This window comes from Cryptomeria japonica, chromosome 5, assembly GCF_030272615.1.
Source record: "Cryptomeria japonica chromosome 5, Sugi_1.0, whole genome shotgun sequence".
Taxonomy (NCBI): Eukaryota; Viridiplantae; Streptophyta; class Pinopsida; order Cupressales; family Cupressaceae; genus Cryptomeria; species Cryptomeria japonica.
Window position 1 is genome coordinate 914,429,827 of NC_081409.1, and position 144,179 is coordinate 914,574,005.

The 144,179-nt window shown below is 39.0% G+C and overlaps 1 protein-coding gene across 1 annotated transcript; it reads right to left on the reverse strand.

Annotated features, from left to right (window-relative positions):
* Positions 1-20,005: 20,005 nt before the first annotated feature.
* Positions 20,006-83,686, reverse strand: LOC131042945 (protein PLASTID REDOX INSENSITIVE 2, chloroplastic). The gene is made up of 3 exons (XM_057976287.2): positions 83,361-83,686; positions 83,090-83,185; positions 20,006-20,402 (listed from the first exon to the last, which is right to left on the reverse strand). Exons 1-3 carry the CDS (start codon positions 83,589-83,591, stop codon positions 20,217-20,219), a joined length of 513 nt encoding a protein of 170 aa, XP_057832270.2. The 5' UTR covers positions 83,592-83,686; the 3' UTR covers positions 20,006-20,216.
* Positions 83,687-144,179: the final 60,493 nt, after the last annotated feature.

A 144,179-nucleotide genomic window follows, 5' to 3' on the forward strand; every position in this document is an offset into this window, starting at 1 on the left:
CTATATCCGAGAGCTCATCCAGGAGCAGGTCATTGATTTGCAGTATTGTCCTACAGCAGAGCAGGTTGCTGACATATTCACCAAACCTTTCACCGAGAGTAAGTTCCAGCAATTGCGAGCTCTCTTGGGGGTGCGGGATGTGTCATTAGGGGGGGTCAGCTGACTTCTCCTTCTTCTCTTATGGGGGGGACTTTTTCCTCTTTGAGGTTTTGTCCTTCTTCTTTGAGAGTCTTTTGTACATTCATCTCTCTTTTGGGGGGGAGTTTTTTCTCACTGCGTTTTCTCCCTTTCTCCGTTTGTGAGAGATTGCATTGCATAGTTTTGCTTGCATTTGCATATTGTACATGGGTACCTATCATGGCCTAGTAGCCGGGACCCATCTTGCATTGTTGACTTGAGTCTTCATTCCCCTAAGTTGCACTTAAGGGAGGGTGTTGGTGTACATAAATATTCATTTTGGATATTATTACACTTACTTAAGTTAACTTAGGATAATGCATCTCTTCGTAGTTTGGATTTGAGACACTTAGGGAAGTGTGCACATAGGGATAGAGCTTGTAGGAGAAATTCCACCTTTTGTGGTCTTATTTTGCTGTTACACTCCACATTCATCCACCTCTTGTGGAATATTATATTATTTCTCCTACCTACCCTTAGTATTTCTTACCTACCCCTGTTTCTCATTGAGCCACATGTCATAATTGTGTGCTCATACATCCATATGGCCTTGCCTATATAAGCAGGCCTATATTCATTGTATTGGTTAATCCAGTTGATCATTTTGCATATTGATGAGAATACAGTTTGTTCTTGTCATTCTATTGTCTCTTTTTATGCTTTTCATTGTGCCCTTGATCTTGGCAAAATCCTACATTATCCCTAGAACAAAGTTTCAATCCCTCATTTCTCATTGATGTCAAAGGGGGAGAGATTTGTCAAAATTGATCATGGGAGTAATGGTTGTAATAGCGCAGGATGAACGATCAAAGGGGGGAGTATGTGGTCAGATCAATGAGCAGTGACATTAAGTTGATTTTTTCCATTAATGACAAAGGGTAGATTGTTGATTTCAATCTAATAATCTTGTCATTGATGTCAAAAGGTTCAGTATTGGGAAGTGTCGACAACACCATGTATATTCAAGCATGGTGTACGTTGAATGGACAAAATTATGTTTTGATTAATCCCACATGATCTGTGTAGCAAGGCTATTGGCTATTTATATAGCCCAACGCACAGTTTGTAAAGTGAGCTATGGCTCACATGTTTTGTTGCTCGATTTGGAGTGTGTTTTGGGCAAGTGGTGTCGATGAGACACTATGCCATAGGAGTGAGTTGTTTTCAGTCTCACTGATGGCACAAGTCATATCAATCATGAAGATAGGCCAGTGTGTGAAGCAGAGTTCGGAGCTCATTGAAATGAATTTCATATCTCACTGAGAACCCAAGAGAAAGGTTTGACAACGTGGCAGATGAAGTGACGTGTGGCAAGGAGGTACTCGGTACACTGCCAAGACACATTCTATGTCTCACTAAGTATCTAAGGCAGTGACAATGTGGAGGTACTTAATGATCGTCGAGACATATTTTGTGTCTCACTAAGCACCTGAGACAGTGGGAGCACATGAGAGACTTATAGACCCTACACAGTGATGTGGTTGACAAAGGTTGAATGCATATGATCATTGGCAGTGGGAGATAGTTAAGGCTCGAACATCAAGAAGACACTTGAACGGCTTAGATTGCAGTGCCATTGTGCACTTACCAAAAGATGTCAAATGAGCTTAACTCCGAAGTAGCCCGATGTGGTCCCACGACACGTCGAGTGTGTCAGTTGTTCCCACTTGAATGAGGTGTCAAGAGAATTTCCGAGTTTCTTCGACATTACATGTTGTTGAAGACCCAGAGAGATTGTGCAAGTCAAATGTGAAGTGGCATGTGGAACCACCACAGTGGTAAAAATGATAAATATTTTCAATCAAATTGTGATGATCAACGGTTCAGATTTAAAGGATCTAAAGGAACTTGATTTGGCGCGATAATAGAGCATTCTAGGAACTTGCACAAGTTGACTTAGACAACAATCTATAGAACCCAATTAGATAGACGGTGATGAGATACAAAATGGGATGGATTCTCTATGTTGTGATGACAAGAACAAAGTGAAAACCGACTTAATGAACAATCCCTATTACAAGCATTGAAAGATGTACAGATCATGTTGCATGATTACAATGCAAACAACTTCCTGAATGGTATGTGATGTGGTATTGACCAATTTTATGGAGGTGAATACAAAGCATACAAATAGAATGTAAATTGACATAGATGGTGTTGATGCGGTAATGAGATAAATAATCCAGATGTTGTAGGAAAGAAAAAGAGAGAGTGTGCAGATATTGTTTCATCAATCTAAATAGTAGAAAAGGGAGTGCAGTAGAGCTAAAAAGGTGTGAACAAAACTTCTAAAGAGACAAAAGTAGAACCATAAAGGTTCATTTTTCTTGACATTAACTATATTACATCAAGATTGCAGTCTTGCATGTTGATTAAGGGTTGGAGCCCTACATGAATGATGTAAGGGATTGGTGTCCCAAACTCTGAATAAGTTATTGTAAGGAGATTGGTGTCTCCCGAAGGTTGGTGCCTTCAAATCAATTGTAATCAATTGACACATTTGTGAGATTGGAATTGGACAGTAGCTCCTAGCAACATTTTCTCACCGTGGTTTTTCCTATCTTGGGTTTTCCACGTAAATCTTGGTGTTGTGTGGTGTTATTGATCAAATTATTCTCTTGCATTATATGATTGGTTACTTGTAACAAATAAAAAGTGAAACTAGGAGATTTAATGAAATATACTAATTCACCCCCCCTCTTAGTATAGTTGTGTGTTGAACACATATATCTTCCCTACCAATTGGAAATCCCTAGATTTTGCAAGTTACTTGTAAGTGATAAAAAGTGAAATTAGGAGATTTAATGAAATATACTAATTCACCTCCCCCTCCCCCCCCCCCCCCCACCTCTCAGTATAGTTGTGTTCTCAACACATATATCTTCCCTACCAATTGGAAATCCCTAGATTTTGCAAGTTACTTGTAAGTGATAAAAAGTGAAATTGGGAGATTTAATGAAATATACTAATTCACAACCCCCCCCCACCCCCTCCTCAGTATAGTTGTGTGTTCAACACATATATCTTCCCTACCAATTGGAAATCCCTAGATTTTGCAATTTATGAATGATTGTCTCCAAATGGATGATAAAGTAGAGGCTAAAATTCTTCAACTACTACGCTTAGAAGATGTGATACACCTCTTGGAAACTTTGTTTAACATCAGGGAATGGTGAAACATTGGCTTGACAAGAGAGCTAAGGTCAAAGCTTTCCATATTTCTGATTTTCTCCCTTATTACAACAAGCCTCACAAGAAAAGAGAAATCATGGTAAGTTTGAAAGGTTATGGTTAGGTTCCATCCAAATTGTTGAAACCTTGGGTGTCTATACCTATCAACTACAATCTCTTATTAGATAGGTTATTCGATTGTCAATCAATGGACAATATTTTAAGCACTATCACCAAGTCTAAGCAGTCTTGATGTCTACCTTGTACATTGTCAATTTAGGTGTTTTGGTTGTTTGTTTTAATGTTAGTTTTTAGGTTGGTTTATTTTTTCTTGTGGTTCTGCTCTATCCTTGAGGGTTTTCTTTAGCCAAAATATTTTAATGAAGAGTCATGATGGAAAAATGGCTAAGTAATTATATTCTAGAGCATTCCTTGGAAAAAGGATAGTTATGACTCATGTTTCTTCAATTTCAAATATTAGTACTAGATTGTATGGTTATCCTTCCTATGGAACTTGGTCATTTGTTTTGTACCCCCCAATACATTCTTGGATAGTTTTTGGTATTGGTGGTTGTAGCTTAGTATTGAGTGAAATTTTCAAAGGTCTATCTTTGCTACCACTATTATTCCCAACCTAGCAACAAGCTTAATTGCTTGTAAGTAGAGATGAGCTTCTCAAATGTGCTTCAAAGGAAATATCAAGAGAAAAAGGAGAAAAGAAAAAATATCAAAAGAACTCAACTGGTTTGGTGTTAAGATAATTCTACTAAGGCTATGTACGCCGATAGTAGAGTTATGCCTTGAGTGAGACCATAGAGACAATCTCATTGGGGCTTTAGACAATTGATGGACAATGAGGCAATAGCCATATAGTTCAAAAGGTGAGATTGATCCATGTAACTCAAACCTTGGTTTGTAATGATAAGTTTTACCATGCTCCAAGAAAGTTAATGAACACACATGTACACACATGGGTTTCTTGAATATTTAGGTTTGTTGTGACTTGTCCACATGCCTTAATTTACTTTTGACAAATTGTGGACCCCTTTCTTTTGTGTTGTCTTAAAATAGGTTTTGTTTCTCTAGTTATTTTCCATCTCCCTTTTGGTCATTAAAGGAAGCTATTTTAAGTTTTGGATGGCTTAAGGTTCATATGGTCCATATTCTAGTTAGTTGCAAAAGGGTTAAAGTCAAATACCTTAGTGAAATTGTGATTTTTTAGAAGTTCGCAAAGTTGACTTTTGAAGGATTGCCAAACTTTTAGGATCTTTTCCAAACTTATGGATGTTCTTATCTTTTCTAAAAAGTGTCTTTTGGATGGTTTACAATTGATGTGTTTATAACGTTGGTTTTTTGCAAAGCTTCATTATAGGACTAGACTTTCCATATCTTGATAATTGATATTCCAAACATCTAGTCCACTTTTGCATATCCTTTTTGGTGAAATGAACTACAAAGTCTTTATAGTCCAATCTTGTGGGATTGCAAAGTTGAGAGGGACTACTTCCATTTGTTCTAATTACCTAATGTTTGCACAGTACTTGTGGTGCAATTATGATCCTTCGTTGGCTTTCTTTCTACATTATGAGATTGTGTCTGTAACTTTCATATCTATCTTTTGACTTGAAATCATGCTCTTGCCCCTCATTGTGTGCCTTACATATTGTGTAGGGGAAAAAGCGAGACTAGGTTAATCATGCCCTAATCCTACCTTTTGACACACATTACGGAATACGAAAGAGCCTAGAGATATCGCACAATTGGCTACTTCTTTTGGTGAAAGAGAGAGCCACGGGATATCTATTAGGATTTCTATTCCCTTGTTGAAATTGTAAGATCAAGTAATGCAAGTTCAAACCCTAATCTCAAAATGCAAGTATGAACTAATAACAAGATTGCAGAATTGAGATTAAACAATGAACAGCTGTAAGTGTAAGGATAAAATAAGAATGCAGATATGTACCCGGAGTCGAAATCGGACTGAAAATGCTCGGGACGGGGGCGCGGGTGCCACTGTCTTGAAAACTGCACCGGAAACCACTGTTCTGCACCCTGAAACACTGTCGGAAAGTTGTCGGAAAGCTGTCTGTCCGGAGGACCAGGGCGCCCAGCGCCTGTGTCCCAGGGACCAGGGCGCCCAGCGCCTCTGTCCCAGGGACCAGGGTGCCCAGCGCCCCTGTCCTGGCAGGACCAGGGCGCCCAGCGCCCCTGTCCCGGTCTTCTGAGCTGCAACTTCACACAGGGTTCTGTCTTAGCCTTCTCTCTCCGGATCTGTGTCCCGCGGCGTCGTCCGAATCCCGAAACCTGCAATAATATCTGAAAAGGGGGAGGGGCGGCTATATAGGGTTTTACCTTGGTCAAACCCCCGCTTCGGTGATTTCCACCTCCACGAATAGCCAAGTTGTTTTGTAAAATGTATTGTGTGTGCAGACCTAGTGTGTGTGCAAGGTCCAAAATGCAAGAAAGCAAACTAGAGCAACCTAGAAAGTAAACCCTAATTGCTTGTAAATCATAATGTAAATGCTCTAAATCAAGATGCAATGTGATCTAAAGCATGAATAAATGATGTATCAAAGCTTATGCAAAGACATGAAAACAATACGAAATCATACCCAACCCTCAAGGGAGGAGTACAAGCCAATCTTCAGTCGGTAATCTCCTATTGTTCTTCAATGTCTTCCAAGCCCTAAGTGGATGAATGAATTTGATAGATGCTTGATAAAATGATGTTGAGTATTGTTGAAGTCCTTAAAGATCTGCTCTTTCGCTGCATATGAAGTTCCTGGAAACAAAAATCCATCCCCTTCAAATGAGGAAAGAGAGCTTTTATGTATGAAACCCTAGGTCGTAAATTCGTATTTTGGCCGACCTAGAGATTGAATCTCCCGCCAATTTCTTGGGGTTAAGCTTTATTTTATGATTGGATCGTGCTCCCAAAATTTTGGGAAAAATGTCCGAGACCATGTTGCACGGGCGCCATGGTCCCGACAACTTTTCACCAAATTTTCAGGGCCGTCGGATATGATGATTTTAGAGAGAATCCCGAAGTTACAGGTGATTTCGAGATGTTTAGACCCCGAAACCAAGCCCCCAAGTTCGAAATAGGACTTAATTAGGGTTTTTGATTAAGTGGTGTATTGGAAGAATAAAATGCGAAGGGCACGCTTTAGTGAAAGGGCCCAACTTTATGATGTAGAAAATGATGAAATAGGGCCTTAGACCTAATTAATTTGATTAATTAAGTGCTTAAGGAGAAATGCAATGCAAAATGCAAAATGCACTAAGGCGGGTGCTAAACTAGGTGCGAAATTGTACCACCCTAGCGAGTGCGTACAATTTACGACGCTACATTTAGCCCCCACTTTAGCGGTCATATGAGTACTACGTGCATATGCAAGCTAAAGTACAAAAAAGTAAACATTATTTGAAAAAGGATATATCCATAAGTCATCGGACGAAGCCCCCAGCGGTATCTGCAGTACACAGTTAGGAACCGCACCCTACAAAACAAACGTTAGATCACAAAATCACCTAATGCTTACTAGGGAAAGTGATGAAATCTGTGAGTAGCTATATGCCCCCCCCTGTTTCGACTTACTTATTTAGGGAGGTGAAACAGGGTAGCATGTTTACTTGCGACAAATTGTGTAATAGAGTATTGATGAGGGGTGTTCACTAAATAGGCTTCATCAGAGTGCTTTTTGGAACATCCTGAGAGTAGGAGAAGGAAAATACGATTCCAACGCAACAAACGGCTCGAAAATCGCATCTCCCAAACTCAAGTTATGATAAAATGAATGATAGATGAAAAATTAGGGTTTCAAGAAGTAAGAATAAACAAACGAGAGTATATACTTCGAAAGTGACACTTGTATTCGTCACTTTGTCGATTTCAGGATACTATTCAGTGCAACAGATCCCACCTAGCCATCATCATGCCTTCACGACGACCGGAGCGTCCCACGAGGATCGAGCTCCTGCGCCAGGCCGTGATCGACGACGAGCCACTGGACGAGGTGAGTTGACTGAACGTTTGACTTTTGATTTTTCGCATGTTTGACTTTTCCGTGATCGTATGCGGGCCTCGAAGGCTGACCGGGGCCCACCCAGGGCGCCATGGTCCCTGTGGGGCGCCCTGGTCCCCCCAGGGCGCCATGGTCCCTGACAGGGGCGCCATGGTCCCTGCAGGGCGCCATGGTCCCCTCAGGGCGCCATGGTCCCTGACAGGGCGCCATGGTCCCCAATCAGGGCCTGGCAAGAGGTTCCGGGGCTAGCATATGATGTGCGACGGTTTGCATTTGCGATTTCGATGATCGAGTACTGATTACGGTCATGTTTTCGTTTTGCAGGGTCTCCCGTACATGAGAGAGCATACAGCAGGACACATTCTTCGCACTTTGCGAGATCAGATTCCACGGCTGACTCAGTCAGAGAGAGACACCCTATCGATAGTAGGATTGTGGTACGTGATTCTTATGCCGGCCATTCGGTTTCATCCTGCGATGCTGATGGCACTGATGGAGAGATGGGATCCTGACACCTCTACCTTTCACCTTCCGGTAGGAGAGCTGACGGTCACACTCGAGGATGTGTACCGTATACTGCGTCCTCCTATCAGAGGAGCGACAGTCACATACGCGACTGATCGGGTAGCGGAGGATCATCAGAGGGAGCAAATGTATTGCATAGGGAGAGTCATGCCGAGCGAGACGAGAGGCCGTATCATGGTCAGCTGGCTCTTACATCCTACAGGGGAGATACCACTTCTGAGATGCCTCCTAATAGCCATCATAGCACTAGCTGTCTGCCCTAATGGGCGAGGGACACACATGCACGGGGGCCTCACATGGTGTATCAGAGCGATGGAGAGACATAGGAGAGTGTATGCATGGGGTCGGAGTATGCTTGCACATCTCTATCACGACCTGGAGGAGTATGTATTCGGACAGGGTTGTAGTTTGATGACATGCACACTTCTGCAGGTGTGGATCTTAGAGCACTTCACATGCACCAGGCCCGTCGGCTTTCCACTGAGTATAGCGAGCGAGCGGCCTAGGGTGTTCGCTTATCCACTGACCAGCGAGTGGAGATTTGGAGATTTGTTATATTGGAGAGTGATCATTGACAGACTGACAGCCGAGGTGATAGTGTGGAGACCTTACCTACGGATGCACAGATGGGATGGTATGGAGAGACAGTTAGCATGTCTACAGAGGAACCGCCTACTGCGAGGACGATATGCACACATCATAGTCCCTTTCTACTTTGATCGAGTACGGAGGCAGTTCGAACTAGAGCAGTGTGTTCCAGCCGATGTGCCCATCTATACTCGACACTCACGGGTCCTTCCCAGACCTAGAGCAGTAGCGAGACCGACGGTGGATGATATCGAGACGACAGACTTAGAGGGATCAGATCAGGATGTAGTCACTGACTATTCTGCAGAGCCTGGAGCACAGCGCAAATATGTTTCATGGTTCATGAGATCATATCCAGGTCCTATCCTTCCACCAGATCATCCGACAGGCTATCCAGGCCCATGGAGACATGGAGACCGAGACGAGGACGAGGGATCCAGGTCAGAGGAGCCAGAGGAGGGAGAAGGTCATGAGGAGGCGGGAGACCCTGATCCACCTACAGGCGATCAGCCCAGTGACGAGGAGGAGGAGGAGGATGCAGATAGAGAGGAGGATGAGGAGGATGCAGGTGATGATGCGGATGAGGATGAGGATGACGAGGAGGACGACGAGGAGGATGATAGAGATGATGAGGAAGAGTCAGATGCAGCTCCCCACCATTCAGGAGACGATACCATAGCTCTGGATCCACCTCTTATTCCCCAACAGGGGGAATAGGAGGCGATACGGAGACCTGTCACCAGTACCGTCCAGCCTACACCCATCGTGGATAGAGTATGTGAGCGAGGGGAGCCGATCAGTTCCCAATCACAGATGCTACCATATCATGATCCCTACTGGCGTGAGGGAGATCCAGGTATAGTAGGTTTATATTGATTAGTTAATGCTTTGATGATATAGAATGGTACTAACAAACATCTGTTCGACTGCCACAGCTAATGTGCAGGAATGGCGTTCCTTGATTCAGCAGGCAATGACAGACATCTCCATGATAGCACAGATCCCTAGTTCCTCACAGATTACCTATAGGCCTCAGGGGAACGCGGGTCGTCATGAGGATTTGTTTTTCCCATTCCGATTACAGGTAGATATATGGAGGGAGAGAGAGGGAGTCCTATCAGAGGACCTCCAGCAGGCACGGCAGAGAGAGAGAGTCCTATCAGAGGATCTCCATCAGGCGCGGCAGAGAGAGAGAGTCCTATCAGAGGACCTCCAGCAGGTGCGGCGAGATCTAGTAGCGGCCCAGACCAAGGCTACCACCTATCGTGCGATCCTTATGGATAGGGATCGTAGGAGTTCCTCTCGGAGTCACTCACGATCTGTATCGCGCTACACACCCATGGGTCCACCTCCACGGCCAGATCAGGAGGGAGCATCCAGTCGACACTCTCCAGCCACTAGCCCTAGGGATAGGAGATGATTGTATGATGTAGGAGAGAGGTCACATTTTGGATATACAGTGACCTATGTTTGTACACGATCCACACATATAAATGTATATATAAATGCTTCTCGTTTTTGTCTCAAATGTGTTATCTTTAATGCCTAAAACAATGTATATTTTGTTTTGGTTAAATCTAATTCATTTGGTAAATGTACATGTATGTTCAGAATTTAATTTCTATGTGATTGATTTCTCAATGCTCCATGATTAAATTGATACATGTGTGACTTAATTAAAATATTTAATCAAGTACAACATTGATGATAAGGAAGAAATATGCATTAAGTCTAAGAATCATATAACTAATGTGATTTAATTTTGAACTTAAACACAACATGATACGATTCTACTTAACACACATAAAGACACTGTATAATATGCTACCATAATGGAAATGTAAATCTTTCACAATTTACATAAATGAATTCAAGACAAACTATCAAGTAAGAAGGCACGCTTGTCAGGAACGAAGCAATATAGATTAAACAATATAACATTTAATTCTATTTTACTTTAATTAAGAAACACTAACATATTATCCAATGTTGGAGATTTGAAAAGAAGATAGATAAGAAATGAAGAATTTAAGCATAATATCTACGCAAGTGCATAGCATTGATAGGTTCTTTAAGAGGCGTACCGTCTACATCCGCTATTTTGTAAGCACCTGATCCATAATCCTCAATGACGATATATGGTCCAAGCCAATTAGGACTAAATTTTCCCTTTTCGGCCGGCAAGGCATTCACATTGCGCTGATTCTCATAAAGGACTAAATCACCTACTGAGAAGGAACGTTGAATAACCTTATCATTATAGCTTTGCTGTAGAGTTTTGTGATACGCTTGGATATGCTCAAGAGCGTTTATACGCTGTTCATCAAGCATCTCAAGCTGTTGAAGTCGTTGTTCTCTATAAGAGTCATCATCTACTATACCTTTAAGAGAAACCCTAAGTGATGGAATTTCTAACTCTAAGGGCATAATAGCGTCAGCACCATAAACAAGATTATAAGGAGTAGTTCCCGTAGCAATTCGTACACTCGTTCGGTAGGCCCAAAGAGCGTAGATTAGCTGGTTACTCCAATCCTTACCATGCTTATTCACAGTTTTACGAAGAATTTGCTCAATTATCTTATTGGATGATTCGGCTTGGCCATTTGATTGAGGATAATATGGTGTAGAAAATCGATGTTTGATATGATACTTCTCGAGGAATTTCTTCACGTCCTTGTTCTTAAACGAAGTTCCATTCTCTGAGATAATAGTGGAAGGTATCCCAAATCGAGAAATAATGTTTTCTAGAAGAAATTGACAAATCACTTCAGCAGTAGTAGAGCGAAGAGGAATAGCTTCTACCCACTTCGTAAAGTAATCCGTTGCGGTTATAATGAAGGTGTGTCCTTGAGATGAAGGAGGAGAGATTTTTCCAATAAGATCCAAACCCCATGCGGAGAAAGGCCAAGAAGCTACTTGATAACGGAGTTCTTGGGCAGGAGCATGAATCAGGTTATTGTGTTGTTGACATTGATGACATTTTTTAACAAATGAAAAGAAATCCTTCTGCATAGTTTGCCAATAGTATCCCATACGAAGCAGCCTATGAACCAGGGATTTGCCCCCAAAGTGTCCCCCACAGGCACCCGAATGTGCCTCTTCAAGGGCAATAGGGATTTCTGACTTGTTAAGACAACGAAGGAGAAGACCATCATAACCCCTTCGATAAAGGACATTAGAAAGGATGATATATCTAGCAGACAACTTGCGGATTCTAGCCCTAGTGTTCCTATTAGCAGAATCAGGGAAGGTACCATCGGTCAAATATCTTACAATATGTGAGAACCATTCATATGAGTCTACAAAGTCACAACATGTTACCAAGCTAGAATCATCTTCAATAGCTGGAGAAATAAGATTGTGAATAACGAAGTTAAGATCGACCATAGGGTCCTCTAAAGATACTAACGAAGCCACACATGCCATCCCATCCGCATGTCGATTATCTTTTCGAGGAACAGGTTCCATGGTATAAGAATTGAAATTTTGTAATAAAGAGATAGCCAGGTCTTTATATTGTGATAATTTGTCCTGTTTTGCTTGATATATTCCTGTTACTTGTCTTATAATCAATTGCGAATCTCCATAGATATGTATGTGTTTTATATTAAGAGCTAAGGCTGCTTTTATTCCTGCTATAAGAGCCTCATACTCAGCAATGTTATTGGTACACAGGAAATTTAGACGATATGACAAGGGAATAGGTTTCTTTGTAGGAGAAACCAGAACAACACCTGCCCCCGATCCCGTACGACACTTAGAGCCATCAAAGTATAACTCCCAAGTTTCATCTTTCTCTATAGAAAGAATGAAGTCATCAAGAAAGGACTCAGGGTTAGGGAATGAAAAAGGTGAAGGGGCCTCAACTAAGTGATCGGTCAACGCTTGTCCTTTAATTGCTCTTTGTGAAACAAATTTAAGGTCAAATTCAGTTAACATCATAACCCACTTAGCGAGACGTCCTGATAAATCAATTTTAGAGAAAAGATGCTTCAACGGATCAAACTTAACCATGACGTGGACTTCTGAATTTAAAAGATAATGTCTCAATTTCTGAGTCGCAAACACCACGGCCAAGCATTGTCTTTCTATCGCAGAATATCGGGTCTCATAATCGAGTAAAGTACGACTTATATAATACACCGGACACTCCTTACCATCTTTATCATGTTGTGCTAACAATGCTGCGAGAGCATGAGAAGAAGCAGCTGTATACAGGATAAAGGGTTTAGAAGGTTCGGCAGGTTGAAGAATAGGAGGACTAGCCAAATACACTTTTAAATCTTCAAATGCTTGCTGACAATCCTCATTCCACTGAAAAGTGATATCCTTTTTAAGAAGTTGAGTAAAAGGAAAGGTACGATCCGCAAGTTGAGACACAAACCTACGAATAGCTTGAATCTTTCCTTGTAAGCTTTTAAGTTGAGATACATTTCGAGGAGGTGGCATGTTAACAATAGCATCTATTTTCTTAGTATCCACCTCAATCCCACGATGCGAAACTATAAATCCTAATAGTTTCCCACTATCCACACCAAAAACACATTTTCGGGGATTCAAGCGCATGTGATATTTACGAATTCTTTCAAAAATTTGTCGAAGGATTTTAACATGATCCATGCGAAGAAAAGATTTGGCCAGAATATCATCAACATAATCCTCCAAAATCTTATGCATATAATCATGAAAGATAAGGGTCATCGCTTGTTGATAAGTTGCACCGGCGTTTTTAAGTCCAAAAGGCATCATTATCCAACAAAACGTACCCCAAGGAGTGGTGAAAGCGGTTTTGAATTGATCTTGAGGGTTAATAAAAATTTGATTGTAGCCTGAAAAACCATCCATGAAGGATAAGAAGGCATGTCCTGCCGTAGAATCAACTATCATGTCAATGTTTGGAAGAGGGAAATCATCTTTTAAAGAGGCCTTATTTAGATCCCGAAAGTCGGTACACATTCTTATTTTGTTATCTAGTTTAGCCACAGCGACAATGTTTGAAATCCATGGGGAATAGTCAATAGGGCGGATAAATCCAGCCTCCAATAACTTTTCAATCTCAGCTTTAACAAGCAGAGCTATCTTAGGATTCATTTTTCGAATCTTTTGTTTCACGGGCTTAGCATCAGGAACTAAGACAATATTATGAGTAACGATCTTAGGATCTATACCAGGCATGTCAGAATATGCCCAAGCAAAGATCTCAGGGAATTCATGCAATAGTTCTTCATATTGTTTTTGTTCCTCTTCATCCAAACATTTTCCAATTTTAATGACTTTCTCTTTATTGCAAGGATCCATCTTAACATTAGTGGTGTCACTTATGAGGAGATTACTTTGTTGAGGAGTATCCTTTAACTGAGGGAATTCTTTCACAATCTCGTCATTATCAATCTCTTTTCCAAAATAGGCTTCAGTGTTCAAACAATAAGGGAGTCCCCTATTGTGATGATAACGAGGAAGAGTGTCATAGGCTCCCAAGAACTCAGCTAAAGCATCGTCGGTAGGGAAGATATCCAGAGCACAATCACCCGAAGAATCCTCATCAATATACTCAGGGTGTTGTATTGATAAAGATGTAGAGATAGCATTAACACTAATGCATGGTCTTTTAGAGGCTTTAGTACGTCTGCAGGGATTATAACCAAGTCCAAAGGCATAATGTTGAAAATTAGTCTCTAGAGGAACTCTAATCCCTTGTTCATTAGCACCACAACCTTTTCCATGATACCCATGCTTAGCAAAAATGCGAAAACCACGACCATAGCGATCAGCCATTTCAGGAAGAGAAGGTGGTTTTTCATAAGACAAAGAATCAAACTCTTCATAGTTATAGATGTGAGAAGAGGAAGTTTGAGAAGCGGCCACAAAATTATTACTCATAGCTTCAGGTAGGGTTGATTGTTTTTTAGTTTCTTCTTTCTTTTCAACTTTGTGATTTTCAGCTTCTTCCTTCTTTTCAACTTTAAGTTCTCTAGAAGGAATCTTATATTCACCCACAAAGGTTGGATTAAAATCAAGAGATCCCCAATCATCTTCTGCGAGAACCTTCTCAGGATCAAAATCCTTTTTATGTGTAGTTTCAAGTCGAGAAGGATTTTCTTCAGAAGATCCGAATTCATCCAAAGGATTTTGATCATCGGAAAGCGAAGACTCATCGATAGGTTTCTTGTTTAAAGAGTCATCACTAGACGAGGATGGCTTAGAAGAATCTCCTCTGGAATTAGATGTTTGTAGACAAGCTTGAAAATTAGTATCTCCCATCAAAGTATATGTCTTATTGTTATAAATGAATTTAACTTGTCTATGCAATGTAGAGGGGACAGCTTGCATGCTGTGAATCCAAGGCCTCCCTAATAACAAGTTGTATGTTAAATTTCCTGGCATAACATGGATAGGAGTAGGCAAAGTAACAGGTCCTACTGTGAGAGGTAAGGTAATGATACCCAATGAAGTCTTAGCCACATTATCAAAGCCACGAATGGAACGAGAGTCAGGCTCCATAAGAGATGTATCCACATTCATCTTATGCAATAGATTGATGCTACACACATTAAGGCCAGAGCCATTATCTACTAGTGTTCGTCTTATAGCAGTGTCTTTCATGACAACCACAATCATCAAGGGATCATATTGTTGTTGGACTTCACCAGTAGGCAACTCATCTTGCGTAAACACAATTTGAGGTTTAGGATTCATCACGGAGTTAACAAAAGATGCTATATTACTAGATGTATTCGGTGGAGGAACATTCAAATCTTTCAAGGCATCTTGTAACATTCCATGATAAGCGGAAGAAGTTTGAATCAAATCCCAAAGGGATATCTTAGCAGGGGTAGCTTTGAGTTGTTCTATGAGATCATATTCCTTACCCATAACTTGCGAAATACGGGGAGCTTGAGGGAGAATTGGTTGAGGATTAGGAAGAGAGACTGGAATAACAGGAGGAGGATTAGGTTGCCTATTATTTCTGGTATGATAGGTATGGGCAACCGCATGATAACTCTCTCTAGTTATTTGCTTAGCATAATTGTAAGGACTTATAGGTTTTCTTCCTTGTACGGTGATGATTGGTTTATTCGGAGTACAAAAGGAATCATGATCATACCTCCCTTGGACAGTAAGGAGAGGAGTCTTAGGAATTTGAAAAGTGGGAGAAGGATAAGCACCTTGGACTTCAAAGAGAGGTTTGTTATATTCATTCAAATTTATCATGTTAACCAATTTAGAGGTCTTGTTTTTGTTTAAAGGTTTCGACAAAGCCACAAAGTCATCAAGAGCATCATCCAACAAAGCATGATCATATCGATTAAAAGGTTTGTCTTTTGATTCAAAAGGAGACATCTCCTCATAGAGGGGATTATTGAAAACAACCATGTTACTAGATTCAAGGGAAGAGTGGATAGGAATGTATCCTTGAGAGGAATCATTCGACTTATCTTTCTCATCACACCTAAATGGCATAGTAACAAGGTTTATGAGTTTTTGGTAAAATGAAGGTTTAGCATCCTTAGGGTTTAAAACTCATCTAAAGCTTCATCTAATTCATCTTGGCTATACTCATAATAATCATCAAAAGCATGAACATTTTGCAAATAAAAATCTGACATTTTGAAAAGATTGCATAAAATTTAAACACACAATGCAAAGAAACACAAGTTCTCTCTCTTTTTTTTTTTTCTTTTTAATGAAATGAAATGAAAACACACTAAATCTAGATCTAGATCTAACACATGCAATGCAAGAGGAAGCAATGATAGATTCACGTCGGGTTCACCAAAATGTGTAGGGGAAAAAGCGAGACTAGGTTAATCATGCCCTAATCCTACCTTTTGACACACATTACGGAATACGAAAGAGCCTAGAGATATCGCACAATTGGCTACTTCTTTTGGTGAAAGAGAGAGCCACGGGATATCTATTAGGATTTCTATTCCCTTGTTGAAATTGTAAGATCAAGTAATGCAAGTTCAAACCCTAATCTCAAAATGCAAGTATGAACTAATAACAAGATTGCAGAATTGAGATTAAACAATGAACAGCTGTAAGTGTAAGGATAAAATAAGAATGCAGATATGTACCCGGAGTCGAAATCGGACTGAAAATGCTCGGGACGGGGGCGCGGGCGCCACTGTCCCGAAAACTGCACCGGAAACCACTGTTCTGCACCCTGAAACACTGTCGGAAAGTTGTCGGAAAGCTATCTGTCCGGAGGACCAGGGCGCCCAGCGCCTCTGTCCCAGGGACCAGGGCGCCCAGCGCCCCTGTCCTGGCAAGACCAGGGTGCCCAGCGCCCCTATCCCGGTCTTCTGAGCTGCAACTTCACACAGGGTTCTGTCTCAGCCTTCTCTCTCCGGATCTGTGTCCCGCGGCGTCGTCCGAATCCCGAAACCTGCAATAATATCTGAAAAGGGGGAGGGGCGGCTATATAGGGTTTTGCCTTGGTCAAACCCCCGCTTCGGTGATTTCCACCTCCACGAATAGCCAAGTTGTTTTGTAAAATGTATTGTGTGTGCAGACCTAGTGTGTGTGCAAGGTCCAAAATGCAAGAAAGCAAACTAGAGCAACCTAGAAAGTAAACCCTAATTGCTTGTAAATCATAATGTAAATGCTCTAAATCAAGATGCAATGTGATCTAAAGCATGAATAAATGATGTATCAAAGCTTATGCAAAGACATGAAAACAATACGAAATCATACCCAACCCTCAAGGGAGGAGTACAAGCCAATCTTCAGTCGGTAATCTCCTATTGTTCTTCAATGTCTTCCAAGCCCTAAGTGGATGAATGAATTTGATAGATGCTTGATAAAATGATGTTGAGTATTGTTGAAGTCCTTAAAGATCTGCTCTTTCGCTGCATATGAAGTTCCTAGAAACAAAAATCCATCCCCTTCAAATGAGGAAAGAGAGCTTTTATGTATGAAACCCTAGGTCGTAAATTCGTATTTTGGCCGACCTAGAGATTGAATCTCCCGCCAATTTCTTGGGGTTAAGCTTTATTTTATGATTGGATCGTGCTCCCAAAATTTCAGGAAAAATGTCCGGGACCATGTTGCACGGGCGCCATGGTCCCGACAACTTTTCACCAAATTTTCAGGGCCGTCGGATATGATGATTTTAGAGAGAATCCCGAAGTTACAGGTGATTTCGAGATGTTTAGACCCCGAAACCAAGCCCCCAAGTTCGAAATAGGACTTAATTAGGGTTTTTGATTAAGTGGTGTATTGGAAGAATAAAATGAGAAGGGCACGCTTTAGTGAAAGGGCCCAACTTTATGATGTAGAAAATGATGAAATAGGGCCTTAGACCTAATTAATTTGATTAATTAAGTGCTTAAGGAGAAATGCAATGCAGAATGCAAAATGCACTAAGGCGGGTGCTAAACTAGGTGCGAAATTGTACCACCCTAGCGAGTGCGTACAATTTACGACGCTACACATATGTAGAAGATTACTTTATGGATTGGATGCATTGTGCCCTTCAACAGTTCTAGATGACCTTTCAAAATTTTGAGATTCCTTCTATGAAAACAACCAACAATTTTTGGCTTGGCCATGTTTGGATAATTGAATAACAAATCTACACCTTCTATTGGCATCACTCTACAAATAGAAAACTATGACTAGGATCATGACCCACGTGTTTCTTCAAAACTTGAATTTTGTGACATTGATTTCTAGCCACGACTTGTAATTTCTTATGTCCATGCGATTTTTTTGACAGCATTTCCCTTTTTACTACAAAACTCGCAATTTTCTATGACTAGTAAAACTTCTATGCAACCTTGCTTCTATTCAAATTTTCACTATTTTTCTACCTTGTGCCCTTCAACCTCCTCTATTCTCAACATTCTTCAAATTTTGCACAAGCAATGTTGTACCCAACTAATCAAGCTTTCCCAACATGATACAACTTTACTACTAATTTTGGCAAAAATCAAAGAATGAAATTGAGAGAAAATGATGTGCATCCTCAAGATGAGAGTATCACATTATAGTATTATATGCTAAAAATAGATGGTAGTTGTACCTATCTAACTAAAACTACTTATTATGGACAATTGTACATGTACAATTCATTATAATATTGAACTAGTAAAAATCCCATGAATATATTTAGGGATAATTTTCATTTACAACTTTTATGCCAATTTATCTAGGAGTAAAAAATATGGACGCATATGGTAAAATATGAAAATAAGGGGTTATTCTCAATATATCTTGGTCAAAAAGTTTTAATAACATTATTAACCTACGAAAATCTAAGAAGTGCATTTTGAATTTAAAGCCAAATTTGGTGTATATAAAGATGGACAAATTTTGGCAGGTTCTCTCCTTCAAGAGCAAGGATATGGCAAAAATGCAATTCCTAGGACAATCTCTGCCAATCATGCAACCACTTCTACAGCATTTCCCCTTAAAGCACCATCACAGTTACTTTGACTTAACAGTGTTTGGTTCCAATTTGGATCTTTCTTCCCTTTGGATGCTTGCTTTTCTTTTTTACTCTGCAGTACAAATTACATCTGGGACTAAGACATTATATGGATTTGATTCCTCAATTACTAGTTATTCATCCTATTGTCCCTGAAATTTGTCATTTTTTTGTTCCACGTCATGCAAAGTATCGACAAGGTGCTATAAATGAGCCATTAGGATAAGATTTACTTCGATTCTTTACAAAAGCTTGGTCATATCTGGAAAAAAAAACTAGAAGATAAATAACCCCTAATTACTTAAAATCCTGTTCCAAGGGATTCAAACAGAAGAGAATAATGGCTTTAGAATACAAGCTGCAAACATTGAACATTAATCATTTTGAAAAGAAATGTCAATTTCAAGCTCAGGCAATATTGTTATGTTGAATATAATCAACTCAAAACGTCTGACTTGATGTTTGTGTTTAACATTGATATTTTCTGACCAATTAATCCATTTCTGTGAGTATATGATGTGGTGCCTTTGCTAACTTATATGATAATCAACGTTAATAAATGAATGTGGAGTTTTCAAGCTATAAGATCATTCTATAGCTCTGTTTGTAATGTTCTGTGAGAAAATAATCCAAGGAAAAAGCTTGTCAAATTAAATGTCAAATGCAGCCTACTGATAGCTATTTCCCTTGGAAAACTACAATTTGTGCCACTCACTGATTTGCAGTTCATAAAATTCTCTTTGGTTTAGATTTTAATATTTTATAGTTTTTTTCCAATATTATCAGTTTGTTTCTTAATTATTGTTATGTATCTAAGGCATGGACTTCAATGAATCGAGGTTTTATCACATGAATACAGAACTCTACAGCTCAATATGGTATGAAGAAAGGGAAGTAATCAATATTTCATCTTTCTAACCAACAAGAATCCTTTTCACCTGATAATATCCTCTTTTATTGAGACTTCATAATTTTTCCCAATACTATCAGTTGATTTCTTTTCTTCTTTGTTATGTATCCAAGGCAAGAATTTCAATGAACCGAAGTTTTATCATATGAATACAGAACTCTACATTTCAAAATGGTATGAAGAAAGGGAAGGAATCAAGATTTAATTATTTAACAGACAAGAAACCTTTTCCCAGAATAAATACATCCAATCACCAAATTACAATATTCATTATTCTATGAGAATAATTTGTGATCTTAGTAGTGTAGCCAATTATCTTTACCGTAAGAACAAACACATGAGTCTTCAGTCTACCATAGAGTACAGAAGAACCCATGCTTTGGTCAAATTAATTTGAAGTGGACCATTTCTTCCAATCACGATAAAGATTATATCGAGACCAGCCAATTGCTCCTCGTGTAACCTTACCCACTTTGGGCAGGGGAATACCTTGCCCTTCTAGAGCAAATCTCATTTCTACAAATGGATCTACCTGGAGTTCTCCTTTGTAGCTCATTGCAAATTGCCTAAAAATCTGTTAATCATTGGCAAGGGAAACAAGTCAAATAAAACTGACAAGAATCTTGAATAACTTCAATGCAAGCATATCAGAGGGGAAACAAGCTTATTTAGATACAGGCCAACAAACATAAACTCTAGATATAGGGCATATCATCTAGAAACCTGTTACTGTTTTCTTGATAAATCATTACCAAAAAACAAAGTAAAAAAAACCTGATAGTTTGAAATGAAATGTTACAAATAGCATACTACATCTAAAAAGCCATAACAAAAGTACTCACCATTTAGAAACCATAAATGATCTTAACCATTCAAATAAGCACGGGAATTGAATATAAAATGTCTTCTTTAGAACTATTAATCTGGGTTTGTAAATCAGTTGGCTCCCAAATTCTCTCAAGAATGATCAACATTGGTTTGTACTCTTTTAGCTAGTTATTCTGAAACGCTTTGCCTTGCTATGGGTGAATACTCTTTTCTTTTACTCCTGGTTTAGAGCCCACCATAGACATATCCATTGTTCCTCTTATCTATTCTAACCAATCAGTACTTTTACAGTCCCACTGACCCATAGATTAATAAGTTTCCTTTCCTCTAGAATTTGTTTTCATACTTTCAAATATGAAACACCTATAGTAGTTGAGATATTATCCTGGAGGGATAAACAACAGAAGACAAAGAAAATTGCATGAAATTTCTGAGGTTGACTGCTATTGGCCCAACTTTTTTGAAAGAGAACATGCTCCAATCAAATGTACATAAACATGTTCTCTCTACTCTTGAAAGAAAAAGAGAGGGTGTCTTGTACAAAAAGGGTGTACAGGAATGAAAAGAAGTAATTTCTTCTGTTTTAGGGGGCTAAGGTTAAGCCCCTTTTCTTGACCAGAGAGGGTTCAACACAAGGAAAATATGGAGATTGGTGGAATAGAAATTTTTGATGGACTAACAGGGGCCAACCACCATAAACTCCACCAATTTAATCCCAAACTATAATTCAATTGTCATGTTTCAAGGTACACGATGCATTTAACACTTCAGCCACTGGAAGGTTAAAGTTATTAAAGCAATGCCACCTTGGCCACTCTCTACAAATATTAGATAGCAAAAGACAATTTCCCATACCATCTTCATTAATAATATTATCCAGATTCCATATTACCTACCATTGCCATCGAAGCTATGTTGCTATGTTGCTTACCTAAGGAAAACCTGCTGTTAATTAGATGCTATGTTGCTTACCTAAGAAAAATCTGCTGTTAATTAGATGCTAAAATCCATTTAGGACTTGCCTTCATTAGGAATCTGTCTTCCACTTTCCAATTTTTGAAGATATACACTCCTATGTTAACTGCAGTTAAGCTTATGTTGATGCCCAGAACCCAACCTCTTGCAGTTTCCGAGAAAAACAAAAACTCTTTTACCTGGTACATGGTAGCTGATGCAGTCAAGGATGGGGGCAAAATAATGACAGCCTTATCCTCACAACAATGTGCCCAATTCATTTACTAGACACTCACATTCAATCATAGTAACGTTACATTTACACTACATTGACATGGCAAACTTTAAGTGCAAAATACACATTCAAAATGGGGGAAAAAAGGCAAATTCTAACTCAAAACCTTTAAAATGGCAATTATTTTGGAAAACGTGAAAAAATGGAGAAAAAAATGTGAGCTATTTAATGATCTGCATTTTAAATAAAAATAAAAAATAAAAACTGGACTTGACCAGGTTAAAGCCTTGCTGGATTGACCTAGCACTGCTGAGGCACCGGGTGAAATGTGGTTAGTTGCATTTTACTTCCATTTTATGCTTCTATGCATCCGATTATCAAGACATTTGAAGTTCTTTTATCACCCAAATTAACAAAAAAATACATTCAAATTACAAATAACATGCAACAACAATATTCCAAATTTTCTCCAACCATTAAAGATTTCAAGTCGCCTCTTACAGCTTCAAATTTGATTAATTGTTGCAAAATAAAACATGCTATATATAAATTGTTAGATTCTCCAGAAAATGAGAAACTATCAAGACCTGTTGCAAGGATAATCACTTAAACTGTAATCAACAGAAGATCTAAAAACATAAATGGTGGGAAAGAAATTGTTGCAACAATGAGGGAACATGCAAATACTCATAAGGAAATGGCAAATTGGCAATAAACAAGAAAATGCATAACCAACAGTTCACAACACATGAATAATACTTACAAAGTGAGTGGAGTACATATAAATAAGAGGAGGCAATATAAGCAATAAAAAAAGTAACTACAACTACCAAAAATCGATTGGAGTTACACTCAAAAATGTCATCTACCCCCAGTTGATGTGTCTTTTGTACACGACCAAACACAGAATAAAATACCCAGAGGTATTTTATCCTCTCTTGAATAAAGCTCCCCGAATGCTGAAGATTTCGTAGAAGGATCAATCAGAAAAACTCCAAGGTTCTGTTATGTAGGGTCTCTACATGTGGATAAGCTCTCGCGGTATGATGTGATTTTGCTGGAATCACAAGGGGACTTACATTCGATGACCCGAGCGTCTGATTTGCTTTGGATATCACTGGAACGTGGGTCTTTACTGATCCTTGATTGTAAAAAAGGAAAAAAGGATAAGGGTTGGAGAAGGATCTAATTCTAACACTAAGAATGTAGGATCGATGGACGACCTTTGATGAAACTTTAACTAAGTCTTGCTTTGACATGCTAGGATCATCTCCACAAGGTTAGTGCGATCTTCTAAGGAAAGCTTTATGATGTTCAGATCACCGCTACAAGCATAGACACCGTCAAGTTGATGCATATCAATGAAGAAGCGATAATTGAAGTTAAGCTTAAGCATGAATGATTCCAGTTGACTACGCAAGGCAAGTTTGCAATCAACAAACCGCTAGTAGTATGGATATACAAATTTCACCATCGATCATACACATTTCTTCCACTCATCTAATAACTTGAAATCAAATTTGAGAAGTATAGAGACCATGCAAATTGTTGAATCGACACATAGAATTCACCATTTCTTCAATGAAGTTTACAAGTCTTTTGCAACAATGTCTTGGCAACAATCTTTGCCTTCTCTTTCTACTCTACTCTAAAATGCTACTAATTATTGACTATTCTCTCTAACCATTTCCTATTCTCTGACTATTCACTATTAACTCACTATTAACCTTTACAAATGAGGAGCCAAGGCTTTATATAGAGAGCCCTTTACAAATTGACGGCTCTAATTGACTTAGAATCAATGGCTAGGATTAAAGGATAGAAACCCTAATTAGGGTTTTTTATAACAAACTCTTTTAGCCAATGAGAAAATTACTTTAAATGTGTGGACCAATAGGAAGCAAGGGTAGGTACACCAAAGTTTGTGCCGCCTCCGATAAATTAGGTACATTGAATCTAGTCCTGCTGAGGTGGACCAATCCGACCGAATGAATGATGACTGGGATGCCACCTTGTCTAACGCCTATGACTTGGTTGATCTTCCTTCGTCCTTGATGTACTTTGATGAAAAGCGTACCCCCTTGACTCCCATATGCTTGATGAGGCCTCCTTACTGTCAAGCTTTCCTTCTTCTTTGATAATTCATATTGCTTTGAAGTGCTTGCAAAGCCTTTCTTTGTCATCTTGTGGTTCCTTTGTGTGGCGAAGTGAAGGTTTTGGAGATAGCTGGCAACTCCTTGAACACATGTAGTTTTCCATGCCTTTGAAGTGTTCTTGATAATGATGGACTGGAATAGGTCGTCCTTGCCCAGGCTTGATCTTCTTTTATCTGCAAAATAAACCAAAGGATGATTAAGCACATATAACATATTCATTTCAACATAGCATTTTCCACCTTAAATCATTAATGAGAAGACATCAAAATGGAATTTTGCTCAATATCCTCTCCAGGGACTGGCCCTATTGGAATTTTGCTCTTGACCCTTAGGGACAAGCCCTATTAGAATTTTGCTCTGGACCCTTTGGAAGGGTCAAGAGCGAAATTTGCATTTTAGCTCAAATTTCATCAATCCTTCACTCCAAAATGCTTCCAAGACAAGCATATGCTAGCTTTCTCTTCACCAAAGCCTAGGAATCCACAACTTGACCTTCATCATGAGCCAATTAGAGGGTTTTAGACTTGATCCTTCATTTCCTTCACTTCAATTCATCTTACAAGGCAAAAATACATTACTCTACCTTCAACCACGCCATAGGAATCAATGTTTTGGCTTCACACAAGGAGAAAATAGGTGGTTTGAGGAATTTCGCTCTGGACCTAGGCCAAGGACAGGACCTATAGGGAATTTCGCTCTGGACCCTTTGGAAGGGTCAGGAGCGAAATTCTAGTTTTGAGCACATTTCTTTATTCTTTCAACTCCAAACCACCTCAAAAGGAAAGGACATGTCACTCCACACCTATCTATGCCATAAAAACCAAGGATTTGACCATCTCCAAGGGAAAATAGGTGTCCTTCAAGAATTTCACTTTAGACCCTTTGGAAGGGTCAGGAGCGAAATTCTAGTCTTAGCTCAATTACTTCACGTTTGGTGATCATAAGTAACTCAAAGCCATTCCTAAGGACATCTTCAATCTTGATCCACACTTGGCTAGACATAAAATTGAGAGGAAAAGGTAGATTTTAGGAATTTCGCTCTAGACCCTTTGGAAGGGTCAGGAACGAAATTTGCATTCTAGGCTTGACTCTTCATCTTTTCAACTCCAATCTTCTTTGCAAGGCAAAAATACATCACTCTTCGCCCAAGGAACAAGGTTTGTAGCCTAAGCAGGGAAGCAAATGAGGTTTATAAAGAATTTCGCTTTGGACACTTTAGAAGGGTCAAGAGCGAAATTCATCCTTTAGGCAAAATCTTCATCTTTCAATGCTTTCAACCACTTCTCAAGGCAAGAACATATCAATCCACCTTCCAACATGCCTTAGAAACCAACACTTGGCCAAAACAAGGAAGAAAATGAGAGTTATGGGGATTTTCACTATGGACCCTTTGGAAGGGTCAGGAGCGAAATCCTCATTCTTGGCTTGATTTTCTACTTCATTCATCCAATTCTTCCTCAAACATAATCAATTTCAAGCTCCTTTCACCATAATCAAGGCAATCCACTATCAAACTAGCTCAAGACAAGGTCAACCTAGGGCTTAAGGCAAAAAAGAAGGTCAAATTGAGGATTTCGCTCTAGACCCTTTGGAAGGGTCAGGAGCGAAATTCTCCTTCCAAGTTGATTTCCATCATTTCATCGCCTCAAACCTCCTCTCCAAGGCAAATATGTGTCCAAGTCCTCCAAACCATGCCTTAGAAGTTCCAAACTTGGTCAAGTTAAAGAGAAAAATAGAGGAAATATGAATTTCGCTCTGGACCCTTTGGAAGGGTCAGGAGCGAAATTCTTCCTTATGCTCAAATCCTAACTTCATTTTCATATTTCTTCACTCCAAATAAGTGTTTTGCCCTCAATAATGCCTAGGAATGAGTTAGTTCTAAGTTTGGACCAAAGTAGAATGTCCTATAGAGGAATTCGCTCTGGACCCTTTGGAAGGGTCAGGAGCGAAATTTGACATTTTGGTCTCTCCATCAGGATTCATATATGGAATATAACATTTAAGTATTATTCCATATATACTGTCAGGATGTTTGAGAGTGGTTTCGAACCTCCAAGAGTTGTAATGCAAAATCTAGTTTTTGGAGGATTCTTCAATTTTCCAGACTTGGTCAAATTTCAAGATCAGGATGACATTCCAGACTTCATCACTCACCAACTTGGCCTAACTCAGACCTTCAAAGAGGATATTCACTCACCAAGCTTCATTGACCTCCTCAAACTCAAACAAGACACAATTAGCAACGAGCAAAACTTTGTCCTAAGGAAGACTTTCAAAGATGACCCTAACACGGAGCATCCACTGACTCACCTTTAGCTAAAACAGAGCCTGCTATCTTAGTGATCCCTCTGGCAACACTCAGCATGCAAAGGCTAATAGACAAAACCCTAAAAGACCTAGAAAAACAAACCCCAGAAAGCAAAAAGTAGGGGTCCCCATTTGCAATGGGGCGATGTGTGAATACGTCACAACACCCCCCCACAATGAACCAATCCTAACAACCTAAGCAAGCTTAATACACCTTTAGGAAAAATACAATAAACTAAGCAAAAAAAAATGAAAAACTTAGACTAACACCATGCTTAAATGTAGCTTGAGTGCTGAAAAAATGGTTAGTAACAAATGAAGCCTGATGAGGTACCCATATGCATAGAGATCCAACCCCCTCCCCCAAAGGTAATAGAATATACCATTCCAAATAGATAGAGAAAAGATCACCCCAAAATAGAGAGAAAAGATCACCCCAAAATAGAGAGAAAAGAGCCAAGACTAACTCCCCTAGAGTTAACCTCCAGCACCCCTAGCAAAGCCCATAAATTAAGAAGCCTTTGCTTTCTATAAAGCTTTTGGTGATGATATCAGCAATCTACTCAAAAGTTGGGTAGTATTGAAGATCAATGATCTATCCATAAATAAGCTCCCAGATTTAGTGCATATGAACCTTTATATGCTTGGTCCACTAATGGTGGACCAAGTTCCATGAAACCTGAATGACACTCTATATGTCACAAAATATGACAAATGATCATCTAGACTAGATACCCAATGGCCCCAATATTGGCATTCACAACCCTCCAATACTCAACCTAGCAAAGGATAGACCAATAGCATGCTACATCTTCAACCAAACGAGAATTTCTAGCCTAAAGAGAAATTACCATCCTAACTATCACCCACCCAATCTAAATTAGTATACCCAACCAAGTCAATATCAATACTTGTATAATGAATCCCATAACTATGAGTACCCTATATATAGTGGAGAATCTAGTTATACATGTGTTGTGATGTTTTCACACATCACCCCATTACAAATGGGCACCCCCACTTTTTTGCTTCTTAGCTTGGTGTTTTAATTTAGTTGTCTTAGCTTGGCAATAGTCGTAGTTTTTGGCCTTTGCTCGTGAGAAGGGGTATGTTTTGTCAAAATCTTGTCAAAGTTGTCATAGTTGTCAAGGTGCAAGATGTTGTTAGGAATGGATATAAGAGCAAGAAGTGGTAAGCTTGCTTGTAATTCCGTCAGGAATTGCAAGCATGGTGCCTTAGGACCATGAACTTCAATTTATGCATTGGTGCATACCCAAGGGGAATAGGTTGTGCATATAGGGTGTAAAATTCTGCTCAAGTGGAGAAAATGAGGATAAAATTGTCTAAGTCAAGTATCAACCCCCTCATAACATGTACAAATTTGTGCAAGTCAACCTCCAAAGTGCGCCCAAGTTGTGAATGGTCTAAGTGTTGAATCAAGGTGGGAAATCTTGCACAAAGTTGTGCAACAAGGGTCAAACGCGCTCTATCATCTTGTGCAAACACATGCTTCAAATGCACTCACCTTTTGTGCATGCACAAGTGTAATATGCGCTCTACACTCCCTTTGTGCACAACCACTACCTAGGTGCACTCATCTCTTTCTTGTGCATGCCACCATTGCATTGGCGCTCTACTTTTTCTGTACATGACTTCACCTCATATGCACCCACCTCTTGCTTGTGCAAGCACAAACCTCAAATGCGCTCATCTCAAAACTATGCAAGCAGACCTCTCAAACCAGCTATGTTGTGCAAGCATATATGTATTTTGTGCTCATCGTGTGCACACTATCCTTCCAAACCCGCCCTCATGTTTGTGCATATATACCTCTCATATGCACTCTAAGATAAGGTTGTGCATACCTATGTCAAATGCGCTCACCCTTTGGCGCACATAACTACCTCCAACTCACACTAATTTGTGCACATTAGCACCCCAAACCCGCCTTGCACTATTTTATGCAAGCAGGCATCTCAAATGCGCTCCAGAGAAAATGTTGTGCACACTTCCATTGCATATGTGCTCTACCTAGGTTGTGCATTCATACACCTCAAGTGTGCCTATCAGATCAGACCTGCAAGATGGATGAAAATCAGACCTGAGATTGACCTAGAAATCAGAAAAAGAGGACCTAATTCAAAGCTAATGCAAAGCAGAGCAGATTTAATTGATTTGCATGGTGAATAGTGTTTGTGTTTGAGAACTGTTGTTGGGTAATTATGTCATGTCGTAATTAGAATGTTAAGTGTGTTAAGGGTCGATGGTTACCTGACGATTGCCAGCAGTTGGCACCGAGCAACCTGTACCGACACCTATATATATGTACTTGTCTCTCTATTTCAGGACATGGATATTGCTTAAGAAAACTATGTTTTGAATGTACTGGCAATGAATACGGACATATGAGTTCTTCTCACTTGCATCTTTGTGTACTGTTACATTTCCTATATCTCTATACTGTTATGCACTAAATGCACACACAACCCTCGGGGGCAAAACATTTGGCGTCGTTGCCAAGTTAAACCTAGGAACGACAGGAGCATACTACATGGCACAACGATAATGGGGCAACCATTGCACGAGGGGACAAGTAGCAATCCCATGGAAGAATCAGAGGAGTTGTTCGAAGGCGAGAGGGCACTGACAAGGGACTTCACCTGCATCTTACAAGCATCAATTGAAACTTACATACGAAGGGAAGCCACGGAGGAGGACGTCCCTAAGAGCACCATGTGGAGTGCCCTTGGCGTAAGTCCGGCGGTGAACCGATTGATGAATAACCTGCCTAGCCTGTTGGCACAAGCATTTCTTGCCCTACAAACTCGCCGAGAGGACACCTACTGTGAGAACCATCGGCAACAAATTTTACAACAATTTGAAGAGAGGAGTCCACGGGAGGAGGAGGAACGTGATGGAGGCTGCCGAAGAACCTTCCACTCGATAGAACGCAGGAATTGATGCCCGTGACGCTGAACAAAGACAAATCGTGTACCGAAGGGACAAGAGGAAGACGAGAAAGAGGCAGCAGCAGCGAGGGCACAAGGTTGGAGCAACAAGTCGAAAGAAGGAGACGGCTGAAGAAAATTGTCGAGGAAGGAAGTGGAGGGAATGGCAATGATGGCTCCACTAGTGAGGGCCAAGTTTTTGTATTGATAGAAACCACTAGGAAGCAGTTGGGGGACCTTTCCCTCACGTTGGAGGAGATTGGGGACGGGAGTACAGTAGAGCCATACACGCCATTTAGAGGTGATGAGACCAGGAGAGAAAAGGAGACCGAGACCGAGAACAGAGAAGTGGGAGATACCGGTGCGGCCGAAGGTGTCGGGAGGACACAAGGGCACGGTAGTAGAAGCAATTTGTTCGGTTTAGGCTCATCAGATCCTGGTAGCCAGAGTAACTTGGTGGGACCCAACGTACCAAATTCCGGAGGACCAGTTTCTGGAGGACCAATTTCTGGAGGGCCAGTTTCTGGAGGGTCGAGTTCTGGAGGGCAGAGTGAGCCAAAGCCAAGGAGCATAATGGCGAACAAGCAGAAGTTGCCTAAATTCACTGGAGACGAGGAGGAAGATCTTGTCCGGCACTGTCGTACATGTGAGACGATCTAATCGGCCAATGGAGTGACCGACAAAGATGAATGGGTGGTGCAGTTTCCCGCCACCCTACGCGGGGTAGCCATCGATTGGTACTCTGATACAAACAAGACGAAGGTAGGTACTTGGGACGAGTCAAAGAAAGCCTTTGAGACATAGTTTCGACTCCTTCGGGACGACAATGAAATCGTCGCCGAAATCTTGTGCACAAAGCAGGGGAAGAACGAGACAGTACGAGCATACAACCAACGACTCAAAGAACTGCTTGGAAAGATGGATAACCAACCCGCTGACGGATTGAAAAAGCGATGGTTCGTGGAAAGACTAAGATCCTCCCTCAGGAAGAAGATGAAGATTGTCCCTCCCACCTCGTACGAGGACGCATACAACCGAGCCATGGACCTCGAGAGCGAAGGCAAGACCTCGAAGAAGAAGGATAAATCATCGGGTGACGATGGTTCCTCTGAGAGCAACAATGACGAGGAATCAAACAAGAAAGTTCACGCTCTACAAAAGGCCATGCATAGAATGATGAGATAATTCAAAGCAATGAAGGGGAGCAGCAGTAAGAACGAAGGGGACTTGTGGTGTGCAGATTGCAAGGAAGGTCAAACTAAGGGTACATGCCCGAAGAAAGCTTTCTGCGACATTTGTCAAGTATTGGGACACTCCACCAAGGAGTGCTCGTACAATATGAAAACAAGAAGCGCCCAAGTGCTTCTGACTCAGGAGCAACCTTCCACAGCTGCAGCAACTGCTAACCCACAGCAATTGGCCAATACCACAGCATCTTCCGGCGGGTACAAAAACAATAGACAAGAAGGAAAAAATAACAACAATAGCAACCACCGAGTGCAGTATGATGCAAAAGGCCGCCCGATGATACAGTGTCGAGCCTGTAATGAATGGGGTCACTATGCACGCGATTGTCCCAAGGGAGACACCCCTCAGCATATGTGCCAGTGGTGCGGGCCAGGAGATCACGACAACGGGAATTGCCCGAAGTCTGGAATAAATTTGTTAACAATTGAAAAGTCCAATGAAAGGGAGACGCTTGCCATCACTAGAGCACAAACGAAGAAGGCTACTTATCCTGAACCCGGTACAAAGAAGGAATGAGTACGGGCAGCCAAGGCCAATATTGAGCAGGAAATGAGGAAGGAGCCCCGAGAAACCCCGACAAGTACATCTGCTAAATCCGAACAGAACATCCTTCGACAAGTGTTGCAGACCGAGGTACCCATCAAACTTCAAGACCTCCTAAACACCATGCCCAAATTAAGAGAAGCCATCACTAATGCCATAGAAGTGCTGATCCATACAGCAACACTTCACACAGAGGTGCCAGTCAACCCCTCGGCTGACCCCATATTGTTGGCGGTGAACAGCGGGAGACACCCGGCAGTGGTGGAAATGGGGATATTGGGTATGATCCTCATCGACACCATCATAAATGGAGGGTCCAGGGTGAATGTAACCCCTCGGCTGACCCCATATTGTTGGCGGTGAACAGCGGGAGACACCCGGCAGTGGTGGAAATGGGGATATTGGGTATGATCCTCATCGACACCATCATAAATGGAGGGTCCAGGGTGAATGTACTTCTCGAGGAGACTTGGCGGAAATTGGGCAAGCCAACACTATGGCCGTTGACCTTCAACTTGGTGGGTGCCGACCAACACGGTATCAAACCCATCGGGACACTCATAGCTCAACAGGTGACGATCGGCACTCAGCCCTTCGTTCTTGACTTTGTGGTGATCCCCTTGAAGAAAAAGGGCTATGACGCAATCCTTGGAAGAGGCTGGCTGATTAAAGCCAAAGTAAACCACAACTGGAAGCAGAACACGCTATCCATGGGGAATGGGGGTCGTAAATTTATCATCAACCTCTGGACACAGATGGTGAGTGAAGAAATGGCCTCTTCTTCAGATTCGGACTCCGACAGGGATTCCGGGGTGGATGAGAACAAAAAGGAGCCGAACGACGAAGGTGTCCTGGAATTAGAAGACTGTTTTGAGAATGAGGTAGGCTCGTTGAATGGGCTATTCCACTGGCAGATGGAGGACTATGAAGTCTTCCATCCTGCGTGCCATATGCTGCAAATTGAAGGGGAGCCAGGCAAGAAAGATGAGTTCCGGCCAGAATACAGGGAGTATAAGGAGGGAGATGCCAGAGTGAATGACGTTCCGACGTACGAGTTTGCAAAGGATAAACCAATGCAGTACGAAGACCCCACTCTGAAGGAGACGAACCTAGGGGATGCTGCAACCCCTCGAAATATCTGGGTGGGAGATGATTGGAATCTCGTGCTGAAGGCAGCAGCCTTCAAAAATTTTATGGAATACAAGGACGTGTTCGCTTGGACCTACAAAAATCTGAAAGGAGTCCCACTCGAATTGTGTGTCCATCAGATACCGTTGGTCCCTGGAGCCCAGCCGGTACGAAAGAGGCCGTACCGCATGAATAAAAACTATGCGGCTAAGGTGAACGAAGAAATCGAATGGATTGTTGGAGGCCGGCATCATATTTCGAGTGGAGACAAGTGAGTGGGTCTCGTTGATCATGATCTCGCTGAAGGAGGCCAACCAAATCCACATCTGCGTGGATTTTAGGTGCCTCAATGCTGTCACCGTCAAGGATTTGTTCCCTATACCTTTCACAGACAGCATCCCGGAGAAGGTGGTTGGCCATGAAATGTACTCATTTCTGGGCGGCTTCTCTGGATACAATCAAATTTCGATAGCTGAGGAGGACAAGTTAAAGACCACCTTTGTTGTGGAGGATGGAGTATATGCGTACAACCGAATGCCATTCGGTTTGTGCAATGCTCCGGCAACATTTTAGAGGATAGTTCTCCACATCTTCGACAAAATGTCTGTGGAAAACTTTAAGGCCTTCTTGGATGACTGGTCTATTTTTAGTGGCGAAGACACTCACTTGGTGGCACTGTGGGAATGCATGGAGAGATGTCAAAGGGCCAGGCTGACCTTGAATCCAAAGAAATGCAGATTTATGGTGCCGCAAGGGAAGCTGTTGGGCCATATTGTTTGCAAGGCTGGATTAAAAACTGATCCATATAACGTACGGGTAATTGTGGAGATGGAGCCACCCATTGACGTGACAGGAGTAAAGTCCTTCCTGGGACATATAGGATATTACCGGAAGTTCATTAAGAACTTTGCTCAACTTTCATTCTCATTGGACAAGCTGACATGAAAGGGCGAACCGTACGTGTGGAGACCGACACGGGGGGAACCATTTGATGAACTCGAGAGGAGATTGGTGGCCGCACCCATTCTGGCCTATCCAAATTGGGACCGAGAATTCCACGTACATGTGGATGCCTCGAACTATGCCATTGGGGCTACGCTAGCACGGGAAGGAGGACATGGGTTGGACCACCCCATATATTTTGCCAGTCGCTTGCTGTCGAAAGCCGAGAAGAATTATAGTACCACCGAGAGGGAAGCCCTTGGAATGGTCTATGCCATACAAAAATTTCGGCACTACTTCCTGGCAACACCTTTCACTTTTTATGTGGATCACCAAGCAATGATGTACCTGGTGAATAAACCCATTATTCAAGGCGGAATAAGCAGGTGGCTACTACTCCTTCAAGAGTTCACATTCACAATAATTGTATGGCCAGGTAGGAGCCATGTGATCACGGATCAATTGTCCCAGATTAAGTCAGGAGAGCCACCTGAGGGAGTCAATGATGACTTTCCTGATGCACATCTGTTCCAAATTGCCGCACTATCTTCGTGGTATGCAAATATCGAGGAATATTTGTCTACTTCTCGGTTCCCAGCCAATATGTTACCAGGCGAGAGATGGAAATTGGTCCTGAGAAGCAGGACATTCCAGTTGATTAATAGGTTGCTATACAAAATGCGACCCAACCAAGTTCTCAAAAGGTGTGTGATGGAAGAAGAAATTCCAAGAGTGCTACGGGAAGCACACGAAGGGCCCGCAGGAGGCCACATGGGTCCAGATACCACCGCACGCAAAGTATTGTTTGTTGGACTATGGTGGCCCACCCTGTATAATGATGTGCGGGAAAGGGTGGTGGGTGATACTTGCCAGAGGGCAGGAAAACCATTGAAGCGGGACTTTATGCCCCTCAACCCATCCCATGCCCAAGAACTATTCGAGCGATGGGGTCTAAATTTCATTGGACCATTGAAGGCCAGCCGTGCACAACAGTGTCAATATATTGTGGTAGCCACTAAATATTTGACAAAGTGGGCAGAGGCACGGGCATTGCCAGATAACTCTACTTTGAGCACTGCAAAGTTCATTTATGAACAAATCATTATGAGGTATGGCATCCCTATTCAATTGACAAGTGATCGAGATACGCACTTTGTGAATAACGTAGTTAAGTTGCTCACTACGGAGTTCAAGATCTTTCATTCCCTGTCAAGCCTGTACTATCCCAGGGCCAACGGTCAGGCAGAGGCCACTAATAAAATACTGGTATCAGTGATCTATAAATCATGCGGGGTTGAACAATAAGAATGGGAAGAAAAGCTACCATCTGTACTGTGGGCGTACAGGACTACGTACAAAGTAACAAAAAGGCAGACACCCTTTCAATTGATGTACGGACAGGAGACCATTGTACCAACAAAGTTCATGGTCCCGAGTCTAAGGATAGCAATTGAGAACCGGCTAGGAAACATGGAAAGCCTGCGGGAGCGACTGTACGCGTTGGGCAAGTTGGATGAACGAAGGATGATGGCCCAATGGGCCACCGAAGTTGCCCAACAACGACGAAAATTTTGGCATGATAAGCATATTCGACGCATGGAGTTCCGTCCAGGTCGATGGGTGCTGAAGTACAACGGGCGGAATGAGATCAAACCTGGAAAATTCAAAGTCAGATGGCTGGGCCCATATAAAATTCGCGAAGTAGCTGCAAATGGAGCCATTCAGTTGTCCACATTGGACGACCAACCAATAAAGGAGACGATGAACGGACTGAAATTAAAAGTCTACCACCGCAGGCAGCAGCGGAATGACCCAATTCGTCCAGAGGCGGGGCCTAGCCACAGACAATTTAAAAAAAGGTAATGATTTTTTAAATCAAATAATCAAAAAATAAATAAATGATGGATAACTCACCGTGCGTTCTTATCATTAAAACAGTACGGACACTACATAAGTCGAAGAATCACACATGATGAAATCCGTACGGCCCATGATGTTCGTACGGCTCCAGAGCAAATAGTACGGTTGTCAAAACAGGAAGACTTTCGTGTGGCCACAACTAAATCAAATTCCGTACGATCAAAGGAAGGTGGAGTCGGAATCCATACGGTGGCGGGAGAGCAAAGCGAACTCCGTACGGCCGCAGGAGGAGAGGAAGACTGTACAGCCACAGGAGGAACATCGTACGTTCGGCCGTACTGAGACATCAAATCCGATTTGCAAGGGCCGTACACTAAACCCGTTCGGTCGAGCAATAATTCTGTACAGCATAACAAAGGTCAATAGGAGCAATTGTTCGTACATTTTGAAGGATGCAATCCGTACACCGACGGCAAATAAAGGAAGAAGACCATACAAAGCAATACAGTGAGCGTGGGAGGTCATACAACGCGTCGTACAGGGTATAAGGTATACAATAACATGGAGAAGAATATATCCGTGCCTGGCAATCCGTACGACAGGGAGAAGTCGTCGTACAAGGTATAGAATAATGGAATTCAAAAGTTTATTAAGTGTTGGTACTGGCAATTAGAACAAATTGATGGAGTTAGGAAAACCAAGACTGGGGAAGATGGACTGGCGAAAACGGTTGCAGCAGTTAGAGCAATCGTCTAAGTCAGGAAAGATGGGGGAAGCAAGCATGGCAGGTGTTGGGTCCCAAATCAACAGATTGGATAGGTTCTAAGGAAATGCCAACTCCTATGCTCAAACCCTCCAATTGACTTAGCCAACTTATAGAGTGAACCTATTTGATTACTAACTCTCTCACTTTAGGCTCTGTAGGACCTAGGTGGGTATACCTACTCACTAGTTGTTTTCAATGACTAGTGCCTTTTATAGCAGATTAAGTATCTTGATCTGACTTCCTCCTATCTCAGAATGGCATAATTTCCTAGGATGGAGGTATAGCAGATGAGTTCAAGATTGTTGTTATAGAAACTATTTGATCTTTGTGCTTGAAATTTATATATATACACTATTGCTAACTTATTCTAGACTTCCTACTCAGCTACTTCTATTACTTTTAATGTGAAAATATGAACTGATGAGTTGTATTTTATAGATGACCAGTGCCTTTCTTTGCTGTTTGGGCCACAGAGTCTTTATATTTCTTTAGGACTTATTGTGTAAACTTATGAGACAGTTTTTAAACCCACCCCCTCTCGGTGAGTCTGTCAGTTACTATTTCTTATGAGCTCTACTTCAATGTCTATATTGTAAAACCGCCTGAATGAATTTAACCCTAACTTTAAGAGACCATCCAAGGAAGAAATACAGGGAACAATTACAATTCGCAAGTAAATCTTTTTGATCCAATCCTACAATATGAAACACAGAATTTTACTGGAAGAACACAAATAACCTTATCTCCTTTAGATAATATCATAAGCAACTGCCTGCAGAAAATGGAGTAATCCACAATACATACGCAAAGGAAAAACGACTGATTATATTATATATATTTGCCAAAATAGTACAATGGTAAGCCTGAGGCTATAATCTACTCCTTTCTCTAATGATTCCCCCATATTACAAAAGTTCCCTCATTTATATGAGAGTATACATTTTCACCAAGCATTGTAGCTTTCATTACATAACTATTAACTAATCACTTTTGTTAACAAACTGGAAGATAAACAAATTCAGCACCCCTATGTGTTTGATGTACTTGTCATCTTTATACATTATGATATCATTGTTTAGCTTTCTCATATCGTTTTCTGTCAGGAAATAATTGGATAGAATATGATTCACATAAGGCGACAAGTCTTTGTCTCGATCCAACTCTGCCACTGCTCGATTCTTCTCATTAACGAACTCTTGTTTCCACTGCTCTAACGACACCAACTCACCATCACTGTAAAAAGAGGGCACCTTAGGGGTATTCCCATCGTCCAACCTCTGAAGCTCTCCTCTCAATTGATTTGCAAACTCATCATGGGATTTCAAATAAGCCTCAGCTTCAGCTCTCTTACCTGGATTCATCAAACTGGTATCATTCATCATGTCCTGCAACCGTGACCTGAGCCTTTCGTGCTCTTTCAAAGCTTTGGCTGTTCCAGTGTATGTCTTCCAGTAGTGCTTTGCAACCTGCAACACACTCTTGAATCTATGTTCAATGATCTCATGAATTAACTTGTCCATCTTTTTCTGTATCTTTTCTACTTGCCGAGATGACTTTTCGGCCCTGTTCCTCCAATATATTGCATCTGTCAAAGAATCCATAGCATCTTTGTCAACACTATATGTCATCCTGTTGTGACCATTTCACACATCGCCCCATTTAAATGGGGACCCCCTCTTTTTGCTCGTTGTTGCTCGCCTTTCGCTCTGCTTTTTTTAGGGTTTTAGTAGTTTGTCAGTTGTCTGGATTTAGGGTCAAGCCTTAGGGTTCTGTTGACGTGTATTTTGTACACCATCATACACAGAATAAAATACCTAAGGGTATCTTATCCTCTCTTGAATAAAGCCTCTAACTGCTGAAGATTCGCATGAAGGATCAGTTAGGATGACTCCAAGGTTCCTTTTGGTAGGGTCTCTACATGTGGACAAGCTCCAGTGGTATGATGTGATTTGCTGGAATCACAAGGGGACTTACATTGAACTTCCGATCTGCTTTGCTGGATACAGGCTCTTACTAACTTAGATTAAAAAAAATGGAAAAAGGATAAGGGCGAAGAGAGGATCTAATCCTAATACTAAGAATGTAGGAGCAATGATTTGATTTCTGATGAAACTCTAACTAGGTCTTGTTTTGACATCAATGGAACATCTACACAAGGCTAGTGCGATCTTCTAAGGAAGCTTTATGATGTTCAAATCATCACCGCAGGCATAGATACCATCCAAGTTGATGCATATCAATGAAGAAGCGACAAATTGAAATTGAGCTTAGGCTGAACGATTCCAGTTGACTACGCAAGGCAAGTCTGCAATCAACAAACTGCTAGTAGTATGGATATACGAATTCCATCATCAATCTATCACATTTCGTCCATTCATCTAATCATCTACCATCTAAGATTGAAGACTCAACAAGAAACCATGCAAATTGCAAGAAAAACGACATATTTCACCATTACTTCAATGAAAATGGAGTTTGTTTACAATCAATGGCAACAATTTCTTGCCTTGTCCTCCTATTCTACTCTAATTGCTATTCTATCAACTATATTCTAACTCTTCCAACTATTTACAACTCTCTCTAATCATCCTTTACAAATGAAATGTTTGGGCTTATATAGTGCCCACAATACAATTTGATGGCTTAGATCAATTCAAGATCAATGGCCAAGATTTTACAATAAAAACCCTAATTAGGGTTTGTTACAACCATTACATAACATTTAATGTTTGACCAATGATAAAATTGTATTGCTTGGACACATGTCCCTTTTAGAAAAATTGACCAATGGATAGCCAGGGTAGGTACATCGGAGTTTGTGCCACCTTCCATGAGTTAAGTACATTGAATCTGGACATGCTAAGATGGACTTCACTGATTGGAGAAGTGATGACTAGGACGCCACCTCATTTGACACTTGTAACTTGGTAGATATTCAACTTGATGTTGTTGAGAAGCTTGCTTTAAATAATCCATCTGGAACTATTTACTTCTTCAACGAGCCCTTTGTTCTAACTCCTTGTGTCCTTGATGTGCAGGAAGATGATGTACCTCGCCTTGGAACGCTGGATTGAAAAAGGTCGCCCATGTCCTGGCTAAGACCGTCCTGGCGAAGACCGTCCTGGATCCGGCTTGATTTTCCTTGAAGAGACCTCCATTTGATGCCTACACAACATTTCAAAATTAGTAACATGATTTTGCAATACATAACATAAATTAGAGAGCAATTTTTTAGGAAACTTAATGATAAGTCCTTTATTAATCATTTCCTAAAAAAGACTGAGCTAAGGCAAAACAAAATGCCAAAATTCAAAATTAAGGAAATGACGATGAACAATTCAAAATCAAGACAATAACACCAATATCGCCATACCTCAGGAGAGAGCTAACTCTAGAATGCAAAATGAGGAATTTGCCTAGGCAAAAATCAAAATTTAAAGCCTTTGACTTGATCTTGAAGGATAATGAACGTCCTCTTTATTAATTCGCCACCCTTGGAATCTTTGATGTGTTCTTCAATGTCCTTGGCAAGTTCGCCTAACTTGAAACTTCAAGTTCGCCTCTCCTTTGGATAGTAGTTTCGCACCACCTTTGATTGAATTCGCTCCTCTTCTTGAATGATAATTTCGCCCTTCCTTTGTATGAAATTCGCTCCTCTTTTGCCTTCTCCAAGTTGCATATGAGAGATGATAAATGATGATGTGAAAATGAAATAAACACCTTCCTTTATAGGCGCTCACCTTCATATTGACCTTAGGCCGACTTTTTGCAAAATATAGCAATTAAAACGATTTTTAAATAAATAATAAAGGCCGACCTCTAAAATACCAAGCGCTCCCTTTTGATTTTTATTAAATTAATAATTAATTATTAAATGCCTTTATTTTTAATTAATAAATTTCGATTTTTTACAAAGGCAAAAATAATTAATAAATACATACCATGCGCTATTTAAATGCTTTTAATTAAATATCGATTTTTTTTCTAGCATTTAAATAAATTCAAAAAATGTGTTTGAGCGCCAAATTTTGAAGATGAAGGATACGTACCTCATCGCCCTGGTCCCTGACTGAGGGACAGGAGCGATCCATTACCTTGGTCATGATCCTTGCATATTTTACGTCCAAGGTGTTCATTTCTACGTTGAATTTGCCATTTTCCTTGGGATCTTCGAACTTGATTGACTTATCCTTGCGATTGAATGTCCTTTTGTGGTGATATCGCCCTGGTCCTTGTCCAAAGGACAGGAGCGATATGAGTTCCTTGGCTCATTTGATAACACTTTTACGTTCAAAACTCTTGCATATCATCTTCAAAAGACACCTTATACCTTGTATGACCTTGCAAAACATTGACTCAACGTGATTTTTGCATGAATTAGCCAATATATTCAACATCGCTCTGGTCCCTTCCTGAGGGACAGGAGCGAACTTCATGATTTTGAGCTTGTCATTGCCTTTTTCAACTTGCCATTGTCTTCATTGGGTAAAACGTGGTCCCTTGATCCTCCTCAATCACTTGATGCGTGATAAACTTTCAAAATTCATGCCTTTATGTAAATTTCGCTCTGGTCCCTCCCTGAGGGACAGGAGTGAACTGGGAATCTTGGTGTAAATTCTTCAATGTTAGCAACCTTTGATACTTTGCGCTTGATTAGGACGCCTTAAAATGTCTTCACCACCTTGTATTCGAACTTGGAGTGTCTTGAACTTAAAGGAACGGCATCATACTTATCATATCGCCCTGGTCCCTTGGAGAGGGACAGGAGCGATTTTGCTCTTGTGGGCCTCATTTCACTTCATCACCTTCGAAAATTATATTCAACGGATTCGCAATGCCTCCTTTCATTCATTCATGCCTTGAGATCGGTTGAAATTTGGCGAGAAAATCATCTACAACAAAAATCGTTCTGGTCCCTTCCTGAGGGACAGGAGCGAACTTAAGCATTTTGGTCCTTTGTTGACGTTTGATAATCTTCAATTTGTCTTCAACGGGTTCGATTGACCTCCTTTCTTGCCTTCGAACATAAAATTTGCTTGATCTTTGCCCAGATCGTACCTTATGAAGAATTTCGCTCTGGTCCTTCAGTGAGGGACAGGAGCGAATTTGACCCTCTAGGCAAAAACTTCATCATTTCATTGTTTTTGATCAAGTCTGGATGCTCTATCATGCTTATTTCGTCCTTCACCATGCCTTTGATGTCTCGATTCGTCCAAACAAGGTCAGGAATGGCCTAACTAAGCATTTTCGCTCTGGTCCCTTGGTGAGGGACACGAGCGATTCGCCTTGGTCCCTTGGAGAGGGACAGGAGCGCATTTCACTCTGGACCCTTGGAGAAGGACACGAGCGAAATTTGACTTTTCGCACTCTCGATCAGGACAATTTTAATGGAATATAACATTTAAGTATAAGTTTCTTCTTTCTTATACTTTAAGTTATATTCCATATATACTTTCAGGATGTTTGAGAGTGGTTTCAGACCTCCAGGAGTTATATTGCAAAATCTAGTTTTTGGAGGTTTTTTCAGTTTCCAGACTTAGTCAAATTTCAGGATCAGGGCATTCCAGACTTAGCCAAATTTCAGGATCAGGACTTCACTCAAGCCGGACTTGCTATCCTATGTGATCCCCTGGGCGACGCTTCAAGTTATATTCATTTGATAAAATGCACCTCTTTGGACCTTTTCACATCGTCAAGACGTTAAAATCTTGCAAGGACAAAGCAAAATTGGATTTGTAGCTCCGGTCCTTCACTGAGGGACAGGAGCGATTTTGCTCCTGGAGGCATTTCTGTGCCCATGAAAATCTTCAATTTATATTCAATGGAAAGATCTCGCCTCTCTCCATCACTTCCAACTCGAAATTCATCTTGACCCTGCAGGAATAGTAAGATATTTGAAAACGAGCTCCCGTCCTTCACTGAGGGACAGGAGCGATTTAGCTCCTACAGGCCAAAATAACATGATTTTACACATTTTATCACTTCACAAGGCGAAAACAAATCATTTGAAATGCCTAGGATCAAAATTCAAAAAAGTCAAAATTTGGTCAAAAATATTCAATTGGACAAAAAATCACATTTCATCTTCAACACTTAGACAAATTTAAGCTCTGCATCAACATTCCAATTGAAAATTAGACCATTCTGGCGAATTCATTTCATTCAAAATTTGCATTCTAGAAAAGGAAATTCAAAAAGCTCCCAAAACCGACTGGATTTTGGTCCGAAAAGACGGTAATTAGAACCCTAAGGCTTGACCCTAAATCCAGACAACTAACAAACTAACAAAACCCTAGAAAAAGCAAAGCGAAAACGAGCAAAACGAGCAAAAAACATGGGTCCCCATTTGCAATGGGGCGATGTGTGAAAACGTCACAACAGGTTCCCGTTTTGACGTTTTCAGGCCAGAGTCCAGTCAGTCTTGAGAGCTTTTTTGAGCTTCCTCTCGCAGGATGCAATTTTGAATAAAGTGAATTCGCCAGAGGCTAAGTGAGTTGATCTATTTTCAATTGGAATTTTGAATGAAGAGTCTAAATTTGTCTAAGTATGAATGATGAAATTGCGAATTTTGTCCAATTGAATGATTTTGACCAAATTTTGAGTTTTTTGATATTTGATCCCGGGCATTGGAAATGACTTGCTTTTACCTTGTGAAGTGATTAAAATCCCGAAATCACGATATTTTGGCCTGTAGGAGCAAAATCGCTCCTGTCCCTCAGTGGAGGACCGGAGCTCAAAACCAAACATTGCCTTGTCCTTGCAAGATTTAAGCAACTTGACGATTTGAAGAGATTAAAGGAGATATGTTTTATCAATTAAATATAATTTGAAGTGCCTTCGTGAAGGGAAATGGACCAAAATGCCCAAATCGCTCCTGTCCCTCTCCCAGGGACCAGGGCGAAATTCAATGTAGCTCCCGTCCCTCTCCCAGGGACCAGAGCGAAATTCCTCATGAGGCATGTTTCGGGCAAAAAGCAAGCAAGTTTTGGGTTTGAGGCAAGAAAGGAGGGTGAAATGAACCTGTTGAGTACAAATTGAAGATTACAAGACATCAATAGGAGACTCAAATTGGCCTAGGCGCTCCTGTCCCTCAGTCAGGGACCAGAGCGATTTTTGCCTTAGGTCAATTTCCTGCCAAGTTTGAATGAATTCCAAGCCATGAATGAATGAAAGGATGCATTACAAGACCGTTGAAGATAAAATTGGAAGTTGGCAAAGTGTGATGGAGCCTACAAGTCTAAATTCGCTCCTGTCCCTCAGCCAGGGACCAGGGCGATATGTTAGTTATGATGCCTTTCCTCCAAGTTCAAACCACTCCAAGTCAAGGTAAAGGGTGGCAAGGACATTTTGAAGCGTCTCAATGAAGAACGAAGTATCAAAGGTCACCAATATTGAAAGAATTGCACCAAATGTCCTAGTTCGCTCCTGTCCCTCAGGCAGGGACCAGAGCGAAAGTGTTCAAATGAGGCCAAATTTGGGTTGCTATTCACATTTCGAATGTTTGAAAGGGAGTAAAGGACATCGTTTTGCACTTTGAAGACAATTACAAGTTAAGATGATGGAAAATTTTCATTATATACCCAAGTTCGCTCCTGTCCCTCAGTCAAGGACCAGAGCGAAATTTTCATGAAGGCCTAAATTTTGAAGGTTTATCAAGTATCAAGTGTCCAAGGGGGATCAAGAGACTTCATTTTACACGATGAAAGCAATGGCAAGTTGATGAAAGCAAGCATGAGCCCAAGATATTGAAGTTCGCTCCTGTCCCTTAGTCAGGGACCAGGGCGATATTTACTATATTTGCTAATTCATTCAAAATTCACGCCAAGTCAAGGTTGTACAAGGTTGCACAGGGTCTAAAGCGTTTTAAGAAGATGGTATGCAAAGGTTTCAAACGTCAAAGGGTCATTAATTGAGCCAAGGAACCTATATCGCTCCTGTCCTTGAGCCAAGGACCAGGGCGATTTGCACAAGATCATTTATTTTCCTTCAAAATCAAGACAAGGCAAGGATACACAAGATGAAGGACATCATTTGGGAAGCAATGAACAAAGAACAAAGGTTGAAAGATAGCAAATTTTGGCTAGAACTTCAGGATCGCTCCTGTCCCTCACCAAGGGACTAGGGCGATAATCTATTTAAGCATTAAAGTGCCTTGTAAAAGCCAAGTGAAGTAAAAGTGGAATGAAGAAACGACATCATTGCTTCCCTCATGATGAAGATTGAGGCTCGAAAATGCAAAGATCAAGGAGAAAGCATCAGGATCGCTCCTGTCCCTCACCAAAGGACCAAGGCGATATTAGCTAAATCACTCATTATCCTTCGAAGATCATGTCAAAGCAAAGTTGCAAAAGGTTTAAAACGTCATTTGGAAGGCGACACAAAAGAAGTGAACGTTAAAAGATGACAAATTTGAGCTAGGATTCAAAGTTCGCTCCTGTCCCTCACCAAGGGACCAGGGCGAAAAACACTCAAATATCAAATTTGCCTTGTAAAAGACAAGTAAACTATGCGTGGAATGAAAGAATAAAGTTGTTACTTGCCTTGCAATACAAATTGGCAACTTAGAAGGCAAAGACCAAGGAGTAAATACAAGTTCGCTCCTATCCCTCACCAAGGGACCAGGGCGAAAATGGTCTAAAAGGCATTCTTTCCAAAGGTGAAATAAGTCACAATCAAAATATATAGCGAGAACCTTATTTTGGACGTAGGGGATGAAGTTTCAAACGTGAAAGATGAAAGATGGAGGACCTAAATGCATAATCGCTCCTGTCCCTCTCCCAGGGACCAGAGCGATGAAGTTAATGTTCATTTTTCTTCCCATGTCTAGGCGCCAACATCATTTTTTAAATTGCATTAAATGCTAAATTTCGATAAACCTTGATATTTTTAATTAAAATTGGCATTTAATGGGTGCGCACAAGGCATTTAATAATTAATTTTGCCTTTTAAAAAAACCGAAACAATTAATTACAAAGGTATTTTAATTAATTAATTAAATAAGGAGGTGAGCGCTTGGGTTTTATTTTTATATTTATACAAAAGTCGGCCTCCCTTTATTTAATTTTTGTTATTATTTGCCTTATTTCCAAGTCGGCCTAGAGGCAATTGAGGTAAGCGCTTATATAAAGGGGGTGTGATATGGCATTTTAAAACATCATTCAATCATCCCTTTGCATGCGATTTGGAGAAGACAATTACGAGGTGCGAAATTCCATTCAAAGGGGGTGCGAACCTTAGTTTCCATATTGAGCGAACTTGCCAAGGACATTGAAGATCACGTCAAAGGCATCCCAAAGGTGGCGAGGACGTTCATTTGAAGGAGATCACGTTGAAGCTATCTAATTTCGATTTTTGCCTAGGCGATTTTCTTGTTTTGCATTTTAAGAGTTAAGCTCTCAATTGAGGTATGGCGATATTGATTTATTGTTTTGATTTTGAATTGTGATCGTCATTGCTTCAAGTTTTGAATTTTGAAATTTTGAATTTCAATAGCTTAATCGTTATTTAGGAAATGATAACTCAAAGACTTATCATGAAGTTTCCTAAAATTAATCTAATCTATGTTATGCATTGCAATATCTAGTTACTTATTATGAAATGTTGTGTAGGTATGGCGACCTCGAAGGCGGGAGCATCCACCAGTCGTCCAGCTCTCATGAAGGAAGATCAAAAGACCGAAGAAGTGGAGACCAAGATCGTGTCGAAGTGGAGCAACATTGGAGATACCAACTTGGGCAACTTCAGTACAAAGAAATTTCGAGAGGTCCCTTACATTGGCAAGCCATCACCTGTCGCCTGGAGGATAATTGAAAGTGGCATCATTAAGGCGGTCGGCTTCCCTCCAGAGGTACAGTGTCATGAGTTGATGATCGAGTGTGCTCGTCATTATGATCCTCAATCCAGAACGATCGTGTCCAAGGAAGGGAACACTTTAGCTTATCTTTCAGAAGAGGCTGTAAGTGAGGCTTTCCATCTTCCAGAGCACAGAGATATGGTCTACAAGAGCATAGAAGGAGCCAGGTCCATGTACGAAGATGATCCAGATGCTTGCCTAAGCATCATTAACAAGAACTGGTTGCTTAAGAGTCGTCCTCGCCTGAGCAAGGTACCGAACACACCACACAGGATTGATTTCCAGGAGGAGTACAGAGATTTGATTACAATGCTCAACCGAGTCACAGGAGCCCCTCAAGCTTTTTACTTTGAAAAGTGGATGTTCTACTTCATCCAGGTGATAGTTCAGGGTAAAGGAACAATTCATTGGGCTAGAATGATTAGCCATTGCTTGGACGTACAGTTGAGGAGACTCAAAGCTACCAAGTCCTTCCACATGAATTCATACGTCATCTATGCCTTGATCAGGAGCTTTGAGTACGCAGGACTACCTCACAGAGGAGTGATTGGAAGAGGACCCGACGAGGTCAGAGTGTGTGATTCCTATGTTCACTTGCATCATCCGCCAGGAAGCAACTACAAGTTAGTTAATGATACCTTCACTATGAACATCACAAGGACGTTGCAAGGTGGGATTCACAACAGATTATCTCAGGATGCACAGGAACTAGTAAAGAGGTACGGTGCTTGGTTTATCCAATTTCCGAAGTTTACTTATATCAGAGTTCATGGATGTCCTTCACCTCCATACATGTTGACGAGATATCCGAGAGACAGAATAGTGTTACTTGAGGTAACAAGACAGTTGGCAGCTTATGCGAAGGCATTCAAACACAGACATGGAAATGGAGTTCTCGTACCTATTATATTGGGCAATTCAGTTGAGGTATGTCCTAATGCTTTAGCCATGGATGACGCAGAGAAGGAGTTAGCTTTGTATTCTTTTTCATTCTTTGCTTTGAGGGAAAGCTGTGATCCACATGGATATATAGAGGAGACAGTCGGTAGGAAGTTTAAGCATGAGTTTCAGATTGAAGATTTTATGATGAATCTCTTAGACGATCTTGAAGTGAAAAGAAAGATGCATTCTAGATTGCCTTTGGATTTCATCAGGAAGTGCAAGATTTACAGAGTGGCCGACCAAGCTTAGGACAGTGGCAGACATCTCCAATCATCCTATGATCGAGAAAGTAAATCAGTAAGGTTAGATTGGAATGAGCCCGAGGTCGTGGATCTAGATGCTTTGATGGCTCCAGTCTTGTCTTGTACTCGCAGATGGGTTGATGTGCAGCTTCAGAAGTTGAGAGAGCAAGGCATAGCTATGACTTTCACTTTGGAGGAGAAGCCAGCCGAAGGTGGAGCTAGTGTGAGTGAAGGTAATCCTAATCCCAGAAATGCAAATGAAGGCAACCTTCGAAGTGCAAGTGAAGGCGATCTCCACCCAAGGGGCTCGAAGAGGAAGGAGAGACCTGGAAAGAGAGAATCTTCCAAGAAGAAACAAGAGGCCAGCCGAGATCGTTCATCCGGTACATCTTCTCGACAAGAGAAAAGGACACTTGAAGTGGAAGAGTCTATGGAGTCGATGGTTCAGAATGATAAAGAAGGATAGGTACCTCAAGGGTCACCAAGTGGATCTCTCCAAGATTATGAGTTACATGAAGACAAGAACAATGACGAGGTAACATCTCCTCACAGAGAAGAAGAAATATTACATAAAGAAATACAGGTCAAAGAGACAAGATCAGCCATCCCGGATTGGTTGAAGGAAAGATTAACCAAGGTGATCATAATAGAGGACGAGGACAATGTAATTGATTTAGAGAGCCTTGTTGGACATTCCCAGGAAGTGACAGAGAAGAGAAAGGCTACCAAGATGTCCAAGATGATTAGAGATGAGACTGGATCCAGAAAATTGCAGATAGCTACACCGGCAGTGGACAAGTATGAAGGTGAGATCTTAGCAGAGGAATATGATATTGAGACATTTGAGCTAGGTCCATCCACAGCGGAGCAGACACTAGATGATGCCACAGATTCCTTTGAGGCATTGAAGGACAAGCTTAGAGAAGAAATGGAGAAGAGTAGAAAGCTTGAGAGGGAGGTCGGTGCATGGAGAACGTATTTCAGCCATCTCAATCAGCCTTTGGGACGTCAGGATCCAGCAAGATCACCTATACAGGCACTTCCCCTTCAATCAATCGGTGAGGCAGAGAGATTCAGGAGTATGGTCCAGCGTATGAGTACTTGGATGGATAAATCTCCTACAGTTGCCGTAGAATTTGCAACAAGGATGATGAAGACTATTCATAGAGCTATTCAGGTTCTTGAGATTATCCACAATTTGATGATAACGGTAGCCGCTTTTGCTCATACCAAGGATGTTATCATTCCTGTCTTGAAAGTAATTAGACAAACATCGAGGAAGGTCTTAGCGCAGGAAAAGATTATGGATGGAGGACCTCACAGTTTACTTCAGTGGTCAACCTTACTCCAGATGAAGGAAGTTCTCTTTGAGGACATCAGTACTAGGTGCAGTCATGTTGAGGAGGTGATCAACCCGATCCAGGACAGAGTATTTGAGGTACTTCGTACCATTCTTGGCAGGAGGATCGAAGTTGAGACAGATGTGGATTTGCAAGAATTGGAAGATAGAATCAAGGTCATCTTTTGCAAGGACGTCAATATCACAGATGAGCAACAGGACCAGATGTTTGCTACCATGCTCCTGATTGAAAAGACTAAGGAACTTGAACTTACATGGGACGCAGCTCTTCTAGATGCATTTGATCAGGTCATCCACTTGGAAGAAAGAATGAAGAATCTTCCCGAGATTCCAATTGCTGAGATCGAGGGAATCATATCAAGATTCATTGCATATGCTAAAAAGGAGCATTGGAAAGGGAATAAGATTCTAGATGAGAGGTTGTTATAGATGACATGGCACCTTAATTGTCATTGGTCTATGTTTCCTAGATTTTCGTGCCAAATTTATAATTGGCTATGCATTTAATGTTGTGCAATAAAAGGGGAACTTTTGTAATAAAACCCTAATTAGGGTTTAGGTGTCATGATCTTGACCATTGATCTACTTTTGATCTGGACCATTCATTGTAATTGAGGATGCTATTTATACCCTCATTTCATTTCATTTTCATAAGTTAGATGTGAGAAGAAGATTAGATTATTGATGTACTAGAGAGATTAGAGTTTAGAAGCAATTTACTTTTGTAGCAAGATTGAGTTTTGAAGAAAGAATTCAAACAATTGTTGTACATGATGACTTTGGAATCAATGAAATATTGAAGTTATGGTGTTTTGTTGTAATTCTCTTAGTTATCTTCATGGTTGTTCAATTTTCTTGAATCATTTCTCGATCAAAGTAGTGTGTTAATTCGAAGGACAAAGTGTTGGACTTGATCTTTGGTAGGATTCGCTTTCCAAACCACTAGCTTCTTGCTGATTGTAGGAACACCTTGCGTGGTCGACTGGAGAATACTCGAATCACTTAACCTTCAATCGTTATTGTATCTTGGATATGTACCTTCGTGGTAGTGTCTTTGATCTTTGATGTATTGAAAAATCATTTGTTACCTTAGAAGATCGCATCAATTTCAATTGAGTTGTTATTTTATGGCAAAATTGAAGTTGGTTGAATCTTGCCAAGTCTTGTCCACATGAAGTCATTCTTAGGGTTAGACTAGATTAGACCTCTTGCAAAACCTTATCCTTTTGTTATTTTTTGAAAAGCTTGTTTAGTTTAGCAAAATCTTCGGCAACGTAAGGCCCCTTGAGGACACAGCAAATCACAACGACCACTGGTGCTTATCCACACGTAGAGACCCTACTTACAAGAACATTGGAGTCATCCTAACTGATCCTTCTTGCGAAATCTTCAGCAGTTAGCGACTTTATTCAAGAGAGGATAAGATGCCTTTGGGTATTTTATTCTGTGTATGATTGTGTACAAAATACACGTCAACACATCCCTGTTTGACTGGTGCCTGTATCAATCTGAAGTAATCTCGCTTGCAGCATTTGTTTTTCTTCATCGGCCTTTTCATATAAGCTTTTGTACGTAGAGTTCTCTCTGACAAGAAACTCTATTTGATCCTGGTTCAATTTAACGACATCCAGATTTAGTTTGGCAGTGATCCTAGGGTCAGTCTTTCCAACTTCTTGTACCATCAGATGTCTGAAAGCTTCTTCTGTATCAACCAATATAGGTCTTTTATCTTTGGGATAGATAGCCCACTGTAGAAGAGCCTTTTGATCTGGATCATATCCTGACCCCCTGAAGAGTTTATCAATCTCATCTGGCATCATCTACTTATTTGGATCCTGTTTCTTAAGGAATCCATCAAACAACAGGGCAGATTTCATGTCCCATCCAGAGTACAATAACACACCAGCCTCCTTCAGCAATTGTCTCCCCTTTTCAGGTGTCATTTCTTTCATCACGAGATCCATCTCCTCTTGTAGCTTTTGAACTTGTTGCTCTTCATTATTATCTTTCATGTTGTTTCTGATCTGCGATCCTTTATGTTGATAGAGGAATGCAGTAAACTATTTGGAAGCAATAAAGTCACTGTCAGCAATGAAATCCTCATGCTCCAGGAATCTGATATCAGCAACTTCTCGGACATTCAATTGTCCTGTTGTCAAATCTATCTGTGTATCCTCTGCATAACCAGGAGGGTAATCCTCTCGAGGAGTGAATGGAACAATGCCAGATGTAGAAGGAGGAGACATATCAGCTAAAGGCTTTGTACTTCTAATAGTATCAATATACTCCCCAAAGACATGAGGTGGAACTCCCTCAAGTATTTCCAATTTATGCTCCATGAGTTTGTTGGCTAACTCCAAGGGGTCTTCAATCCTTTGTAATACATTCTCATCCATTTTCCTTCTGAAAAGCTTCCATTTATAAGCCTGCATTACTTTCTCAAACTTTATTCTCTTTACTCTGGCCTCTTCTCTGCCAATGTTCTTAATGAGATCATCCAGCAAGTAAGATTTATGCTCTCCAGCTTTTAGCTTCTGTGATGACTGGGCTGTCCTTATATATCCCTCTGGATCAAAGTTTGGCCTTGGATCCCCCATGGCCATGCCATAATAATCCAACTTTGTCTGCAGTAAGCTATAGCTCTTGGAACTTTTCACAATAAAATCTGAAAAAACTAACAACCCAGGCACAATTGATTGTTTCCCATGGCTTGTCAGATGTTTTGTACTCACTATTGACAGTTGCCTCACAATCTCCAAACAAGCCACTCTGTTAGGAACTGTAAGTGGTAATAGGTATGGTCTCCCTTCAAACCCGTATACCCTTACTTGTGTGCAGTCTAAAAAACAATACCAATCTCCCCAATTGTGTTCAATTGAGGAATCTTCAGCAAAATCCTTTGGTCTCAAGAACCTTTGAATCTTTGGTGCAAGGGCATGATCATACGAGCAACCCAACAATTTATATAATGTCTTGACAAAGAACTCCTCAAAGTGCCAATATTGATTATTCGCATACCTCTGGTCCCATGAAGAAACCCATAGTTGCACTGGTTTTCTCATTCCAGCATTGTCATATGCCCTGACACAACTCTTCTGGCCACAATCCTTCATCTTGGCCAACATATAATAGCATATGCATAAGCAAGGAATAATGCTTAAAATGCACATTTATGACATCCCCTTTTAACTTTTCTAACCCATGATTCAAAACTTCAACTAAGCAGCAAAATCAAAGAAGCGGGGGTCCTTAGACTGCAAATCAGCACAAATGACCATGGCTGCAATATCCATTAAAGGATGGGCTTTTATCCCTAGAACTTGAGCAACACAGTAATAAGTATATTTAAAGTATGGATGGAAAGAGTTGACATCATAGGGGGCTTTGTCATCCTGACCTAATGGCATTAAGGACCCTACATTCCTAGGCCTGTGTATGGGGAGTCTCCATGTTTTGTAAATGTGCTCTAGGTTAAAATATTCATTTGTCTTTTTCTTGAGGTCAATCAATTCTTTGAACCCCCAGTCCAATTCAAACACAGTGTCGATAACCTCTTTTGTAATTGCGAGAATTGGCTCACCCATATAGTTATATATGGTTTTGGTTTTAGGGTCATAGTTGTTTGCCAATGCCTCCATGAGCTTCACATTTACGAAGACATTAGCCACAGCTAACCTGCCTAAATTCAATCGCCATAAATTATTTATAGGCTGAGGGGCAACTCTTCTGTTGTATCTATATATGAATAATTCATACCCTCTCGACTCGGTCCATGCGTCTCCAAGATCCTCAAACCGGTCCTCCAGGCCTTCCTCGTCAGCTCTAATATTTTTGGACCTTAAACTGGATGATGGCCACTAGTCAATCAGGTCCTAGGCCAAAGAACGCCCTTCCTGTTTCTGTCTCTTGGGTTTTTCCTCTGTAGCAAGAGGTTCCTTTCCCTTTCTGGTCTTACTAGCCTTAGATGATGATTCCATTTGAATTTACAAAGGGGCTCTGTGTATGGATAACTTACTTGGAATCACTGAGCTTTATCTGTGAATTCGCCCAATCTCTGCTTCTAGTTCGTCGCCTGTGAATTCCTTAATGTTGTGTCCTTTGGTATCGATTCATTACTTTGGCTAATTTAATCAGTTAGTAATGGCAGTTTTAACAACGGTTACTTGGGCACACGTTTGAATTTAATGGTGATATGACCCCCCTGGGATTCGTTTCTGATCTTCGCGGCAATCAATAATCATTTCGATGAGAACATGTCTTTCGATCATTTATTTTTCAGTCCATCGATCTCTTTGTTTCTATCGACCACACTTTTGTTTCGAATTTTACTTCGATTAGGTATTTTCTCCCTTCATCGAAATGCTACACTCGATCATTATGGCTGTCTCTTCATCGACATATATCTGATGTCCATCGGGTTTCATGTCGAAGAAACCTTGGACTTCGGTGACTTCCTTTATCTTTCCATCGAAACACTTTTTCTATCGACATCACTACACCCCTTCGATGAATGGGTCTATCGTTTCATCGATGCCCTCTTTCCTTTGATGACTTGCTTCCACTATCATTTTTCATCGATGAGCTCATTAGTAATCTTCCTCGATAAAATTGCATCGGTAAAACCACACATATCGGTAACATGCCTTTTAGCCTCCTCGAAACGCATATCCTTATCGATATCTTTTATCGATGTAGCTTCCTTCTATTTGATCGATATCATTCTTTCAATAGGAAAGTTTCTTTTGGTAAGTCTCCTTCATGTTGCACCGATAGTATTGTTTCCTCGAAAGCCTTTTTCCATCGGTGAAAACCGTCTCTGCTTTCTTCGATATCCTCTGTCGATGGAATCATTGCTTTCGGTGAGTCCTTTCTAGAGTTCATCGGTATCCCCTTTCTTCGGTAGCCCTTCTATATCGATGAGACATCGCTGGGTCTCATCGATACTATCTAAATTTGGATATTTCGATAGAATGCTATTACACATGCTCGATAACTTATGGGTTATTATAATATCAATGAAAATGATGATTTCTCCTAAAAATAGAGGGCTTTTATGATTTAATTCCACAAATCAAGATATTTTTCTTAATTCAGATTTGATGCTCAACAACAGGCATGGACAAGGGAAAGAGAGTATTGCATCTGGAGTAAAAGTTGCAAGGCCAACAGACATAGCAAAGGGCAAAAAGAAGACAATGTCGGTAAAGATTACATCCAACACCATTAGATTTAAAGGACTAAGTGGCAGTGTATGCAGAAGCTGGTGGCTGGAGACCCCAAATAATACTTTGATTAAGCAGTTTCTCATAAAAGCACAGGTGCACTAGGCAATTCAAATGCCCATCTTTGTGATCAGGGATTTTGAGCCCTATCTGCGAATGATGGTGGCCACATACGAGAGCGCAACAAGGGCATTGACATTCTTTTATTAGCAGAGCACTGTGAAAGTATCATTTGCACCCGAGGATTTTGCCCAGGTCTTTGGCATACCAGATGAGGGGGAGAAAGTAGACAAGAATGCCACTAAGATGTCGCCAGAGAGGAAGGAGCAATTGCTACAGCTGATATGTCGAAGTGATCTCTCAGAGCAGGAATGGGCAGCGATTAAGGCACCTAGGGGCAGAGGAGTGAAAAAATCGTACATCGTCCCAGGGGAATGGCAGTGCCTACTAGATGTCATGAAAAGCAAACATACTGGAGCCAGCAGGGCATTGGACATGGCGGTACCCATGATTGCACTCATGAATGGACTAAGGAATGGGACGGTGTACAACCAGGTTGTCATCTTGTCCAACAGAATTCATGAATTTCTGACCTTACGGCACAAAGCCTTTTATATGTCGTTCCATGCCATTGGGTTATTCCTGGATGTTGTACGCAGACAAATCTCTTCGGAGAGGCATGTCTAGAAACCTTGGGAGATGTTGGAATCATCGCAACCAGCTATATTCTATTGGACCCACCTGGATACCATCACAAGCAGTGGGGAAGCCCATTCCAACAGGAAGCGAAGGAGACCACCACAAATAGTAGTATCAGAAAATGAGCAAGAGATAGAGAGAGTTGAAGAAGATGCAAAGGAAGAGGCTGAAGAAGAGGATGATAGTAGTGTAGAGGAAGTGGAAGATTCCGATGATACTTCTAGGAGCAACCAGAGTAATGACACATTCCGCCTTGCTAGTCGAAAAGAAGTAGAGAAAACCCCTCATACAGAGGAGAGGTCGGGGAGTAGTGGCCGCGTGGTGTCTTTTGGGCATGTGATGAGAGGTATCCGTGGATTACCGACGGGTGGAGTGCGACCTGCGGGAGTGGGCCAACTGGTGTTTGCGCTAGCAATATTGACTTCGGATGGAGGATTGACACCCCTCCCGACTTTGGGGGTGACGGTGGGAGCAATATCAGCCGTGCCCATTCCAGGATTTGGGCAGTTAAGACCCCAACCTCCATTGTCGACACCCTTTAGTGTCGCCACAGCAATTTCAGCGGGAGACATACCAATGGTTCAGGCACAGAATGTGGCAGAGGGAGCTCCAGCAATATCATCGATTCACAGCGAACCTCCTTGCACTCAGTCTGCTGCACCGAGGGAGCCTATACACACAAAGGTGACTCCAGCGAAGGGCACGGTGACCGGAATGGACATAGATGATGATGCCACCATGGATGAGTGGATGGGTCGCTATGAGATGCCTACTATGTCACCAGTGGGACCCCCGCCTGCCTCACCCCAGCCGCCTCCTTTTCCCGAGATTGTGGACCTAGATGAGGGTAGTTCTCATCAGGAGGAGCGGCAAGAGTTGGCGATGGACTTATTGCAGGACATTGTTGGGTTTGGGGAGGAGACGAGAGAGATGCAGCAGTAGATGATGGCCACTATAGAGAGCCAACTAGGGATCATGGAGATGTTTCTGGCAGAGATGGGAGCCAGTACGCAGAGAATGGCAGTGGAGGTAGAGGCCAGTGCACGGAGATTGGCAGCCTCTATTCAGGAGCAAGCTCTCGGGCAACCCACGGTTGAGGGTCTCCTCGCCTTTTCCACAGGAGGGTGTGCTGACGAGTTTGGGAGATGTTTTGAGGCCAGGAGTTGGCCTGCTATGGAGACTCTGGAGTTGTTGGCAGAATGGCGGTGCGAGGAGACAACTGGGGCTAGTGGAGTACACTTGCTGATACAGAAGGTAGAGAAAGCATTCCGAGATGGGTACTACCAGCTCAGGCATACCCAGCATAGTGCATCTGCAGCAGAGACAGAGCAGGTGGCGGCCATCACAACTTGGGAGGAGCTAGTCACTCACCTGCACATGATGGAGATGGAGTTGGCACAGCAGAGGGCCCGAGCGACCAGTCTGGAGGAGGAGTTGGCTCATGCCAAGGTAGAATTGGCCCAAGAGACGGTGAGGCGAGCACAGGAGGTGGCAGAGCGGACAGCCCTTGAGACCCGTCTCACATCTACCCTAGAGGCGTTGAACAGAAAGCAGAAGGAGCTCATGAAGCGGTTTTTATGGTGAAGAAATCCAGGGAGAGGCAGTTGGTGGCTAAGCGAAATCTGAGGCATCAGACACAACAAGTCTACCAACTGAGGGAGCAGTTGGCAACAGCAGTAGCGTCGGCCCCTTTGTCATCAGGGACGCCCTCTGTACCCCCTCAGCTTTGATTTTTCTTGTTTTGTCTTGGTGTCATTCCCCATTTTGTTTGTAAGTCGTCAGGAGACGACCTTCTTTTTTGGGGGGGGATGATGTTGTCGGGTAATTATGTCATGTCGTAATTAGACTGTTAAGTATGTTAAGGGTTGGTGCTTACCTGATGGTTGTCGGCAGTTGGCACTGGGCAACATGTACCGACACCTATATATATGTACTTGTCTCTCTATTTCAAGACGTTGATATTGCTTAAGAAAACTATGTTTTGAATGTACTAGCATTTTGGAATCAATGAATACAAACATATGAATTCTTCTCACTTGCATCTTTGTGTATTGTTACATTTACTATATCTCTGTATGTTATGCACTGAATGCACACACACCCCTCGGGGGCAAAACAAGAACTAGACCCTATTTATACATGACAGGCAGTGATTCTTTAGGCCAACCGACTTGACCTTATGGACAAAAGGAAAACAAACAATATCAAGTGCAATTAGGCCGACTTCCATCTGTCCTTAGGTACCTAGGATATGCAACAAGCATTGAGCACAAGGACCCCTAAAATGCACTTTCTTTTGTGCATTCAAACCTCTAAAACCCACTCATAAAAAGCAAACCCTAGGTCGTGTTAGGAGTGTCAAAATTTTGACCCTTTTTGTCTTCTAGATCCCCTAGGGTTAGGGTTTTCCTGTAATTTTGATAGGGTTTAAGACCTTTGTGCCTTAAATGAAATCCGCCTTATCCTTTTTTCTAATTTATCATTGACCGATGATAGCTGGTTGCAAATTCTTAAGTCATGGTTGGAAGGGTTTTAAATCGTTAAATAACAGGCCCCGTGTATTAGGCTTTTGTTTTCGGGCCGATTGCTCAAAAACTATGGGGGTCGATTTTAATATTTTACCTAAAGTTCCTAAGTCTCAATGTCTTTGTTTCCTAGGGTTCCTAAGTCTCCGACCCCTTAACCCTCAGTATGGACCACGTGCTAAATCTATGCACTTAAGTAATGACCGTTTTCGGCCATATAAGAATGCCACAATATGGCGAGATTCGGGTTTTATGCCTTCCTTATTACCCCGCAAGATCCATTTTGCATCTACTGAAGTACCATGGGGTGGCGGGATGTGTGTCGGCAAAGAGAAATTCCTACCCCGCAAGTCCCCTTTATCATGTAGATTGGTCTAGCGGGATGGCGGGATGCATGCTAACAAGGATGAAACTTTACCCCGCACGGCTTTTGGGCAAAGCAAATTTGTGCCACGAGGTAGCGGGATGCACTAAGCGCAATGAAGTCAATAATAAGATGATGAGGATATGGTCGTGGGCTAGCGGGATGAGGCTGATAAAAGAAAATGAGTTACCCCGCAAACCCATAATAGTAATGAAGATGTGAAGAAAAGTGCTTCGCGGGCTAGCAAGATGTGCTTTAAGGATAGAGGCCATCTTCACCCCTCAGGGGTAAGAGTGCTGAAGAAAATGTGATGCGAGCTGGCGAGACAAGTGTGAAGCGACTACCCCGCCACCCCGTGAACCATAAATAAGGAAAGCAATCATGGTGCGGACCAGCAGGATGAGGAGCGATAATGAAGAAGAGGTAGCCCCCTGCTGCCCCACGAGCCGAATGCAAAGAAAAGAGTTGTTCCACGGGCTAGCAGGGTGAAAGAGACAATGAAGGAGACTATGACCCCGCTACCTCGTAGTATGGAAAATGATAGAAGAATGATCCCGCGGGGTAAGAAAATGATGAAAACAATGAAGCCCCGCTATCCCGCAGGGAAAAATATGACACATAAAGGTGGCAAAAATTTATCAAAGGCAAGACTTCAAAGTATAATGAAAAATTAAAGGTGGCGAGGGAGGCATTTTAAGGCACCATGTCAGCAGTCAGGACGGTCAACAATATAATCTCAATCGTCCATTCCCAGATCAATGGCTGAAATTGTATTTCAAAGCCACCAACTTGCTGAGCATGCACGTAGGAATTAATGGCAGCCTCCCTGTGAATGATAAAAGCAATTTCTGAAGCTCAATTGCGTACCCTGCATTCAAAGAGCAATTGAAGAGCGAGCTAAGGCGACCCAGAGCGACCAATAGAGCTTCAACCGCGTCCAAACAATCTTCAAAAAGCCAGTAAGTAATCACAAAGCCTGTGTTTCTGTGTAGCTAGGAGGTTGTGTAGGGTTTATTTTCAAAATAGAAGCGCAATTTAGAGCCCTAGAAGCATAGAAATGGCATCCCAAGGAAAAGATAGCACCTCCCTACCTGCTGAAAAGACTCTTGAGAGAGGAGAAGCTTTCGCTGCCCCAGAGATTGCCCATGCCACCCCCCTCGCTGTAATTCGCCCAGCTCCTGCCATCTCAAGTGAACGAGCCACTGAGCCAAACCCTCCCTCTGTTGAGAAAACTCCTCCCAACGCTCAATCAAGCCAACCCTCACAAGAGGAATCCTCAAAGCCAAAAACATATTCTTTCATCCACTCAGTAAAGCACAATAGATTGCAATCAAAAAGAGCTGAGAACTTAGTATATGTGCATTCCAACTTGTGTCTCCTTTCACACAAGCAACATGACTAGAAGCAAGGGGAGTCGAAGATGTGGGATTTAGAACCAGAGTATACTGACTTGGATGCTTCCACTTCTCAGCTTGTTACATATGATGACTCAGAAAGTAAGCACACTAATAGTGCAAGTGCAAGTGGCCTCAGCATTGGCATTGGTTTATCTAATGTCAATGTCAATGATGAGGAGGATGAGAATGATGATTTAGAGAATCCATTTGACAATTAAACTTTAAAACTATAGTTCCAATTGTTGAGACAATGATACTTGAACTCGATATATTATTTTGATATTGAACTTGATGTATATGATGCTATGATGGTATGATCATGATGCTATGATTACAAGTTTATATATATATATGAACCCAAACCCCTTTTCAAAATTTTGTCAAACCGGCATACCAGGTTCTCAAACCCGAACCGGCAACTTGTATAAGTCTATTAGACTACTTTCAACTATTGCAACCCATTGATTTCAGTTTACTAAATAGGAAAACAACTCAAAAACGCTATATTATGCTTTATCATCAATGTAACTCTATAAAAGTCTTGCATGTTTAAAGTAAAAACACAATCAACATACAAAGAAGGATGTCCAACCGATTGAAAAAATATGCAGAAATTTTCAAGGACAAGGACCTATCACTAGGGCTACCTCTAGACAAAGGGCAAAAACTCATCTTCCAATTGGAACTAGGGTCAAAACCAGTTATTGTTTTTCCTTATAGGTATCCAATGCTATTCAAAGATGAAATTGAGAATGTAGTGCAAAATTTATTGGATATTGAGCACAAGGTAACCAAAAATAGCCCTATTGCTCTCCTGCAGATATAATAGGAAATATAGATAGTTCTGCAGTGATTTTTTCACTGTATTCAAATTTTAACAAACTCCTCTTTTATTAAAAACTTTTGGAGTACATAGCTTGTAAGGATTGTTATTTGTACTTACCTATAAATCTACTGTAATACTTCTCCATCCCCATGTGAGGAGTGTGGAGCAGGTAATCTAATAAAGAGGCCCATTTTAGGTTAGCATGCTATTTAGTATCATTGTCAGACTCCCCTAGTGAACCAGCAGTTAAGATCACCTTTCCCTGCCTGGCAATCCATAAATATAGAGTTTTCCCTCTTTATGAATGATCTTTGGCCCTATTAATCAATATATTGTCTCTGCTTTTATTGCTTAACAGCTCACCTCAATGATTGCCCTCTGTCTTGCTATTTCATGTGGTGGCTGCCTGCTTATGGTCCTCAAGAAAAAGGCAAAAGCAAATTGGCCCAGCTCCAACCACAATCATTATATTTAGGATAAATGGATGGTTCAGTTGTAGAGAAGATCCCATTGATTTGTTATATTGGCTCATCGCCTCCTTTCATTTTTTTGCCTCCTATCCCTTTCCCTCACAATTTCTAGCTTAGAGAGGAACCGACGTTCTCCTAAGGTTGCTTGAATGCTTGAGTGGGTGTGTGGGCATCCAATGCTGTCAGCCCCAGAATTGCCATACTCGACCCCAAGTCAGTTGTGTTATTGTAGAAATTCAACAAGTTCCTTACATCCCACATTGACTTTAGGCAATTGAGCAATCGAGCAAAAATATCATCTAGAACAGATTTCCTACTTTACATATAGATAAAATATTGGTTGACTTACATGAGGGAACTGTTTACAAAGATTGATTTTAAAATTGGCTATTTCCAAATAAGGGTGAGGAAATGTGACCAGGTTAAGGTAGCATCCAGAATTCATCATGGGCACTACAAATTTCAGATCTTTTTGGGCTACCCAATGTCCCAACCACTTTCCAAGTCACAATGAATTGGATCTTCAAGTACTACATGAGGATGTTTGTTCTTGTTCTCTTTGACCATATCTTGTGTATAAAAAAAATATGGAGGATCACTTGAAGCACTTGAAACTGTTTTAGAAATTAATGATTTAAACTTTGAAGTCTATTTTTATTATAAAAAAAAGCTTGTGGAGAAGACCACATCAGAGAAAACAGATCAACATTCCAAGTCACCTATGTGATGCATCATCGGGATTAAATTGATGCTAAGATATTAGACTGGAGCTCCTTGTAGATAGGTCCACCACAAATGCATGAGATTAAACAACAGTAGCATTCCATTTACACAGCATTGACATGGCAAACCAAGTGTGTAAATGATGCAGAGGGCTCAAATACATTAGAAACAACTCAAAACCATTCCCCAAAAGTGCTCACAAGATTCCAAAGGGTGATCTTTCTCCCAACTCACCTTGCCTACTCACCATCCCTTCACACCTTGACAACAAATGGCCCAAACTTGAATGCTGACTCAAAATGGATCCAAACTTCAAGGGCAGGCTGCTAACAATGGTTTTGGCACCACAACAACACCCCTCAACCACTGACATGAACCCTCTGACCTACTTCTTCAGCACTTCCTCCACAACCATAGCACTTTCCTAGTAGCCCTCCATAATGACTATTCTGGTCATAACTTTTGACCCAAACCTGATATCAACAAGATAAGAAGCTTTTTGGATACCCTTTTGGAAGATACAAAACATATCCTGAAATGAGATAGGATTGTTTTGGAAAGTGTGGGTCTAAAATTGACTGTCCCGTTTTGAGACTAGGCCCAATTAGGCCACTTTTGCAAAGCACCTCCCCTCTAAACACTTCCCCAAACAAAATTATTTACTCCAATAACCTAGGAAGGGTTCAAATAAACAAATTCCACAACTTTTATCAGTGGGTACCCTCACAAATTCGCCCAACACACCAATCTCACCTTTTAGGCCTTCTAGGCTTGCTTACAATGAGGGTTTATTGGAACTCTTATCTCCAGATCTCAAACCACTTTGCCAATACCTAAAACATGTCAAAATATGTTTGCACATGCTTTACAAACCTTCATCCACTCAGTAACAATGTTTGTTCATCCAAACCCTACATGAAAGTATCAACTTTCACCAAAACAAGACATAGAATGCACCTAGGACATCACCATAAAATTGGCAAATGGCCTCCCCTTCTCCTAAAAACCCCTCAAACACAAAATTTACAATTGTGTGAGCCATTCCACCAAGTAACAGTATGATACAATGGATGGAATGGCTTAAAGTCCATTTTTCACTCTCAAACCCTTGAACCTAGGTTTACACAGGCAGTTTTCAGAAAAATTGCTATAACTTGCACTAAACTTGATCAAAACTCATGAAACCAGTGCCAAATGAAAGGTAATTCACCCCTACTTCAAATGAATCTGGTCTTGATCCTTAAGTCTTCCATACCAATTCGGAATAAATGCTGCAACGGGACTGTTATTGTAAAAATCTGAAAATTGCAGTCATTAAAATGACCATAACTCCCTCAAATCTTAACCAAATTTGATGCCACAAAAAGCAAATGAAAGCTAATTCAATGTAATTTTATCCCCAATCACTTCCCCAGCATTATCTATCCATACACACACATCAAAAGCAAAAGAACAAGACTGCTATACCCAGATTTTTCACGAAAATAGAGATTGTTTTATTGCTTCTTCTTCCCAAAAGGCATCAACCCCCCATGGTCGATGACACAAGGATTTTTAAAGGTTTCCCAATCAATTTTCAACTGTCCTTAACCACCTTTCAAATTAATACCCCATTATAACACTTTATGCTAAGATAATGTCTAAAGTTGCTTGTCAACACCATGCAAATTTGACAACATTTTGTACTTGTTGACGTGTATTTTGTACACAATCATACACAGAATAAAATACCCAAAGGCATCTTATCCTCTCTTGAATAAAGTCGCTGATTGCTGAAGATATCGCAAAAAAGGATCAATCAGGGTGACTCCAATGTTCTTTTATGTAGGGTCTCTACGTGTGGATAAGCACCAGTGGTCGTTGTGATTGCTGTGTCATCAAGGGGCCTTACGTTGCCGAAGATTTTTATCAAAAGGATGATGAAGACTATTCACAGGGCTATCCAGGTTCTTGAGATCATCCACAACTTGATGATAACAGTGGCTGCTTTTGCTCATACCAAAGAGGTTATCATTCCTGTCTTGCAAGTAATCAGACAAACATCGAGGAAGGTCTTAGCGCAGGAAAAGATCATGGATGGAGGACCTCACAGTTTACTTCAGTGGTCAACCTTACTCCAGATGAAGGAAGTTCTCTTCAAGGACATCAGTACTAGATGTAGCCATGTTGAGGAGGTTATCCACCCGATCCAGGACAGAGTATTTGAGGTACTACGTACCATTCTTGGCAGGAGGATCGAGATTGAGACAAATGTGGATTTGCAGGAATTGGAGGATAGAATCAAGGTTATCTTTTGCAAGGATGCAAATGTTATCACAGATGAGCAACGGGACCAGATGTTTGCTACCATGCTGCTAATTGAAAAGACTAAGGAACTTGAACCTGGTTGGGACGCTGCTCTTCTCCAAGCATTTGATCAGGTCATCCACTTGGAAGAGAGAATGAAGAATCTTCCCGAGATTCCAATTGCTGAAATCGAAGGAATCGTGTCTAGATTCATTGCATATGCTAAAAAGGAGCATTGGAAAGGGAATAAGATTCTAGATGAGAGATTGTTATAGATGACATGGCACCTTAATTGTCATTGGTTTATGTCTCCTAGATTTTCGTGCCAAATTTAATAATTGGCTATGCATTTAATGTTGTGCAATAAAAGGGGAACTTTTGTAATAAAACCCTAATTAGGGTTTAGGTGTCATAATCTTGGCCATTGATCTTCTTTCGATCTGGACCGTTCATTGTAATTGAGGATGCTATTTATACCCTCATTTCTTTCATTTTTTGTAACTAGAAATTAGAAGATCAGATTATTGATGTATTAGAGAGATTAGAGTTTAGAAGCAATTTACTTTTGTAGCAAGATTGAGTTTTGAGAAAGGAATTCAAACAATTGTTGTGCATGATGGCTTTGAGATCAATGAAATATTGAAGTTATGGTGTTTTGTTGCAATCCTCTTGGTTATCTTCATGGTTGTTCATTTTTCTTGAATCATTCTCAATCAAAGTAGTGTGTTAATTCGAAGGACAAAGTGTTGGACTTGATCTTTGGTAGGATTCGCTTTCCAAACCACTAGCTTCTTGCTGATTGTAGGAACGCCTTGCGTGGTCGACTGGAGATATTTGAATCGCCTAAAACTTCAATCGTTGTTGTATCTTGGATATGTACCTTCGTGATAGTATCCTTGATCTTTGATGTATTCGAAAATCATTTGTTACCTTAGAAGATCGCATCAATTTCAATTGAGTTGTTAATTTATGGCAATATTGAAGTTGGTAGAATCTCACCAAGTCTCGTCCACATTGAGTCATTCTTAGGGTTAGACTAGATTAGACCTCTTGCAAACCCTATCCTTTTGATATTTTTTGAAAAGCTTGTTTAGTTTAGCAAAATCTTCGGCGACGTAAGGCCCCTTGATGACACATCAATCACAACGACCACTGGTGCTTATCCACACGTAGAGACCCTACTAAAAAGAACATTGGAGTCATCCTAACTGATCCTTCTTGCGATATCTTCAGCAGTTAGCGACTTTATTCAAGAGAGGATAAGATGCCTTTGGGTATTTTATTCTGTGTATGATCGTGTACAAAATACACGTCAACAGTACTTAACCTCTAAATCACCCCTACTGACCTAAGAATGACTCAAATACATTAAAAGTGGCCCACATGGACCTTATTACATCACAAAATGGCTTGCTTATGCCTAGACCCTATCCATTTAGCCCAAAATTACATCAAAATTTGAACAAGAACTAGGTGCTCCTGCACCAGTAAATGCAGTTCAATTACATGGGTTTCAAAGGGGACAATGTGGCAAATTAAAACAGAAAAAAAATATTCATAAAAATAAGGAAGAAAACTGTAAGTGTAATTTTTTGTCAAAGATAGTGTGTAGAAAGAAAAACAAACAGAACACATAAATAAAGAGATTACTCAATATTGCCAATTACTCTGAAAGTATCAAACTCTCAATAAAGAATCCTAAAAGTGTCAAAAAGGAATGTGACAAACCAAAAACCAACAAAGTTGAAGGTGTGTCCTAATTTCTTTTTTGCAAAAACCAGCAAAAACAAATTTTTATTCACAGTTTTTATCCCCAGGTTTTGCTACTATACAAAAAGATTCCTTATTTGTAAAGAACTAAAATGTGAGTTTGAAAAGAGTGAATATTAGTTAAGAAGGATTCAGGATTGATTCAAGTAAAATTCAAGCTATCCTTGATTACCCAACTCCCAAACATTTTACTCAATTAGCCTAATAACATTTAGCAAAGGGGCAAAAAGCTACTCTATTTCGAGGATAAACAAGTTGACAAGTATGGATAATGTTGGCAATTGACACTCATCCGGTGGATATAGATGCGTGAATAATGGTCTAGCGTTGTCATTGATGGCAACTCTCCTTGGAGATCCTATCCAGTAATCACAAATTTTGATATTCGGAAGTTATTGTGATCCGGTGACAGTCTACCGGTAATTCAGGTTGAGCAGTGCAGTTTTGGTCCGGAAGCTTTCCATTGATTGCGGTGGTGAGATTCGTGCATGGGTTGATAGGGCCGACATTTAGAAATCATTTTATCATATTTTGGGTGATCCGCATATGTTTTTGGTGATCCAGTTGGAGCCGACTCATGATTACACATTACACTACAGGCCGACTTGATAATTGTCTACTTTGTGATTGCGGATATATAAGACCGGTGTAGAAGATCTTTTTGGTGTATGGTGTGAAGTGATATGAGCGAGTTGTGATCGAGAAATCCTTTTGGCGCAGTTTCACGTGCGCATTCTTGATCCGATAGCTGACTAAGACAGAAAACAGAGCAGAGTAGTAGAGGTGGTACAATCAGACTTTATGCACTTAACTGGAACTCATCCAAGCATTGTTTGATGCTATTTTGGAGTTCAACAATTGTAATTCATCATTGTAAAAGATTTGTAAGGCAGTGAGCCTTCCAGGGTTGTAGCCCTTATTGTATCTTGAGTTGTAAGCTCTAGGCAGTGTGCCTGAAAGCTAGTGCATTCCGCTTTTGTAATATTGTTTTGCTATTGGTCATAGTGGAATAATATTGTAGGTTCAAATCTCACCGTGGTTTTTCCCATTTGGGTTTCCACGTAAAAATCCTTGTGTTATGATCTTGTGGTTGATTATCTTGTGTTTCTGCACTTTACTTTCTTGCATATGCTTCTGGTGGTTTCAGAATAAGAGAAAATTTATTTGCCGATAGATCACTGATTCACCCCCCCCCTCTCGATGATCCTTGATTCCAACAATTGGTATCAGAACCTAGTTCCTCCAAGGAAGCCTAACCGCTTGAGGAAGGTCCGGGAGATTGAATCAATGGATTCCGGTTTTCAGAGACAGCTTTGTTTGGCACTTGAGAATCTTGATGCAGCAAGAAATGAAATAAGTTCCTTAAAGAGAAACCTGAATGCAGCAAAAGACTTCATTAATGATTTGAAAGATCAGGTCAACACTTCAAGAGACAAGAAGAAAGAGCTGATGGACAAGCTAAAGGACAAAGAAGATCAAAGCATGGAAAATCAAGACAAAGCTGATGAGTGTGAGAAGCTTGCTAGAGAGAATGTTGTATTGAAGAATGAGATGCAATCCATTGTGATGAAGCTAACTAAGGAGATTGAAGACCGGAAAAAGAATGAAGAGAATTTGATTCAATCATTGAAGGACAGAGTAGATGAATGCTTCAGGCTTACCTATGAGAATGATCAGTTGAAGCTTGAGTTGACACAATCAAGGAATAATGGTCAAGAACTTGAGAGACAGATTGTTGCCCTAAGAGATGAACTTGCTACTGCAAATGAATATAAAGAAAAATTGAATGCTAGCTCAACAAGGCTTGATGAGATGCTGGAAAGTCAAAGACATGGAAAGGACATGTGAGGACTTGGATTTGAGAAGAGAGAATCCTTCGGATCTGGACAAGGCAATCATAAGAAGAGCAAAAATCCTCCGGTAAGATAGCCTAATGCTCATAAATTCAATGGTAGATGTTTTACTTGCAATAAATTTGGTCATATGGCGAATCAATACAGAACTAGGATGAATAATGGAATGAATAATATGAACAATGGTCCTACCTTTACCGGTCAGTGTTTCATATGCAATAATTTTGGTCACAAGTCAAACATGTGCAGAGCAGTAATGAACAATTTCCAAAACAAGAGATGTTATGCTTGTGGGATGTTTGGACATATCTCTAACCAATGCAGGATGAAACCAAATTAGATGAATTTCAGACCTATGCAAAGAAATGTTGTTTGTCGTACATGCAACAAAACCGGTCACATTGCAAAGCATTGCAGAAGCAAGAATAATGCTCTGATAAATAAAGGCAAATCAGATGAGAAAGGCAAAGCGAAGGTAGAAGAGATCAGAGACAAGCATGAGAAGATGTGGGTTAGAAAAGATGAATCCAAGACGGACAATGGATCTGCACCTGAATCCGGTGCACGATCTTCATCCGATAACTAAGGCATTTGGCCTTAGGGGGTGGCATCTTCATGCAAAATCTTGCAGAACCCCCTGCAGAGATCTGTGATCGATCGTGGTTGATTGCAGATGTTTGGAGATGATTATCCGGAACTCTTCATGACAATCTTTGAATCCGGTTGAATGGATTATGCTAAACAGGGCATCCGGTTGAACCTTACCAGTGCATTTATGTCAACTTAAAATTAGGGTTTGCAAACTTAAAATTAGGGTTTGCAAAGTTAAAAAGGGGAAAATGTGAATCATTTCTCACATTGCGAGCGAAGAGTCGAAGCAGCAGAGCGAAGCGATCCAATTTCCAAGGCGATCAAGAGCTTTGAGGCGATCCGATAAAGGTTATTGTGCATCTATCAGGAACATGAGGTATTTTCAGAGGCATACCTTGAACCCTCAAATTTCTCGAAATGGCATCTTCTTCTGTTAATACGCCTTTGGTAGTTGAAGTTTCTGAAAGAGAAAGGCCCCAATTCAAGAAACATCCTTTCAAGTCTGTTGAAGATGACCCCAACGGTGCTTTCTCGTCCGTACCATATGGAGTTCTGCATGTTGATGATGTGAGAGCTTATATTCACTGCAACATTGAGGAGACCGGAAATGAGGCTATTCTAGCACTTTTTAACAGACACCTCCGGGACAGGGATGGAAATCTCAAACCAGAATATGCTCGGTTGCAGAGGAAGGGTTTCACGCAATTTGTTCACTTCCCGTTGTTCAATGAAGATGAGTGGGTGAGATACATTCTAAGTCGTGTGCACAATGAGTTTATCTAGCTGGACAAACCTTACAAGATAACCAAGCAGGCCATCCATGCAATCACTTGTCTGAATCAAACCGGTGACAAACCTAATCTGAGGAAGTGTTGTGATGTATTCACACATCGCCCCATTGCAAATGGGGACCCCTACTTTTTTCGCTTTGTGGGGTTTTGCTTTCTAGGTTTTAGAGTTTTGTTTGTTAGCCTTTGCTTTTCGAGTGTCGCCAAGGGGATCACCTGGATAGCAGGCTCTGCTTGAGCTAGGTTGAGTCTTTGGGGCCCCAGAATTAGGGTTTCTTTGAAAGTCTTCCTTAGGGCCTGGTTTTGCTCTTGTTGCTATTTGTGTCTTGCTTGGTGAGTGAGTATCATTCTTGAAGGTCCGAGCTACGTCAAGTTGGTGAGTGATGAAGTCTGGAATGTCATCCTGATCTTCAAATACCCTGAAATTTGGCTGTCTGGAATGTCCTGATCCTGAAATTTGGCTAAGTCTGGAATGTCCTGATCCTGAAATTTGGCTAAGTCTGGAATGTCCTGATCCTGAAATTTGACTTAGTCTGGAAAACTGAAGAATCCTCCAAAAACTAGATTTTGCAATATAACTCCTGGAGGTCCGAAAACACTCTCAAACATCTTGACAGTATATATGGAATATAACTTAAAGTATAAGAAATGTCACTTATACTTAAATGTTATATTCCATAAAATGAACCTGACGGAGAGACCAAAATGTCAAATTTCGCTCCTGACCCTTCCAAAGGGTCCAGAGCGAAATTCTTGAAAACACTCATTCTTCCTTTAGCCAAAGTCAAGACCAAGGTGGCAATGAAAGGAGAGGGATCTATGTTTGCCTCCCAAAGAGGATGAGAGTTGGAAAAGTCAAGGATCAAACCCAAAACATGATTTTCGCTCCTGACCCTTCCAAAGGGTCCAGAGCGAAAATCTTTGTAGCTCTTATTTTCTTCCTTATTTTGGCTAAGCTTTGGCATGATGGAGAAGGAATTAGTATGTTCTTGCCCTGAGAGGGAGTGGGATGCTTTGGAAGATCAAGATTTTAGCCTAAAAGAGAATTTCGCTCCTGACCCTTCCAAAGGGTCCAGAGCGAAATTCACTATAAACCTCATTTGCTTCTTGATTTGGGCATTAATCCTTGTTCCTTAGGTGGAAAATGATCTAAGTTTGCTTCTTGAGGTGGTTTGAAGTTGGAAAAGTGAGTGATCAAGCCTAAACTAAGATTTTCGCTCCTGACCCTTCCAAAGGGTCCAGAGCGAAAATCCTCCTAAGACTCATTTCTTCCCTAGTTTGACCAAATTTTGATTTGCAAGGCATCTTGAAAGGAAGGATGGACATCTTTTGCCATTGGAAATGTTTGAAAGCATTGAAAAGTGAAGGATTTTGAGCCAAAAAAGTGAATTTCGCTCCTGACCCTTCCAAAGGGTCCAGAGCGAAATTCCTAAAAACACCTATTTTTCCATTAGAGGAGGTCAAGTCCTTGGTTTTTTGTGGCATGGATGGAAGTGAGATAGCATGTCTTTGCCTCTTGAGGTGGTTTGGAATTGGAGAAATGAAGAATCAAGCCTAGAAAGGGAAATTTGCTCCTGACCCTTCCAAAGCGTTCAGGGCGAAAATCTACTTAGACCTCATTTCCTCCCTAATTCGACCAAATTTTGATGTCCAAGGCATGTTGAAAGGGAGAATGAACATGTTGTGGCCTTTGGGAATGTTTGAAAGAGTTGAGGAATGAGTGTTTTAGCCAAGAAAGGAAATTTCGGTCCTGACCCTTCCAAAGGGTCCAGAGCAAAATTCCTTACAAGCATATATTTTTAACCTTGCTTGAGCTTAAAACCTTGTTCCTAAGGCGAAGAGAGAGGAGATTTTACCTTGCAAAGAAGATTGGGATTGAAAGAATGATGATTTTGGTCTAGAAAGGGAAATTCGCTCCTAACCCTTCCAAAGGGTCCAGGGCGAAATTGTGCAAAACCTATCTTTTCCCTTAGTTTCATGCCAAATCTAGTGTGGATCATGATTAAAGAAGGCCTTAGGAATGACTCCAAATTACCAATGATTATCAAGATTGAAGGAATTGAGCCAAATGATGAAAATCGCTCCTAACCCTTCCAGAGGGTCCAGGGCGAAAATTCTTCAACCACCTATTTTCCCTTGCAAAATCAAGTCAAACTTGGGTTGGATGTGAGAGGAGATGTGTTTTCTAGCCTTTTGAGGTGAATTCAACTTGAAATGATGGAGGAATAAGCCTAAATTAAGAAATTCGCTCCTGACCCTTCCAGAGGGTCGAGGGCGAAATTTCACCAAAACCACCTTTTTTCCAAATTTGTGACAAGACAATTGCAAACTAAAGTGAATTGGGATGGAAGAAGTCTTTAGGAGTAACTTCAAGTTGCTAGGAAACATTGAAATTGAAGGAACTGAGCCAAATCAAGAATTTCGCTCCTGACCCTTCCAAAGGGTCCAGAGCGAAATTCTAAAATCCACCTATTCCTTTCACATTTAGACCAAGCCAGGCCTAGACAAAGATGATAGAAGCCCTTGAGATTGCCCTTGAATGGATTTTGGTCTCCAAAAATGATGATTTTGGGCTAGAGGAAGAAATTCACTCCTGACCCTTCCAAAGGGTCAAGAGCGAAAAACACTAAAACCATCCTTTTCTCCAAATTTTGTGCTAAGTCGGGCCTGGACTAGGGTGAGAAAAACTATTTGGAATGCCTTGGAAAGATGTTTGACCATCAAAAGTGTGAATTTTGAGCTAAAATGAGAATTTCGCTCCTGACCCTTCCAGAGGGTCCAGAGCGAAATTCTGGATAGGTCCTGTCCCTGGCTAGGTTTTTGAGCGAATTTGACTTTTTAGGCCTTGTGAAGATCAAACCAATGTTGCCAAGTTGGGAAGTGGATTCAATGTGAGGGAGTTCAAATGAAGTGAGGTGAAGAAAATGAAATTGGGTGTGAATAGGCAAGCAAAAAGTGAATTTCGCTCCTGACCCTTCCAAAGGGTCCAGAGCGAAATTCATCTAAACCACTATTTCCCCTTTGTGTCAAGACAAGATTTTGATTCCTAAGGCATGAAAAGACTAGAGGGAGGTTATTTAAGCCTTGCAAGATGAATTGAGGTAAAGGAAGTGTAAAATGAAGCCTAAAGAAGGAATTTCGCTCCTGACCCTTCCAGAGGGTCCAGGACAAAATTCCCATTATCACCTAATTTGCCCATGTGAGAAACTAAAAGGATGGATCCCTAGACTTTGTTGGACTAAAACAAGCATATGCTCACCTTCTGGAAGATTTTGAAGTCAAAAAATGGAGTAATTGAGGCCTAACCAAGAAAATTCGCTCCTGACCCTTCTAGAGGGTCCAGGGCGAAATCTTTTGAAACTCCTATTTTTCACCTTGTTTGGGCTAGGCGAGGAGCTGGTTGTGAGGTAACGTTGAAAAGAGGTCTAAGTTGGCCAGGAATGCAAATTTCACTTCTGACCCTTCCAGAGGGTCCAGGACGAAATTCTTATAGGGCCTGTCCTTGGGGAAAATCTTGAGCAAGCTTCATTTTAATATCTTTTGTTGATGACTTAAGGTGTAAAATACTATGTTGAAATGAATTTATTATATGTCCTTAATCATCTTTTGGTTTGTTTTGCAGAGGAAAAAGACCAGATCAAGGACGACCACCTCCAGTCCAGCATCATCGAGGACAACCACTTCCAGCCTAGCATCATCAAGGACGACCTCTTCCAGTCCAGCATTTGAAGGAAAGGTACACCATCCATCCTGCACATCAAAGACAAAGGAGGTCAAAGCAAGGGTCCGTTGGAGAAGCAGATAGTTTCAAAAGAGTTAATTAAAGTTAGCTTCTCGGCCTCACCAAATTGAGCATCAACCAAGTGTCAGACGAGGTGGCATCCCAGTCATCACTCCTCCAGTTGGATGGGTCCACCTCAGCATGTCTAGGTTCAATGTACCTAACTCATGAAAATGCCACAAACTTCGATGCACCTACCCCGGTTATCCATTGGTCGAATATTCCAAAGAAGACACGTGTCCAAATAATGCAGTTATTTCATTGGCCAGAATTGAGTTTGTTGTAACAAACCCTAATTAGGGTTTTCATTGTAAAATCTCGGCCATTGATCTCAAGTTGATCTAAGCCATCGAATTGCATTGAAGGCACTATATAAGCCCTGGCTCCTCATTTGTAAAGGCTAATAGTTAGTAAATAGTTGATAGTCAGTGAATAGGTAGTAGAATAGCAAATAGAATAGCAATTAGAGTAGACTAGGAAGAGAAGGCAAGACATTGTTGCCTTAATTGTAAAGACTTCTTTTTCATTGAAGATATGGTGAAATATGTCGTTTCGTTGCAATATGCATGGTCTCTTGTTGAATCTTCATTTTAGATGATAGATAATTAAATTGAATGAAAGAAGTTGTTGAATGCACCTGTGTGGAATCCGTCTAATCCATACCACTAGCCTCTTACTGATTGCAAGTGCGCCCTGCGTGGTCAACTGGCATAAAATGAGCTTAATCTCAAGTCGTTACACGTCTATTGTTCATGCATTAACTTGAATGATGATCAGTATCTGATGGTGTCCGATTTGAATATATTTGAAGCATCCCCCAGAAGATCGCACTGAGTTGGTGTTGAATTGTTCAACCTGATGGTGAGACCCAGCCCAGTAGGACTCCACCTAGTCATTCATCCATCTTCTCGCATTCTAGGTAGTAGAGTAGATTTCCTGAACCCTGCATCTTTTGCCATTTGTTTGTCTTCCAGTTAGTTAATAGGACTTGTGATTCCAGCAAATCAGACGTTCAAGTCATCGAGTGTAAGTCCCCTTGTGATTCCAGCAAAATCACATCATACCGCGGAGAGCTTATCCACACGTAGAGACCCTACATAACAGAACCTTGGAGTTACTCCGACTGATCCTTCGGCAAGATCTTCAGCAGTCGGGAACTTTGTTCAAGAGAGGATAAGGTACTTTTTAGGTATTTTATTCTGTGTTCACATGTGCATAAAAAACACATCAACAGGAAGGTAACGAACCCTACTGTTACAAAGCTAACCGGTGCACAATTTGATAACAAATCTATGACAATTGATGATATACTAGAGCATGATGTGAGATTTTCCTCCATGATCATCGGATATAAAGTTTACCAGTCTAGCAGAATGAATTTTGTTTTCGGTACAGCAATTTATGCAGCTTATCAAATGGTAAAAGATGTGCAATATGATTTGTGTTCAGTTCTTCTTGAAGTGCTTCTCAGCAATTTAAAGAAGATTAAATCAGATAAGAAGAATGTTTTTAAATTGGGTTCTCTAATCATCTGTCTTGCATTTTATTTCATGAATGAGATTCCCGGAATAGGGAGAGTTCAATGGGCATTTGGCTTACCGGTGGCCACCCAAATCAAGCAAGGCATGCAGAGATTGTGAAATAGGGAAAATCAGACTGCTGCCCTGTGGAGCTTTTTCAAAATCTTCCAAGGCAAAATGAAGGATAGGGAAAGGATTCCTAAGCAAGTGATGGAGAAGTATGAAAACTCTATCTGCTTCATGGTCGACAAGGACCAATGCCATATGGAGGCAGTAGAGCCCAGGACAATTTGGATTCTACCAATGGGTTATGAGGTTGATCGGCAAACACTTGAGGTCTATGCTCAACACCTTCTGACCAAACCAGTGGATCCTAATGAACCAAGATTTGGCACCTTCAAGGAGAAGGATATGGAGTTACATAAGAAGTTCACCCAGCCGACAAGAAAAAGAAAAGTATCCAAAATGGCCGAAGAAGTGGCTGTGCAAATGGGATTCACTAGAGAGGCAGTCAAGCAAGCAAGGGAGAAGGCGGCACAAATGGAAGAAGCAAAGAAGCCTAAGGCTGAATCGGTTCCTTCCAAGGCAAAGCCTAAGGAGACCAAGTCTGCCCCTGCTTCGATAAAGCCTTCTACAGCACAGCTCATCCGGGAAAGGAGTGTTGAAGCAGAAGGAGAAACCAAAGAGGACCTATGTAGCTGTATCCCCTGTTGCCTCTGAGCCTGAGTCTAATGAGGAAGCAGAGAAAGCAAAGAAGAAAGGTGAATTTGTCAGAGTAATCAAGAAACCTCAATCTAGTGGAGCTCAGCAGAGCAAGAAGACTAAATCTGAGCCTATTCTAACCGACAGGCCTAAGAGAGGAAGAAGGGTGAGAACAGAATTTGATAAGGACTTTGAATCTGGCAAGGTAGAGGGTAAATATACCTTTATTCCTCTGTTAACTATGAAAGAACTAACTGATGAAATTGTTAAGGATGGTAATCTTAAGAATATCAGTATTATACTATGATGATTTTGATGAAAATGAGCAAAGGGAAGTTGAGGAAGTTGTTGTGTTGCATCTGCATAACTTCAACAAGTCATTAATTGAGCTAGAACGCAGTATTCCCAAAGCTTTGTATAATATTATTGATGCTAGGAGGCTGACAGCGAGCAGATTAGATAAAGAAATGAAAGAGCGAGAATTGATAAACACAAATGCTTGTATATCTCAAGAAGAAGTTGATAGACTTATGGAGCTGGCCAACCGGAAGGAATTCAGAAGCAAAAACAGAGTGAACAGGCTTATGGTTGGCAGGGTTGAAGAAGTGAGAAAAGAAACAGAAGAAATATGGAGAAAGTTTCTAAAGATCAATCGGGTCCCAATCAATGGAGGAATCTCACAAGGATGACACCTCTCATCCGGTAGATCAGACCCATTCATCCCTTGATGCTACAGATAGTCAAAATCCTCCGGACACAGTGTAGATGAAAGGTGAAGAGGCTCAAGAGACTCCTAAGGATGTTACTGCACCAAGTGGCGACAATGGTGCACAAGTAAAGGATAAAGAAGAAGTTCTTATTGAGTAGCAACTGGTTGCAGAAAAAGAAGAGGCAGAGAAGAACAAGGCACAGGAAAAGGGAGAGCAGATAACTGTCAATGTCCCAGTAGTCACGGCAATTGACACTCCCAAGGACAAAGGCAAAAGAATTCTTCTACAGATCTCTATTAACTTTGATAAACCTATTGATATCGGACAGATGTCCCCAACAGAAAGGCTAATGGTAGCCGCAGCAGTCCAAGCTCAAGCTAGTCAAGACTTGGTGAATTTAAAGAATGAGGACAAGAAGTTAATCCAGATGTCTATTGATGTTTTGCATAAGGTGGTACTGGACTTGCAGCTAGATTCCAATGCCAATCCCTCCAGTAAATTATTGCAGTTGATTAATAATGTAAATACCAATTTTGAATCACTGGAGAAGTCTACCACCAAGCAAGTATTAGATAGATTTAAGGAGGTTTGTATGCAGACACTCTGAAAGATGATAGAGGATGACAGAGTAAGATTAAACAAGGGTCTACAAACAATCTCGGAAGCATTAACTGAAGGTGATAAGATATATAAGTCTTGTCTTATTTAGCCCAAATTCACAGTTGATATAGACAAGCAAATTGGTATTTGTCAAGGTAAGCTAGCTGGAATTTCACAGTCATTTGACTCAAATGTAGCCCTAACCAGCAACATAGAAGGGCAAGTAAAGGCTCTAAATGATCAAATCTCGAGCCTTAATGTAGATAAAGACAGAATTTTGAGGAGAGTTGGTGAGCTCCGGAATCTGATTGCCCCCCGAATGGACACCATGTTAAGTAATAAAGTAGACTGTATGAAGGCTATGGCACAACCTATTCCGACTGAATTGAAGGATGTGGGGTTCATGCATATGTTTTCAGTGCATTCATCACAGTTTTGGACAACTTGAGGAATGGGTGGGATAATCACCTAGGATTTTTGAAGACAATTTTTGCAGATATCTTCAAGTATGTATAGTATATCCGGTATACACTCTTGTACATAAGCTTTTGAGGAGCACCCATTTTTGGCATTGTTGTCAAAGGGGGGGGAGTAGAGTGAAAAATTGTACAGAAGGATGCAAGTTTTTGGGTTGATAGGTTGCTACAGGTTTTTGAGTTTTTGATCTAAGGGGGAGCCTTAGAAATTTTGATTCGGTGTACAGGTTTCAACACTTAGTCATTTTTCACGAGTGTTGCCATCAATGCCAAAGGGGGAGATTGTTGGCAATTGACACTCATCCGGTGGATACTGATGTGTGAATAATGGTCTAGGGTTGTCATTGATGGCAACTCTCCTTGGAGATCCTATCTGGTAATCACGAATTTTGATATCCGGAAGTTATTGTGATCCGGTGACAGTCTACCGGTAATTCAGGTTGAGCAGTGCAGTTTTGGTCCGGTGATTGCGGTGGTGAGATTTGTGCATGGGTTGATAAGGCCGACATATGGAAATCATTTTATCATATTTTGGGTGATCCGCATATGTTTTTGGTGATCCGGTTGGAGCCGACTCATGATTACACATTACACCATGGAAGCAATAATCGTTTGGGGAATTAATCGACAAAACAAAAGTATACGATTTTTTGAAAAAATTGGATTTACAAAAAAACATAAAAAATTGCTGAAAAACAATCAATAACTACTTTTTAAGAATATTTTAGGGCATTTCCATAGCATACAGATATTGTAGGCAAATAAAATAGACATCAATAGAATCAATATCACAAAAAACCAAAACAAAGAAATTTTTGATATATGGCTGCAATACAAGATATAAAGGAAAGGAATCAAATGCATCCAGCTTCATATGCTTAATATATGAAGCTTGATAATGTTCTTATGCAGAATTTAATAGTAATATTAATATAGACTGCAATACAGTCATACTTAATTACATATTTATTCATAATACATTAAAAGTTAGTGTACTCATAGCCCATTCCTTAATCATCCGTTATTGCCCCTCATGAGGATAGGTTGGATTTGTCAGGGAGAGGCTGAGCTATACCTTACAAGATAGGTAAGCCCAAGATGGGATATGGACAGAGACTTGAAACCTTGAGGGAGCCTACTTGTAGACTGGTTTCCAAGCGCCCTATGACAAGTAATTCCCCATCCTCTGTTAGAATTGATGATTAAGAAAGAAATAAGGATTGGGGCTTAAGTATAGTAACTATCAAATGTATTATGAATTGTAATTGTTCCTTAATTTTAATAATCTGATTTAAGACATAATAATGCATAGTATACACATTAAATACAATATTATACTTTTGTGTATAATCCTAACAGTGTATACATTATTATACTTTTGCATACACAGAAAAATATAATTTATAATTTTCTGAATACACAAAATACACAAAAGTAATAGTCTGATTTATTACAGAAAATTATACACGAAAAATGTATTTTGTCTTTATTAAATTATATACACAAAAAAATATAATATCCTGACAGTATTCATGCAATTTAAATTTGCTGTGTATATAATTTATTATAGACAAAACGAATTTTTTGTGTATAATTTTCTGTAATAAATTATTACTTTAAAAAATGTATAATTTTCTGTGACATAATTTTCTATGTATATCCGAACAGTATTCATGCATTTAAAAAATGGCATCAAAATTTATATGAATCTTCATAAAAAAGAACCTGAGCAATTTTCGTAAAAAAAAACCTGGCAATGGCATGCGACCTGGCTCTTCTTCCTGTCAATGGCTCCCGTCGTCCACATTCTGCCTCTGAAACCCTTCACGCAGCATACTTATAAAAAAATTTCACCATTTTTTTTACTTTCCACACCGTTTAGGGTTTTCGCGGGCTTTTTGTTCTGCGTACGCGATTTTTTCCCGACTACTCGCGTGCAACTGTTCTGATTTTTTCAAGATTACACCCGAAAAAATCATTGACTACGTTGACCAAAAAAATACGATTTTTTCAAGGAATTGATCGGCCAGGCCCGCGATCAACGATTAATCGGTATAATCGTGATTTTTTGCAAAGTTTTGCTTCTTTGCATTACACTACAGGCCGACTTGATAATTGTCTACTTTGTGATTACAGATATATAAGACCGGTGTAGAAGATCTTTTTGGTGTATGGTGTGAAGTGATATGAGTGAGTTGTGATCGAGAAATCCTTTTGCCGCAATTTCACGTGCACATTCTTGATCCGGTAGCTGACTGAGACAGAAAACAGAGCAGAGTAGTAGAAGTGGTACAGTCAGACTTTATGCACTTAACCGGAACTCATCCAGGCATTGTTTGATGTTGTTTTGGAGTTCAACAATTGTAATTCATCATTGTAAAAGATTTGTAAGGCAGTGAGCCTTCCGGGGTTGTAGCCCTTATTGTATCTTGAGTTGTAAGCTCTAAGCAGTGTGCCTGAATGCTAGTGCATTCCCCTTTTGTAATATTGTTTTACTACTGGCCATAGTGGAATAATATTGTGGGTTCAAATCCCACCGTGGTTTTCCATCCCACCGTGGTTTTCCCCATTTGGATTTCCACGTAAAAATCCTGGTTGTTCTGATCTTGTGGTTGATTATCTTGTGTTTTTGCACTTTACTTTCTTGCATATGCTTCTGGTGGTTTTAGAATAAGTCAGAAAATTTATTTGCTGGTAGATCACTGATTCACCCCCCCCCCCTCAGTGATCCGTGACTCCAACAGATAAATGTTGGCGGAGTTTTGTTGCTGTTTTAGTAACGTGCAGGAATGATTTGGTATTTGTACCAAGAGTGTAGACTAAGAAAGTGAAATTCAAAACGTATTCCACATAAGCCCACCGCTCATCATCTAGGATCAATGCCTTTACTTTTTGGGTTCTTTTTGTGCTTGACTGCCTCCATTCGCTCCACAAGTTGTTGGTGATCATAGAACTCAAGGCCTCTCAACACCTTCACAAGTCATCTTAAAACAATTGTGTGAGATGCAAATCATGTTTCAGCAACCTAGCACGGTATAAAAAAATACATGTCACATATCAACAATAAAAATTAAAAAATTAAAAATAAAATTTAAATAACCTTTAACAACTCCAAGTTGGAGAAGGTCCCAAAATATGGCTTGTGACATGATGATTAGTCACAAACATTTGAATCGTCTTGGCCTTCGCGTAGACTTGTTTGACCCATTCAATTTGTGTGTTGATCTTTTGTAATATTAAATTGAGTGAGTGGACTACACATGGTGTCCAAAAAATGTGGCTATATGTAGTCTCCACTATAGACCCATCTGCCCTACAATTTTAAGCGGTTTTTGTTATAACTTGCACAACATTTTTACACCCCACCATGTCAACAATGAGGATATAGACAATGAAACCTACATCTTTAACTTGCCCCTCACAATCCACTACCATCAAAAACATCGCCCCTTTAGAGGACACTGCTATAACATTGATTAATGGTCCATTTTTGCAATTTTTCCATCCATCAATTTTGATGGACACACCTGTTTTAGGCCATGTATCCTTGATCACTCTCAACGATGTCTCTATTGAAGCTTTCTACTTTGCCAATAAGGTGGTTCACACCTTTTCATACCCAAGGGCCAGGACAAACATAATCAAGAGGTGTATTGCAAAGGGTATTCACCATCTCCGTCAATACACAACTCCTCTGTAGCCTTTACCTTCCAAAAAAAGGAAGCAACCTTCAATATACAACAATGGCAGCTTGGAATATCAAGTAGTATAATAACAATTGCAAAAAAACAGATGGTGCACAGAGGAACGAGAGGAGCAGGAGTGGGAGCGAGGGCTTCCTCGGGTTGCAGCGATGGAGAAGGAGAGGAAGGCGATAGCGTTGAAGAGGATGATGTGGTCATTGCCCCCCCTTTGCCTTCTACTGTATCGGTCTTGTGGGAAGCGTGCAGGGGTTTGAGGGGGATTGGCACCGATTTTCTGGTTTGCACGGATCTTGCTGGCTTCGGCAAATGCTTTCTTGTTTGGCTTATCCCTGCGTTCATGGTTTTTGTTCTTTCCACAATGTTGGTTGTTCGTGGTGGATCTCCTTTAGTGGAGTGGGTTGTGGCACGGAGGGTTTGTCTTTTGCCTGTTCTGTGGCCCTTGTACTTCTCTATTTCCATTTTTCTTATTTGGGGTTCTGATGCTGCTCTGGCTCTCACCTTAATTTCCATGAATATGTTTGAGAGCTTGTTGATGGGTCTGGTTAGGGTTTGGTTCTCCTTCCCTCTTTTCCCTTTCTCTGCCAATTTTATTGAGGTGAATGGCTCTTCTATTGAGGTGGACAGTGGCCGGTTGGGTGAAGATGGATGGAGTCTTTTGGGGGCTTTTGCTACCCTATTTCTTGAGGTTTTGGGAGCCTTTCTAAAACCCAACATTCCAGCAAACTGATGTTGTTTTGATCTTTTGTCTCTGGATCTACTAGAGTTGAATGGTGTTTGGCTTGTTTAGCTGGTGGTTCGTTTCTCTCCAGCTCATATTGAGGTAGGTCCTTTTCCTATTGAGGTGGAGAGGAGTTGTGCTGGTTGGGAGCTAACTTTCAGGTGGATTGTCTTGGCTGATTTCAACTAGTTGGTTTTGGGAGCCAAGTCAAAACCCAATATGAAGGTCTGGGGAGCCTTTCAAAACCCTCTAGTTCCAGATTGTTCCTTTATGCTTCTCTTCAAGAATCTGGTTGTTATGGTTTTGGGATCATTGCTAAAACCCAATGTTCAAGTTATGGGTGCCTGGAAAAACCCTTGGTACTTGGTGCAAGTTAAGCAGCCTTGATAAAACCCTTGGATTTGATTGTTTTGACTTCTTTTGGTGCTGTCTGAGTCTGCTGGTGGTTGGCTTCGGCCTCCTTTTTTTCAGCTTTCTTCAATGTTTTTTCTTTAATGTTAGGCTGAGATTGGGCTGCTGCTAGACTATGCTGTATCTTTTGGCAACGTTCTTCGTTGGGTTCCGGATCTGTGCAAAATCCAAGGGTTTCAGGTCTTTTCAAAACTTGTTGCAAGGGGTTTCGGGTCCCCTCAAAACCTGTTTGATCCTTAATCAAAAACAATGTTAACTTGGAGGAAAAAATGGTGTTCGTGGTGTTTTTTGTTTGTGAAATGAGTTGCAAACATCAAATAGGAGAAAAATAGGATGAAATAATGCATTGGGGGGGGCATTTAAAACTATTTAATTTTTTTTTTTTGTTCAAAATTGACTAATTTGGGCATTTTTGCCGGCGGGTATTCCTCAGTTCACCCGGGTACATCCCAGTTTGCCCCTAGACCAACCCAAGGCCACCCAAACCCGGGCCAAACATGCACCCACACCCAGGCCAAGATACCAATACCCGGTGACATAGTCCAAAACCCGTGCCAAAGTCAAACAGTAGCTGGCATCAGCAACTACCCAACTTCCTTGGCAACCAAGAATTCCTTTCCAGGACATACACTAAACACAACAAACAAAGGCATTTTATAAGATTGTTCAGAATGATTATGATCCTCATCAACATTAGGTCATATATTAATATAATTTTTTTATAGCCCTTCTGAATTATGATGATAATGTAGATCTACTCTTAAACATGTACTCTCCATGAAAATCTGTGAAATAACATTAGTTATGCCTTTGCCATGTAATTGTGTCTACTTTGCGTTGAATGCCTTACATTTCTATTAGGCTAACTTATAATTCTGAGCATATTGATAATATAAAATAAAGGCAAGAATGCCATCATTCCCTTAGATTGATCAGAAAATGTGCTAAAAAGAGGTTATTATTTTGCCATTCTCTGACTCAATCCATTCTTCAAGTTCATCTCCATGTCTTCAAAGTCTACCCACATGAACTTGAACTGGCACATCACTTCGTCCTAGATAGCTTTCCAGTGCCTTGAACAAGGCTCAATTTATTAGATGAGTTAGATCTCTCTACCCTCATATCTTTATGGTTTTCCTTATATTCACGCAGCATGTTCTAACTCATGTCCTCATCAGAACCTGTGCACTTTCACCCAATCAGACCATTGGGAGGAAAAAAAATCTTTAGGAAGAACTCTACTTTTATGGGAGGTTATCAGAATTTGTCTATAATAGATCATCAATCAAGAGACATTGGTCAATACATCCATATATCTTCCAAAAGGGGATAATAGAATGGAACTTTGGTAGAAAGTGGCCTCTCCTCTCTTTGGATCAATTCTTCGTACCTCTGAAAATGATATGAAGACCATCCAACAAAGTCAACAGATAGAAGAGCCAAACTTTTACTCTTCAGCCTTCCCAAGTCAACACTGAGTAAGGGTTACATGACCTCATGCTGGAAACGGCAAAACTCCGAAATCACTCCATAACTTATCTGCCAATGTTGGGCCAGTGTCTGCAATTTATGGCCAACCAGATTATGCGTACTAAGACATCATGCTACCTTTACTGATTGGGAACTGGTATTTTCTTTACTCGCAAATTGTTCTTGTTGTGAACCAGACAAAGCAGAGCATATCAGATTATAATCAACCATTAAAGATTTTTACCAAAGCATAGAGATCTCCAAAACCAAAAAGAGCCAAATGTCAAGTAGTCCACAGTTTTCTGTGCTGAGATCTATATAGGAAATACCATGGGATTGAGACAATGAGTGAATCTTTTGTATGTTACGTTACATCAGATGGAAACCATAAGTATTGGGTCTGCGAATTATATGTTTGTATGTTATTCATTAAATATGTTATTTGCTATATTACATTATATGGAACCCATAAGTAATCGGTCTGTGAATTGAAGATTCTTAACGAAAATGATTTGAAAGGGATCCATGTAAGCCAGTAGCATGTTCCATGGAGCGCTCCTATCGCTATCTTCTTGGATTGAATGCAAGGATGCTTAACTGCCTAGAGCCAAATCCACAAAAGAACACTGAGTGCAAAATTGTTTGAGAGTTCTTACTCTCAAGATTCAATATTAACGGTCACACAAACTGTACTATTGCTGCGTCCATACATGTTAAGCCGAACATTAAGTAAAGGGCTGGTTTTGTAGTCTATCTGCATTCTATGATGCAGAGTCCCTTTTGATCCAGGCCCCTAATTATTTTTATCCCAGTTAAATACGCTAAAATGAAGTCTCTCTTTGGGATTGAACTAATCTTCTGAAGACATGTTACCACTAGAACTCGTGACCGCTGATAAGGAAAATATTATTGGATTATGATGCGTTTGACCACCTAGAGAGTATCAGAATAATGACCGTGAGATTTATAAATGAGGGTGAGCAATAACTCTGTGAGCAGTGGAATCCTGAGCGATGGCATACTTTTTGTTATAAAATGTGCAATTCGGTGAGGTAGAGTCTATATTTGTGTAGCTTTGGATTTCTGCGTTAGGTTTAAGAGATGATTCCACAAGGATTAGACTTCTAGAATGGCAAAATGAACTTGGGACCTATATTATTTGGACCCAAGATGACTTGTTGGAGACTGAACTCATTGCCAAAGGTTGCCAAAATGAAATTTGACCTACATTCTCCAAGTACGTCGGTAGAACAATGCATCTATCGAAATAATCTCGGCATTAGCTAGAAGTGGGGGAAAACAGTAAATGGTTTCTATGGCAAAAAACGAGTTGAAACTAGTACCTTGGTACAAGTTTCCACCATGGGTACTCTCTGTTCACCAATGTTTTCATCATCTGCAAGCATTGAAAGAAGCCCTTCCTTAAATTTTGCTGCTTCCTGTAACATAAAGAAAATTGAAACCAATCCAATGTTGTCGTGACATTATTTTACAGAGTAATGTAACCAAAACAAAAACAAAAAGCAGATTGGATAAGCTCATTCAAAAGCCTTGTTTAACAGAGAAACAGAAAGATGGTTTTAAGGAAAACAGAAAACAGAAAAAAATACATACGCTGTCTGCAAAATCTGACTGCGCAACAATTCTGACTGTTCCCAAAGCTTTGGAATGTCTGAGACGAGGTTTAAGAGACTTTACAGGAAATGTAGCTCTGAAATGTTTTGAGAATGTCCTGTTCTTTATACCAAAAGAAGCAAAAGCAAATAACTTTGGACATGGTAGAGCAGAGTATATGGTTGTTTTTGAAGTGGTGCCCTGGAAAGCAGACACTGCAGGCAATGCCATCTTCTACTAAACTGCAGCCACTAGCAAAAACAAGTTCAGGTTGTTCCAGTAAACATTTCAGATGATGGTTTTATGTCGTGTGATGGGTAAAGGATAAGGTCTAGGCATTTTAGTATCTTAGATGATAAGGTAATGTTAGATTGGATGAATTGATTTTTTATCATATATTTCGTTATTACTATTTCTAATTATTTTAAATAGATTATTTAGAGATGCAAGTGTTATTCTATTTCTTAAGAATTTTGTTGATAATGCAATTAAAATTGGATGTTCAATGTTAAATTTGATTGTTGTAGACAACACTGGTTTTTTTCTTTCAATATATTTTGAAGTCAAACATTTCTTTAATAGAATTGTTTGGATTAAGGTAAAACATAGAAATATTGGGGGTTGGTCCTCAGCCCAAAGGTTTGGTAAGGTTGTTCTAAGACTTTGGGGTCTTTCCATGTGAATCTAAGGCTCAACTCACATTGGTTGGGTTATATGGTGGCGGACTTGTCCAGACCCTGGTCTATCACCTTAAGAGTTTATTGGCGGGAGGGGGGGTGGGGGGGACTATCCCTATAGGTTCCTCTCAATTATCAAAAAAAAATGGTAAACATTGGGTTGTTGAAATTCCCTGATAGATCTATTTCTCTTCCACCTAATGCTAGAAAAAGATCAAGATCTCCTCCATCTAGTTCAAATGGTTTTTTGAACAACATATAAATTGTGCCTATTTCTAACCATTTTGGAGTTTTACCACAAGAGGATGATATTAACCCCTATGGCAAAGATTACTTTAGTGGTGAAAATTCGCCACTAATGGCGAATTTTTCACGTCGGTGATCTAGGAAATGGCGAATGTTTTGTACCAACTGGGGATGACCATGTCGCCAGAACATTATCAATTTCCATCAAATTCACGATCCGATCGCCATATGTTTTATGTAATTAAATGTTTCTATGCGAGAATTTCGCCAATACAATATATGATGGACACACAGTAAATTTATTTTTTTCGCCTACACTATCTGAGGTTGCCTTAATAGACGACCATAATTCGCCTATAGGCATGTGAAGATTTGTTAGCTATGAGGACCCAATTCACCCAGCATTTTGTCGGCGTGTGTCTCTATTCACCCCAACTTTTGGCAACTATATTGTATTTGCCAATTATTTGGACGACCCATAATCGCCTCAAAAATTACATAAGTCGTGTTATAGTTAATTTGTATACCATATAAAATTCCCCCAGAATTCCCCATATAAGGATTGGTATAAATACATGCAAAGATCATATCTATATCTACACAATCTAGTGGGTTCTAGGCTCTGAATTCTGATCAATAGCAAAGTTTCAGACTAAGGAAAATCATTGTTGTTGACTACATTGGCGACTACTAGTGACCTAAAGGTGAGCGATCATATTTTTGAAGTGTTATAATGTTATCCTGAATTTATCTATATTTGTTTGTCCTGTTGAGTTCATTTTTATTCAGTGGCGAGCCGTCAGTGCCAAGTGGTCAGTCGGGACATTCAGACCTCAAACATCTAGATTGTAGGTCGTAGGGCCAATGAAACATATATTATACTTTATAGCCTATTATTGCTTCTTCAACAAATTGATATTTTTTTGGCAGCCTTTATTTCATTGGAGATGTTGAACAGGAAGAAGGGTAGGAAACCTGAATGTGGGGAAGGCCATGAGAGGCCAACAAAAAACAAAATGTTGTCTTCATACTTTTGCTTTGGAAAAGAGTGTGGTGAAAATCAGGAAGGTACATCATCACGAGTACAAGTACAAAATTCGCAACCTACACCACATGTTGAAGATGGCGGCGAACCTGATATCTTAGATCAGGATGATCTTGAAGAAGATTATCTGGTAGATGCCCAAGTTAGCCGGAATGATATAATCAACTTGGGTGATAATGCCATTGATGATAATGCACTGAAGGGGAAAAGAAAAGCCAGATCAAAAAAGGATGAACCACAATCAAAAAAGGATCGGGAGTGGGATATGTCAGTAAGGGATTTTCAAATTAATTGGGCATCAAAGTATCCATTCATTGAACCAGTGGAGAATCCAATTGAAGGCAAGCCTCCAATAAAATGCAGGTGTAAGATTTGCACTTGGAAACATAACAAGGAAATTAGGTTGCAGCTAAAATTTGACACCATAGAAAAGCATATGGGTAATGTTTATGAAAAACAAATGATATACGAGGTTGAAAAATCAGTGATAAGATGGAAAACAAAGGAGGAATGTAAGCATGTGAGGAATGGCGAAGAGTATTATTTTCATGAGAAAATACAGACAAAGCTTGCTGAAGTTAAAGGTTCTATTGAAGCTAGTTTTGGAAAAGCAATGCAAATAGAACAAGTGGGAAAAGTTGTTCAGTTAAGCGTTGTTTTTTATATTTTGAGCAGAGGGCATGCTATGATAGATTTCCCATCAATTAGTGGTTTATTACACTTTTTGAAAGTTCCTAACTATCCTAATAGACACTGGTCAGTAAACAGTGGATGGGAATGGGCAAGTTGTCTTGCTGAGGTTGAAAAAGAAGATGTAAAGGAAAAAATAAGAGAGTCAAACTTTATTGCATTTTCTTTAGACGAAGTTGCGACAGTACACAATACTTCATGGGCATGCATGCATGTTTATATTGTAGAGAATCATACCCGCCAACCTCATCTACTATCTGCTGCTAAAATGAAGGAGAGTGCGACAGCGGAAAATTTATTTCAGCTAGTAAAGAGAAGTTTAATTGAATATGGAGGTATGGATGACATGACGGTAGCCAAAAAATTGGTTTGTGTTGGAGCAGATGGAGCTTCAGTAATGCAAGGTCACAGGAACGCTTTTTGTAGAAAGATTGAAACTTCATTTGCATCGTACATTATTGCAATTCACTGCATGGCTCACAGAATGGATCTAGCTTTTGGAATTGTGAGCAAGTTTGCTTCGGTCAAAAAAATTGAAATTTTAATCAGAGAGCTCTACTCACACTTTTGTCGAAGTCCCAAGCGATTTATGGAATTTCAACACTTTGCTGATGGAATAACTGATGGGAACAAGCTTCTCAAGGATAATGATACCAGATGGATCTCTTTGGATGGTCCAGCGCATCGAGTTTTTTTAGAATATCCATCCTTGATTGGACTATTTCACACAACTCGCGATGAATCAGATCAATCAAAATTTCCTGACCTTCTTCGGAGGTTAAGTAATCTAGAGACAATCTTAACTTTAGCATCTCTTATGTTGATGCTAGAGGAAATGAGGAATATTATGAAGGCTGCCCAAAAAAGAGCTTTGCATAAGATGACATGCATGACCCTCAACAATCTCTATCGAAATCAACCAACACTATCTGATGAAAAATTTGTTAAGTGGCAGACACTCATAGATTTGAACAATCCTGATAACTTTTTACAAATTGGTGCAGACGGGGAGGTATGTGCCAATGTACGTGGAGTTGAGATACCAATGCACTTCTATGCCACGGTCGACCCCGAGGAACCAGGAAAGTGCCCGAGGAAGCAACTAGCAAGAGTTACAAGGGAAGATTTCGACAAGATTGTTGAGACTGTAACTACTTATGTGAAGAAAATTGCATATGATCTTTCCTCACAAATTAGAAGTAGATTCCCTCCTGACAACCTACTCAAAGCCATGTCTATTGTGTTTCCTCATTATTGGAGCCTCAACAGTGCAACTGATTTTCGAAATAAGCTACTGACTTTGATAAAACAATTTTGCATATCCAAAGAATTGAATGGAGTAACTATAAATGGAATATTAGACGAAACTCGTCTTCAAGAGCAATCATCTCATTTTGCATACACTATGAGAGAATAATATGGAAAAATGGAGAACCCCCCGCGAAGAGGGATCACTAACAAGGATTTGGAAATATATAGTTGAGAACGCAGTGTTGCGTGATTCAATGCCAGAATATTTGAAGCTTGCTGATTTATGTCTTACCATGATATTGAGTTCGGTGGAAGATGAGAGAGTTTCCAGTGCTTTGGGGTTCCTAAAATCAAAGCTAAGAAACAAACTAGACAAAAATTTGGAAAATTGCTTGAGGCTCTATACATCTAGGTATGATGTCCACACTTTTCCTTACAGTGGGGCACTACAAATCTGGAGGTCCAAATGTGAAAGAAGAGGTTTGGGCAACACTTCAAACCAAAGTGTCAGTGGGACTATTGATTCATGTATTGGACCTACTGGTAGCATTGAGATGCAGTTCAATGAAGGTATACAGACTCATAGTGAAGAAACCACAGACAAGAATCAAGAAAGCTCTGAATTTGATGAGGATGAATAGCAACTGTAAGAGATTGGTATTTATTAATATTATTACTGTATCTTATCATTCATATTGCAAAATCATATTACTTTTTGCAATTAGAATTTAATATTGATTTGTAATTGTATTTTTCAACTTTTTATTTCCAAATTTAAAATAGCATAATAAAAGACCATAATGTGTTTATTGATACAGAGATGTTTATTGTTTATTTAGACATGTTTGAGTCTCAAATCAGTGTGATACATTTCAGAACCATATGATACAATTCATTCAATAGTAATACACATGTCGAGAACTTAGATTTTCATTAATTCTTTCAAAATATAGCCATGTGATACAGTTCACTCAATAGTAATACACCAATCTATGTGATTCTCCATGCAAAACCAACCTCCCTTGATACAATTCATTCAATAGTAATACATTTCAGAACCATGTCTAGTAATAAAATATAGCCATATGATACAATTCATTCAATAGTAATACATTTCAGAACCATGTTTGGTAATGTAACATGTCGAGAACTTAGATTTTCATTAATTCATTCAAAATATAGCCATATGATACAATTCATTCAATAGTAATACACCAATCTGTGTGATTCGCCATGCAAAAGTCAATACAAAGTTTCACAACCCTTTGCAAATGACCCTGAATTCCCTTTTATAGAAACAAGGGAGCAACAACGGCTTCAGGTCAAATTGCAACATGTGAAGAATCAACATCAAAATCACAAACTCAGCACAGATTTACATGGCCATCACAGCTCGGATTAGCAATTTAACAATTGCTACATGTCTGATGTCTCCTGTTCAAAAAACAGAGTTCAAAATTAAATATTAATTCACGCCATGACAAATTAAATATAGATAATAGCAGGGTCCAAAATCTAGTAATCAGAAATAGAGAAATGCATAAATGTTAAAGCTTGGGAGAATTTGAGAATACAAATTTACAGGCTGAAGTTTTGCATTGTGCATCATAGATTCATAGGCTGGATTAGCAATTTAGCAATAGCGAGTGCTGGTTTTTTCTTATTCATAAAACAGAGTTATTTCAAGCGATGCCAAATTCCAAACAGAAAAAACATAAAACCTTGAAATTAAGAGTAAAAGAAGAAAATTGTGCAATACATACTATGATTCTTAAGATTTATGTGCCAGTTTTTGTAGGGTGCTCCACTCTTCGTCTGATGGAAGGTCAATATTTTATAAACTATGGAAAGTCAACTGCAACTTCATCAACATTCCATATTTAGAAGAGTGACTTGACATCACTGTTTCACCCAATACCGAATTCAGAGTTGTAAATGGTTGGATGAATTCCAGAAAGCTTTGGGGAGTTGTGTCCTTAGGAAGCAAGTCTAAATCAGACTTCATTTTTATCTCCATGTTTTTTTTGTAAGCTTCTTTTCCAATGAATTTATTTGATGGGTCAACGGTCTTAGGCAAACCAAGTTTAATCAAATTAGTTTTCTTTTCTTGCAGCTTCAATATCTTTTTGCCACATTTATCCATAACTTCTGATGTTTCCCATAGTTTCTGGCATTTTTGAATGATAGATGATGTCTTAACTATGACATCAATGTGGATCTTAATTCCCTTGGATGCTAATAGTTGTCACTGGTACTATAGACTACTTGCAGAATCTGTTTTGCCATATCCTCTTTTGAATAAACATGTATGCTCTTCTCAAAGTGCCCTTCGATTTTCATATAAATTACTCTCAGACTTTCATTCAATTCAAACCATTCACACAACTTGTCACTCCTTTGCATTATTCGCCGCCAAATGTTTTCTAGTATATACTTTGTTGTATTTTTCATATTATCTTTCAATCTATCCTCCAAAGATTTAATTTTATCATTTGCATTGTGCGGGTCTTCTTTCATTTGTGCACATTTTTTTCTTTCTTCCTCTACTTCCTCTTGCAAATGTTTTTCTTTTTCCTTCTCATGATCCAATAGGTCCCGTGTTTTTCTTATTTCGACAACAGACTCATAACTTTTGTATAATTTTTGAAAACTGGCTCTTTCCTCATCAATTTTTTTACTGCTTTTAGCCAGTTTTTCTCTCAGGTCCTTCAATTCTGCATCCATCTTCTCCTGCTCTGCAATTTCTACTGCAAAGCCCAAATTTTTCATCCTTTTCTATAAATCATTGCACTTGTTATCTGTTGCTTTCCTCTTTGATTTTTTTGTTAGCCAGATCTGCCTATAACTTTTCTATGTGTTTCTAAAGTTTATTTTTTCCTCTCTCCACCTTTAGCAGTGAAGTGTAGACCACTTCATTAGTTCTTTTTGACACACTGATTTTGTCCACATTATGTAGTTTGGAAAAATCCATTTGGAGGGTGCTAACTTGAAATTCAAAGGGATCTATCTGACTGTGTGGTGGATTTTTATCTTTAGTTGGGGGCATAACAACCATGAACTCCATCATATCTTTGTGTGGGTCATATGTTGGAAATACCATGTTCTTTGCAGGTTGTTCATCTAAAACTTCAGTCAGGGCAACCCTATGAAATGCTCTTTTTTTTTCTTTATTTGCATTTGTTGTGTGTTCAATTTTTTCATAGTAATCACGAAATTGAAATCTGGGTTTGCTGAAGCAATTGAATGTTTGAAAGGTGATATAGGAATGACAGAGGCTCCAGTTCCACTTATGCCTGTGGTTTTAACTAATTCATTACTAGGATTACCAACAACCTTTCCTGATCCTATCCCACTGACACTTTCATGTGTAGTTTTCATAATCTTTTGAGGTGTGTGATCTGAAGCTGCAAATGATTGATTTCTAGTGTCAGTGGCACTTGATATAGGATTCTCAATAGTATGAGATTGATTATCTACCACTAGTGGCCTCTTGCGAGATATATTTTGTTGTTTCCCTTGTCCAACATCAAGACAACTAGTATCACTAGTAGTACCTGTAGACGTATAAAAATGACCATATTCCTAAATGAATATTTTATGTTCATTTCTCTATTTAATTAAATCCAATTTAATTAAATTATCCACATTCCTCTATTTAATTAAGTAAATTACTCAATTTATTTAAATTAAATTCACTATACCCATTTAATGAATAAATCATTTTATTCAATTAAATTCCCCCTATCCACTTTTAATTAAATACAAATTTAATTAAATAGTTATCTTAAATTGAATAAATCTAATTTATTTAATTGCAACCAAATTGAATGAAATACTTTATTTCAATTAAATCCTATTATCCCTCCATCCACTTGCAAAATCCCAAACCCCTTTCTAATCCCTTCTAGAATCTTCTAATCACTTCTAATTAACCTAACCCCTCTTCTAAACTTTGTCACATCCCTAAGCAAAGGGAAGTCACTTCTCAAACCCTCAAAGTCTTTGATAACCATTAAAGGCTTTCAACCTTCAACCACTAAATGGCTCAAAGTCTTTGATAACCATTGAAGGCTTTCAACCTTCAACCACTTAATCCCCAAAGTCTCCAATAACCATTAATGGTTAACTCAAACCCTCCTACATGGTTAAAACATTTGTTTTCACTCAACCTTCATCCAACCCAAGGGTCTCATCAGGCCTTTAATGCTTTGACCATGATTATCTCTTAATCATTTGCACAAAGGTTTATCCTTGGATTAACTCTTAATCCATTGGGTAATCCTAATTTAGACTTGACCCTTAGCCTCTAAATAACCATGAGGTCTTCTTAGGTATTGAATGCCTCCAACCCCTTCTCTCAACCCAACCCTATGTTGACACTTGTCATCATTTCATTGGTGCCAATTACAAACATGGATCCCCAACTTTCAAACTCAACCCTTGATTAAACCTTTCAATCCTGACCATCCATTGCCCTGTTTTTGCTACAAATAGAGCTCTCATTCCTCCATTTGAAATCATCCTTCAAATTTGTAGCATCACACTTATGCTCAAATACATTCAAGCTTTCTCATTTCATATATGCTCATCATTTAGCCTCTTTTAGACCAGGAATTACACTAAATATGCATGTTTAGAATAATTTCTTTATCATTTTAGCTCAATCACAGACTAAATATATTATGTTAGGATAGTATTCATACTAATCTTGTCATCTTATCATTTAATTTATTGCATTTCTAAGATCGTACATAGCTTAACATACCTTTTACACTAAAAACTATCAGTGCATCCCTCGTTCTTGCATTTGCCATCCCTGAACCATTTTGCTCAGTAATCTGAGAGCAAAACATTGGTTTGAGGGACATTGTGAGATAGAGAACCATGGGACCCACCTTGGGAAGCTGAGTAATACGTTATTACTCCATAGCTTGCACCAAGAAGTCCTGTGTGTGTGTGTGGACTAGTATTATAACATATTTTCACATATTGAGTTCTATCAGCCCACTTTTCCCGCATACATTTCTGGCGCCCACCGTGGGCTCGACCCCAAAATCATATCAGTTTTTGAAACTAATCATTTTTGCAGGTCCGCGGGAAACAGGAATCGGCGCGTGGAAAACATTCCATAACGCATCTGGTTAATAGTCTAGCACATCCCACTTACTGTTTAGTGCGTGAGGTCTATACTTTAGCGCGTGAAGACCTTTTCTCAGCGCATGACTCCCTCTAAATTTTTCCTGTAGGTCTCGACGCGGGCGAAACACAGAGTAGCGCATCAAGTTAACATATTAGCGCATCCAGCCCACAGTTCAACTCTTGTAGACCATCATCCAGCGTGTGCAATTAAAACGTTAGCGCATCATATTTCTAATTTTCCTGCAGGACTGAGCGCGGGAGAGAGAAAAAGACAGAACAGCGCTTCCAACACACAGTGTAGCGCATCCAGCAAACAGTGTAGCGCGTTGATACTTAGTTTTAGCGCATCAAGAATATATTGTAGGGCATATAATCTGTTATGTAGCGCATCACAGACAGAAGACTAAAATTAAAATTGTAACTGCAATAGAATTTAGACTTGTAGAAGTGCACCGAAATCCAAATTTTCTAACTCGTGGATCGCAATTTTGCAGGGCTCTAACTGTTTTCTCGCAGGTGGAGCGGACCATTTTTTTTAAAAAAGCGATTTCTTTTGCTGACCAAACCGTCGAATTTACTTTGTTGACCAAATTCATTTTCATAGATTAGAAAATCATTGATGTGCATGGATAAAATAAACACCATGTTTTTGTGGAACATCTCCACATATATTTTAGCAAGTCACTGAATTGAAAGGATAAAATAAACCAACTTGATTGCTTTGTCTCGAAAGTGGAAGGAATATGCTCTCCCCTTAACTGGGTGATCAAAAATCCAGACCACTCTTACAACTTTCATCATTTCAAGCATTTACATCCTTTAGCAGGCCTGCCTTCCTGAGGAGTTGGAATCAACTCTTAAAGCCATTTATGGCCGGTGTGAAGGGAACGACCTAAGTGGGGAACGACTTTGACGCCAAGAATTCCAACCCACTATAATCAAATGTGGAAAGTGACGAAAGTCCTTTTCAACGGTTGCGCCCAGTGATTAGCCTTCCCCCAGTATCCTTGAGATACGTAAAGCCTTTGTTCTAAAGGTTGGGAAGCCTCCTGAGGGAGTTTATCACTGACGGCAGAATGGGAAGCCTGATTACGAACCTTAGAAATAGAAGCTTTGAACCGAGTCAGTAACCATAGATTTGCAACATCATAGTGCAAGGGTGGGGAAGAATCCGCCCCCAAGATTACTCACCATATATCTCCCAAGATAACTACTCAACTGTGAAGCAATTCACTTTGAGTTAATTTCTGGCAAAAGGCAAAAAAATGGCCGCCCTCTAGGGGGTGACACGGCTGTTTGAGCTGACGGAGTATCGAGACTAGTGAGCTATGATGTTATTTATGACCCTTGATTAAAGAGTCTTTCTGAAGTGTGTTATTTGTATCCAAACCTGTTAAAACATTCGGAATTTGAACACATCCTCGCAGAACATACACTTTTTGTTAGCTTAGGCAAGATGGTTGTACTTTTTGTGCTATGTTTGCATTTATTACCTCAAAAAATCATCCATCACACTTAAAAATTTAACAACAAAATTTTAAAATTCACAAAAACGAAATCAAAAGAAAAATCAGGGCATTTTAGTGCATGAGAACAACATCTTAGTGCGTAGACTACTTCTGTTAGCGCATCCAAACTTCAAATTAGCGCGTTAGTTCAAAACAGTAGCGTTTCATCTTAAGGCAAAAATAGTGCAAAATCCTTTAGCGCATCCGAAAAACAAACTAGTGCGTGGAAACAACAGCTTAGCGCATGGAAATCAAACATTAGCGCATAAGGTCAAACAGTTAGCGCGTGACAGCCCAGAATAGCGCATAGGTTTTTCAACAGTTAGACAACAATTTTTACAACAGTCCGAACTTTAGCGCGTGTCCGGGGGCAGCCTAGTGCATGAGCTTATTATTTTAGCGCATCAAGGAATTTCAGTAGCGCATGTAAACTTTGTTCTAGCGCGTGATCGAAAACAGAAAAACAGAAAGCAAAAACCGAGAAAAATTTTGAAATTTCAAAAACATTTTTAGAAGCCTTTTTCATCAAAAATCATTTTTCATCACAACAGAGTGACAAACAAACTATTAAGACTATTTCTCAAGCCAAATTTGTGACAAAAATGAACGTTGTCAGAATCTTAAACGAATCACACAATAGAGGATGTCTCTCCTATCATAATCCGGAAATCTCATCATCAGTGTCAACAGAATCCTTTACTATCCTACGAATTTTATCTCAAAACACTTGTTTAAAATTTTTAAATTGTCAAATCAAAGTTTCCAGATCGGGAGGCTTTTATCCATATCATTTGACACGCTTTGTCGTGAAGGGGCATTTAAAAGCCTTCACTTTGATAGAGTAAAATTTGAAATTTTCAAAAACAAGAATCAACTGAATCCAAACCAATCAAAGGAAACCATTGATCACTCATGCATGACTAATCCCCTTGTTCTGAGAAGAAAGAACCTCTATCGTAACATCACGTTGAAGAAGCAACAACCTAGTTTTTCCAAATTCATCAAGAGAAATAAGTTTTTTAACATCAATCGTCAACTCTTCAAATCCCATCGGGTATTCCTTCATCACGTCAAACGGTATATCCAAAACAAATCTAGCGAATTTGACAAAGAACCTTTGAAAACAAGAGCATACTGTCAAAAGTCCGCTTTTAATCAAACCATCAACCGTGGCGAAAGGATCAATCCAGCATTCTTGCCCGACGAGTGCATCACATATAACACATCTCGACCAGAACCACCAACCCCCGAGCAACACATCAACGAGGCTTTTGTTCCTTTCATCACTGAAAGTTTCTACTAAAATGCCTGTTACTCGCTCTCAACGAGACAAACAAAGTGAGACACACGTAGAATCAAGTATGAATCGCAGATTATCAAATCCTTTCGAGGTTCCACCCTTAGAAGAACCTGAAATTACTGAAGCACTTCTTCGGGAATGTCAAGAAAACCCTTCCTTCCAAAAGCTTGTAGAAAAGCTCATGGAAAATGACAAGGAAAAGTATCTGCTCATGCTCACAAGTAAAGGCGTTAAACTTCCTGAAGATTTTGACGCAAACATTTTTCAAACTGGGTCTCGACAATATGCATATCAAGAACATGAAAGAGAAGAAGAAACTCACATACCTGAGCAACATATTCCAGAGCAGCACATTCCAGAACAACGCATACCAGAAATACGTATACCTGAGCTAGAAACACCAGAACAAAATATACCATTTACTACACCTTTTCAGCTGAGAACCAATACAAGGCAAGAACTCTTCCCTCGGCAAGATAATGCGCCTTTGGTTGCTCTTACTCAACAAATGCGAATGTTGCAAAGGCAAATACAAGATATGCAACAAGGGACAACAGTACGGTACTCTTTAAACGAAATCTGTCCTTACCCATTTGACAGAAGATTGAACATGGTGCCTTTTCCTTCAAACTCAGACGTTCCCAAATTTGATAAATATGATGGAAAAAGTGATCCCCGAGATCATGTTCGAGAATTTTGCACACTGAGCCTTGAATTTGCTCATGATGACACCTATTTGATGAGGTTATTCCCCAGAAGCTTGGGAGGGCAAACCATGGAATAGTTATCCAAAATTTCGCCACCTGTCAGATCATTTGATGAATTGGTTAACAAATTCATAACCCACTATTCCTACAACATCCAACATGCCATAACCATGCTAGATGTTTGCAACACCAAACAAAAGAACAATGAAACATTCATGGTGTTCCTTCAACGCTGGCGATGCATGGTATCACGGTATCCTCGAGATATTCCCGAAAAGGAGAAAATGGAAATCTTCATCGATAACTTAAATGGCGAAATGAGTTACAGACTAAAACTTCAATGCATACCATCTTTCGCTAAATTGATTGAAAATGGCATTCAAGTAGAGGAAGCATGTGTCAAAAAGGGAACACTCAAATTCTACAAGGAAGGAACAAACTCATCAAACTACAATAATCAGAACAACACCAACCTTGACAAATCTCGATTTTGGACTCGAAACAAAAACGAAGGCAACAATGAATCATATGATCCCAAATCTAAGCAATCAGTGCTTGCATTATCCGGAAATTCTCAAAATGCGAAAAATCCCAAAAATGCTACTCCCAGTGCTAATACATATGCACCCAACACCGATCAAGGACAACTCAACACAAACAACACCAACGATACTCAAAGCAAAAACATGAATCCAGGACCTAACAACAATTCACGCAACAACACGAACAATTTCCAAAAGCGCATCTTCACACCACTGGGACAATCATTAGAATCCGCATTCAGAGAACTTTTGGCAAACAAGATTCTTTCTTTGCCTCCAATCAGCAACTATGAACCCCCAATCAAACCACCTTGGTGGAATGATTCACACTATTGTGATTTCCATCGCAACAAGGGTCATAGAACAAACGAGTGCATGAGATTGAAACACATAGTATAGGACATGATTGATCAAGGTGACTTAACGGTGGATGGTCTCAAAACAAATGGTGATCACGGAGCCTTCAAAAATCCTCTCCCCAATTACAACAAAGATGGAGCATCAACTTCGGATGATACACGCGGCGCTCGTATTAATCACATCTACAACAACACAATCAACCACATATCAGCTGAAGATCATCAAGTCAATGTCATCACCATTCGAGATCGGCATGATCATGAATCTGTCAATGTAACAACCCGAACTCAGAAATATGTCTTGAAGGGACATACTGCACCTACAACTACCACACCAAAAATCCAATATGACTTGGTTAGCCAACTACGCAAGACTCCAGCTTAGATATCTATCCTGTAATTATTGAAACTGTCACCAAAGCACAAAGACATATTGGAGCAAGCGCTATTAGAAACAAATGTACCTCAAAATCTGGATACAAACAGATTTCAAGCCATGGTCGCCCATATGACAGGACCTCATAACCTCACCTTCTCAGAGCATGATAATACTTCCTTGAGTCATCCGCATAATACTCCTCTCCATATTGAAGTCATTGTTTGCAAACACTGAGTAAAGAGAGTCTTAATAGATGGAGGAGGCCGGACTTAATATATGTACTTTAAAGCTTATCCGTGCATTAGGCTTCTCAGAAGAATCTATTGATCCCTGCAAAAAATCACCATCAAAGCATATGATGATGAGGAAAGGTCCTCTAAAGGAACAGTGATATTACCTATTCAAGTAGGACCAGTACAAAAGGATACTATATGTCAGGTCTTAGATATTGATCTAATCTACAATATCTTGTTAGGACGACCCTGGATACATGAAATGCAAGCAGTACCTTCTACGTATCACCAGTGTGTCAAGTTTCCTTATGATGGACAAGAAATCTCCATATCAGCTGATCACAATCCATTTCAACGTTGCAGTAGCCCAAGACAGTTTGGTTCCTCATAATAGAGAAAAGCAGCGATCCTTGACATCAGATCTACAAACAGCAAAACCCAACTCCTTATGGGGAGACTTCAAGCAGAAGATGCAAATCAAAGACCAAGGCATGGGAGAATACTCTTTGGAACCTTTATGTTTGGCCAAATTGCCAACATCACCTAGATCGCATGGTTTGCCTACTACATCAACACATCTGGCCACTCAGCCCATCACTAAATTTGATGGTACCTTCATCCAACTGGGTACTCTAGCACATGAATCAGAAGACAAGGATGTTCTTAGCTGGTTATACAAAGATGAGGAAGAAGATCATAGAGCAGTCGCTCTGGACATTGTTCTACCAACACACCTGTATGAAAAAGGCTATTTAATCATGAAGCAAATGGGATATGGCGGTAAAGGACCTATTGGGAAACGCAAAGGAGGAGTCACTGAACCTATAGATCTTCCTTCACAACCTAGTAGAAACAAAGCAGGATTGGGTTCTAAACTCACATTCCTATTGAAATGGCCACCACACACAACTACAAAACCTCAATGGAAGATAAACAAGAAGTACAAAGAAGAATCCTGGCAGGAAGCACTCTTTGAATCAACAGAAACAATCTGCAAGGCACGGGAACGTCAAGATCAGAAGTTGCATCAGGAAAAGCTTATAAGTCATAAGAGGGCCCTATCTACAGCAGTAGCTCATATTCAAACACCAATGTCTCAAAAACAAATCATGTCATCTCCAGATACCATTATTCCTCCCCGAGGAAGCACAGTCTATGAACAAATCCAGCAAGTAGAAGACGGATCTGATACAGAATCTACAAAAACCATCAAAATGGTATCTATCATCAAAGATTTGTTTTCACCATACAACATACCTGTTTACAGTACAGATAGAATCTGGGACGATGCCTATGAGACAGATTCCAATGAATATGAATGGGGTACCTCCTCCAATGCTACTACAGAAATCACTGATGATACTGATTCTATATCCCTTTCTCAAGAAGAATATAACGCAGAAGATAGACCTCTTGAATTTTGACCACAAAATATCTATGACACCAAGGAAAGCGAACAGAAACATTATGAACAAGTCTATGTGGAAGATAATACCATCTAGGACCTCGATGAAATCCTGGACTTCTTTAAAACCAAAATCCATCATGATGCAAACTCTGTCCTAACACACACAGTAGCCGAACTTGATCCACCTAACGATTCCTTACCGCTTGTCTTTCCTGACCTCATCGACTGGGATGAACCTGAAATCCATGATATACCAATTTTCCCAGATGATGAATCTATTATCCATTACCTATGTACCGTAAATCCGGAAACAGGCTCTACCAGTGAACGAAATAACGATATCTATCAATCAGGGAGTGCCAAGTCTCTCAGTCGCAAAAATGAACTAAATAAAGGATCTGATGCTGAAAACCCGTCAATGGCAGCTCTAGATCACAAAAAAGTAAAAATAAAGGATGCATCTAAGGGTGAAAACCTTTTTAAGGCACCTAACGATGGGAGACTTGACACTCTTCCTGAGCACTTTCATGAGCGATCACCCATTTTGATTGAGCCCACTCAATCAATCAACATTGGTACCACAGAAGCAGCCAGAAACATTCACCTTGCAAAATCTCTAACAGAGGAAGAAAGATCGACATTCATCATCTTCTTTAAAGAACAACAAATTAACTTTGCTTGGTCATATGCTGATATGCCCGGAGTAGATCCACACTTAATCATGCATCACTTGTCCATTTCTACAGGAGCTAAACTAGTCAAGCAAAAGCTATGAAAGATGAATCCACAGGTGGCACTCGTGGTCAAAACTAAACTAAAGAAATTATTAGACGTCGGATTCATTCGACCCATTGACTATGCAGAATGGATTTCCAACATCGTTCCAGTATCAAAACCAGATGGTAGTATCAGAATATGCACTGACTTCAGAGACGTCAACAAAGCTTGTCCAAAGGACGACTTTCCTCTGACCAGTATCGACATAATTGTAGATCTTACAGCTGGTCACGCAATGCTCTCACTAATGGATGGTTTCTCAGGCTATAATCAAATCAAAATAGCTCCTGAAGATCAAGATAAAACCGCGTTCACCTGTCCTTGGGGAACGTACTGTTGGAATGTTATGCCTTTTGGCTTAAAAAATGCAGGGGCCACCTATAAAAGAGCAATGACCACAATATTCCATGACATGATGCACACATTTATGGAAGACTATGTGGATGATTTATTAGCTAAATCCTTCACTAGAGCTGAACATCTTGGCATCCTAACAAAGATTTTTGATCGATTGGAGAAATTCCAAGTTAGGCTCAACCCTAAGAAGTGTGTCTTCGGGGTTACATCAGGCAAGTTACTAGGCTACATTGTCTCAGCAAAAGGTATTGAAGTAGATCTAGCAAAGGTACAAGCCATTATGGACATGCCACCACCAAAGAATATTAGTCAACTCAGATCTCTACAAGGACGACTTCAATCAATCAGGTGATTCATCGCTCAGCTAGCAGATAAAAGTCTCCCATTTAACCATTTACTACACAAAAATGTACCATTCAAATGGGAGGCCAAGTGTGCAGAATCTTTTTACCAAATCAAGCAGTACCTGATGAATCCACCAGTTCTAGTACCACCAGTTGCAGGAAAGCCTCTTATTTTATATATCTCAACAACAGATATATCGCTGGGGGCACTATTGGCACAAGAAGATCAACAAGGAAAGGAACGCGCCATATATTATATCAGTAGGACATTAAATGGATATGAACTCAACTATACATTCATTGAAAAGGCTTGCCTAATAGTGGTCTTCGTATCTCAAAAGTTCTGACATTATATGCTAGCCCACACCATCAAGCTAGCTGCAAAAATTGATCCTCTCAAATATCTACTCAGCAAGGCAGCTCTTACAGGCCGATTAGCTAAATGGGTCATGATTCTCAGTGAGTTTGACATCCAATACACAGAAAGATGAGCCATCAAGGGACAAGCAATTGCAGATCAGTTGACTGAAGCACCACTACCAGGAAAACACACCATGGAGATCGAATTTCCAGACAGGGACGTTCTTGCTCTTTCTACTAAACAATGGGCCCTATACTTTGACGGATCCTACACACAACATGGTTCCGGTGCTGGCATTTTGTTCATCACTCCTGAAGGACACACTATACCAAGATCATATAGGCTTATGTTTCCATGCACAAATAATGTGGCTAAATATGAGCCATTGGTCATAGGCATCAAAATGGTCGTAGAATGGAAAATCACAAAGTTAAAGGTCTATGGAGATTCGCAACTGATTGTCCATCAAATCAACAATGACTATCAGACAAAGGATGACAAGCTACTACCCTACAAATGAATGGTGGATGACTTCAAACAGTATTCTGTGCACATCACTTTCGAGCAAATACCAAGGTTGAACAACAAAGCAGCCGATGCAATGGCTACAATCGCTTCATTACTACAAATTCTAGAGCAACAGAGTCGTTACGAGTTCCTGGTAGAGCAACTGTTCTCCCCCGCCTATGACCACTCTGAATCCCAGGTTATCTATGCCTTGACTGGTTCAGATTCTTCGTTAGATGGACCAATATATGATTACCTCAAGCACAATATCTTACCCATTGACCAATCCCGTAACCAAAAACGTAACTTTATCCGACAAGCTGCTCATTACACCCTTACCGCCGATACTTTGTATCGTCGAGGTCTCGATGGTACTCTTCTTCGTTGCCTTGATCGTAATGATTTCGATTTTGCTTTACACAAGCTTTACGAAGGTAATTGTGGCACACATTCAAGTGGCACTACTCTTGCTAAAAAGCTTCTAAGGATGGGATACTATTGGCCTACAATGGAAAAAGACTCATATCACTTCGGCAAGAAATGTCCTAAATGCCAGATCCATGGCAATCTGATACATGCACCAGCACAGGAATTACAGCCATTTACAACATCCTGGCCCTTTTGTCAGTGGGGACTAGACTTAGTTGGCAAAATTCATCCTTCGTCTTCAAATGGACACAAGTTCATTATAATAGCAACAGAATACTTTACCAAATGGATAGAAGCAGTTCCCATGACCACAGTGACAGGGAAACAAATTGCCTCTTTTATCCTAAATTATCTGATCTGCCGATATGGTATTCCAAGTTCAATCATCACAGATAATGGACGACCTTTCAAAAACCAAGATGTACAGGAACTTTGTGAAAGATTCAAAATCCAACATAGGTTTTCTACACCATACTACCCGCAGGGAAATGGTCAAGCAGAAGCATCTAACAAGACAATACTGAAAATCCTCAAGAAAACAGTGAATGATGCAGGCAAAGATTGGCACGTACAACTCAATCCAGCACTTTGGGCATATAGAACCAGCATCCACACACCTACAGGAGCAACACCATACTCATTGGTATATGGATCAGAAGCTATTTTCCCCTGGAGGTAGAAATCCCCTCTCTCAGAGTCTCTTTGAAAGGCTTAATCCCGGATGAAGAGTATCGAGTTAACTGACTACAAGAACTTGAACTATTAGATGAAAGACGCCAACATGCTTATACCCATCTCAAAGCATACCAACAACGCATGTGCAGGAGCTGCAATCACAAGGTCATTCCCCGAAACTTCAAGGTTGGTGACCTAGTCCTCAAAGAAAATCCAAGAAATCAGCAAGATCGAGAAAAAAAAGGGAAATTTGAACCTAACTGGTTGGGTCCCTATGTTATCATATCAGTCTATGGATCAGGTGCCTGTCAGCTAACAAATTCTGAAGGAGATGTGCTCGACGAACCAACCAACAGCATCCATCTAAAAAGGTACTACACTTAAGTGGCCTAGTGCATGGAAAAAGCCAAAATAAACAAAAAAATAAAAATAAAAATAAATCCAGAAAAAACAAAAACAGAGAGTACAAATAAAAACAAATGGTGAAAACCTGGTAAACAGGCGCTCTTGTGAAAGAATGGCTCCTCTATCTATTTCCATGCCATTTTATCCATACAAACACTATCGGCCATCGCCCGACACTTAGCCCATATCCATTCAGGACATACTTAGCGTAGTCACTATCTTGATTTGTCTATATATATCCTCTTACCACATCCCACCATGGCTTGGAAATCACTGTACATAATCATATCAAGAGGCACACTCAGCTAGGGGCATTAATTTGTTCAAAAACTTGCAAACATTCAAGACATCACCACTATTGCAAAAACTCAGAAGCATGACATCCAACAAACAAAACTATGCTTCATCACAAAAACCAAAACAAAACAATTCACAAACATACCAAGGATGGATGATTTTCTGAAGTACTAAATGTTGCATTCTTGCATAAAGTCTTGACTAGTTTTGCATTTTGAACTTTTTGAATTATTGGATTCTCTTCCTTGTCTCACTAAATGCTTCACAGCTAGAGTCAAGAGGAACTTCCAATATTTTCTTAGTCTTCTGTCTGGGAGGAGATCACTTGTACCGTGTGAACATATGCCTCGAGACGTGATACATCGAATATCACTGAAGGCCTGATTCCACTTCATGCATACAAATGATCAAATCTTGTCTATTTACGCAATACGCACTCAGGTCGTCCTGGTTCAATTATACCTTGACGCTTGTGCTATCTTGCAAAATAAAAAATCATGTAAATTTTTCTCAGGTTATTATGGTTCAATTATACCATTATGCTTGTATAAATTTTCAACATATCCTAAACAAATCAATGCTCAATGATGAAACCTACAAAGAAAGCAAATAACATATGGTTATATCGGATGGCAAATACAAAATGAGGGATGCTCCAAAAACCTTAGTTGCATATCATTTTACATGTTTGCATATCATTTTACAATTAGTTGCATATCATTTTACAATTAGTTACATATCATTTAACATCATGGCATATCATTTAGGCATGTTTGCATATCATTTTAACATCTCATTTTCAAGATACATCTCACAGCATATAAAAGCATACATCCTGCATCATACATTGCATCATATATTTAAGCATTGCATCATCACATAAAATAACCCACATAACATGCATCCATATAAACACATCACATGATCAAATGCAAATGGTGCCATATATATATCTCAAAAAATGATCCAAATGTACAAAATGTGTCCAAACACTGTGTCTAGTACAAAGAATAACAAATGCTCAAAAATACAACAGAGACCATGTCTCTCAAGTATGACTATCCCCTGACGGAGATGGTCTCGCTCCAGATGCACCCGCCCCTGGATCTCCAGGAGGGTTCTGTCTCGGTGGCCCCGTAACACCTCGGCTCTCAAACCGTGACCCAGTAGTTCGAGATCGATTGGATCTCGATTGTGCAAAACTCTGAACTTGCCGGTCCCTGGGTACTGCAGCCTCATAGTGCCACCTATAATACTCTGCCTCCTGCACTCTCAGCGCTAACTCTCTCAGGGTGTCTCTCATCGAACCACCCGCTGTTGCTCTCTGCATGCTCGCCACCACCTCCTCCGCTCGCCCCCTCCGCTCTATCTCGGTGTCTCGCTCAGTGGTCAACTAAGAAATCTGCCGCTGATAGGTCAAAATCTATGCCTGCAGCTGCTGCACAGTAATCTGCAAGGTCCGTATCTGAGCATCCTCCATATGACCTGGCACTCGAACTCGTAGCGGTACCTGTGCTGGAGGAACCCCTCCCACTCAGCCTGTCCTCGGTACTGGAGGTGGGAGTACATCCGTCCTCCTCCTCTATGCTGGTCGACTAGGCTCATCCTCACCCCCACTGCGGCTAGCACCTCCCCCACTCTCCCCTCTCTACCGGCTCCGATAACCAATCCACCACTCCCCCTCTCTATCCTCCCCTGTCGCACTGCTCTCTCCACACCTCTATCTCCCCGCCTCCCTCTACCTCCTCTCCCTCGTCCTCATCCTCCATCCTCCCCATCATCTCCATCGTCTCCCCCATCTCCCTCCTCCCCATCTGAATCAAAGGTTGGCCTCATCTCCTCAGGATCAGAAATCCTGGCCACCGCCCGCGCAGCAAACAAACGAGCAAACTCATCTGTCATACCCGCATCCTGAATCTCCAGGGCATAGTCCCAGATCTGCCCGGTCAATCCCACAAACTCCTCCACCGCCATGACACTATCAATGGTCGGCCCCCAATCGGCCACATCCTACTGCCGTCGTGCATAAAGGCAAGCTCCCTGAGGAATACCCTACTGGCGCCCGAACTGTCTCAAAACTTGGGTCACCACAAACCGCTCAATCACGAACGGGGTCTTCCTAATCAGGTATCTGGTTATGAATACAAAGGGCACCTCCAGCCCATCCTCCGCCCACACCTCACATCCTGTATACGGTCGCCAGGTGACCGTATCTATATCATCAAAAACCCTCCTCCAATGCTCTAGTTTGCCTAGCTTACGCTGGACAACTAGACCCCTGTATCCATAGGCATATGCGCATCCTACGGGCCTGTCCCTGTCTACTAGTGGTCTCGCTGCTAGAATATGCTCCCAGCACCATACCTGTAATAATGTCACACCAGCTGACAAACTGCCATAACCAAGATATACTACCTCATGCAGACTCCTATATAAATGAGCCAGCATAGCTAACCCCCATGCAAATCTCCGCCCCTGTGTAATCATCTCCTCCAAAACCAGCCCCCATCCCACCGAGAATCCCTTTGACCTGCGATCAAGACAAAGGAATCCACCAATGAACCTTGCTAGTACGGATGGCAGCGGTGCATAATCTAAGTCCAAAAACTCCTGCCATGGAATCTCATAGCCGCAGACTGTATCATCCTAGAATATGCGGCGCAGTGCCTCTGTACCGCCCTCCTCTGACTGCTCATAGGGTAGTAGTGCCCCTACTACAGGGATACGCAGGATCCTGTAACAGTCCTCAGGTGTGACTGTTATCTCTCCCGTAGCAAAATGGAAGGTGTTCGTATCACTGTGCCACCTCTCTGCCAAAGCTGTCAATAGCCCCCAGTTCATAGTGAACCGAGGCATATCCAGGAGAGAAGTCAATCCACATCTCTCAATAATGTCTAGGTCGGCCTGTGACAACCGCGGTATCAATGTCCATGGTCTGGGAAATCTGTCCCGCGACTAAACCACGCCCAATCGCTCCTGTCAACAAGCAAAACAAATCCAATATCAGTTTCCACATCAAAACAAAGATATCAAAATCAAACTTACATCAACAACATGAAACAATTTGCTCATCTATATCAAAGTTCAAAATCCTATCATTTCATATCAACTTGTAACACAACTCAAGCTCTCAAAAACCATATCAAAACTTGTAACACAACTCAAGTTTCCCACCCATATCAGCTTGTAAAACAACTCAAGTTTCCAACCCATATCGGCTGGTAACACAACTCAGGCTTCACACATTGAACTTGAAACAGAACATGCAAAAATCATATTTTGATAAACACAACACAATGATATCTATTGATAACTTGAAAAATCGCAAATCAACACAAGTTATATCAACACTCATATTGGACAAAAGCATAAAATCATGACAGACAGACCAAATCAAATTTTCAAATCGACTCATCTCGCAAAATTTTTCCAGATGCACTAAAACAGATACCCAATGCGCTAAAAAACCCCCATGCGCTAGGCTGTCTCTCCTATGCGCTAATCTATTTACCTTATGCGCTAGACTGACTCTACGTGCTAATCTTTCCCCCCCACGCGCCACCTAACCTACCCTATACTAGACTCTGTCTATGCGCTAATCTACACCTTCTAGGCGCTACCCGTTTGGCCCTATGCGCTAGGTTAACCCTACGCGCTAAACCCCCTTACCTATGCGAACCCCTGCGACCCCTATGCGCTAGGTCTACCCTACGCGCTAACCTGTTGACCCGACACGCTACCCTACGGCTGCCATGCGCTATTCTACCTATATGCGCTAACATATTTTTGCTATGCGCTATCCTATTTCTTTCGGACGCGACCCCTAAAATTAAACTTGATGCGCTACTCTAAACTTTGTATGCGCTAAACTACGCCCTAGACGCGCTAAACCGTTAAACCCGAACTTTGAAATTCAAAAAATGACTAAAAACGACAAAATGAAAAGTCAAAAAAGGGTCAAGAATGTTGACATACTGGTGGTCCACGCGCTGCAGGTCTCCGGTACCTTCGAACACGCTCGAAACGGTGTCTATGATAAGGAATAGGCATTTTCTCTGCAGACCAAATGCTCTTTCTTCAAAGTCAACAAAGCACAAATGAATCTAAATCAAGCCCTTTTCCCCTTTTATAGGAGGAAAATGAAATTAGGGTTAGCCAAATGGACCTATAATATGGTCGCGGTCTCCCCTATACCATAACATTTGTAACTTATCGGGAGATGAATCAATTTCACCACATTTCACATGCACGAAATCATACACATCATACACAACTCCTCAAATTAAATAAAAAAATTTCAAAATATTGATTCATCTCCCGAGGGGGCATCACCATCAAATATCGAATCTGGGGCATCACCATCAAATATCGAATCTGGGGCATCACACATCAAATCAAATCCGGGGCACGACTGACAAATCAAAAGAGCGACACAAAAATTGCATTTGATCATAAATCACAAAAACACATCATTTTCTTTGAAATAACATGTGCACACATGTCACTTCAAAGAGGGGCAAAATGTAGACGTATAAAAATGACCATATTCCTAAATGAATATTTTATGTTCATTTCTCTATTTAATTAAATCCAATTTAATTAAATTATCCACATTCCTCTATTTAATTAAGTAAATTACTCAATTTATTTAAATTAAATTCACTATACCCATTTAATGAATAAATCATTTTATTCAATTAAATTCCCCCTATCCACTTTTAATTAAATACAAATTTAATTAAATAGTTATCCTAAATTGAATAAATCTAGTTTATTTAATTGCAACCAAATTGAATGAAATACTTTATTTCAATTAAATCCTATTATCCCTCCATCCACTTGCAAAATCCCAAACCCCTTTCTAATCCCTTCTAGAATCTTCTAATCGCTTCTAATTAACCTAACCCCTCTTCTAAACTTTGTCACATCCTTAAGAAAAGGGAAGTCACTTCTCAAACCCTCAAAGTCTTTGATAACCATTAAAGGCTTTCAACCTTCAACCACTAAATGGCTCAAAGTCTTTGATAACCATTGAAGGCTTTCAACCTTCAACCACTTAATCCCCAAAGTCTCCAATAACCATTAATGGTTAACTCAAACCCTCCTACATGGTTAAAACATTTGTTTTCACTCAACCTTCATCCAACCCAAGGGTCTCATCAGGCCTTTAATGCTTTGACCATGATTATCTCTTAATCATTTGCACAAAGGTTTATCCTTGGATTAACTCTTAATCCATTGGGTAATCCTAATTTAGACTTGACCCTTAGCCTCTAGATAACCATGAGGTCTTCTCAGGTATTGAATGCCTCCAACCCCTTCTCTCAACCCAACCCTATGTTGACACTTGTCATCATTTCATTGGTGCCAATTACAAACATGGATCCCCAACTTTCAAACTCAACCCTTGATTAAACCTTTCAATCCTGACCATCCATTGCCCTGTTTTTGCTATAAATAGAGCTCTCATTCCTCCATTTGAAATCATCCTTCAAATTTGTAGCATCACACTTATGCTCAAATACATTCAAGCTTTCTCATTTCATATATGCTCAACATTTAGCCTCTTTTAGATCAGGAATTAGACTAAATATGCATGTTTAGAATAATTTCTTTATCATTTTAGCTCAATCATAGACTAAATATATTATGTTAGGATAGTATTCATACTAATCTTGTCATCTTATCATTTAGTTTATTGCATTTCTAAGATCATACATAGCTTAACATACCTTTTACACTAAAAACTATCAGTGCATCCCTCGTTCTTGCATTTGCCATCCCTGAACCATTTTTCTTAGTAATCTGAGAGCAAAATATTGGTTTGCGGGACATTGTGAGATAGAGAACCATGGGACCCACCTTGGGAAGCTGAGTAATATGTTATTACTCCATAGCTTGCACCAAGAAGTCATGTGTGTGTGTGGACTAGTATTATAACATATTTTCACATATCGAGTTCTATCAGCCCACTTTTCCCGCATACAGTACCCATGCCAACCCCACCAATCACAATGACACTTGACTGAACAATAATAGGAATACTATCCCCAGATTCTCCACCAGTGGCAGTGGCACTTGATTCACCACCAATGGGAATACCATGATGTAGTAGTGGTTGTGGATTTGAACCTGAAACAAATGTAGGTGGACCCTGAGGGTAATGAGTAGTACCTTTCCATGATGAATCTGAAGAATCAAGTCCAATGACTGGTTTAACAAGAGCTTTTGATTTTGAATCTAATGGAAGTTGTACCTCAAGTGGATACCAAATGCCTTCTCCTCTGGGACCTAGACCACCACCTTCAAAACCCATTTTTTCCACAATGTTTGCCCCTTTGCTATATTTTTCTCTCATGGACTCATTGACTCCACCTAATATTTCAGGGACTGTACTATTTTTTGGAGTGGGATCAACCTCATACTCATCATCATCTTCACTCCCGTCATATGTTGTTGTGGGATGCTCCATATTCTACAATTTGCTAAACTCTTCATCCTCGTCGATGGTCTCAAATTTTGCACTGGTCTTTGGTTCACCGAGATTCTTCCTCATAGTCCAAAAATCATTTTTTTTGGTTTGAGTCCAATAACTCTCTTTACATTCTTGTAGAATTTATTTGGGAATAGAATTGTTAGATGGATTAGCAGATTTTTGGTAGAAATTGTAGGACCTCCTATTTTGGATTCCATGGCCATCCTCTGTTGTCCTCTGTGTGTGCAATGCCATAATTTGTGATGACATTTCTACTATTGAAATGTTATTGTCAGTAGCAATTTTCTCCATCTTTTTTTTTACCTCATCCCAGGAGTCCATGTTTCTAAGCTTTTCTAGCAATGGTTTACTTTCATGTTGACATAACACTGAAGAGTTCCCATTTTTCTTAAGCCTTGCTTGAACTACACCGATTGGATCATACTGCCAGAGACCCTCATCACCAAAGCTAAAAACTGTCAAAAAATCATGTGCCACATTGAATACTTTTCTCTCAAATGTGAACCCTCCACATGAGAAAGGCAAGGAAGGAAATATGCTCTTTTTTTGCTGACCATGGAAGTGCCTACCTATGCTCTCCAACTGTCGTACATATTCCAATGCAAATACCCTCTATGTCACATATATTGGAAGTCTGTATGGTTTTACTGCTGATCCATAAAACCTTAACACGATGAATTCTTCCATGAAGAACCAGTCAGCCAATTGTATTTGAATTTCGAGTTGAATGCAATCTCTACAAGACACATGCAATCTAGGCATTGGAGTGCTTGTAATTTCATTATACATTGGTGCCAAAAAGAAGTCTACAAAATGGTTGTAGTTCTTTCTGTTATCATGCATCCTTATCTTTGGTGTCCATTCATATATTGGACAGTCTATTCTGTTCCGAGTCTTCTCATCAATCTTATAGTTCACAATTTGAAGATTGTTGGTCTTGAATATTGCATGATACTTGGATAGAAGGAGATAGCACAAGTAGGATGAGAACCTAAATGTCTTACATGAACCTTTTTTGATCATTAGTAATTGTTTTTACATGGATTGAGCAATGTGCTCAATAAAATTATATCTTACTAACTGAACTACACAATGGATCCTAAAAATAATTTCAAGAAGGCTTGCACCCACTTCCCTATCATTTTCCAATCCCAGGCAAAATGACAGCAAGGAAATAGTATCCCCAACCCATGGAACAAAAATGTTAGAATCATAAGGAGACTTATGATTCTGATCCAACTGAGTACCATGTTTTATTAGAGCTTTGATAAATGAATCTTTGCGACTTGAATCGAGACTCTTATAATTCCCTGTCAGCTTTCCTAGGTCAATTTAGACGTTTGAGTTTTGTGCCTCAAACCCTAGGTTCAACAAACGAGAAAATTCTCCCACGTTTATGGATAGAATTTCCTTTTTTGTATTTTTATTAACAATTGCTTTTTTATCTTCATCATAATTTTTGACGCAGAGCATGACAAAATTAGGGCATGGGAATACTTCAAGTAACACCATGCTTCCCAATCCAGCATCCCACGATGCGATTTTATTTGTTCTTAGTTTTAACATTGAGTTGAAAACAATAAATTTTGCTCTGGATGGATCTACTGCCTTATTAGACATGCATATCTAATATCTATGATACGCTTTTCACCATGGATAACAGGGTCCTAAATATCATGGTATTCATCAGTGAAACCTGGTGTTTTAACTAGTTCGGTTAGGTACATTTTTTTTTCACTTGGCTTCCTATTGAACTACTGCTTCCCTTTTTCCCCATCATTGTTATTGTTAATAATTCAAAATAATGCTAGATACAAACTTGAAAATTCTAACCCTCAAATTGGACCACGAGATTAAAAAAATTAAAAAAGGCGGGATGTGTTCTAGATTTTACCCGAAATTTCTATTTCACTAGATTGGTGCAGACAGTCTCTGTTGCAACTTGCATTCCTCAATCTAGTAGTTGTTTCATAATCTCCCTCGATTTATTGGTTTGTCCATGAAATGAAATACGATTATGATTTATGAGTCACTTATTTTGAAAACTCTGAAAAGTACAAAAGTAATACTTAGGGCAAAATATCTAGAATCATGTTGCAATTTTATTAATTATTATTAATATCTATTCGCCGCCGAAGGACAAAACATTCATTACTTCACTTTCAGTCTAAATTCTGAGGACATTAAATGTAAAACGTTCAATTCTGGGCGAAGTTCTCACAAATGTGTTCACTTCCCACATTCGGGCCAAAATCCACCCTAAGTCGTTGATCTTTTCTCATCCAATGGACGATGGTACCTGTTGTCAGATGTCGTGGGTCCCATGAATTCTGCCATTTTTCGGGCACGTCACCACACTCGAGTCACTTTTCGGGACTGTTTTTTAAGTCTTGTTTAATCATTTTAAACTTTCGCTCGAAAAAGAGCTTTATAGACTAAATTATATTTAATTAAATTTAAAACGTTCAATTCCGAGCGAAGTTCTCACAAATGTGTTCACTTCCCACATTCGGGCCGAAATCCACCCTAAGTCGTTGATCTTTGCTCATCCAACGAACAATGGTACCTGTTGTCAGATATCGTGGGCCCCATGACTTCTGCCATTTTTCGGGCACGTCACCACACTCGAGTCACTTTTCGGGAGTCGGGACTGTTTTTTAAGTTTGTTTAATCATTTTAAACTTCCGCCTGAAAAAGAGCTTTATAGACTTAATTATATTTAATTAAATTTAAAACGTTCAATTCCGGGCGAAGTTCTCACAAATGTGTTCACTTCCCACATTCGGGCCGAAATCCACCCTAAGCCGTTGATCTTTGCTCATCCAACGGATGATGGTACTTGTTGTCAGATGTCGTGGGTCCCACGACTTCTACAATTTTTCGGGCACATCACCATACTCGTGTCACTTTTTGGGACTATTTTTTAAGTCTGTTTAATCTTTTAAAATTTTAAACTTCCACCTGAAAAAGAGCTTTATAGACTTAATTATATTTAATTAAATTTAAAATGTTCAATTCCGGGCGAAGTTCTCACAAATGTGTTCACTTCCCACATTCGGGCCAAAATCCACCCTAAGTCGTTGATCTTTGCTCATCCAATGGACGATGGTACCTGTTGTCAGATGTCGTGGGTCCCATAATAAGAGACATTTAAAGATGTGCAAGAGTTTGAGATAACTATTAAATATAATGTTAATATTATTTATAAAAATATGAAATTCAAAAATAGTATAGAACATGAAACTTAGTTTCTAGAAGTAAAAAAACAACTAAATAAAAATATAAATTTTGATATACAATTTGAAAGGTAAAAGTTTAATATAAAAAAGAAAACATTCAATATTAAATCTAAAATATTAATTTAAAGTTTAACAAAATTCTTTAAAAATATGTTTACGATATATAATTTTAAAAAATAGTTTAAAATTAAAAATATATATAAAAGTTCAACATAAATTTAGTGCAATATAAATTTTAATTTAATAAATAAATAAAGACTAAAAATATATATAAAAGTTTAACATAAATATAGTTTAATATAAATTTTAATTTAATATAATATAAATAAAATAATGTGGTGAATCTTATTGATAAACCTGCACCTCCTAAGGACCTATGCAATATGCATTACCTTTGATCCTAGATTCCTAGCGAGACTATTGAAATTTGAAACACTTGATGGCCCACTATAAGTCTATATATCACCTTCAAAGATCAAAGACATGCTCTCACGAGGGGTTCTTATTGATGATTGATCCAACATGTATGGTGAATGTAATAAGTTAAGAATATCTTTATACTTTACAATTGCATGAAGTAACATATTGATATGATAAATTTGATTTAGTGGTTAAGATCTTATATGGTTTCTCTTGTCCTACTATAGGTTCTATTACTCTTCCCGTTAAGGTTGGTACTAAGTGCTTAGATGCCATTTTTGCTATCATTCCTAAAACCTACTTCAGATCAATTTTGTGTGAAGTTGGGACATCCTTGCCTTTGGTTCTCTTCCATGAAAGCGATCCCATCTACCCTTCATAAATGTCTCAAATTTCTTCATTATGACAAAATATTAACTATAAATCATAGCATGTACCCAGTACCCACCCACACATGCACTAGTTCAAAACTTCAACAACAAGTAAGTTGGTCTTTTAGTTTTAATTCACTTGTTTTTTGTGAGATAAACTTCTTTTATATATATATTTATAAAATTATAATAAACCATAATCAATGTACAAATAATTAATGGAACGAACTGAATTTTTATATATATATATATTAAATATAGAGGAAGAAGCGTTACATAAAAAAAATCATAGTATTAAATTTATTTCCATTGTTTAACAAAATATTGAAATAACGTAGCTCATAGACAAAAAGCATTTGAAAAACTTTCATTAATAAAAATGAAATAGAATTATAGAAAGCATTTTTATATCCATAAGACTCTAAGAGGCAAACTGAAACAAACTGGAATTTGAAAAATTATCATTAATATTTATGCTTTGGAAATTTACAATTTTTACGTCTGAGACTTGAGTCCGTCAAAAACTTAAAAGCCAAAATGAGTGAGCCACTGAGGCCTGTGAGGTTTCGAGGACATAGGCAAAAAAAAAACTACTAGGGGGTCAGGGGTCGGGGCTAGGACACAAGTAGTGGATGATTTGCAACTTTGCTCTAAGAATCTGGCCCTCCTTCCATGTAGAATTCTTCAGACAACATAAGCTGAGAGAATTCTTCAAGCCACATGTAATTTGGAAATTCGTCCAAGAGCAACAATTTTCGGAGGAATTCCCTGCCAATCCGCACCCATTTCCTATGATGCGTCAAGTGCTCCGCATTCAAGTTCAGGAGAAACGGTTGCCTGACCACTGACACTATTTGGTCAGGGAGGAGAAGCTTGGATAATTCACTCAACCAAGGGAACCCCACCCCTACTTCTACAAGGACGACAATAGTAATGTCATCTCCAAGGAAGTCTTCCTTAAAAACCTTCCTCAACAGCATCAGCATATCCACCTTGTCTCCTCCAAGGTCGAGAAGAGACGCTAAGAACCGGGATGTAATGTTCGTGTTAACACGGTATCTATTTTCGTTTTGCAGAAAATCTCTGCCCAGCATCATTGGTGAACGACCCAACCTCCTTGCAGACTAATTGGAGGGTTGGGTCTCTAACAGAGCCCATAAAGGCCCTCTGGTTCTCTGCAGAAATGCTTCTCAAGTGAATGAGAGTGTCCATCTTGAGAAATCAGATTAACAAAAAAACAACCTGAGCCTATAAACCTAAACTAGAGGAAGAATTTAAATACCATGAGCTCCGACGATTTATCTACCAAATGGTAAAGGCTAATTGAAGATGAAAGAAGAAGAGATCGTATATAGATAGTTGAAGCTCTTGATTGTAATAATTACTTCTCTAACTATATTAATTGCTTTAAATTTTTTTAAATCTTTCGTATCTCTGCAAAATTTTCCCATAAATGCACGAGTGTGCAAAATTGGAAACAGCTATAAACCAGTACCAAGTTGGTAAGTACCACATTGGAAGTCATGGGGACATAGTGGATTGCAGTAAGTGAATAGATATATATTAAATGACCGAAATTATCGATCGTGATTCATGACATTTGATACGTATCTATTGAATCCAATTCCATTCCGGGCACTTTCTGGTGAGCTATGTTCTCTTTAAAAAATTAAGCCGAAATAAAACTTCAGCCATTAATCTACGATCATCGAACGGTTTAAAATCATTGATGGATTTTAGGTATGTGTCACCCTTCACGTGTCAAAGAGGCGGCGCTTATTGATACATCGTGCAGAGTCGAGACTCAATGTGATGTATTGATGTCATGTGATGTGCCTTGTCTATTAATGACAATGAATTCATGAAATCGCTAATAAATTATATATTTTTCCATGAATAACAAAATATTCACCAAAACAAATTAAATAATTTTCAAGTGGTGGATAAAAATCGCCAATACATTTAAATAATTTTTCATTCAGAGTAAAAAATTTGCCCATACAATTATATATTTGTTCCTTTTAACAAAAATTATTTGCCTCCTACAATATATATTTTCCCCATAGAACAAGGTATTATCGCCAGAAATTTATGGAATTTTCGTACCCTAGAAAGAAATTGCCAATACAAAATATTTTTTTTCCCTATTTTGAAAAAAAGTTTTGCCATCAATATGAAAATTCCCCCCCAAAAATAATGTCTGATTCGCTAGGATTTTACACAATTGCCCGGGGGGTGGTTTCTTAAAGTATCCTTGCCCTATGGTTCATCATAAATTGCAAAATATTGTCCTTGAATGTTATAGGGTCGCCAAAGCCTCAACAAATGTTTTAAAAATACTTTGTTGAAATAGAAAATAAATGTGTTATTCTTACAAAAAGTTAAATTAAGCAATGATTGCCTAGAGGCTTATTTATCAATATTTGAAAGGAAACTACTTTCTTCCATACAACTCATAATGATGTAGTAGTGGAGCTATGATTAGAATGTCTCCTTGGATTTATAAATTTGTCATTGATAAAGGTGAGGACCCTTCACATGGTTGTGTGTGGGTCCTTCCTTTTATTAATGGACAACCTTTATGTTTTTGTTCTATAAATGCTCCTAATAATAAAAAAGAAAGAGTTGCTTTGGGGGAATGGATATCTACATTTCGTCTTAATGTTGATTGGGTGTTAGGAGGGGATTGTAATATGGTTGAACATCACAAGGACCATTGTTGGTTTAATTATCTCAAACCCAGCCATGATGAACTTGAGAAATGGATTTATTGTTAGAACTCAAACAAAGTGGTTAACCCCATTCACAATAAATTTACTAGCCATTTTGATAATTGATTTACACAGTCTAATTGTAGCCTAGGAATGATAGGAAGATGAATAGATTGGGTAGACTTTATTTGTCTCGTAATATATGATTAGAGAACCCTCCTTATGATACTTGTGTTTATGTTGACTATTCAACTACCTTATCTCATCATTTTCCTATCACTTGCTCTATTTCCTTTTCTCAAAGGTTAGCCCCTTCTTCTCAACTCCCCTTTAAACTGATTGCTTCACATATCAAGAATTTAGAGTGTTTTGCTCATTTAGAAGGAATTTGATATTTTACTCCTAAAACTAATGAGAGTGGGTCATGGATTGTGTGGTGGTGTAATGCTTTGACACAATGTGTTGAGTTCCTTCAGACCTTTGAAACAAGAATGGCTTGGAAACAAAAATGCAAAGAAAAATCTCTTAAAGGGAAACTAGAACATGCAATGCAACAACTTGATTTTGATCCTACCAATGAAAAGATTCAAACACCCATTGTTGTTACTCAAACTCTATTGAGAAAATTGGACCATTACAAAGGGAAAGGTGCTAAAATTAGAGCTAGAATACATTGAATCAAGGAAGTAAATGGAGGATCCAAATTTATCTTTAAGTATTTGAACTATAAATATTAAAAGAGAGAATCTATGCTATACCATATGAACAAGAACTACATGCAAATCTCGTTAAAATTATTATGATGTTTCGAAGTTTTTATGAAAAATGTTTAAACGAGAGTACAATTGGATGGATGTTCAATAGACCTTGGAAGAATATGTTAAAGATTTATTCCCAATAGGTTGATCAAGGTTATAGTCAATTTTTAGATAATATTATCTCTCCAAAAGAATTGGGACATGCTCTTTGTCTATATGAAATCCAATAAAAGCCTAAGATTTGATGGTCTTCCAGCTAAATTTTATCAAATCATGTGGAAACATGTTCAAGATTATTCATATATTCTTTATTTCGAAACTCTCCAAAATGGATCCTTAGGGCCAATTGTCAACAAAAAATTAATAAAATCTATTCCTGGGGAAAAAGTAAAAATTCTATTATTGGTTGGCATCCAATTACCTTGTTAAATACCTCCTATAAAATTATTGCCAATGCTTTGGCTATCAAAATCAAACTTGTAGTGCAAATAATTGTGAGTTAAACAAACTGGATTCTGAAAAGATGGGAATATTCTTGACAATTTAATGTTGGCATGGGAAACCATTGATGGTGTCAACAATCTAGTCAAAATGCATTATTGGTTAAGTTAGCCTTGTACAAAGCATACCATAGAACTCACTAGAGTTTCATTCTTAAAAAGATTTAGTGGTTGAGTTTTGGGCTTGAAATTCATAATCATGTTCAAATGTTATTCAAAGATGCTATCGCTCAATTAGTTACTAACAAGTCTTTGTCATATTCATTCAATTTATAGTGATCCATTAGACAAGGATGTCCTTTATCTCCCTTCTTATACATCATTACAACTAATGTTTTTGGGTATCTTCTCCAAAAATTTAACCAATTGAATCTTACTAAAGGGATTTATATTCCTCAAAATGAGGCAATTATTAACTTCCAATTTGTTGATAATAGTATATTGTTCTTGAAAAATTATGAAGAAAAAATGGGTAACACCTTGGATATTCTTAATTTATATTGTTCTATCTCTACTTCTAAACTTTCTCATAACAAGACTATTTTTTTTATGACCAGAGATTGTCCTATCCCTCAATGAATTCCTACATAATGGGGCAAATTAAACATGCTAAGATAAATGGATATCTTAGCATTCCTTTGGTGTGGGAATCTCTCTTAATACAATGTGGGAATGGTTCTTAAATAAACTCAAAAACAAGTAGTTCAACTAGAGTAACATGTATTTATCTTGAGTTGGTAAATTTAAAGTTGCTAACAAAACTTCCATTGCCACCCATGTGTATTATTCGTTATGGTGGATGTCATCCAAGAAAGGCTATGAAGAGTTAAACAGATTAATTACGAAGAAAAAATAAAATTAAGTGGGATGGCAATTCTAGATTTATTGTCTCCTCTTGGTCTCATTGCATTCAACCAAGATTCAAAGGTGGTTTGGGACTCATGGACCCAAAAATCAAGGGGTTTGTCTTGATGCAATGTGGATTGTAAAAGTTGTTGATGGAAATGAAGAATGGAAATTCCTTGTTCACCATCAAACCATGGAAGCTTATGTCAAGAAGAAGTGGCAAGCAGTTAATTGATTTAAGATAAAATACTGATGTCTCTCTTCTTTAAAATCAAAGTGTCCTTTTCTTTACAATCATTTGGAAAGATCCACAACATGTACACCACTTTTTGAAGTGGAATAATTCTTCATTACAACATGGTTTCAATTTTGCTTCAACTTTAATTTGGTTGTATCTCATTAAAGAAAATCTTATAACCTAGATTAATCATGCTTGAGAACTCCATTGTAACGAGTTTACAAGTATTCAAATCTTACTAAAGACTATGTGCCATGTGTGTGTTTAAAGACTTATAACAAACCATTGATCTCTAAAATAATTATAGTCAGTGGTTCATGGACAACATTATTTTAGTGTTATGTTGTTGGCCCTGTGACTTTATGATTTTAAAACAATCCTTGCTTAAAATTCTCATCTAAATCAAGCTCATCACTTTCTTGAAAGTTTCATTAAGATATTCGAGCGAACTTCCTTCACTTTAAACTCTAAGGGTACTCATAGACACCCAAAATTACCCCTTGACAATTCTATTATCACCAACCTAATTCACATCATTACTCTTTAATTTTTTTAATTGATAATAGATTTTCAAGAAAAACTCAAAGAATACAATAACAATCATAGATCAAGAGGAACATCAAGCCAACTGGATCGCAAGACAATGTCATAAAGCAGATATATATCACAATGGAAAGAGAAAATGAGCATTCTCAAACACTAAAGATTAACCCTACTAACAAAAAGATGCTTAGTTCATTGCCATTTTCATGGATATATCGCATATGCTCTACAAAACTATATACCTATATCCACTATCAAGATGTAGCAATTTTGTTGTGAAAATGAAGAAAACCCACTATATCAGTGTTATGTAATTATTTTCAAACTGAAGCATATCCATTGCTTAGATATTGCAATCTCTAAACATGATAAAATTCCACACACCAATAAACATTCATACTACCCAAAAGGTGTAGTAGTTGTGGTGGCAGTGTGTTGTCATTGATGTCAACCTATGTATGTTGAATGTTCACGGCTGGATGTCATAATATATTTCATGGTTGAATATCAAATGTGTTGATCTTCATGGTTGGATGTCAAAATGTAGTTCATGATTGGATGTCAGAATGTAGTTCATGATTGGATGTCAAAATGTAGTTCATGATTGGATGTCAAAATGAGTTGATTAAATGTATTTTTCTAAAATTTAAGGTTGTACATTAAATAGGCCTTGTCTAACATGATGAAAGACTAGAAAGAAAATTTAGGAATTTGTACAATTGGTTTTCTCTTTGAACCTTATCCTCTGAACTTTATGATTACAAGTTTGAAGATATATGATTATTAGCAATGTTGATTCTTATAATTCCAATTGAGATTGGAACATACTATTAGACTTGTATGGATATTGTTGTCATTGATGTGAAACTAGTTATCTGGTTTGTACCAGACAGAATATGCAGTTTTGTGCTATCCGGATTGGTCTGAATATTGTATGCAGTCGATATGTGTAGTTCTTTTGTTATTGGCAGATGTTATGATGTAGTAAGATGGAGGTGATCTATAATGAAGTGATTTCTGAAGTAATTTTTGGAAGATCTTTGCTCCATAATTTTGAGTTCTCATTGGTCTCGGTATCAGTTATGTGTTATGTGTTCTGGAATTAGTTGTTTTGGTCATGTCATTGGTATCTCTTCAAGTTTTGTGTTGTGGTATTCTTGGTATGCATGGAGTCTATATCTTTGGAGTTTGGAGATGCTATGATTAATTTTTGTGATAATGGGTCAGTATCTTTGGGTCCGGATGACCTTGTCTCATTTCGGACAACAAAGGTAGATAGCAGAGAAGCAGAGTGTGAAGTGGGAGTTGCAGACAAAAAAGGCAGAATCAGAGTGCAGATAGTGTTGCAGTGGTGCAGTAGTCCTATTGACAATTGACACTCATCTGGTGGATATTGATGCATGAATAATGGTCTAGGGTTATCATTGATGGAAAATCCCCTTGGAAATCCTATCTGGTAATCATGGATTTCGATATCCGGAAGTTATTGTGATTTGGTGACAGACTACCGATATTTCAGGATAAGCAGTGTAGTTTTGGTCTGAAATCTTTTCGGTGATTGCGGTGGTGAGATTTGTGCATGGGGTGATAGGGCTAACTTGTGGAGGTCATTTTGACATCATTTGATGGATCTGCATACATTTTGATGATCTGGTTCAAGTTGACTCATGATTACATGTTACACTACAGGCCAACTTGACAATTGTTTATTTTGTGATTGTGGATATATAAGACCAGTGTAGAAGATCTTTTTGGTGAATGATGTGATGTGATATGAGCAAGTACTGATCGAGAAATCCTTTTGGCACAGTTTTGTGTGCGCATTCTTGATCTGATAGCTGACTGAAACAAAAAAACATAGTAGAGTAGCAGAGGTGGTATAGTTAGACTTTATGCACTTAATCGGAACTCATCCAAGCATTGTTTGATGCTATTTTGGAGTTAAATAATTGTAATTCATCATTGTAAATGATTTGTAAGATAGTGAGCCTCCCGACTTATTGTATCTTGAGTTGTAAGCTCTAAGCAATGTGCTTGAATACAAAGTGCATTCCCCTTTTGTAATATTATTTTGCTACTGGCCATAGTAGAATAATATTGTGGGTTCAAATCCCACTATGTTTTTTCCCATTTGGGTTTCCACGTAAAAATCCTAGTGTTATGATTTTGTGGTTGATTATCTTGTGTTTCTACACTTTACTTTCTTGCATATGCTTCCAGTTGTTTCAGAATAAGTCAGAAAATTTATTTGTCGGTAGATCACTAATTCACCCCCCTCTCAGTGATCCTTGATTCTAACAAGTCCTTCATCGGACTTGTTGCAAGACAATTGTACTTAGATCTTTAACCGATTTGTTGTAGGGTTTGTGAATTGTGATCTGAGCTTAATCTTAGAACCTATCTCATGCATTTGGAAATGCAATCCTTTTCAGTTCAACCTTTTCTGTTGCAGTTAGCATTCCGGTAGTGAGCCATCTTTTGTATCTTTGCAGTGAGCAGTTTGATAGTGAGTCATTTTTGTAATCTGGCAGTGAGCCACCCCTTTTTGTAAACACCATATAGCTAGTTATATTCTCCTGAGCTCTTAAAACTCTCTGTGGTTTTTCCCATTTGGGTTTTCCATGTATAAAATCCAGTGTTTCTCTTGTGGTTGTGTTCTTCGTGTTTATTCTACATTTGTTGTTTTATTTTTGTTAAGTATGTTTGATGAAGTTTGATATTTCAATGGAAGATTAAAGTTTGGTAAAATATTTTATATCTGTGAGAATATTGATTCACCCCCCCTCTTAGTATTTCGGTCCTTTCAACCTAGTCAACATATACATTAGTCATCGCCTACACACTATTTGACTACTGCAAGAATAGTGAACAATGAAACTATTATGCTACTAAAATTCAAAATGATTATTCTAATACTAAACACCTAAAACAATAACAACTAAACTACATTGATACTAAGAGTAGCTTTACCTCAAGTGAGCCCTCTTGGGTAAGCACTCATTATAGATTCACAAGATTACATAGATTACATAGTTGGTTCAGGAATTATTGCATTCTTATTTATCAATATCACATACTTGCTTCAAAACATATCTTGCTAGAAAAAATACATAATCATTAACCTTTTTAGGTTGGACACAAATTTATTTATAACATTAACCTTATGACTAATTCTATAACCAACTACAACTTGATCCCTAGATCTAGGGAGAGATTTATTAACTGAAACAAAAGAACCATAAACTAAAGAAGAATCCCATCAGGTATGTAATTCCTAACAACCACTTGAAACATAATCATCCACTTAAATCAACTTCAACAAACTTCTTTAAAACACATGCTTAGGTAGTTTAGATCATAACAAAGGACATCCATGTATGAGTGTTGCCCTTGGATAACTTAATCCTCTCAAAACTGGTTTTGATCAAATCAATGCTAACTTTATCTATGGTTGCAGGAGCTAACATGATGTTCGGCTACAGGCATTGTCACTTATAACCCAGGAGAAAGTGTTGCATAACAAGTTAGTATATACAACATTACAAACTAAACATATTAAAAGTACTCAAACAAGGTCTAAATGTCATAATAAATCGTACTAGGATTGAGGTTCAGGATGCATATGCCATAAAACTTAATTAAAGTCTATAGTATAACTTGACAAAAGAAAGACAAATCAGAGACCTATCGAGCAAGATGGGAAAGGTATCTCATAGGTCCTAAAGAATGTACCACATTTCTCTACAGTTGAAGATATGGCTTCACGGTCTAGAAGTAAGACAAAGGAAGTTGTGAAGTATGTATGTATCTCTCCTATGGTCATAAAAGTTTAGGGAGAATTTTTAGGGGCTTGTAGAGAATAGCTAGTACTGTTGCTTGAACATGATGAATCAAAAGATTTCCATGTTCTTCTCTTAATTTCAATATATTTTCTTGCAGTTTAAGGGACTTGATCATACTGTTTTCATATTACCTATTCTCATGTTTCAGATGTTCAGGTGTACCGCAAGTATAAATCATTTTTTTTATATCTCAAGACTATATTGACTGGTTTTCAAATGACAATAGGATTTTAGTATATGTTTGTTTGCACTAGCTCAATTGAACGTGAAAGTATGAAAGGATGGTATAGGAATGATGTTCAAATTCATATAAGGCTTATATGTGCTCCGCATAATGATTTGTGGTCTTTCCAATACTGTTTATTGTCTGGAATAGTTGGATGAAAGGTTAAGTGTTTTCTAGGCTAACATGGGATATTTGTGTCAATGCTTTAATGGTTGCACTTGTAGACACCTAAAAATGTCTCATTAATCACACACTAATTTATCGTCTTATTAATTAAGTAATTCTTTGATTATTTGATTAAACTAATATTTTCTTCTAATCATCGCATTCAACATTTCTAATTATTCTATTTCTAATCTTTAATCAATTAATCATTTAACCTCTCTTTCAAATATTAATTAAATATTATTTATTTAATTAATTATGATTAATTCCTTAGTTAAATAATCTTTATTATTTAATTAATTCAATTTCTAATGTTTAAATAATTTCATTTAAATTTATTTATTTATTCTTCCAAATTCCCAAATCCTAATTCCAATTAATTCCATCTAATTTCATTTATCTCAACTTCACATTCTCCCAAATTCTAATTCCAATTTATTTCATCTAATTTCATTTCTTTCAAATTCACATTTCACCAAATCTAAATTTCAATGAATTTCAGTGAATCTCATGTGCATCTTAGCATTCCAAAATCTAAATTCAAATTTAAATTGAAAATGAAAACCAAATTCAACTTCAAAATCCTACAGCACGTGTTGAAAATCTCAACTGGTTCATCAAATTAGTTAACTAATCAGTTAACTCAGTTAACTCTTCAATCTCCTTCAATCACCTTTTTCTGACTAACTAGTTATCTCTCAATCAATTCAGTCATCTCTCAATCAACTGGCTAATCAATCGACTTCACTCTTCAATCAATTGAGTTCTCTCTTCAATCAATTGAGTTCGCTCTTCAATCAATATGAGTTAATACACCAATCAATTGAGTTCACTCTTCAATCAATCTCAGTTGACTATCAATCAACACTTGAGTTCTATTTCTCACCCCTTCTGTGTTGAAAATCTATAAATTCAAACTCATTTCTCATTTTCAAGATAGAATCACAAAATCTAGAATCACAGTCTTCAAAAATAGTTGCTAGTTTATGTAGGAAATCAATGCAATACCTAAAAGCCAATTCAACAACAACTAAGGAGAAGAGCAATGGTTTGTCAAATCGACTGAGGGAGTCTTAATTAGATTCATTTTCTCAATTCAATTGATTTTACATTATTTGATTGTTATTTAGGATTAATTCTAATTAGATTAGAGTTGGTGATTTGCTCTTATAATCTAATTAATTACGATGATTTTAACCCTAATATAGCACCCACATGGAGATGGGTGCCAAACAGTTTTTAGTCCTTCTTATATGTTGCCTTAGTTTACATTATTTCTCTTCCACTGTGGAAGTGCTTGGGGCCTAACTTCTTGGGGATTGCATATTGCATGCCTACATGTTTCATCTTGGCTAACTTAGAGAGTGTGTGTTAATTCTTGTGGAGGATATAAATCAAAGATCAAATCATTGTCAATAAGTGTGAGTGTGTTGTGTGGTGAAAAAGCACTTAATTCATACCAGAGGCAATGAGCTGAAGGTAGCTACATTCAAGTGAGACAACAAGTGTGATGGAAGTAGTGAGTTGAAAGCAACTAATGTTATCAAATAGAATTGTTGAGGTAGAAGCTTATCAACTATTCATGTTATTTTGAGGTTGTAGCCATAAAATTGTATAGGGAGTTGCAACTTCTTTTGGGTTGTAGCCCATAAAACCTATTGGTAATCTTGTTTTAATTTGTGAGGTTGGATTTGGACCGTATCATGCTCATCGTGGTTTTTTATTTGATGAGTTTTCTACGTAAACTAGGTGTCTAATTGTGCAATTGTGATATTTGGTTTTGTTGTTGCTGATCTATTTCAAGTAAGGGTTTAAATTTATGTTGAAGTGTTTGAGCTATATTTGAATACTAATTTACCCCACCTCTTAGTATTCCAGTATGTTTAACAATGTTTATCAGAGCCAAGTTCCTTGAAAGAAGCCTAATAGATTGAGGAAGATCTAGGATGAAACAAGAAGGATCTCATTCACATAAGGCACCTCAATTTGATGGAACAAATTATACTTTCTCACAGGTAAGAATGGAATCCTATTCGACATATTTAAGGTTTTGTGTTTGGCAATCTGTTGGAAATGGCTATACTGCCAAAGGGTTGTAGCTCAATTGGTTGGGCACAATTGGTGAGGATGATGGTAAGAGATATAGATTCCATCCACCAAGGTTCAAACCCCTAAAGGTGTGTTCAAGCCAGGTTTGACCCTTGGGTGAATTTGATAGACTGGATCCCCTTGCACGTGATTGCTTAGCCGAAGGAGGCTTCTAGTTTAGATGTATGCTTACTCAAAACATTGCAATATGCTATATAAAGGTTGAGATGCCAAAATATATGTATGGTGACATTTTCCATTAAAAAAAATGGTTATACTATTCCCTCTGGTCCTCCAACTTATCCTACGAAGATCAAGGCATATGAAAACAATGGTAAAGCAAAGAATGTCATTTTGAGTGGGTTAGTTGATGTTGAATTCATAAAGGTGATGCACTACTACACTATTAAGGATGTCCAGGAAAATCTTAGTAGTATTAATGAAGGAGATACTAAATTCAAGCAAGCTAAGTTGCAGATCTATAGAGGAAAGTTTGAAAAATCAAGGATGTCAAAAGATGAGGATATGGCTAGAAATTTACTTTGAGTAGATGAAGTTGGCAATGTGATTAGAGTTTTGGTCAAGGAACTGAAAGAACTAGTTGTGGCACAAAAGGTACTCAAGTCTCTTCCTAAAGCTTATAGTCCTAAAGTGTCTTTTGTTGAGGATTCTAAGGATTTACATAACTTTTCAATGGATCAACTATTTGATGCTCTTATTGTTTTTGAGAGAGAGTTTGACAACAAAGATCCAAGAAGGGATGAAACTTTCAAAACTAATAGGAAGGAGAAGAATGAAGCATCGAATCAAAGCAATGGTTCTAATGAAGAAGAAGCAATTTTTGTAAGAAAGATGAAGTGAGCTAGTACATACAAAAGTAAGTTACCTTTCAAATGTTTAAATAATTGTGGTAAAATTGGTCATTATGCTTCTAAATGTCTTTTTAGAGAATCAAAAAATAACAATAAGAATTCCAAAATAAACAATTTCAAAAGGATTCTCTATTCTAAAGAGAATTGTTACACTTAAAATGATGAGGAACTTAGTGTTCCAGATGGTGATAGAGAATAAACCCTTTTTCATTACTCTAATGTTGGAAATAATGTTGTTGACTAAAAAATGTGTGAAGAAGAATGTTCTTAAAGATTCCAATCCTACTAAGATGTCTTGCACTCTAGAAAATGGTAATAATGTTGAAATGTATATGATTGTGTGGATTGCCTTTCATGCAAGAGAAGAGACAAACTCTTGGGTGATTGACAATGGTTGTTCCAACCACATGATAGGTGATAGGGGTAAGTTCATCAATCTTGTAACATGAAATGTAGGATCAATCAAATTTGGGGATGAGACCTTTGCAATGATTTATGGAAAGAACCCAATAAGTATTGTTAGAAAGAACAAGACAAAATATGTGTTCTATGTAAAGGGTTGTTCGTATAATCAAGGTTTTGTACCTTGGTTATTATTCACCTAGGTCCTAATTACACATCACTTAAGCTTACTTAGGGACCACATAGGAGCTTTTAAGAGAATTTCCACTTTAGGTGGTGTTATCATGTTATCATATTCCACTTTATGTGGTGTCTCCACCTTTAGTGGTATTATCATACTATTACATATCCACCTTTAGCAGTTTTATCATGTGATTACTTTTCCATTATTGGTGGGTGATCCACCTTTAGTGGACATATTACACTATCACTTTTCCACCTTAGGTGTGATTATAACTTATCCTTTTTTGTCTCGTGTCATAGGATTATGACACTTGCCATAATCTTATGCACTCTTACGTCTCACCTTGGCCTATTTAACCAAGAGTTCTCCTATGTACTTTCATCCATTTTAATTTGATCTAATCGATTGATTCTATTTGAATTATTGATAGGAAGATAGTTTATTCTTGTTATATTATTTCTCTCTTGTTATTGTGCTTTCCATTAGGCCTCTAGATCTTGGGTGGCTACCTTCATAACCAAATCTTACAAGGGTCTCAAGAAAAATCTTCTCAGTATAAGCTAAATGTGCAACAAAGGTTATAATCTCATATTTCATGATAAAGGATTTGAAATTAGGAAAAAAAGTTCCGAAAGATTGGTTGTAGAAGGAACCATGATTGAAGGGAATATATACAACCTAAAGGAAGCTAATGAAAGAAGCAGTCTTGTAGGAGATACAAATGAATGTTAGCAGTGACACAAAAGAATGGGACACACCAACTTTGAGAATCTTGTGAAGATTAGCTTTACACATGTGTTAGAGATATGCTAAATATTGTCAAGCCTACAAACACCTTATGCAAAGATTGTTAGATTGGGAAGTAGACAAAGACAAGATTCAAGACCAAGGAGTTTTCTTCTACAAAACCATTAAAACTGATTCATATTGGATTGTGTGGACCTACCAAAATAAAGAGTCTTCAAGCTGAAAGGTACTTCATGATACTCATTGATCACTTTTCTAGGATGACTTTGGTTACATTCCTAAAAGAAAAAACAAAGGCTTTTAGTATGTTTAAAATTTTCATGTCAATGGTTGAAGAATGAAATGAATGATAGAATCAAGAATCTAAGATCTGATAGAGGAGGTTGGTTCACTTCAAATGAATTAAAAAAAATTTCTGAGAGGATGGAATATTTAGGCATTTGTCTGCTCCTATAACTCCTCAAAAAAAAGGAGTGGTAGAATGAAAGAATGGAATTGTTCAAGAGATGGGAAGAACAATGTTGAAAGAACAAAATTTGTCTAATATGTATTGGAAAGAAGTGGTCCATATTGTAGTCTACATTCTCAATAGAGGACAACTAAGAGTGAATAGTAACAAGACTCCTTATGAGCTATGGCATGGAAGACCTGCAACTTTCAAGTACTTAAGAGTCTTTGGAAGTAAATGTTACACAAAACGAGATGGAGAAGATGTGGGTAAGTTTGGTTCCATCTCTGATGAAGGAATCTTTCTTGGATATTCAACTAGGAGCAAGGCTTACATATGCTACAATAAAAGATTGAGAAAGATAGTCTAAAGTACAAATTCAAAGGTGATGAAGAATTACATCAAAACATGTGAAATAGAAGGTTATGAGTCAGATGAACCTCCGTGCACAAAAAAAAAAGAGACAATTGAAGAAAAGGAAGAAACACTAGAGAAGATCCCTAAAACTCTTTCCAAATATGCTCAAAAGAATCACTTTAAATACTATATAATCTTAGATAAAAATGAAGGAGAGGAGACCAAAAGAAGAGTTGCAAAGACAAATGAACAAGTGAATCTCTGTTTACTATAAAAAATAGAACCAAGAACTGCTAATGATGCCAACACGAATGAAGGTTGGATACAACTAATGGAAAAAGAATTAAATTAGATTAAGAAACATCAGACTTAGAAATTGGTACCAAGGGTTGCAAACAAGAATGTGATAGGAACAAAATGGGTGTTTAGAAACAAACTAAATGAAGATGGAAAATTTGTGAGAAACAAATCAAGATTGGTGTGTAAAGGCTATTCTCAAATTGATTTTGTAGACTTTTTCTCTGATTTAGACCCCTCTTTATAATGTAGAAAACACATTTTTGGCTAGCCATATCATGAAATATAAAATAAACATAGGATAATTAATTTAGGCCACTGACCCCTTTTTTTAAGAGTCAACTCCTTTCCAAAGTGATGCAAATGGTATAAAAGCTAAGGTGAGATGAGATTTAAAAAAGAAAGAATTAAAAAGAATATCAAATTTCAAATTTTAGAGCAGATTTACCTAGAAGATCTAAGAGCACTTTTAGAGAAGATATGTTGGAACATGCAAATTTGACACATTTGCATTGTCCAGGGTTGTTGAAATCAAAATGTAGGTCAATGTTTGTGCTTTGTTGAATCTACCAACCTTAATAGACATTAAGTTTCCACAATCCATGAGATAATAATCAACTACTTCTGGATTAGATTGTGTGTAAATTTTTGCATCGACGTTTCGGATCACACTCCGTGATCCATCATCAGGATGATAATAGTTAGAGAGCAAGTAGAGATGAGAAAAATTATGGATCATAGAGTGTGATATGAAACATTGATGCAAAAATTTACACACAATCTAATCTGGAAGCAATTTCTACCAACCTTGCTATTTTTTGATGATAATTTTTTTATGAATTAGAAGTTGTCATGTAAAATCCTTTAGTAGAAACTTTTCTTGGACATATTTGAGTAATCTTATTCATTTTTATGGTCCCGAGGTGAGTTTTGACATGCTTTTTAATGTGTTTGTGACTATGAGTGAGTTGGATTGGCATCCCAAAAAAGTATTTATTTTTAAATCCAAAGGCAACCCAATTATTATTTGGGTCTTACATACCTCAAGTCCCAATTTTGCGGTAATATGAGCCCTAATTGTTAAAAAACATAAGTTAATATAGTTTGGTAAAATGCAATTTGGTATAAAGTTAATACTTTACAATTTCCAAACTATGCACGTCTTTTGCAAATTTAGATGAATTTTTGCATGATAGTTTTGTTTTCCTTTGTTGGAAAAGAAATGTAGCTCCAACGACAGTATTAGCTCTAGCGAAATGGGAGTTGAGTGCCATATTGATGAGTTGGAGGTGCCAATGTGCACAATCTATTGCAACTTGGGTAATTCTTTTGACCACATTGGATTGAGAAAGTGCAGTTTGGGCCCTAAAGGAAGGGCATCTCTACTCTTTAGAATGTGGCAGAATCTGCTACTATTTTTTTTCTTTCTCCATGTGAGAGGTTGAATGGATATTTTGAGAATGCAAAGGCAACGATGGAAGTGATATAAAAACTTTGTGGTCACATAGAGCTCAACACTTCATTGTGTTTCAAACTTTTTAAGTTACAAATAATAATGTTTTCACATTCATAATTGGTCTGAACCATTTCTCACATTTTTGTATTGATTTTGGCACCATTTCATGCATTTCCATGCTTCCAATAATATTTCTAAGACCTATGCTTCAATCTAGGAGGTATGGACATTACTTTGAGTGTATAAAGCATGTGATAATCATTCTATTCATGTCCAAAATAACCTAACAAGCTATCTTAGCACCCAAGTAAGATTTGAAGTGTTTGCAGGCTACCAACTAACCCCAAATTCTTCTTAATAACTAAAAATGACCCACAAATTGACAAACACCAATTTGAGTGATCTCTCATTGTTTAAAATCTACAATATGTTTTAGAGCAATGCTAAAATATAAGTATTCATGTGCAAAGAAAAGGGGTTGAGTTTTGAAGCCTTCTACAAGTTGCAAGTAGTGTTTTTCACTTCCCAAAAGATGTCTGGACCTTTTCTTAAACATGGGTAGTAGTTTGAATGTTGTTTGAGAATTTTAAAGAGCCATACAAGACAAAAATATCCAACAATGACTTCTCGTGCTCATAGACAACTTCATTGCAACTGTTAAAATGATTAAACATGGAGAAATGGAGTTTGTAAATGTATATAATGCTCAAGTATATGGAGGACATGAAACTCAAATCTATGGCATGGACAAAAGAAAGTGATTGGTGTAGGTTTTTGATGCTACAAAGATGATACTTCAACAAACAATTGCAGGGCATGAAGATTAAGGGATTTGTACAGAAGAGTTGGTTACAAGCCAAATATTTGACATAATGTTAATTGTGGAAAATGAGTGATAGAGGCATTTTGTGGATCAAAGTACTAGGACTAGATATTACAAAGAGTCTTAAATGCCTAGAGAGGATTAAAACATATGACAAGTAGGCATGTAAGAGATTAAAATAATTAATCTACCAACCAAATGGGTTTTTACCTAAGTGGTCATTTTTCACTATAAAAGGGGCAAAATGTAGCAATTATTGACTTTTCATACAAAGGTGAAAATTATTCACGAGGATATCAAGCAAAGGGAAAAAGAGACAAAGTTTCAATTGCAAGCACAATTTCAAGCAAGAAGGTTGATGAAAGGCATGACAATGTGAACTAAAGGGGAATATTCGAGATACCAAGTTGGAAGCAGATCCAAGGTAGGAGATAGTGTTGGATGTCTTTCTTGGATGCACTTTCAGGTTTTCTTCTCATTAAAATGTAAATGATTTTTCATTTTCAGGGGTTCCGCCCCAGGTTTACTAAGTTTGGTAATTCCTTGTAGAGTGTAGTCTTATTCAAATTTTAGTAGATGAATGTTGTAATCTTTTGACTGATAATGACAAGAAGATTCAGTTTGTAGTGTAGGATGATAGATGTCCACTGTTAATCTCTCTTATATGTATTGCAATTACTTTTAAATTAGACTAATCAAATATTTTTATATTTTTATTGGAAACTTGAGGAGTTGTGTTATATTGTCATTGCTGTTAACCTGTCTTTTGTTGTCATTGATGCCGCTATGTCCAAAAATGTATGTTCTAATGTTGTTGTGTGGTTTGGTAGTGATACTGAGGTGTTTTTGGAAGGTTGATGTACTGAAAGTTTCAATATGGAGAATACAATATTTATGCAAGAAATATTATTTAATGTCCTAGTGGAAGAAGCTTTGCATTCCTCTGATATGTGAAAATTATGGAGTGTGTGTTGGAAACAACAATGAAGAAAACTGAGAGGAAGGGGGGGGGGGGGTGAATCAGTTTTCACCAGATCTACAAACTTAATCATAAACACAAATCTGATAAACTGCAACAATAAGCAAATTAAAATCACAACACACAACACCAAGTTTTTGACGTGGAAAACCCGGTTAAGGGAAAAACCACAGTGGGAACCTACCCACAGTAAGATGATACTCTGTAGTAGTATGTGAAAATATTACAATGGGGATTGCACATGCATTCAAGCACACTGCCTAGAGCTCACTACTCAAATACAATGACCCAGAAGGCTACAACCCTCAGGGAAGTCTCACTGACTTACAACAAGATTTAGATTACAATCCAAAAGAAATGAACTGAAAGAATAACATCTCCAAATGCTTGATTATAGTTCCAGTTAAGCACAAATGTCTACTTTGCAACACCAATCTCTACTCAATCACAATGGCGAAGGATGAATCACTTGTTTGCACATACACAACTCTCTGATAATGTAGACACAACCTCAATTACCTAAATTACATGAATATATCATCTATTTATACAATTCGTCAACCTTGACAACAAGGTCAACTAAACCCTCAACTCACAATTACAAAATTACATCACACGATACAAAGATCGACCATCAGACCAATATAATTATTTATATGACATAAAATGGACCTAAATCAAATTCCCAAATGCTCAACTCCACTGGAAATCATGCCAAGATCAACCGCAACATGCTACACCACCATAAATACCACATAACACAAAAATCATCACCAGTTCATGAATACTACCAATAACTTGCACAATGATCAATGTGGATCATAAAAAAAAATAGAACACAATTAGGAAATGCCAACAAGCACATTAGAATCATCAGTAATAGCTACACCAACACCACTTATCAAATCTTCATCGATCAACATCTGAGACTCGAGAACACTCAAACAACAACAACTGTCACGAAGAAAAGATAACTTGTGGAGCACCAAATCATGAACCATCTGAAACGAAGATACACAACACCATCCCAAACAATATCCGAAAAACTTAGCACAAGATCTGATTACACCAGAATATACCAGAGGAAATACTGAACTCTGCAAAGCACCGATTAGATAAACTGCAAAACTGAATCATAAGATCTTCCCAATTTGCAATCATCAGAGCAAATCATACGAATATGTTGACATCAATGAAAACAACATATCCTAGCAACAACAATGTCCAACAATCTCCCCAATATCCAACAATGCGGTAATAGATATAATGTTTATGATTTGTGTATATTGTATTATCAAGTTCACAAGTCCTCTATTGCTCAGATGGTGGAGTTAGTTGTTGTTGTTTCTGATAGTAACAATTTGTCAAAACTGGTCTAGAGAATTCTTGGCAGTTCTATGATTTGTGCATTCAGGTGTTGTATCTTGGAGGACATGCATTTGGTTTGTGTTGTGTTCTAGTTCAGTTTTCTAGTGATGGTTTGATTGGCAAGTGAAGTTACGGTGTTTTGAGTTTATTGTTGTCATCTAGGTTGGTTTCTGGTTAACTGAGGTGGTGTATCTTATTTGTATCATGTCTTTTTGGTCTGAATATACTTTGGTGGTTGAGTTTTGATGTTGATATGGGTCTCAAAATGACATGTGTAGATTCCCATTAAGTTTTATGCATTGGAGAATAGTTTTGGGTTGACTAGTTGATGTACTACATTGTTTAGCTACATGTTTCATTTGATGTCGATCCTAGAGGATGTGTTAGTGTGTGTGACTCATTGGAATTATTTGGAAAGGATGTGTTGTGATCTGTTTGGGTCTTCTTTATCTCCTGCAGTGGATTGCATTTGATGTTATTGGTCTAGGTGGCCTAATTTATGTAATTTTGTATATTCTATTTTTGGTCGACCTAATTAAGGGTTTTAATGAATTATCTTGTATATATAGGAATGTAGTGTATGAGATGTATGTGAGTTAATATGAAGTGGATATGAATGATATGCAAGTAGATTTAGTATATCAAAAGGGTGAAAGATAGTTTATGAAGAGCTTGAGACAATGTTTGTTATCAAATGTGTTTGTCATGATGTTGGTCACTTGACACAATGGTTCAACAATAATTTCAAGATTAGGAGATCTTGTTCATTTCAATTTATTTGATCCCATGCACTTGTCAAAATAAGGCGTGTTTTTAATGTTCCCTTCTTCGCAGTGATTAGTTCAGTTGGCGGTTAGCCTAGTTTGGAGACCCGTAGGCTAGTCGGGAGCAGAAATTATGGTTTCCTATTTTCTAAGAGGATTCTTTGGTGTTTTCGGAGGGTTTATGTGGGAGTTTGACAGTTTGGATTCTGGATTCCTTCTAGGTTTTCAGAGAGCTTCAGGATGGTTTGACATGCATCTGCATCGGGTGACTTTTTCCAGACTTACTATTTTCAATAAGTGCGACGGTTGCTTAGAATGTGGTTAAAAACACTTACTATTTTTAGCAGTATGCTATTTTTAGTAAGCACTATTTTTAGCAGTTCTATTTTTAGCAGGATGTCAGCAGGCCTGTTCAGATGGCTATTTCCGACAGGTCAGTTTGAGCAGTTGGTATTCTAACATTTTTTGGTGCTATTGTTGGCAATGATTCTGCAGCTCAGTTCAATGGCTATTTCTAGTAGTATTATTTTGGCAGGATCTTGTATTCACTTAGATGACTATTTTTAGCAGTTCAGTTCAGAGCTCTAACTTAGTTCAGTTTTGGTGATTTCCAACACTTCAATCTCTGACTCAATTTGGCAATAATCAGTATTGAGGAGAAGGTATTTTTGATATTTTAATACCTTAGGCATGAGGTATTAATATTTGATTATTTTATGGATGGACAACTTAGGAAGGGAGAAAATATTAATTTTATCCTAAGTCTATTTGGGCAAAATTTGCATATGACTTCAAGGGGGTCGTCATGATGTTAATAATTAAATTCTAACTCAAGGCAATTGAGATGATTTTCTATGTATATTGCCTTCGTAATATTTTTTATTTGGAGGTCATAGTTGGGCGCCCACATTACACTTTATTTTATGACACTTATATTTATTAAAAAGGGCAATTTCGGGTGAATTTGAATTGGGCGAACTTGTGCAAGGGAATGAAATGAAATGCAATGCCAAATGTGGATGAAATGGAATGGAATTTGGTTTGTTAGTGTATTTGGAGTGCATTTGAATTTGAATTTGGTTGGCAAAAAGTTATAAATAAGTGACTTGGGCTCTCATTTTGGTATCCAAGAATTTTTATAATGAAATGTTGTCGAAATGCAGAGTGAAAGCTTCAAGGAATGCTTACCTCCTAGCCATAGCTTGATTTCTTGCTTGCAATACAACAAATAGTCGAGCTAGAGACTGCTCTTCATTCAAAGGAGTGGATTGAAGATAATGTTGCAAATTTATATATTAGATTTCTGATTTTTTGGAGTGTTGTAGTGTGTTCTTGTTGCTAGTCGCAGAGTGTGCTGAAGTGGATTTTGGGTCGCAGGTCTCAGTGTGTCATTCTCCTTGTTCTAGGTATTTCATCTATCTTTCTTTATGGTTTAGGCAATTCATTTTTCAAGTTTATAGAGCTTAAAATGGTGTTTTGGATTTTATTTTTGCAAAATCATACCTTAGCTGGTCGTACCATGTGGCTAAGTGCTTTGGAATGTGTGCATAAATTATTAGGGTCTGTTTGCCATGTTTTGTTGTCCTAGGACTGATCTCCTACCTCCTAGTGATCATTTGCTTTCAGTTTCGTGTCATTTGGTTAAGAATTGGGTGAGTTGTGAGTGTTTTAGTGGGATTTGGTGTTGTTGGTCTGTGTGTTTTCAGCGTGCTGGGAGTATATCAGAATTAGAGTTTTTGGTGTTTGGAGTTGGTTTTGGGGTGTGTGAGTTCATTGGTGTGAAGAGAAAGGATTTGGTTTCATTTGCAATTGTTGGTCATGTTATTGCACTTGGTTCATCACTCTTATATGCTATGATTCATATTGTAATGTTGGTAGTAGTACTAACAACAATTTCTATTGTTCTTTCTTGTCCCACTGCATAAGTGGAAGAGGTTGGCCTTGCCGCCTATCTTTGGAATAGAGATTTCCCTTAAATTGTAATCCATATTGTGCATTGTAAAGCTGGTTAGTAGTACTAACAACTATCTAATTGGATTACTGCTCTTAGTTCCACTGCATAAGTGGAAGAAGTTGGCTTTGTCGCCTATTTTTGAATATTGTAATATTGTCCTCCCACTGCATAAGCGATAGAGTTGATTGTGATTTCATTTCTAGTCCTCCCGCTGAACAAGCGGTTGAGTGATTGCATTCTTTAGTTCTTTAGCTTGTCCTTGACTGGTTTATCGCCAAGTGATTGCATTGTTTTCATTATCCCACTGTATAAGTGGAAGGGGCTGGCTTGCCGCCCGAAGATTGTAATCATTTTCAGTTATTGGCATCTAACAATCCCCTCGACACTATATGCTCTCACCCTCCCAGATTGGGCTCTCGGTGATCAGAAAGTGGAGGGTTACTTTCAGTAGCATTTGGTTTTCAATTCCTAACCATAACAAGTGTTGTGTTGAATGTAATTGTGGAAAAAATTTGGGAAAAATTAAGGGGGATATTACAAAGGTATCAGAGTTGGTTTTCCTACCAGCCTGTGCATTCAGTTGATCAGAGATCTCCATGACCGATAGAGAATTCTATTACTACATCAGAGAATCAGTAATTGACACTATGGAAAAGAGAACGACAAAACAAAATGAGTTCGCAAAAGCAAGAGTAGAAAGAAAATTTGACACCATGATGGACATGATGACCTAGTTGCTGGCCAAACTTAATCAGAATTATGGTGGGACTCATAATCAGCCCACTAATGGAGCTAAAGCTAGCATTTCTAATAATCCTAGAGGAACACTTGGAGGGTCAGTTTCAAGACCTTTGCAACCCGCCTTCCTGCCCAAGGAACTGCCTCTGGCTGAAATTGAGATATCAACTATGAATGAAACAAGGAATAGTTACATGGAGTATGCTTCTCTCCCTGTAGAGATCTAGATTATCCTCAGCTTTGACCAGTTTATGAACCAAAAGAAGAAGAGAGGTGGAAGATATGATAACCACCCATATGCTCCATGAGATTATCAGCAAGCCCTTAGAAAGGTTACTCTAGCCCACTTTGACGGGAGTGATAAGTGTTCTGCTAGATTGTGGGTTTAGAAGTTGGACAATTATTTGTCCTTGAGACCACTATCAAAAGTAGATGAAAAAATAGTAATCGAGGTTGTGCATGATGAATCTCTTAATGTTTCTTATGGAGCTAATGATGGTGTTGAATGCACTCATGTGCTTCCAAAGGAAGAGCAAATGAAAATTGAAGATGTTAAACAAGAGGAAAAGGTTAACAGATTTTTGGATGGAGATTCATGTCATTAATCTAAAAATATTGTAGCTAAGGATGAAGTTCCTAATGACCAAGAGGCTGTCCTATTTTGTGAGTTTAAAATATGCCCAAATGATGACATTCAAGGGGCATATTTAGAGGACCAATCATAAATTTCATTTCAGAATAATGGTGTTGAGACTCATAGTTTTAAGAATGAGCTTGACCAAATTCTGAAAGTCTTTGAGCAATGTCCTAAATTGGAATTTTCAAATTTAGGACAACAAGATTGTTGGTCTAAGTTGGAAAAAGGAAATACTTTTTAGATTGTTGATAACCCATTGTTTGAGATGGGTATAGTGAAAACATGTGACAATCCACTTTTTAAGTTGGAAGATGGAACATCACTTGGTTCTAGCCTTGCACTTGGTGAAAATAACAATGTGTGGAAACCAAGAGAAGAATCAAGATCTAAGTTGGATGATACTTGGAGCTATGGTGAGCACTTTTTGACTAAACCAAGTAATCAACCCCTTAGCACTTGGGATCCGAGTGTGATGGTACCTAGCGATGACAAGGAACCTGTGTGGGATGAATTTCCCTTTGACTCTAATGAGGCTCAAAAAACAGATTGTGTTGTAGAGTTAAAGGACCATATGGTTCTTGATGATGAAAAGTTTAAAGAATTTTTGAAATACAAATCTGATTTACCTATTCATGAAGTTGGTGGTAAAAAAAAACTTGAAGATCTAGTAGAATATACTCCTCTTTATGATATTGAGCAATTGCAGCTAGTGGGTGGTGAAGAAAAGGAGTCTTGGAGCAACTTTGCAGGCAGCAAAGACAAGAAACAAAATTCTGATTTTCAGTTACAACCAATGACCAATACACAACCTTTAAATGTTCACGAGTGGAAGGATAAATTCATGAGGTCCTTTGAGAATGAGGTGCGTGTTCTATTTGGGTTTGACCATACACATAGTTTGATAGAAGAACTCTATTGGAAGGCTCAAATTGAAGAGAGATGAAAGGGAGTTACAGATGAAGTTGGTCTCCCCAATCTGCAACTCATCAAAGACTCTTTGGAGACAATGAAATCAAAGTGCATACAATTGATCACAGATCGTGATTATGTCGTCGAATCTGCAAAGAAGATCCTTAGTGCTTTCCAAGGAAAAGAGAGAAAAACTTGAAGAGCTTACTCTTGAGCTTGAGTCAACAAAGGACATGTTAGAAAATACTCAGTTGGTTGTAATGGAGGTAGAAGATCGGTTTGCTGATTTCAAACATTTAAGAGAGCAAGAGAATAGAGAAATGACCAAGGAGGTCAATTAGGTAATGGAGGAGCTTGATTGCATTCAGGAGGAGTATGATCTTGCTCTTTGTCCCCAAAGATCAGAAAAAGTGATTTTGGAGCAAAAGAATGTTTGGGTGGAACATGACTCTGATAGTAATCAGCAGGTTGATAGTCAGTTGTTTGATGCAGATGCTGATTGGACATTTGTTAATCCACTTTTCAAGTTTGATGTGGGAATTCCTTTTGACTTTAGTGATGAGGGTGGATCACATTGCAGAGTCTAGGATCTAGGTGCAATTTACAACCATGAGATATTGTTTCAAAATTGGAGCATTGATCAAATGCATACTCTTGGGCATCTTCTTTGGAAAAGAATGGATCAGATTTTTCAGATGTGGGCTTTTTGATTGGTTGCAAATTAACCACTTCACTTTATGGTTTTCTCTCATTCAGGAGAGTTGGTGCAATATCTTTGGTCATGCAAGTAATGGTTTTCAATTGGGGATTGCTTGGAGGTGTTTTCCAGCCTTAGATGTGAGCAAATGTGTTGTTTTGGATGAGGATTTCCTATGTTGCAGCAGTTGTTCATCTACTTGGATGTTGATTTTCCTAAAATCATATCTCAAGTCGATCATTTCAGATTTGGTGGGTTGTTGGTGTACTCTTTTTCAGACTTCACGGTCTCCTGGCAGGACGGGTTTACGGTCTCAAGTGAGAGGGATGGTGAGATGGGGCAATCAGTATCTGTGTATGGGAAGTGTTCAAGCTCTAACTATAGGTTATCCTTATGCCCTTTCTTCTTCTTATGTTTGGGACAACAAACCTTTGCTTTCTATGGTTCATCATTATGAGGTGCTTGGAGTGGGAACTATAAGAGATTTCAAAAGTCTCCATGGTTGTATCAGAATAATTCAATTGAGGCCTAGTAGATTCATGTGGAGTTATGAGAATGAGTTTGTTCAGCTCCTGCAAAGGACACCTTGGGGAGATATATTGTGGATTTTGATTGTGAGCTGTGTTGACTTTATTTCCTATTGCCCAGGCTTGTGATAGATAGTGGCACTGTTAATATTGATTACTTAGAGCCTTATGGGCATGAGATGCTGCATGATATTGATTTCAGTCCTCCAGGGATTTTCAGTTTGAGTATCATGGATGGTAATATTTTGGAGTTACAAGGGAGGTTAGTGCAGTTTTGGCATGATGTTTTCATTGATATGATCTGAGTGGCGCAACATTGGCATTGTGGGTTCTTCCTGAGACTAACATGGGACTCTGGGCTCATACTTGCTTGGGTGTGGATCAGTTTAAAATTTTCTAGAGTTGTGGTGGCATTGCTTGAGGACAAGCAATTTTGGGAAGGGCAGATTGTAATGTCCCCTTCTCCGTAGTGATTAATTCAATTGGTCGTTAGCCTAGTTCGGAGTCCCGTAGGCTAGTCAGGAGCAAAAATTAGGGTTTCCTATTTTCTAGGAGGATTCTTTGGTGTTTTCAAGGGGTTAATGTGGGAGTTTGATAGTTTGGATTATGGATTCCTTTTAGGTTTTTAGAGAGCTTCAGGATGGTTCGACATGCATCTGCATCGGGTGACTTTTTCCAGACTTACTATTTTTAGCAATATGCTATTTTTAGTAAGTACTCTTTTTAGCAGTTCTATTTTTAGTAGGATGTCAACAGGCCTGTTTAGATGCCTATTTTCGACAGGTCAATTTGAGCAGTTGGTATTCCAACATTTTTTGGTGCTATTTTTGGCAAGGATTATGTAGCTCAGTTCAATGGCTATTTCTGGTAGTATTATTTTGGCAGGATCCTGTATTCACTCAGATGACTATTTTTACCAGTTCAGTTCAGAGCCCCAACTCAGTTCAATTTTGGTGATTTCTAGCACTTCAATCTCCAACTCAATTTGGCAATAATCAGTATTTGAGGAGAAGGTATTTTTAATATATTGATACCTTAGGCATGAGGTATTAATATTTGATTATTTTATGGATGGACAAATTAAGAAGGGAGAAAATATTAATTTTATCCTAAGTCTATTTGGGCGAAATTTGCATATGACTTCAAGGGGGTCATCATGGTATTAATAATTAAATTATAACTCAAGGCAATTGGGGCGATTTTCTAAGTACATTGCCTTCGTAATATTTTTTATTTGGAAGTCATAGTTGGGTGCCCACTTTACACTTTATTTTATGACACTTATATTTATTAAAAAGGGCGATTTTAGGTGAATGTAAATTCAACAAACTTGTGCAAGGAAACGAAATGAAATGCAATGCCAAATGTGGATGAAATGGAATGGCATTTGGTTTGGGTGTATTTGGAGTGCATTTGAATTTGAATTTGATTGGCAAAAAGTTATAGATAAGTTTCTTGGGCTCTCATTTTGGTATCCAAGAATTTTTATAATGAAATGTTGTCGAATAGAGAGTGAAAGCTTTAGGGGACGCTTACCTCCTAGCCATAGCTTGATTTCTTGCTTGCAATACAACAACTAGTCAAGTCAGAGACTACTCTTCATTCAGAGGAGTGGATTGAAGATAATGCTGTAGATTTATATATTAGATTTCTGATTTTTGGGAGTGTTGTAGTGTGTTCTTGTTGCTAGTCGTGGAGTGTGCTGAAGTCGATTTTGGGTTGCAGGTCTTAGTGTATCATTCTCCTCGTTCTAGGTATTTCATCTATGTTTCTTTATGGTTTAGGCGATTCATTTTTCAATTTTATAGAGCTTAAAATGGTGTTTTGAATTTTATTTTTGCAAAATCGTACCTTAGCTGGTCGTACCATGTGGCTGAGTGCTTTGGAATGCGTGCATAAATTATTGGGGTCAGTTTGCCATGTTTTGTTGTCCTAGAAATGATCGCCTACCTCCTAGTGATCATTTGCTTTCAGTTTCATGTTATTTGGTTAAGAATTGGGTGAGTTGTGAGTGTTTTAGTGGGATTTGGTGTTGTTGGTCTGTGTGTTTTCAGCGTGCGGGGAGTATATCAGAATTAGAGTTTTTGGTGTTTAGAGTTGGTTTTGGGGTGTGTGAGTTCATTGGTGTGAAGAGAAAGGACTTGGTTTCATTTGTAGTTGTTGGTCAAGTTATTGCACTTGGTTCATCACTCTTATATGCTATGATTCATATTGTAATGCTGGTAGTAGTACTAACAACAGTTTCTATTGTTCTTTCTTGTCCCACTGCATAAGTGGAGGAGGCTGGCCTTGCCACCTATCTTTGGAATAGTGATTTCCCTTAAATTGTAATCCATATTGTGCATTGTAAAGCTGGTTAGTAGTACTAACAACTATCTAATTGGATTATTGCTCTTAGTCCCACTGCATAAGTGGAAGAGGCTGTCTTTGCCGCCTATTTTTAAATATTGTAATACTGTCCTCCCGTTGCATAAGCGGTAGAGTTGATTGCAATTTCATTTCTAGTCCTCCCGCTAAACAAGCGGATGAGTGATTGCATTATTCAGTTCTTTAGCTTGTCCTTTGCTAGTTTACCGCCAAGTGATTGCATTGTTTTCATTATCTTGTAGAATAAGTGGAAGGGATTGGCCTGCTGCCCGAAGATTGTAATCATTTTCAGTTATTGGCTTCTAACGATCCCCTCGACACTGTATTCTCTCACCCTCCCAGATTGGGCTCTCAATGATCAGAAAGTGGAGGGTTACTTTCAGTAGCATTTGGTTTTCATTTCCTAACCATAACAAGTGTTGTATTGAATGTAATTGTGGAAAAAAATTTGGAAAAATTAAGGGGGATATTACAGTGTTCCTTTCAACAATTTGTGCACTTTTGTATCTTGCCCTAAGGTTGTGCACCTTAGTCTTCCAAGCCTTTCAAGGGCAGCGAACTTCTTGGCCTTGCGCCTAAATTTTGTAATCAGTTATTCATATTTTGTATGATTCTCACCATGGTTTTTCCTTGTTTAGGATTTTTCACGTAAATCTGGTGTTCATGTGTGTGTGTTGTGCTTTGTGCTTTTATGTTTCATAATTGTAGTAATTAGTTAATTTAGTTTTGAAGTTTAATTGATCAGAAGTAAAGTGTTTTAAGGTTTAGACTGATTCACCCCCTCCTCTTAGTCCTATGTTGTGTTCAACAATTTTCAATACACATGTGTTGTAATGGGTGTCTAAGTGATGTCTTCCATTAAAGAGAGGATTAAACTAGCTTTTAGTCAACATTGAAGGCATTATTAATGTGGAAGGATCTATGTGATGGTATGATGAAAGAATAAGGATCCGGTCAACTACTGAGAGGGGGGGTGAATAAGTAGATAGAAAAACTGACAATAACTTTCACCAATCTCAGAATCAACCTCTCAAAGTAAACTATAAATTGACAAGTTAAACCACTGAACTATAAATGCAATATCACTCTCAAGTTTAACCGGTTGACTGTTACAACATATTAACAGTAAAACAACTTGAATCTCACAAACATCCAAATACTTTACTGACATAAGTAAAACCTCATTTCAGATTGCTGCCGGTTAATCACAACTTATCAAAGTGGATAAAATAGTTAAGCAAGTCAACCATAATAAACATAACCACAAAAACATTCACCACTTGACACAATATTTTTGATGTGGAAACCCAAATGGAAAAAACCACGGTGAGATGAGACTCACAAGTTAACTATTTGAACTCTTCTGAAGTTCGCCCTGTTAGGAGCCAAGCCTGTTAAAGCTTTTACAAAAAGTACTGTTAAGAACAGATCCTGTTAGGGACCACCCGGTTAAGGGATTGACTATAGTGCCCTATTAGAACCAATACCCTATGAGGAGTAACCTCAGTAGAGGATTTGAAATCCAAGCTAATGGACCACCTAGTTAGAGGATTTGAATAACACTAAGCTTGTTAGAGCTTACCCAGTTAGGGGATTTTACTATTGTAATTGTTAGAAAACAACATGAGTTTTCTGATCTGTTTGAATAGCACTACACTTGCTTGTTCAAATCCTTTTCATGCTCCTATATACCTTTACACAAACTGCAGATACATCATCTGGTTTGGCAACCACACACTCAACTAAAAATTTGCCAACTCTGAAACAAAACAACTCATCGACCTTCTAAAAAAATCATTAGGTCGATAATACAACAAAAACCTAATTCTCTCATAGAGATTACAAACAAGTCGGTTCAAGTATGACCATTGGATTATATTAAAAATCTCTGCACATCATTCAAGATAGCCTCGACCGCTCCTTGATCACCGCTTCATCGAACTCAGTAACTCATCATGCATTTTGCATTACATGCAATATACTTGCTCATTCCCAAGATAAAAACCGTTATCTCAAGGCACCAAAAACACTTTGAAACTCTTCTCATACAACATGCATACGTGTCATAATCATTACCGCTCATCATCAAATCATAAACCAATATAACAACTTCATCGGTTAGGGTTTATCAAATCAACAGGTAGGGTTTACCGGTTCACCTCTCCAATACTCAGCAATATTGGTTCACTCCACAAACTCACCTACCAGTTACAG

Excerpts from the sequence above, each read along its gene's own strand:
- LOC131042945 (XM_057976287.2), bottom strand. The coding sequence starts at position 83,591 with ATGGCATTGCCTGCAGTGTCTGCTTTCCAGGGCACCACTTCAAAAACA. Across the intron at positions 83,186-83,360 it reads AGTCAGATTTTGCAGACAGC|GAAGCAGCAAAATTTAAGGA; the intron begins GTATGTATTTTT and ends TTTATGTTACAG. Across the intron at positions 20,403-83,089 it reads TGGTGGAAACTTGTACCAAG|ATTTTTAGGCAATTTGCAAT; the intron begins GTACTAGTTTCA and ends AATGATTAACAG.